Here is a 144179-nt window from a genome sequence, read left to right on the forward strand (position 1 = left end):
AGCAATATGGCGGTTCCCAAGTTAGAAATGACCCGTTTGCCCTAATACGACCGTATCCAAGCGGACAAATGCAGACAGCCGTTGTAAGTGGCTTGTGTTTGCTAAGTATTAGGTTCTTCCACATTGCAATTCATTTCATGTTTTGCGTCTAACCTGTACTCTGCCCAGACGTCAAACGGTAAAGAAGCAGTAGCAGTTCAACATCTTGCTCCTGCTTCTATGCAATAATGCAGTCTGCAATGCAATGTTGTTGAGTGTTAATTTATTTTTCAAATGAACACAGGGTGCTGAAGACGAGAGGGTGATGATGTGATGGCAAGCCATCAAGTCGGAGAAGTGACCAGAAAATTATTGAGCATGTTGTCGAGTGGCATGCATTTCCATCGAACAAGCCGCGTGCGCAAGTGAAATGCTGGTGCATATATTCAGACCCTGATACAAACTGACTTAGACATTTGACCGACCTGGGGCCAACGCAAGTGCCGACTTCACGTCTTCGGCACGACGTTAAAAAAAAAAAAAACGAAGAGCACATACGCTGAGATCCCAGTTGGCACTCGCAGCTATATACGTATAAGAAATAAGGCATGCAGGAGGCACTTGAGTGAAATTTAGGTGAGAACTTCACCAGGTGCGAACGCAATCACAGCAAACAGACAGTGCGACACCAGCTACCTAGTACCACAGTCAAAGTGTAAGATTCATAAAGGCAAACTGCGACCGATCTTACGGCTTCATCACAAAACAAAGTAGAGGCAGCATTGCTACCTTGTCTCAGAGCGTCCGAAGATCGTCGCGAAGAAAGACAAAGTAATCTGGTCGACACCGCAGGTAAAGTGCAGCAAAAGAGACCATCAGAAGTTCGGGACACAGCATACTGCAGTACGTAGAGCTCACGTGCCGTTACCACGCTTACGAGCGCTGCTCTGGTCGGCGCTGTCAACACAGTGAACATTCGTGTAGTGTTGCAGTAGAACACAGTCTTCTAAGGAACTCAGACATACACGCATTAAAAACTCGTTTCGTCTCCAGCTTGCTGTCGATGGCGAGTCGGAGGTCAGTCATTAAGCTCCAGGGCAGAGCTGCCCTGGAGGGCGTCAGAAGTAAACGGTAGCCCGATCGAGGTGAATCAAATAAGGTGAGAACTGTGGAATTCATGTCAGGCGTAGCCGCTGCAGGATGTGCGAGAAGCGGCTGCTCTCGAAGAGTGCCGAGTTGAGCATGGCCAACAGGACGGCCAGGACCACGATGGGGACGACGACGGCCACCACGTAGTAGAGGATGACGAGCAGCGAGGCGAGCAGCACGATGGAGACCAGGAGGAGAGCGTCGGCACCCCACGGGTATTGGAGCAGCTCGGCCACCAGGATCGTGGCTGCTTCGACCAGGCGGCCGGAGACGTGGCCGCCCCCGGTCTTCAGCGGGCACTCGGCAAGACTGCTGGGTGGTGGAGTAGGAGGCGGAGGCCACGGCGTCTTCTCCAGGGGCAGCAGGTCGCTGTCCCTGCGAAGACCACAGCGAAGAAGGGTTTGCGTTCCGCCTTTAGATGAGCAGAAATGGGCATGCACAGGGTCGGCCAAAAGTTACCAGGCCACAGAGTTTGCTTTTGAGCAGTGCACTGGGGCAGTTACGATGCCCCTGAAGCTCTAAATATCTATAGAGGGTAGAAGAAGCATCGTTGTACCTGTTGAGATCCTGGATAGTTTTAATCGTCGTCTTAAGTGCCAGGATATGCAGATGAAAAGGAGACCCTTTGGCCTGGGAACTTTTGACCAACCCTGTACGTTGGTGAGCAATATAAAGGAGAACAAACTTTTTGCATAGAGTTGCGAATTTCCTGGTTATTTATCTACTAAATTTGCGAACGACTTTTGGATATCATACGCCAGGAAGAAAACTAGGTAAAGAACAACTGCTCATTGTAATCATGGAGTAATCAATAAACGAATGTTCTTCGTTTCCTCTAATACTGCTCATGACTATACTACCGTGCTCAATGTGAGGTGAGCTACAACGCACAAGGAGTTGTGGGAGCTCAGTTAACAAGACATCGCGGGCGCAGCGGCGTTGCGAATTAGCATTGACGACTAAATGAATAAAGAACAAAGAATGAAGTCAAGTCATTTTTTTCAGCGCTCATCCGTGAGGCTAGGCGACATCGCGATGCATTTACATGCTGTGATCACGTATTTTTTTTCTTGGTCCTGACGTCAAAAGTTTGAACTGAGCGGCGGGGAAAACACACAGTTTTAAATGTAATTTTCTCAGCACGTGATTCGTATTTTGCTGAGAACAACAAATTGGTGAAGTTGGCCCCAGGTTCCTTTATACTGCCGAGCAAATTGCTTTTATAAACACTTTCCGCCACACGCCTGAAACTTACACGACACCTGCTCCGAAAACGACTCCGTGATCACCGTTTTTGATGTGTATGGCGGTGTAGCCTATTCTCTGTGATCCGCAACCATAAAAAATGAGTCGACGCACCGCAGCTAAAATCGGCCAATGATGGCGACACATGTATTACATTTTATCTTCTTTCTAACTCACAAAAGATCAATTCTCAGCGAAAGGAGCTTCTGTGTCGTCAGAATGCTGTAGTCTACCAGTACAGGCCAACATCGAATTTATGGCGCCGCACTCCACACTCCCCTCCTTTTTGCCGCTTGCGGTGGCAGCCATTACGGTAACGCCTCTTAACAGGAAGCCGTTACTATGCGGACAAATTACTGGGCCTGCTAACCTGGCAACAAAAACTTTGCAGACGACGAGATTCTACCTCTACTTGATAGGCGCGCACCTTGAAACGAACTAACGGACAGCGTGAATTCCTGCACAGTTACTTGTGTCATGGTGTACTCAGATGTGGAGAACTATTCTGTTTAAACAATTTACGCAATGTTTCTTTGTGAAGAATAAGGAACTACAGAAGCAGATATACCCTCCGTCACGCGAAACCAGTAGGACGAGACAAAACAAAAACCGAAGGAAAAAAGTGCAGCAGCAATCCAATGTGTTTCAGCGTGTCACCTTACAGAGCCTACATGCGAGCGAAGCTGAAAGAATTGAACTAAAAGCATGAAATTCTAAACTTCAATGAATAAATGGATGCATGATTGTATAATTCGTCATCGAATACTGGCTTCTGTGGAATTGCGCACGGCCTATACAAGTCGCGACCACTTTCCAGAGTACTGCAATTCTTTTCCTGTTTTGACGCGTGCTGTCTTTTTTCCTGTGCTGCTTTGTCGCCGTGCAGTTTTTTTTTTGTGTGTGGTGTTGTGAGACGTACTGCTTTTTTATTCTGCACCGACTGCTTCGCCATTTACATATAGGCTGAGCGTCAACTTTTCCTCTAGCCTACCGTAACTACTGCGCAAGAAGAGTCCTAGCAGTGCTTCCATATTGTCCTGTAGAACGCTCATGAATGCGCAAGTGGATGCTTGAAGGAGCCGCGAGATTTCAGCCATGAGGTTTCCAAGGGTGTCATCACTTCGAAAAGGATCGCGATAACATGCAGGGGCCGACACGTTCTGAAGCAAGGCGACGGCGTCGAGCAGATGCATGAAAATAATTTCTATTTTAGAGCGCAGCTATTAAGCGCTGGTTCGTGGGTCGAGCCGCGTCGCCGTTGCCGGTGTAACCGAGCGAACTAGAGTAGTACCACCGCTTGCTCATAGATGGCGTCAGAGTGGTGCGCGCCGTCGTCCACTACCGTCTGCATGCGGCGGACGCGCCTACGCGCTGCCTCCTCGCAGTCACGCCACGCTCCGCTTCGTTTTAATATTATTAAGGCGGAAGCCTTTAATGCCTCATCGTTGAAAGCAGGAGTTGTCGACACAAATTTGTCTTTTCTTTTTGCGAAAGTGTTTGGCCAGTCGAAAGTGCAAGGTGATGCTTACGCCCACGAAGGGCACATCACCGGTTCACATGGCGCAGACTGCAGAAGCCATGTCCACATGTCCGCCCGCTGGCTAATAATCGTGACATTACCAAAGTTAACGGTAAATGCCGTTATCCACCCGCGTGAACAGTTCAAATGACTACACTCGGATTCCAAGGAAGGTAATGCGGAGGGAGGAGGTGGATGAAAAAAAGAAAGCGAGCGCGTGACGAAAGCTCGTCAATGGGTAGCGCGTTCTAGTTTGGCGCCGAAGGCTGGCAGAGCTGAAGTGCGCAGCTAAGCACGTTTTCTCGGTCAGGACCACGCTGCCACCCTTGATCAAAGCCTTGATAATCGCCCGGCAATTCTCCCTCCTAGGCTCATTCACTTAGGTTGCGTCGCCCTTTCATTAAGCAAGAAGCATGCCCGCATTACCGTGCCAAAGCGTCATGCTCCTGTCGAGATGCGAGATTACAATTTTCGCTGCATATAAAAAGAAACTGTAAAAAAGCGTAGCGCGCACTTTCTTCGCTGCGCCCATCTCGCTGGCTCGTCTCTTTTCGTTCACCTATGGCAATCCACAGACTTCAACGGTCATCGAACGGTCATTCATTCGTGGCTTGCGTGTCACTGTTGCACACAAGGAAGCACCTCTCGCATAGGGAAGGCTTAGCTATTTCGATTCCGTCGAAGCACACCCGACCACAGTCGTGCGTCCTGCTCAAGGAATTAAAGAAGAGCTTTCAAGCGCATGCAGCCTATGGTAAGCCGCGAGGAGTACGACAAAGCCCCAATGGATGTTTTTCGCTCAGAGTTTTAATACAGAATGCACTGAAGGGATCTTTCTCAATGTTTCCATCTGGAGTAGCATGCTAGACTAACGACCAGGCAGACCCCTCCTGTATTCATTAAAGTCTCTCTTTCCTGTCGCTATGTAATTCGTACGTCACTAATTACACTGACGTTAGTTATCCGCATAATTTTGTCATCACCACAACCAACAATAGGAAATGGTTTGGTTTGGTTTATGGGGTTTAAAGGGGCCCAGAAACACGATGTTAGTTGACTGTTTTGCCTGTTGATCGCATACAGTGAGTAACAATGGTGCTATTAGCGTCGGTAATACCGCGTATATTCTGTTTTTTGATATTTTAATGTCCTCCCCAAAACAAATTCATGGCTCTGATGGTGTCCCCACACAGTTGCGGGTTTTAACAGCTGATATGACCTCACCTGGCGCGAGCTTGATGATTGGACAAACAGTAAATAACATGCAGATTGTGTGATTAAATAGAGACACATTTTGTCATCCTTTCTTTGTTTTATATTAGATCAACAAAAACAACTTGTTCGTCTCAGATAAAAGCCCTGCAAAGCAAGTAAAATAAAAATACACCACCAGGGGCTCTGACATGGAAACGACGCTGCCAGTCTCAGCAAGAACGAGTTACAGAGAGCAGGCAACCATGGAGTGCAAACTTCCGCGACGTGCTCTGGCGGGCTGTTTTGATTGGTTGCGCCAGGTGCCGTCATTGGGAGAGCGAAATAGGAGTGGGAAGCCCCGCCAAAATCGAGTTTATGGCAGCGTTTTGTTTACTTGTATTTTGAAATTTCTTCACTGAATAACCCCCGTTCCTGTGCATCGATTACTGTAATTCTTTTTAAGTCAGCATCTGTGTGACATAAAGAATCCACCTGAAGCATAGCCGGTATCCCCCCAAGCAGTGTTTCGCAGCCCCTTTAACGTACAAAAGCGACTCAGGCTATGAGAGACGCCGTAGTGAAGGGCTCCGGAAATTTCGACCATTTGGGGTTCTTTAACGTGCACTGCCATCGCACAGTACACGGGCCTCTAGAATTTCGCCTCCATCGAAATTCGACCGCAGCGGCCGTGATCTAACCCGCGTAGCAGCTATTAATATCAGTATTAGCGATAGCAAGGTTAGGTATTTTTTTCCTATAGATTTAAGGTAGAGAGAGAGAGAGAGAGAGAGTAATTTAATGAAAGTAAAGGTGGAGAGGTCAGCCGGAGGAATGGTTTCTTGCTCCCCACCAGTAACAGGAAAAAATCTATACACTATCTATAAGCATCTATATAGTTTATCTATACAGTATCTATACACAACAATCTATACGGCGAACATTTATAAAGTTTTTCTGCAGCGTATTTCCTAACGACATTTATATATCCTGGATATAATCACGGGTTTCAAAAAAAAAAAAAACGTTGCCGACTTCTGCTTTTTGCTTCCAGAAAACATTACTGTTTCTTCCGCCGAAAGTCTCGCCGAGGGAGAGCTGAAGCTTAGGCCAACTGGACGTCCAAAAGCGGGTATCAGTTCTAGTGTCACGGACATAATGGCTGCTACGCTGTAAAATATAAATAAATAAACGCTAAGACTCGCATTGCATGCTTCTGCCCTCTGTGGAGTTACTTGAATGCGGTAGATATCGGCGAGCAAAACTGAATATCTGGAAAGGGACAAAATGAAAAATGACGAGCAAAGCAGAAAAAAAAAAGGTTCTTGTCTGAAGCATCCTACAAAGGTGATCCCTGGAACATCATATTGGGCTGCTGTTTCGGCCTACTAGATCAGTAGCTAGCACGCTTACTTTGCTCCAGTATGACTACGCAGTCGAAAAAAAACAACGACAGAACCGTGTAAAAAATACGACCAAATATTTTGTAGTTTTGTCGTAAGAACAGATTTTTCTGTTTTGTAGTATTTTTCTGTTGTACTGAAATTTTTTCTGTAGTAATTTTCTGAAGTAATTAAACAAGATTCTGCAGTTACTATGAATATTTATGTTGGAAAAATTTCTGGTCAAAAACATCACAGGAAATCCATTCAGTCTACGCCTTGCCTCGTGACACTCAGCTATAACCACGACAACACAGCAGAGGTATACATATGTTGCAAAAGTTTACAATCCACCGCGCCGTTCATTTCAGTGGCGCCGTGGACTGTGAAATTTTGCAACAGACTGTACAATCTTCGCCAAAAGTAACCTTTGCAGCCGCTACGGCAGCGAGAACGCGGACTCAGCCGAGCGGCGGCGCTACGATCGCCGGCGTTGGCCGCTGCTCCGCGGCTGGGAGTGTAAACTGGGAGACGTGAGCCCGCAGACTTGCCATCCTTCCTTGGACGATAAGAAGAAAGCAGGCAGTATGCGCTAGAGTCACTGCAGAAGCTAATCTAGTGACTCTAGTATGTGCGGCGAGCAATTTCGTGCCTTCGGAGTGCTGTCATACCGAGCGAGGGCGCAGGCTTACGTCAGCAGTTTGCAGCCGGGGAGCAGCGGCCATCGCTGAAGATAGCAGCGCCGCCGCTCGGCTGCTCGGTTACTTTCGGCAAAGACGGTCCGCAGATGCATAGCAGCGGAGTTCTGGCCTCGCGCCGTGTCGTTGGCTCGGCCCGTATGTATGCGCGAGAAATGTCCGGGTGTGAGATCGTGAGCTGAGTTTGTGAAACGAACAAGGCTGTGCGCTTCTCTGGAGATGTCACTGCGTTGGACGGGGAAATTCGAACCGCGCCTAGAGAAAGGCACAGCTTGGAAATTAACGTTAAACCACGCGTTAGACCGGTGACAGATGTGGTGAGCACGTATGCTCTCCGCTTTAGTGTCTTTTGTCCAAAAGCGTCGTCCTCAGACACGATGTGCAAGTAGTGACGTGATTGTAGTGCTTGTAGTGAAGGCAGTGGTGTGTTGTGTGTTAGTGATTGGTTATGGAAGCGAACGAAGTGGAACTTGTGACCCGGTGAGGACAAGAACTGCTCTGCGCGGTGAGGACACAAGAACTTCCCCTTCCAGGCAAGTGATATACGCGCTATAAATAACTTGACAGCTATGAAAAACAGCCTCACCACGCTGACATTTGCCCGCGGGCATCGGCTAGCGCTGAGACGAGGCCGGAGGTTGACGAAATAGTTCGCTGCCATTTGCTGCGTGAAACATCTCCGCATCGGAGACAAAAGTGCCCAGGATACGCGAGCATCTGGGAAAAATAGGCCTTTGGCGGCGATATATTTTGATATCGCCGTGTCCATTTCTGCCGGAAGGGACGGCTGCATGCGCGAAGCAACACTTCAGCCACGCGAGGTAGTAGGCGGCTGGTGAAATCCAAAAAAAAAAAAATGCAGGTTGCTGACGCCTTATCGCTGTGGTAGCTTACGCCGGCAAGCGCGCCAGCTTGTCGACTCATCGTCTCGACTGCTTTTCACTCCGAGCTCGACGCAGGCAGAGCAGACGTTTCTAGCAGCTATTTCTTCGCGCGCGAAACTGCCGCACCATTCTCGGAGCACTAGGGGACGCTGGTGATGCAGCGATACGTTTGAGCCACGGGCTGGGCGCCCTGGTTCCCGGGCGCTTCTGTCCCCGGTGGAACATGGTGGAGACGTGGGCAGCAGTTAATGTGGGCGGCTCACAGCTCGTTTCAATTAGGCGGTGACGCCATGGCGAGCAAGCGACTAGGCCTATACAGGCCTTTCCGCGGCCAATGTTTAGCCGTAGAGTTCCTTAATATTACCAGATTTCTAGGAACCCTAATATATCCTAGAGGTATAACCTGGCGGCGCTATATACATACTCCGCCATGGAGAGGCGGCTAAAAGGGCGATGTGACCTCTAAATCCAGGCTGTGATTAAGTTTGGGAGGGAGATGGTAAGCAGCAGGTATTGAAAACTTGATATCATGTATGTCGCTGACAGATCCCAGTAATGTCTCGTGCAGACATAAACGTATTCTCCTGGATAACAACGCGAACTTGGACGAGGACAGAAGAAAGACACATGGACGGGCGCTGACTTCTACATCTACTGCAATTATGTAACACAGACCATAGAGTTTCTTACTATTACCTAGAGGGAAAGCTGGCAGCCCGTCTATGGGAGTTTGCATGGCGACCCCTCGAGACCACTTCAGCCACCATGGGCGCTCAAAGCATCATGGGGCGGTGAGCTACTTGTTGCGGAACTGCAACTTTTGGCCAAAAAAAATAATGGAAAAATAAAGCTGTTTGATAACTACAAACGTCCTAACATTCAATATCTTGTCTAATGATTGCAACAAACGAGCAGAAAAGCATTTAAGTGCAAAGTTTGCCCAAAATAAGAGACGACTCGCTCTCCTATTGGCCAAGCATTGAACACTATAAAAGCTAATATTTCGCAATTAACAGGCACATTTTTAAAAGTAAATATGTTTTTAAAAAAAATGTTGTTTCTTAGATACTTCAAGAAGTTTTTTAATGGCATTTCGGAAAAGGGAAACCTTTTAATGGCGTCGTGTGTCTATGCGTTTTTACTACTATGGTTTTTGCACACTGCGTTCGCGTGAAAGTCGTCTGCGCACACACGAACAGCGTTTTCGGAATGAAACATCTCAGTAGTGCCACTCCGTGTTCCCGATAAACTACGACTGTCTCGCAACAAGTAGCTCACCGCCCCATGATGCTTTGGGCGTCCATGGTGGCTGAAGTGCAGCGCCGCCAGCTTTCCCTCTAGGTAATAGTAAGAAACTCTATGACACAGACTGCAAAGGAGAGAATTTTAAAATTGATTGCCATTAAGCACAAGGAGAGCTCTCACAGCTTACAATGGAGAAGAGGATAATGAAGAAAATTGGACAAAAATCTGGCTAGCAGGCTAGCTCTCCTTTGTTGACATGGGGCACTTCGTTGATGTTATCGAAGCACATTAACAGCTTAATAATGAAAAACTTGCGATATATTTTCCTCTCGATCGAGGTTTTTGATGCTCAATCTTGTGATAGCACGTCCATCCGAGCTGGCGACGAATCACCACCATAATCGCTAGCGGCTCGCTTCAACGAGACGCATACCACCACAGAAAGGTACAGCGGGAGCGAATTAGTCAATGATTTTCTCCGTCTCGTCTCTATGCTAACCGCTCCTTCGCGAGCCTGTATCACACCCACACAAGAAGACCGAAACGTCGTTGTGTTTACTTTTTTTTTAAGCTCCTCTTATTTGTTAGGTCGCGAGTTAGGCCGTGAGCAGCATTTACAAATGGGGTCGGCAGGCGAGCTCCGCAAAGTGGCAAAGGGAAGGGCGCAGCCGTGACACGAGGCGTGTTCTGCACGCATTTCGTGTCGTTGGCATCGCCCGCGCCGTCTTCCTTCTGGCGGGCGAGACACCCAGACATGCTCCAAAGTGAAGTTTCTCTCTCTCTCTCTCCTTCTGACCTCATTACTAGGGCACGTAATGATCCTGAGCATCGTCACCACACCTGCCGTCAGGTCTGGCAACCGACACGGCATCCAGGGTGGCCCCGTCACTGGCTGCGAGCACGAGTGTACAGATGTCAGAAGCAGTGCGAAGGCGGTCAACATCTTAAGCTTAATCTGCTAGGATACAGTGCCCCAATTCATGAGTTCGTATTTGCGAGAAAGCTGAACTAGATGTGAGCGCAATGCTGACCCTGTGATTCCTTCGGTCCACTCGTTTGCTTGCTTGCTTCATTAACGCTGCTTTCGTAGAGGAAGTAGTCGCCTCCACACCAGGAAGAACCAATGAATACCAGGAAGTATTTATTGGTCCTCTCTGGACAAAGCGGAACTGATCGTCATCGTACTGATGTCCACTGTATACGTGTATGGAAGTCGCATTTGGTGCTGGGATTGAAGCATCATTCTGCCGGAACCAGACACATAGCCAAGGCGCATTCTCGGAAGGAAGTCGTGGTACTGCTGCTACATGGAATCACCTGATTGGCGGGGCGCCCGAATCCACCCGGACGTTCGTGTGGATAGATTAGTGGGTCAGCGGCGTCGGCCCACCTCCAACACCCCTTACACGCGAGAAAAACTGATTGAGGGTGGCAGTCTAGGCTAATTGGTTCACTTGTAGTAGTGGAAAGAGCAACAGACGAGGACGTTGCTCTGCTTTTTTCTGCTGCGGCGAGAACAGCTGGGGACCCTCTTCCAGCCAATGGCGTCGGCCGATTCTCATGAGCCTGCTAGGGTGACCATGCTGGGTGTGGCAGATGAAGGGGGCATAGTCCCCTCCCTCCATGGCCGAGGACAGTCGTCTCCGTGCATTGTCACCCCGCTCCATGTATTGTCAAGCTAGCGGGTTTATGAGAATCGGCCGACGCCATTGGCTGGAAGGGGATCCTGTGACGGAGAAAAACCGCTTTTTTCTTGAGTTGTATCCGACTATAAACCTCCACAAGGCAGTTTGGCGACACAGCCTGTGCCCTCTTTGCGGAAGTGTTGGAGAAGAGGCAGATTGCGCGAATCGAGTGCTTCTACTGTCAAATACATTTTGTCTACGAATAAATGTTAGCCTTATAGATTAGTGAGTTTTTTACGCCTGCAAACAACACCGAGGGCTATGAGAGGCAGCGTAGTCCATGGAAGGCGGCGGTTAATTTCGACCGCGTGGGCGTATTTTACGTGCACTAAATTAGCTCTCACCGGTTTCGCATTTAGCCTCCATATGAACTGCGGTCGCCGCGGCCTGAACCGGCGTGAACTCGTGTTCATGCTGGAGAACACCGCATGTTTGTTCACCTCGCAGTCAAACCGCAGCGAAACGCCCTTTTGAGTATTTATTAGTCTGCAACAAAGTAAATGCAGTGCGCCAAGAGCGGTCCCTTATACAGCCGCATTACTGCTCGCAATTTATAATCCGTGGATTAAAGAAGATTTTTTCCCTAACACAATACGCTGAGGATTTGTCTCCGCTGTGGTTGACTGGTTGCAGCAGTATAAGTCGCTTAGCGAAGACTGGTGCAGTGGGAAACGACATGTACAAGAATCGGACACCCACAACCGATCGCACGCAAGCGTGCTTATAGATACTGTACAGGGAGCAACTATTACAAATAGAGATATGCAACATAGTCGAACCTCGCTATAAAGAAACGGTTTATAAGGAAATAATGGATACAATGAAGGAGTGATAATTCCCCTTGGAAGGTCGGTCAACACGGGTTATAACGAAGCTAGGGCTATAGCGAAGTAATCGCTGGGCTCCTTCAACTTCGTTATGAGGTTCAACTTAGTTAGGGAATTGAAATTTAAATTAATTTGTTAGGGAATTCAGGCGTAAGGCGGCTCTGAAGAGCCCCAGTGTCTCAGTGCGTTATGTAACGCGCTGAGCCTTTATTTTCACCTTGCCGCTTTCGCGTCGTTACGGGACCTGCCAGCGAGAAGTTCCACGGCATAAATATCGTGCGGTTGCAACATCGCGTGTGCGACCGTAGCGTCGAACAATAGCTTATTCGAGAAGAGAGTGAAAAAAAAAAAAGAAGAGACTCTTTCCTGACGAGATTGCCGGAAATCCTCCGCTTCAAACACGCTCCTCTCACAATGGAGGAGCTCACTGGAGTGGAGCTCGCTGCCGAAGCACCCTGTGCGCAGGAGACAAAGTAATAGCGACGGGCCTCTGCAAAAGCGGACATCGCGGGAGCCCACAGAAACAAGCGCCACGGCCGACTGCGAAAGAGCAATTACATCTCACGACTGCGGTTCATTCGGCGCGTTCGCGACACAATGGCTCGGCGCGGTTGACTGCGCGTAGGACCGTCACGTAAGACCTCGTCCCCTCGAGGACCCGCAGCGGAGGAAGGAGAGGCGGGGAAGGCGGTTCACGCGGCAGTTTTGAACGCTTGTAAATGGTGTAAATCAGAAAACTACCCTTTCATCTAAACCCGTATGATCGAACGCTTCAAGCAATGCGGCATAACGTCTGGCATGTAGTGAGCAGGCTGGCGCGTTACACTAAACCCTAACTCAATCCAACACGGATGTTCCGATCACCCTGCGCATGCGCAATGGAGATCGCCCTGCGCATGCGCAAATGTGCATATCCCCACGAGGTCGCCAGATGGCGCCACGTTACCGTCAACAGCATGGTGACAAACCCCGTTTCAAAGGGGGTTCCCATCCATCCATCCGTCCGTCCGTCCGTCCGTCCGTCCGTCCGTCCGTCCGTCCGTCCGTCCGTCCGCCGGTCCGTCCGTCCGTCCGCCGGTCCGTCCGTCCGTCCGTCCGTCCGTCCGTCCGTCCGTCCGTCCGTCCGTCCATCCATCCGTCCGTCCGTCCATCCATCCATCCATCCATCCATCCATCCATCCATCCATCCATCCATCCATCCATCCATCCATCCATCCATCCATCCATCCATCCATCCATCCATCCATCAATGGATGGCTACAACCCTGCCTCTTCGGGACCCGTACTTGGTAAGGGGTAGCGGTAAGCACTATGCTAAATGTAGCGGTGCGCGGTAAAAGTCTCCTAACGACGCCGAACTTTTTTCTATAATTGCGTTTTTATGCAATATGGGGTGTTTCACCAGTGACTGTTAGCAATCAAAAAAATTCCTCGCGAGGCGTCGGCCTCGCACTCGGGAGGTGCCGGGTTCGATAAGCACGGTGTACCCGCCGGTTTTCTCCGAATGTGGGCCAGGCGCCGACCTCGCAGAGAGGAAGAGAGGCGTCACGTGACGCTTGATCCAATGGTTTGTCGCGTGAATTCACCTTTAGACACATGCGTCATGGTCTGCGTGTGCTCATCAGCCGCGTGGTTTCGCCGTGTCCGATCCGAAATTTTCTTGGGCTGCAGTGCAGACGAGAATCGCATTTTCGTAAACTGGTGTGCAGACTAACTGTGGCCAAAAATATTTGAATAGACGAGGGACCTAACTTTAATAGTCAAAAAGCTACCTACCACACTTTTATTCAACTTATTAGACTTCAGTTATTTGTCTTTGTTAACCAGATTGCTGTAGTCAACTCGTCTTAGCTGTGTTCTGATGTTCACCAACCGGAGTAACCGCAGCCCGCGCGACGTCAGTGCGCTCGCGCTGATTGGTCCCGACGCGGGAGGCGCGCGCAGCTGCCGTGTACCTGGCGCCATCTGGCGCCATCAAGACGATATGCGCAGGCGCACTGAAGGCGTGCGGTCTCCTGGTACTTCGGTAACACAGTATGCTAATTTTTTCTAATACTATACCGATGGAAACGCACTTTTAAATAAAAATAAAACCTCTATTTAAAAATTAGAAACAGCCTTCGGTAGAACACATTTAATAGAATCACCTGCCGGGAGTGCTGGATTTTCGCAATTTTTTTCATGTACCGCAGTGATAAACTTCATTCATTTGGAAGAACCCGTAAAAGTGCAGAAATTTTGCTATCCGAGTATCTGAAGACAACGCTTAATCCATTCATGCAACCGTTCCTGCAGCGGAGTTTTTTTTTTTTTCTCTCCGTTCCGTACTTGCCCGCCTCGGGTAGCTGTAGTGGTGCACGGTTGACTGGGGTACATTCGCGAAGTAGGCGTCGGTCCGCCCGGGCGGACTGCAGCCTTCTGTTCGTCCTGACACCCAGTCTACTGGTACCTCGATTTCCCTGGAGGTGAGGAGTTCTGCGCAGAGGCTTTTAATGAGGTGACACAGCATGCCTGCACGGGGGCGTCTTGCCTGACCGGATAAAGGCCTCTCTCGACAGTCTGTGCACAATTGTCTTGTGAAGGACGAATACGGTGTAAGCACTGCATTCTTTTTATTTGGCTTCCATTTTTTTCTCCCGCGGAGCACAGCCTTTTGTTCTAAGCGACCGCCGACAGTGAGACAGGCAGTGAAGCAGCGTTGTGACTCAGCCAGGCTTACTCGCCCTGTTCTGCAACAAAACGCGGCAACGGAAGCCGTGCCGATGGCCTTTCGTTCCCGGCCGGCGTCTCTATATCCAGCAGCGATTGCCAGAGACATGATAGCTATACTGAGTCGATAACACGCCCAGTTCAATGGACTCGCACAGACTGCACTTACTTCGTCGCTAGCAAGGAGTCGCAAGAGGACACCGCAAATTTTAATGCGAACCCGGCGGCACCGGTGGCATGCGAGAAAATGCGGATTGGTTGAAAGGGTAGTGACGTCACACGCGGAGAGGAGGATTTGAAAGGCGATTAAAGCATCACAAAAACTGCGAATATACGGTCGCAACAAGACTCAAACGTCATTATGAGATGCAAGGATGTAAAGTAACTTAACTGCGCCGAAAAAAAAAATTGCAGCGAGATGGGAATCGAACCTGTGCCACTTGGATCCCGAGTCGGACACGCTACCAGCAGCTTTCTTTCCTTATTGTCAAATCGGGACACGAAAAAATAACGACATATCGAGACACGTTCGTTCGACTTCGTTAAAGGGAAGCCTCGTGTGTCTCGTCCGGCAGTGTCGCACCGGCGAAGTAATATGTAAGGGTGACTCAGGCCTCTAGAGGGAGCCAAGGAGGGGAGGAAGGTAGCTATTGCGTCACACCCTTAAGGCGGAAAAGAACTTATTGTTGGGTTAGTTGGTAATTATTGTAATCTAAAGGCGCCAAAAACCACGCACACGCACAAGACAAGAGAACGGTACAGAGAAGATACCTTTAAGGCGTAGTTTGAGTATAGTGCGATCATCGAATTCCTTTTGGAGCGAAAGCTCTACCTCACGACCAAAGATGCAAAAGCCAATTTGTCGCTGAAGCCTTGACCTTGATTTGACCTTGTGAGCTAAATAGAGTACATAAATAAAATAAATATTTCCGTTACTTGGTTTCGAATCCGCGGTGGCGCAAACAGATCAGCTTGGCTGGCCTGGGCACGAGAGCGCTATATGCCATCGCCGTAGTCGATCACGCAGCATGGTAAACTGCAACACGCCCTCGCGCTGTGCATTGCACGTCGCCATCGTCTTCAACTAATAGTATTATCGAGCTAATATCGTCGCCAGACGTGCCGACAGCAAAGAAAAACCATGAGGAAACCAGGATAAACACATGCTTTCACACGTGTACTCGGTTGAACTACGTGAAAACCCTACCACTGTTTTTCTGGATTTCTGTATATTACATCCCCCCTATACCCCCCCCCCCCCCTCTATATCCCCCCTGTATGTAAAGCACTCAAGGGCATTTAGGGCAAAATAATGACAAAAATAAAGTGTCCTTGCAGCGTGACATAAAAACTGCGGTCAATGCAGATCGCATGCAGTGTTGCTAATCTATTTCGCATGTTCTCTTAACCCTACTTTTCGCACCCTTCATCCATTACTACGTAGGGGAGCAAAGTCTCTCTCTCTTGCGCGTTCCTTCGTTTCCGTTCTGACACTAGAGCTACATAGAGAGCTGGCGCAAATTATCAGAACCAGCTTAGTCGAACCGAAGCACGAATAGATTATGGACACACACACGCGCGCACGCGCACACACACGCACGCGCGCACGCACGCACGCGCGCACACACACACACACACGCACGCGCACACACGCACGCATGCGCACACACACACGCACGCACGCGCACACACACGCGCACACGCGCGCACACACGCACACGCGCGCGCACGTGTGTGTGTGTGTTCTGGAGCCTACAATCAGGAGACCTACGGTATCTTGGATGAAAACGGTGCAAGTGAAGCAATCCATGCACTTGACATTTCAGTGCTGCTGTTAGCAGTGAAACTCCACCAATCGCAATAGACAATAGTGTAATAATAGAGAATGCGGGAAAATTCAGTGTCACTCCCCGCGAGTGCACTTTAGCGTGTGCACTTTAGGAAAAGTGACATTCAGAATGGCTCGCCATCGTTCTCCCAAGGCGAAGTCGGCCTACCTGTTCTTCATCGAAAGGCGTCTCAGTGGGCAAAAAAACGACGAACTGCGAGACGATCTATTAAGCAGCGCTATAGCATCTTCTATAGGCACACGCATACGCGCGCGTAGTCTACGCACCCACACATGATCTTAGTGAAACTTTCACCGTATACTTTCTCCGCAGTTTTCTGATTCTTTGTGGTGAATTTCGTAGTGGGGCGCTGTTCCATTGCTGTGCCGACAAATTTCAAAATTTCCCATTTCGTGGCCTCAATGGGGATATCTACGGGCAAGCTTGCGTTTGTTACGTCCCTGGACGCATGGCCGTCGGTATGAGCTATACGTGCTGAAGGGCAAAATTTCAAGCTGGCTTTTGAGACGGAAGCAACAGGCACAGAAACCAAGGAGCTTAGGGGATGTTTACTATTTTTTCTGTTCATCAGTGGGATATGAACAGCGTAATTATTTTTTTAATATAACTGATTAGAAAGCAGAAGAAAAACAACTACGTGCATCCGGTGGGATCCAAACCCACAACCCCCGAATTTCGCGTCCGGTGCCCTACCAACTGAGCTACGGCGACGGCTGTCGAGGGTATTTACGTGTAGTGTAACCGAAATCTTGAGAGTGCTCACCATCGCCACCTTCTTCCATAGCGGCGGACGTAGTACGTCCTTTTGATCAGCTCAGACAGACGACCCAAGTTCTCACTTACGGTCGCCATTTTGGCTAATCAGAGCGCATACGATGGGTTTTGTGAGAGTATCCGTGACGTCACCGGACTGTTTCATGACGTCATCGTTTGTTCAAAACCCAGTTTCGGTTTCTGTCGTGTCCGGTCGCTGTGTTGAATGCAGCGAAAGACGCACACGGTACTTTAAGACTTCGTTTATTTAAAGCCGATGAGGGTGCGACCAGCGTCGACCGAGGCAGGAGCCGAACTGGCCGCCCGAAGAAAGGAGGGAGGGGAGAAGCGTCCACGGGAGGGAGTGGCTTCCCAGAACAGGAGGAGGGTGCGGGGGCGCACCGTGGGGGGGCATCCGGCGACAGCGTGCGACGAGGGGCAAGCGGTCGTTAGGAGGAGGATGCGAGTGGTCGTTAGGAGGAGGATGCGAACTGTCGTTAGGAGGAGGACGCGGGGGCGCACACACACAAAAGCAATAAGGGGACACAACACTTCCTTCCCCCTTAGAAAGTTGCCTGGTATCGTGCAGGGGTTCGGCGCTCACGCGTGGAGGCGCGCTGGCTTTGTGCGCTCGGGGGAGAAACACTTGTAGGCTGGCTGTTGTTCGCTGTGTCTCCTGGGTCTGTCCTGGGCGAAGTCTCTTCTTCCGGGAAGAGGTGCCAGGCTATGTGGGAAAATGGTGCACGTGTTCTCTCCGCTGGCGGACAGCTCTCAGACGGCGTCGTAAATCTACGCAGCTGGTTGAGATGTCGGCGTGCTACTGTGCCATGTATGTTGACGAGCCAAGAGCGCAGGCCTATGCGTCTGACAATTGTAGCTTCCTCCCAGCGTGGCTTTTTCAGAAACTGTCGGGCGAGGACGCGCTGCCCCTCATTAAGCGTGCCGCAGCGCGGAATTGCTTTTTCTTCCCGGAACGTCTCTGCCTTTGGCTCGGGGAGGATGGCTGTGAGCTGGGTTCGCATTTCACGCTCGAACATCATTTTCGAGGGGGTCTCGCCTGTTGTGCTCTGAACCGTCGTGTGCTGCTTGAAGAGAAAGCGCGCAAGGCGGCGCTGCAGCGAGCCTGTCTGATCTCTTTCAAGGGCGCGTTTTAGCTCGGCTACGTAGCGCTCGGCTTGTCCGTTTGTCGCTGGGTGGTAGGGGGCCGATGTAACTGATGAGATCCCGTTGTCGCGATAAAACTTGAGGATCTCCGCAGACACAAACGGTGTTCCGTTGTCCGACACTACCTTGCGCGGCAGGCCGAACGTTGCAAATAGTGATCGGAGGTTGTCAATGACTGCTGCCGAAGTCGTCTGTCCCATTTGCCTTATCTCAAGCCACTTTGTGTAGGCATCTACGACCACAAGGAAAGTGCAGCCCTCAATTGGTCCTGCAAAATCAATGTGCAGTGTGTGCCATGGTGTGTCTGGCTTTTCCCATTCTGGGACAGGAGCTTTCGGCGGGGCGCTCCGGCTGCTCTGGCAAGGCTTGCATTCTCGCACCACTGTTTCGATGTCGTTGTCAATGCCAGGCCACCACGTGTAGCTTCTGGCACACTTTTTCATTGCAACGATGCCCCGATGTCCGGCGTGGATGAGAGACATAGCTTGTGTGCGTAGTTCTCTCGGCATCACAACTCGGGACCCAAATATGATGCAGCCGCGATGGGTGCTCAACTCTGTAGCTCGCCTGCGGTAAGCGTCGAAGTTGTCCCCTTTGAGTTTATGCACGTTGCCTTGTTGAACAGCTGTGTAAACTAGCCGGAGAGCTGCGCACTTCTGCGTAGATGCTGCAACTGTGCCTGCTGTAAGCGGAGGTTCTGGCAGTGCTTCGAACATCAGAACGTCTCCTGGTGGAAATGGTTCTTCAACAGTTGCGTCTAGTGGCAGACGGCTTAGCGCATCGGCGTTTTGATGTTTACTCCCATTGCGGTAGACCAGAGCGTAGTCGTACGCTGAGAGTTTGATGGAATGCTGCGTCGGCTCGATGACACCTTGCTGCTCCAGTTTGTCCAACTCTTTTTCAACTGAATCTCGGAGAGCAAACGGCACCGGCCTGGCCTTCAGAAATTTGGGTTGCGCGTTGTCCAACAACTCCAGTGTGACCGGGGGCCCTTCGTTTCCTGGAATCTCTTCCGAGAATACTCTTTCGTATTTCTCTTGCAGTTGCTCAACCATGTTCTGGCTCGGCGTCTGGTGTATGCCGCATATCATCACGCCTAGTGGAGAAAACCAGTTTCTCCCTAGAAGGCTTGATCCTGTGCCCTTCACAACAAGCAGAGGTAGCGTATGGGTCTGGCCGTTGTAGTTAACCTGCACGTTGGCAGAGCCCAATAATGGCAGATTCTGTCCTGACCACGTTCGCAGGTGCGTGTCGTCTTGTTGCAGGGCGGGTGCGTCAGATGGCCATGAAGTTCGGAACGTGTCCTCACTGATCAGAGTACAGGCTGCGCCGGAGTCCACCTCGAACTTAATCAGCTGGTGATGTACGCTTACTTCTGTAAAAATCTTCGGTCGCGTGCCGAGATTCATGGTGTTCAGGTCGTACAACACAGATGGTGTTGCTGATGTTGTTCCATGGAGATCAGATAGCGGCGTATTCTCTGAGGCGTTGACGCTGTGATTAGGCTGGGAAGGTGACTTTATCTTGGCAAGTCTCCGTTTCGTAATGCATGCTCTTTCGATATGCCCTCGCTTGTGGCAAAAATTACACGTGGCTGACTGGAATCGACATCCCTGGGGGTTGTGTTGGTCGTCACACCGCCAGCAGCGTTGTGCCTTTTTGACCGATTTTACAACAACAGAAGGCTTGCGCACCTGGTTGCTTGTCTGGTGTACCGGCTCGGTGTTCCGGCGAATCCCTCTCTGCTGGTGACCGGCGCTCTCCGCTCGAACGGCGATGTCGTAAGCTTTGCTGAATGTGAGGTCCTTCTCAGCGAACAGGCGCTGCTGCAGTGACTCGTCACTCAGTCCGCACACAAATCTGTCGCGTAACATCACGTCCAAGGGAAGCATGGTGGTGTTAGCAGAAGAAGCTGCGTCTCCCTCCTGCCCGGTAGCTGTTGTCGACAGCGTTCCAAAATTGCAGTCGGCAGCGAGCTTCTTGAGCGCGGCTACGTAGGCGCTCACAGTTTCTCCTGCCAGTTGATCTCGTCGTTGGAAGCGAGCCCGGCTGTAGACCTCGGATGGCCTTGGGTCGTAGTGCTTTTGCAGCGCTTTTACGATGTCGTCGTAAGACACTGCCGCTGGTGTGCTTGGCTGAATAAGGGCGCAGACAGTATCGTAGGTCTGCTCCCCGCACAGCGTCAGCAGGTTGGCCCTCTTCAAGGCTGGGTCTGTGATGTTGTTAGCTTCAAAGTAGAACTGAAGGCGTCCAACCCACGATGACCACGATGAGCCGTTGAATTCTGGTATCTGATTGGGAAACCCTCGCGTAGCCATGGCTTGTCAATAGCGTTGCGTAGCGCGGGTCGAATCCACTTTCTCGTCGCCACTGTCGTGTCCGGTCGCTGTGTTGAATGCAGCGAAAGACGCACACGGTACTTTAAGACTTCGTTTATTTAAAGCCGATGAGGGTGCGACCAGCGTCGACCGAGGCAGGAGCCGAACTGGCCGCCCGAAGAAAGGAGGGAGGGGAGAAGCGTCCACGGGAGGGAGTGGCTTCCCAGAACAGGAGGAGGGTGCGGGGGCGCACCGTGGGGGGGCATCCGGCGACAGCGTGCGACGAGGGGCAAGCGGTCGTTAGGAGGAGGATGCGAGTGGTCGTTAGGAGGAGGATGCGAACTGTCGTTAGGAGGAGGACGCGGGGGCGCACACACACAAAAGCAATAAGGGGACACAACAGTTTCTTAGTTTTTGCTCTTGTTAAATGCTTCAACTTGGTTATATTAAAAACGGCTTGTTCTGGAGTAAGTAAAGTAAGTACCAAAAAAAATCCGAGTTGTCCTTTAAATCGCGGATTAAGCGAACAAAGCTTAGTGCGTGTTAGGTGCGACTACAGACAGAGGAGCGTTGGGCTACAAGACGCTGCCGCTGATCGGAACTACTTCCTCGGTGTAAGGTCAAAAGGCATTGTACAGGATCTTTGACCCCACAAGGAAACCGACTTAAGAGTTCGCCGAACCCACTTCGTGTCGAGTGCGGTGTGCAGTGAATGTCACTAAAGTTCATTGTGTGACACTGTGACACTACGCGAATGACACTAAAGGCGAGTGTCATTCGTTTAAAATGACACTAAACTCGCCCGCTTGAAAGTGGTTTCAAGAAGCGTACTCTGCACTTGCTTTCTTGAGAGCTTCTGTAGGCTTTGCCTAGGCGCTCGAAAGTGTGCAACAGAATGAAGTCCTATGGTGCGACCCCGCTTACGTTGCAGCCATGTCAGTCACCTTCCGCTTGAACAGGCAAGCGCGTGTATTCGTACGGGTCCGTCGTGAAGAAATTTCTCATCCGCGTGTTTGCGGACCACGCCGTCCGCGTCCTGTTTACGTTAGATTAGAACAACACGGGCGGTGGCTTACGCTCTGGTTTAGGCCACGTTCTCGTCCCTGGCAGACTGAATAGGCGGGCAGTGTTGCATAGTATGTCTCAGTTGCCGTTGTTGTTTAGTGGATTTTCTTTAGGCTTATTTAAAGTATGTGTGTTTGTATATTGGTTTTTGCACCTATGGGGCAGAAACGTGGAGGCTCACGAAAAGGGTTCAGCATAAGTAAAGGACAACGCAGCGAGCTATGGAAAGAAAAATGCTAGGTGTAACGTTACGAGATCGGAAGCGGGCGTAGTGGGTGAGAGAACAAACGCGGGTTAATGGCATCCTAGTCGAAAGCAAGAGTGAGAAATGAGCTTGGGCAGGGCATGTAATGCGAAGGCAAGATAACCGCTGGTCCTTAAGGGTAACGGAGTGGATACCAAGAGAAGGCAAGCGTAGCAGGGGGCGGCAGAAAGTTAGGTGGGCGGATGAGAAGTTTGCGGGGACAGGGTGGCCGCAACTGGCAAAGGACACGGTTGTTAATTGGAGAGACATGGGAGGGGCCTTTGCCTTGCAGTGGGCGTAGTCAGGAGGAGGATGATGATGATGATCATAGTAATGGCTATTTTGTTTCTTCGTCTGCTAGCTATACGTCTACGTCGTCTATAAATTTTGCCGTGATCTGTTAATAATGCATTCTTTCGGGACTTTCAGGCGCTGAGTCTTGGCGGTTTTCACTCAGCCCGCTTCGAGTCAACACCACGAGCAGCTAGGGCATTACTGCAAGCGCCGACCACACCGCGTGACATACGGGACCAATAATCACGCTGGTGATTCGAGTTATCAGTAGCAGATATGGCTCAGAAGAGCGTATTGAAATAATCCAGTTTCTGGAGCACAATCGCGATGTTGGATGTGAAATTGTAACAAATAGGAAAATAACAGGACCCGTTCGTAGAAATTCGCTGGTAAACACGATCGTCTGGGGGTAGCACATGAGGCTTACCGCCTATTACACATGTATGTAGTACTTCTAGTGGAATTTATGGCCCGAAAGAGTGTTCAAGTCTGTCTTTGTATTGAACTTAGAACACCCGGACAAGGTGGGTTTTACGACTGCATGGCTTGGCACAGTTGGGTTGTCCCTTCGTTTCGCGACTCCGCCAAGGTCGTTCACCTTCCGGTTCATCGCTTCAAAGTCGAAGGGTCATAGGCTGCTTTTGTTTACCCATTCTCACACCGTCAGCCGATGGCGTGCACTTCGTGTACGCTTGGGAGCAAAAAATTACAGATCAGTAGTGCTGTGTGTTTCGAGCTTGGAGGAAAAACTCGACAGCAGAGATGTCTTGACATCACTTTTTAAGGCGAAAGCTTTTTATTGCTCATGCTCGCGGCCTAAATCACTTCCGGGGTATCGCTCTCTTCCACGAATAAAGGCCGGAATACATGGAGCGTTTTTACCGCGGCGAGTCGTCGATTTTCGCCCAACGGCGCAGATTTGACGCCCGGCGTCGAAAAAAACGCCCGCCGCCGCCGATCAGGACAGGCTAGATTTTGACGCGCGGCGTCCGGTGAGACCGGAAGCGGCGGCTGAAGCGAGCCAATAGCAGCACAGCAAGCCCGCTCTTCCGGTCCTCTGCCTGCCGCCGCCAACATGGCCGCCACGGCCGTCGAGCTACGCAGTGTTTTTGGCACGGAAATGTTATTGTCGTGAAAATAAACGCTTCATCAGACTTGAAATGTCGCTTTTTTTGGAGTACACGGCCGAATCTTGGATCGGAATGCCTGCGCTCCCTCCCTGAAGCGAATGTGTCGAAGAAAACCGCAGCCGCTGGTGTCCGCGGCTGAGCGGGCGTCGAAAGGTACGCGACGGCATGCATTCGAGCACGCAAATCTTTATAGATACTTAAGCGCGCGTGCTATATTTTGTACAATGATGGCGAAGTGAAGCTTTCCTGATTTTAACAGAATGGTCAGCGTAGCTGTTCTCACAGACCTCCTTGCACAGTGGTGTTTGCCACTTGATCACATTTGCTTTCGCGTCGAGGGATACGCGGCGGCGCGCCGCCGCTTCAACGCTCCATGTATCTCCAGCCGGGCGTCGCGCCGCCGCGTCGTTTTCTGCCGCGCGAATGTCGTCGAAAAAAACGTCGCATGTATCCCGGCCTTAACGCGGCAACTAATCAGGATAGGAGAAAACGAATGGTAGCATCAGACAGAGGTGACAAAATGCAGCCCAGACGGCAAGTTTGATGACTGTAGAGTGATTAGTTAATTATAGACCGTTATAGGGAAAAAACAAAGAAAACAACCAAATGCGTCGATATAGCGCGGACGTCGATATAGCAATGAGAACGGTGCGACGTCACATCCACCGGAAGTCGTCACAGCACAGCGAAAATCATAGAGTTTCTATGTTGTCACAGAATGGGCGGGAAAACGTCGGATTTATTTATTTATTTATTTATTGTACCCTCAGGGCCCGAAGGCATTACAGAGGGGAGTGGGAATACATAAAACTTTCAGTCTAAACAGCAACAACAAGAGAAAACAAAAATAAACCAGGAATACATGACAAATTGAAAACACAGGAAGGCAATAAGATTAGAATGCAGTAGGGATATATTAAAACAGTGTGTAGACAGTGAAAGGCAATTTTTATACAGTAATAAACGACACATACTCAGAAAGAAACATTAAGGACTTGACGAAATGCATTGTTATCAGAAATACCTGCGATGTCGTGGGGAAGGTGATTCCAGCTGGCACAAGTTCGAGGTATGAATGAGTCATGAAAACATTTGGTGTGACAAGATGGGATTCCAACTTTATGACGGTGATCAACGCGTGCTGATATGTAACATGGTCTTGACAGTAACTTAGGGTTGAGAAAGCTGTTGTGGTAAATTTTATGAAAAAGACACAATGAGGCTATTGATCTGCGGTGGGAAAGAAGTGGTAGGGACAAACTTGATTTCATGGCGGTTACACTGCTTGTTCGGTGATAATTAGAAAGAATGAAACGGCATGCGCGGTTCTGCACAGCTTCCAAATCTGAAACAAGTGAATCGATGCCAGGGCTCCAGACAGATGCAGCATATTCTAACTTGGACCGTACCAATGTTTTATAAAGTAATAATTTTATTGAACTAGATGAACGTGAGAAATTTCTGCGAAGGTACCCAAGCATGCGATCAGCGTTATTTATTATGTATTCAACGTGAGTTTTCCAAGACAGGTTACAAGAAACGTAAACACCCAGATATTGTGTCAAATTGTGTCAAAGATTGTGTCAAATTAGATTGAAAAATGTGTAATTAAGCGTAATTAGTACTTAAGATAACCGAAAGATTTATAATTTGGGTAAAATTTGATCAAAAACGAGTAAAGTGGACGATGACGTCACATCAGACAAAAGGACGTCGAAGCAGTGGGATCCGCCGCCAAAAAACAACTGCCGACGGGCTGCGCATGCGCAGCGTGACGTCACCGCTTCCTCTCGCCACACTCTTCTTGTCGTGAAATGAATTCAAGCCCGGCAAATTCAAATCATTGCAATGAGTCGCAAACGGCTTTCGCCTTCCCGCACTTAAGAGATATCTAAGTGCCTCCAAAGAATTTTTTGTGAGGCCGGGAGAGGAAGTTCCCACCCATTGCAACTCGGTGCCATTTCTGACCGCCTACGGGAGCGCCCGTACAAGTCTGCCGCCGCTACACGTCCGGGCATGGAGGAAGGAACGCGTCCGGCCAAGTTTTGCTTATTTTAGCCGCCATTTCTCTTTCACTTTCCACCGGATCCTGCCGCCAGGAAACGGCACAGCCACGCTGCTGACGTACCAACTATAACGTAGTTTTGGAGTCGCTGCTAAGAGCATTGGCACAAGATGGCCTCCAGAACTACGTGATTTCCGCAACGTTTTTTTGTCCTCCGGCTTCTATCGGAAGAGCCTTTCCTATCCTACTTCCTCCATGGTTTCAGGCAATCCTCTTGGTATATTTCGTATATTGGTAATTGGTATATTTGTAATTCGTTGACTGCGCAGAAGGTGTGTATTCCTTGCCACTGTCATGTGGTAAAGTGTACGTAGGCCAAACCGGGAGGTGCCTAAACGAGAGGCTACGGGAGCACAATAGGAATATAGAAAATAAAAAAGGTAATCCTTCAGAACACTGTGAGGAATGTAAACCAGATGCATGCATGCCGAAGTTCGATGAATGCCAGGTGATTAACAAAAGCAGGAAACAGCTAACACGGGAGATTGTTGAAGCAAGACGAATAAAAAATTTAGAAGATAAGTGTGTAATTATGCCATCTGTATATTTATCAAAGAAGGAGATGATTTTTCTTGATGGCTTGTACAAAATGTGAAAAGTGACTTGCGGTCTGATAGGCTCGTGGGAAGATATTTTGATGCTTGCGCAGTATTTAAAAAGTGTTTGTGCATTGAATAAAGATTCAGTTGAAAGTTAGCGCATGTGTTGTCGTCTTCGTTGTGTCCTCGTCTCGAGCGCTACAGTTTTTCATCATGAGCAACCAACTCGCCCAAACATCCACCCTGATATTTTGTAAGATTTTCTGTGCATAACTAACATTTTTTGTTCTATTCTGCAATCTGTAAATGTATCTGTTGTTATACTAGAATTTTGTCCTCACCAAATGCCGTGTAAAGGGGGCTCGAACGTAATCAAGTGGACTTGCTTCACTTTTTGTTCGAGCCCCCTCCGTTGTTTCGAACGGAAATAAACTCAGTTCAATTCAATTCAATTCAAAGCGTCTTTTGACTATTTCTGTCGATGAAACGTAGTCCCCACGGCCAGAAGCGAACCCTCATGATGTGTCAGTATGGTCTGGGTTTGTCGGTCAGTGAAATCACTGAGGAACTGATAATAGCCAATGCTGGAGAGCACTGTGTTAGCACACCTCCGATTGTACGGACTCGTAAGGAGATCGTGTTTTTAGAACGGTATTAATTTGACTTTGCATATGCTTCGATGTACTAGCGCTGATTTTGCGTTGATTTTGGTTTTAGTTTTGGTTCAAACTGCCGCGTGTTGTTCGTTCCAGTGGCTGTTGTCTTGACTCCGCTTTAGCTTCGACCTGTGATCCTTTGTTGAAAATGTTTTTGTTTTCCATTGTCATTCTTGTTAACTTCTACTTCGATCCTACTTCTACTTCTCCTTTGATGTTGCTGGCACTGCTCTCGCTATTCCTTTAGCGTTGTTCATTCTTGATTGTTTTCTTTTTTTCTCATCTGGTAACTGGCGGTCCTTTCTTTTGGCTGCGTTAGGCTCTGTTATCTTGGTGCGCTCGTAGATTGACTTGTTCTAGCTCTATTCGGAGCGTGGCGTTTTTAATGGCTCATTTTTGTCCCTTTTGTTCTTTATTTTTATTTTTAATTCCTTTCATCGCGTGGGTCACGGCTGGCGTATAAATACTCCTCTCTGAACGCAATGAAATTGTTGGTAGTTTCAGTACCTGTCCTGTGCGGTCTTTTTTGTTTATCCTCGACTTTTTACGCTGCCTCCCATCGCCACGATGATGTCCTCAGGCTTAATGGCCCATGCCTTCATGACCTTTTTTTTTGTTTTCTTCTGTGTATATTTCCTTAAATTTATGCGCAATAATTTCGTTTCCAGCACTTCCGCCACTCTCTCAACTTCAGAATCCAAGCCCCTACGACTGCCCTGTGGACATACATACCTCTTATCCCACGAACAGTGATGGGACAGAAACACGTCTACCTTTTGAACCTAGAATAGTACCCATTCACCGGGGTACATACAGTCGCCCGTGCTCTGAAGTACAGTAGCTGAACCAACAACGCTACAAGCAGGACCGTAGTCTGATCGAAGAACTGCGAGATACCAATCGCCTGTGCTTCATCCGGGAAAGAATGAGAACGAATATTACATGGCGCATCGCTTTCAAGGTTCGCATATATTCGCGTTTGTTTTCGTAACTTCCACCGGCGCTTCGATTCTTCGATCCGACACAGCTCTCCATACAAGCCGCCAAGGCGAGCTATGTGCCGCTCTTTATGCGTGCGTAGACGTCGTCAATCATACGAGACGGACGGCAGTGGTCGCAGAGTATGGAGACTTCGTCCTCTGCGCCGTCTTTCATTACCGTCTGCGTTTCTTTATCGTCTGGCGTTCAAGTTCAACCGTGTACCTACTGACCTAGAATCTCTGCTCTTTGTCTAATAACCCAAGTAGGCGTGCTGGACATGTGGCTGATGAACCTGAACTGTGTCGTCTGCTAGGGATTGTGCACAAATGTACCACCACCGTCAAATGAAACGCTAACACAAAAACATTAGTTGCTGGATAGCAAATTCAGGCCGGGTCTATTCAAACCTTTAATGAGCAGTAATCTCTTCTTCGAAGTTGAAATCAACAGGTCCGATACAACTCAAGAATGAAGCGGCTTTTCCCCGACAAAGGGTCCCCTTCCAGCCAATGGCGTCGGCCGATTCTCATGAGCCTGTTAGCGTGACAATGCAGGGAGTGCCAGGTGAAAGGTAATAATGCTCTCCGTGCATTGTAACGCTAACGGGCTCATGACAATCGGCCGACGCCATTGGTTGGAAGCGGGTCCTTTGAGGCGCTTCGTTCTTGATCTGTATCCGACTATATTAGCCTCTGTAAACAAATATGCTCTAGCTTTTCTGTTCGCGTTTCAGTTTCATTTGACGCTTATAAAACAATGCCTCTTGGTGTGTCAACGGAGCTGAGATTAGCCGCTGAGCCGTGCGGCTTGGAATTAAGCCTTAAAATGACAGGTGCGTGCATTCCAAACGCTCAACCGGACTGGTTACAAAATGTACAAAATTTTGTCAATGTTTTTATATGAAGGTGAAAATTTGCAAGAATAAAATTTTTAATGAACATTCGGTAGTTCGCAGCAGATTTTTTTTTTTTTGGGGGGGGGGGGAGAGAATTAAAGACATCTATGAAAATTATTGTTCTTTAAACATTCCCTAAATCATTTTGTAAACAAATAATATAGACGGCTGTCAACGAAAGCCATTTCTCTGTTCTCGAGATGAAGTTTCTTCTCTCAAACGCTCGAATCGAGTCAAGGCAGTTCTCTGAGGCTGTGTGCTAGGAATTACCAACCGCGTTTAACAAACGCATACGATGTGCCTGCAAACGGGCGTTTCTTCGAAGCGTCAATGCAAATCATGTCTGTCGCTGTGGCACCACCGAGGAACTTGCGTCATCGCTTGCGTCGGGTTTCTTTGGTTCGATACGAGAAAAAGAAGAAAACGAGGAGTACGTGAAAGAAAGAAATCAAGCTAGCTCGCGTACAGTTATGCAGAGCACGTTGCTATGAAGCGACCAGCGGCCGTCTTGTAGCGAAGCTAGAGGGCATTCGGCCAAACTTGTGCGAGCGCTTGCAAACGACACGGCGGCAGCTCTTCTTTGTTTGCTTTGTTTTATTGCTTACTAGCTTAATGACTTACCTAGGCATGTATTTATTTAATAATTTGGTTTTGGTTTGGAGGGGTTTAACGTCCCAAAGCGATTCAGGCCATGAGGGATGCCGTAATGAAGGGCTCCGGAAGTTTCGATCGACCGGGGTTCTTTAACGTGCACTGACATTGCACAGTACACGGGCCTCTAGAATTTCGCCTCCATCGAAATTCGAACGCCGCAGACGGGATCGAACCCGCGTCTTTCGGGTCAACAGTCGAGAGCCATGACCACTGAGCCACCGCGGCGGCTTAAATTTAATCACTGAGCCACTGAATTACACAACTGATTTACTTTTAAGGTTACTCATTTATTATTTACTATACATTTGACTGCTTGCCTTTTAATTACTGTTATTTCTTGTGCTCTGAAACCACTTCGAATGTGTGTTTGAAGAACTGAGGACTCGAATCATCTCTTCACAACCGCAGATTGCGCCACACCCCTATCGGTGAGCTCTTCCAGTGGCGACTTCACGTAGACCTGCGCGAGACGAGATATTCTATTCCAGGACACTCTCTCTCTCTAATAAGGGACTTCTAATAAGCGTTCCTGTGGTGGGCTGCACTTACCCGAGTGTATAGCGATTACGCTTTCCTCCCTTCCGTGACGTCGTTTTCGCGCTGTGACCACGTTTCCTTGAACAACCAACTCGCCCGTACTTCGACCCTCGTTAAGTGAACAAAAGCGCTGTCGCGTCAGGACGAAGGGAAAACGGAAAACACTGTCGCGGTTAACCACATGTAAAACCCCAAACGTGGCCCCAACAACCGCTTAGTGTCTGCAGCTCGGAAAGTGCATTTTGTCGAGGACAGCACGTCGTTGGGCCTATGGAAAATATATGAGGAAAAGACTGCACAGCGATGCACACAAAATGAAGGAATGGGACTGCCGCAATCCTGTTACCTGCTTTGTGTGTGTGCCGTCGTTGGGGTGTTCTTGCTTACTTTTTTTCTGCAGTGTTGTCGTCTTCACCCTGTGTAAAGCTGCGTACGATATGTTCTCTGATCGGCGAAGTAAAGTCGATGCGGTGGTGGTCGTCGGAGCCTTGGTCCGTTGGTATCGCTGAAGAGGACGCTCGAGACTCCTTACCACGGAGACTGACGACTGTCATGCAAGCACACACACACAAATACGCCTATATGGGTGTAAAAAGGGAGTAAACTGTCCTCTAGGGCTAGAGTACAGCTTCATCATCATCATCATCACCATCATCATCATCAGCCTGACTACTCCCACTGCAGGGCAAAGGCCTCCTGTGCCAGTTGCGGCCACCATATTCCCGCAAACTTCTTAATCTCATCCGCCCACCTAACTTTCTGCCGCCCCCTGCTACGTAACGTTACCCCTTTTTTACTCCTTTCTGCTTAGTGTCTATTTGCAATGCGTAAATACAGGTGCTGCATAGATGAGAAATTCAACGGCCGGCCCAGCCGACCGCAAAAAGTAGACATCAAGAACTCCGCGTCCCAAATGCGCTGCATGGCGCGCCTTGCGCCAGAGAGCCTCTAGCGAGGGTAGGCTTCCCACGGAACCCTGCCTTTTTTTCAAGTTAAAAGAAAAAATGACAAAGGAGCGGAGGTCGTCACCTCCCGAGACTCACCTTGCTGTTCTAAATACCGATTCAGTCCTTGTAATACGAGGTCACTGCCCTTAAAAGTTGGGCGTAACCTTGGAGCGAGGGTCCTGCTAATAAAAACAAACAAAAATGTGTGGGTCTGTCTTTCCACTTCCCTGTCGGGTGTCCTCGCCACTGACATGTGGTCAATGTCCCCCACCGTCGTCGCGTCGATAAGTGGTTTGGCGTAAGAAGCCGGTCCCTGGATTCTCAAAACTACATTTTGTGACAATGCACGGCATAGCGCGCACTTATGCCAGGTGTCATGCGATGATTCATCGTCGAAACGTCACTGGCACGTCTGCCATTGTTGCCAGCACTCCTCGCGTGCTTTTGTTAGCACGTCCACGGTCCTGCTGTCACAGCATTAACTAACCCACGGCCGCTAGATACAAAGCGCAAAGCGCCGTGACTAACCCATTCACACCCCAGAGTTCACGCGCCGAAATTCCTTGCACATTGCATTGCTCACGGTCCCTCTCCTCTTCAGAATTCTGACCAGGTGGAAGGCAGGGTCTGTGCATCTCCGAAAGCTGGCGGTGCGCAGCGAGGCCTTGTTGTTCGCCGAATACTTTACAACCCAAGTAAAAAGCTGCAGTTTGGTGAAGTGGATGAGAAAGAAAAACCATACGACCGGTCTCTGTTTCCGAGTGGCGTTATTGGAAAGAGAATTTCCATTCCGCCTTTTCCACAACGCGTGGCACCCTCTGGGGGGCGACGAAAATTCGTCTGCTAGTGGTTGAAAAACGCACGTGCGGGACGCAGCTGCGATCCGGTTCCACGAAGCGCAACTGCGCCTGCGCATCGGCAAGTATGTGTGCTTGACAGGGGGAGGCGCGCGCATGCGCGGAATGGCAGTGTGAAAGAAGCCGCCGCTAGGATTCTTCGCGTTGTAAAACTGTGGACATGCGGTCGCGGAGGAATTTCTCTGCTTCGTGAATGCTTCGTGCACGCAGCAGTCCAGCGAGCAATATGGCGGTTCCCAAGATAGAAATGATCCGTTTGCCCTAATACGACCGTATCCGAGCGGACAAATGTAGACAGCCGTTGTAAGTGGCTTGTGTTTGCTAAGTATTAGGCTCTTCCACATTGCAATCCATTTTATGTTTTGCGTCTAACCTGTACTCTGCCTAGACGTCAAACGGTAAAGAAGCAGTAGCAGTTCAACATCTTGCTCCTGCTTCTATGCAATAATGCAGACTGCAATGCAGTGTTGTTGAGTGTTAATTTATTTTTCAAATGAACACAGGGTGCTGAAGACGAGAGGGTGATGATGTGATGGCAAGCCATCAAGTCGGAGAAGTGACCAGAAAATTATTGAGCATGTTGTCGAGTGGCATGCATTTCCATCGAACAAGCCGCGTGCGCAAGTGAAATGCTGGTGCATATATTCAGACCCTGATACAAACTGACTTAGACATTTGACCGACCTGGGGCCAACGCAAGTGCCGACTTCACGCCTTCTGTACGACGTTAAAAACAAAAACGAAGAGCACATACGATGAGATCCCAGTTGGCACTCGCAGGCATGCATGAGGCACTTGAGTGAAATTTATGTGAGAACTTCACCAGGTGCGAACGCAATGACAGCAAACAGACAGTGCGACACCAGCTACCTAGTACCACAGTCGAAGTGTAAGATTCATAAAGGCAAACTGCGACCGATCTTACGGCTTCATCACAAAACAAAGTAGAGGCAGCATTGCTACCTTGTCTCAGAGCGTCCGAAGATCGTCGCGAAGAAAGACAAAGTAATTTGGTCGACACCGCAGGTAAAGTGCAGCAAAAGAGACCATCAGAAGTTCGGGACACAGCATACTGCAGCATGTAGAGCTCACGTGCCGTTACCACGCTCACGAACGCTGGTCGGCGCTGTCAACACAATGAACCTTTGTGTCGTGTTGCAGTGGCACACAGTCTTCTAAGGAACTCAGACATACGCGCATTAAAAACTCGTTTCGACTCCAGCTTGCCGTCGATGGCGAGTCGGAGGTCAGTCATTAAGCTCCAGGGCAGAGCTGTCCTGGAGGGTGTCAGAAGTAAATGGTAGCCCGATCGAGGTGAATCAAATAAGGTGAGAACTGCGGAGTTCATGTCAGGCGTAGCCGCTGCAGGATGTGGGAGAAGCGGCTGCTCTCGAAGAGTGCCGAGTTGAGCATGGCCAACAGGACGGCCAGGACCACGATGGGGACGACGACGGCCACCACGTAGTAGAGGATGACGAGCAGCGAGGCGAGCAGCACGATGGAGACCAGGAGGAGAGCGTCGGCACCCCACGGGTATTGGAGCAGCTCGGCCACCAGGATCGTGGCTGCTTCGACCAGGCGGCCGGAGACGTGGCCGCCCCCGGTCTTCAGCGGGCACTCGGCAAGACTGCTGGGTGGTGGAGTAGCAGGGGGAGGCCACGGCGTCTTTTCCAGGGGCAGGAGGTCGCTGTCCCTGCGAAAACCACAGCGAAGAAGGGTTTGCGTTTAGCCGTTAGATGAGCAGAAATGGGCATGCACAGGGTCGGCCAAAAGTTACCAGGCCACAGAGTTTGCTTTTGAGCAGTGCACTCGGGCAGTTACGATGCCCCTGAAGCTCTAAATATCTATAGAGGGTAGAAGAAGCATCGTTGTACCTGTTGAGATCCTGGATAGTTTTAATCGTCGTCTTAAGTGCCAGGATATGCAGATGAAAAGGAAACCCTTTGGCCTGGGAACTTTTGACCAACCCTGTACGTTGGTGAGCAATATAAAGGAGAACAAACTTTTTGCATAGAGATGCGAATTTCCTGGTTATTTATCTACTAAATTTGCGAACGACTTTTGGATATCATACGCCAGGAAGAAAACTAGGTAAAGAACAACTGCTCATTGTAATCATGGAGTAATCAATAAACGAATGTTCTTCGTTTCCTCTAATACTGCTCATGACTATACTACCGTGCTCAATGTGAGGTGAGCTGCAACGCACAAGGAGTTGTGGGAGCTCAGTTAACAAGACATCGCGGGCGCAGCGGCGTTGCGAATTAGCATTGACGACTAAATGCATAAAGAACAAAGAATGAAGTCAAGTCATTTTTTTCAGCGCTCATCCGTGAGGCTAGGCGACATCGCGATGCATTTACATGCTGTGATCACGTATTTTTTTTCTCGGTCCTGACGTCAAAAGTTTGAACTGAGCGGCGGGGAAAACACACAGTTTTAAATGTAATTTTCTCAGCACGTGATTCGTATTTTGCTGAGAACAACAAATTGTTGAAGTTGGCCCCAGGTTCCTTTATACTGCCGAGCAAATTGCTTTCATAAACACTTTCCGCCACACGCCTGAAACTTACGACACCTGCTCCGAAAACGACTCCGTGATCACCGTTTTTGATGTGTATGGCGGTGCAGCCTATTCTCTGTGATCCGCAACCATAAAAAATGAGTCGACGCACCGCAGCTAAAATCGGCCAATGATGGCGACACATGTATTACATTTTATCTTCTTTCTAACTCACAAAAGATAAATTCTCAGCGAAAGGAGCTTCTGTGTCGTCAGAATGCTGTAGTCTACCGGTACAGGCCAACATCGAATTTATGGCGCCGCACTCCACACTCCCCTCCTTTTTGCCGCTTGCGGTGGCAGCCATTACGGTAACGCCTCTTAACAGGAAGCCGTTACTATGCGGACAAATTACTGGGCCTGCTAACCGGGCAACAAAAACTTTGCAGACGACGAGATTCTACCTCTACTTGATGGGCGCGCACCTTGAAACGAACTAACGGACAGCGTGAATTCCTGCACAGTTACTTGTGTCATGGTGTACTCAGATGTGGAGAACTATTGTTTAAACAATTTACGCAATGGTTCTTTGTGAAGAATAAGGAACTACAGAAGCAGATATACCCTCCGTCACGCGAAACCAGTAGGACGAGACAAAACAAAAACCGAAGGAAAAAAGTGCAGCAGCAATCCAATGTGTTTCAGCGTGTCACCTTACAGAGCCTACATGCGAGCGAAGCTGAAAGAATTGAACTAAAAGCATGAAATTCTAAACTTCAATGAATAAATGGATGCATGATTGTATAATTTGTCATCGAATACTGGCTTCTGTGGAATTGCGCACGGCCTATACAAGTCGCGACCACTTTCCAGAGTACTGCAATTCTTTTCCTGTTTTGACGCGTGCTGTCTTTTTTCCTGTGCTGCTTTGTCGCCGTGCAGTTTTTTTTTTGTGTGTGGTGTTGTGAGACGTACTGCTTTTTTATTCTGCACCGACTGCTTCGCCATTTACATATAGGCTGAGCGTCAACTTTTCCTCTAGCCTACCGTAACTACTGCGCAAGAAGAGTCCTAGCAGTGCTTCCATATTGTCCTGTAGAACGCTCATGAATGCGCAAGTGGATGCTTGAAGGAGCCGCGAGATTTCAGCCATGAGGTTTCCAAGGGTGTCATCACTTCGAAAAGGATCGCGAAAACATGCAGGGGCCGACACGTTCTGAAGCAAGGCGACGGCGTCGAGCAGATGCATGAAAATAATTTCTATTTTAGAGCGCAGCTATTAAACGCTCGTTCGTGGGTCGAGCCGCGTCGCCGTTGCCGGTGTAACCGAGCGAACGAGAGTAGTGCCACCGCTTGCTCATAGATGGCGTCAGAGTGGTGCGCGCCGTCGTCCACTACCGTCTGCATGCGGCGGACGCGCCTACACGCTGCCTCCTCGCAGTCACGCCACGCTCCGCTTCGTTTTAATATTATTAAGGCGGAAGCCTTTAATGCCTCATCGTTGAAAGCAGGAGTTGTCGACACAAATTTGTCTTTTCCTCTTGCGAAAGTGTTTGGCCAGTCGAAAGTGCAAGGTGATGCTTACGCCCACGAAGGGCACATCACCGGTTCACATGGCGCAGACTGCAGAAGCCATATCCACATGTCCGCCCGCTGGCTAATAATCGTGACATTACCACAGTTAACGGTAAATGTCGTTATCCACCCGCGTGAACAGTTCAAATGACTACACTCGGATTCCAAGGAAGGTAATGCGGAGGGAGGAGGTGGATGAAAAAAAGAAAGCGAGCGCGTGACGAAAGCTCGTCAATGGGTAGCGCGTTCTAGTTTGGCGCCGAAGGCTGGCAGAGCTGAAGTGCGCAGCTAAGCACGTTTTCTCGGTCAAGACCACGCTGCCACCCTTGATCAAAGCCTTGATAATCGCCCGGCAATTCTCCCTCCTAGGCTCATTCACTTAGGTTGCGTCGCCCGTTCATTAAGCAAGAAGCATGCCCGCATTACCGTGCCAAAGCGTCATGCTCCTGTCGAGATGCGAGATTACAATTTTCGCTGCATATAAAAAGAAACTGTAAAAAAGCGTAGCGTGCACTTTCTTCGCTGCGCCCATCTCCCTGGCTCGTCTCTTTTCGTTCACCTATGGCAATCCACAGAATTCAACGGTCATCGAACGGTCATTCATTCGTGGCTTGCGTGTCACTGTTGCACACAAGGAAGCACCTCTCGCATAGGGAAGGCTTAGCTATTTCGATGCCGTCGAAGCACACCCGACCGTAGTCGTGCGTCCTGCTCAAGGAATTAAAGAAGAGCTTTCAAGCGCATGCAGCCTATGGTAAGCCGCGAGGAGTACGACAAAGCCCCAATGGATGTTTTTCGCTCAGAGTTTTAATACAGAATGCACTGAAGGGATCTTTCTCAATGTTTCCATCTGGAGTAGCATGCTAGACTAACGACCAGGCAGACCTCTCCTTTATTCCTTAATTAAAGTCTCTCTTTCCTGTCGCTATGTAATTCGTACGTCACTAATTACACTGACGTTAGTTATCCGCATAATTTTGTCACCACCACAACCAACAATAGGAAATGGTTTGGTTTGGTTTATGGGGTTTAAAGGGGCCCAGAAACACGATGTTAGTTGACTGTTTTGCCTGTTGATCGCATACAGTGAGTAACAATGGTGCTATTAGCGTCGGTAATACCGCGTATATTCCGTTTTTTTGATATTTTAATGTCCTCCCCAAAACAAATTCATGGCTCTGATGGTGTCCCCACACAGTGGCGGGTTTTAGCAGCTGATATGACCTCACCTGGCGCGAGCTTGATGATTGGACAAACAGTAAATAACATGCAGATTGTGTGATTAAATAGAGACACATTTTGTCATCCTGTCTTTGTTTTATATTAGATCAACAAAAACAACTTGTTCGTCTCAGATAAAAGCCCTGCAAAGCAAGTAAAATAAAAATACACCACCAGGGGCTCTGACATGGAAACGACGCTGCCAGTCTCAGCAAGAACGAGTTACAGAGAGCAGGCAACCATGGAGTGCAAACTTCCGCGACGTGCTCTGGCGGGCTGTTTTGATTGGTTGCGCCAGGTGCCGTCATTGGGAGAGCGAAATAGGAGTGGGAAGCCCCGCCAAAATCGAGTTGATGGCAGCGTTTTGTTTGCTTGTATTTTGAAATTTCTTCACTGAATAACCCCCGTTCCTGTGCATCGATTACTGTAATTCTTTTTAAGTCAGCATCTGTGTGACATAAAGAATCCACCTGAAGCATAGCCAGCATCCCCCCAAGCAGTGTTTCGCAGCCCCTTTAACGTACAAAAGCGACTCAGGCTATGAGAGACGCCGTAGTGAAGGGCTCCGGAAATTTCGACCACCTGGGGTCCTTTAACGTGCACTGCCATCGCACAGTACACGGGCCTCTAGAATTTCGCCTCCATCGAAATTCGACCGCAGCGGCCGTGATCTAACCCGCGTCGCAGCTATTAATATCAGTATTAGCGATAGCAAGGTTAGGTATTTTTTTTCCTATAGATTTTAGGTAGAGAGAGAGTAATTTAATGAAAGTAAAGGTGGAGAGGTCAGCCGGAGGAATGGTTTCTAGCTCCCCACCAGTAACAGGAAAAAATCTATACACTATCTATAAGCATCTATATAGTTTATCTATACAGTATCTATACACAACAATCTATACGGCGAACATTTATAAAGTTTTTCTGCAGCGTATTTCCTAACGACATTTATATATCCTGGATATAATCACGGGTTTCAAAAAAAAAAAAAACGTTGCCGACTTCTGCTTTTTGCTTCCAGAAAACATTACTGTTTCTTCCGCCGAAAGTCTCGCCGAGGGAGAGCTGAAGCTTAGGCCAACTGGACGTCCAAAAGCGGGTATCAGTTCTAGTGTCATGGACATAATGGCTGCTACGCTGTAAAAAATAAATAAATAAACGCTAAGACTCGCATTGCATGCTTCTGCCCTCTGTGGAGTTACTTGAATGCGGTAGATATCGGCGAGCAAAACTGAATATCTGGAAAGGGACAAAATGAAAAATGACGAGCAAAGCAGAAAAAAAAAGGTTCTTGTCTGAAGCATCCTACAAAGGTGATCCCTGGAACATCATATTGGGCTGCTGTTTCGTCCTACTAGATCAGTAGCTAGCACGCTTACTTTGCTCCAGTATGACTACGCAGTCGAAAAAAAAAAACAACGACAGAACCGTGTAAAAAATACGACCAAATATTTTGTAGTTTTGTCGTAAGAACAGATTTTTCTGTTTTGTAGTATTTTTCTGTTGTACTGAAATTTTTTCTGTAGTAATTTTCTGAAGTAATTAAACAAGATTCTGCAGTTACTATGAATATTTATGTTGGAAAAATTTCTGGTCAAAAACATCACAGGAAATCCATTCAGTCTACGCCTTGCCTCGTGACACTCAGCTATAACCACGACAACACAGCAGAGGTATACATATGTTGCAAAAGTTTACAATCCACCGCGCCGTTCATTTCAGTGGCGCCGTGGACTGTGAACTTTTGCAACAGACTGTACAATCTTCGCCAAAAGTAACCTTTGCAGCCGCTACGGCAGCGAGAACGCGGACTCAGCCGAGCGGCGGCGCTACGATCGCCGGCGTTGGCCGCTGCTCCGCGGCTGGGAGTGTAAACTGGGAGACGTGAGCCCGCACACTTGCCACCCTTCCTTGGACGATAAGAAGAAAGCAGGCAGTATGCGCTAGAGTCACTGCAGAAGCTTATCTAGTGACTCTAGTATGTGCGGCGAGCAATTTCGTGCCTTCGGAGTGCTGTCATACCGAGCGAGGGCGCAGGCTTACGTCAGCAGTTTGCAGCCGGGGAGCAGCGGCCATCGCTGAAGATAGCAGCGCCGCCGCTCGGCTGCTCGGTTACTTTCGGCAAAGACGGTCCGCAGATGCATAGCAGCGGAGTTCTGGCCTCGCGCCGTGTCGTTGGCTCGGCCCGTATGTATGCGCGAGAAATGTCCGGGTGTGAGATCGTGAGCTGAGTTTGTGAAACGAACAAGGCTGTGCGCTTCTCTGGAGATGTCACTGCGTTGGACGGGGAAATTCGAACCGCGCCTAGGGAAAGGCACAGCTTGGAAATTAACGTTAAACCACGCGTTAGACCGGTGACAGATGTGGTGAGCACGTATGCTCTCCGCTTTAATGTCTTTTGTCCAAAAGCGTCGTCCTCAGACACGATGTGCAAGTAGTGACGTGATTGTAGTGCTTGTAGTGAAGGCAGTGGTGTGTTGTGTGTTGGTGATTGGTTATGGAAGCGAACGAAGTGGAACATGTGCCCCGGTGAGGACAAGAACTGCTCTGCGCGGTGAGGACACAAGAACTTCCCCTTCCAGGCAAGTGATATACGCGCTATAAATAACTTGACAGCTATGAAAAACAGCCTCACCACGCTGACATTGCCCGCGGGCATCGGCTAGCGCTGAGACGAGGCCGGAGGTTGACGAAATAGTTCGCTGCCATTTGCTGCGTGAAACATCTCCGCATCGGAGACAAAAGTGCCCACGATACGCGAGCATCTGGGAAAAATAGGCCTTTGGCGGCGATATATTTTGATATCGCCGTGTCCATTTCTGCCGGAAGGGACGGCTGCATGCGCGAAGCAACATTTCAGCCACGCGAGGTAGTAGGCGGCTGGTGAAATCCAAAAAAAAAATGCAGGTTGCTGACGCCTTATCGCTGTGGTAGCTTACGCCGGCAAGCGCGCCAGCTTGTCGACTCATCGTCTCGACTGCTTTTCACTCCGAGCTCGACGCAGGCAGAGCAGACGTTTCTAGCAGCTATTTCTTTGGGCGCGAAACTGCCGCACCATTCTCGGAGCACTAGGGGACGCTGGTGATGCAGCGATACGTTTGAGCCACGGGCTGGGCGCCCTGGTTCCCGGGCGCTTCTGTCCCCGGTGGAACATGGTGGAGACGTGGGCAGCAGTTAATGTGGGCGGCTCACAGCTCGTTTCAATTAGGCGGTGACGCCATGGCGAGCAAGCGACTAGGCCTATACAGGCCTTTCCGCGGCCAATGTTTAGCCGTTGAGTTCCTTAATATTACCAGATTTCTAGGAACCCTAATATATCCTAGAGGTATAACCTGGCGGCGCTATATACATACTCCGCCATGGAGAGGCGGCTAAAAGGGCGATGTGACCTCTAAATCCGGGCTGTGATTAAGTTTGGGAGGGAGATGGTAAGCAGCAGGTATTGAAAACTTGATATCATGTATGTCGCTGACAGATCCCAGTAATGTCTCGTGCAGACATAAACGTATTCTGCTGGATAACAACGCGAACTTGGACGAGGACAGAAGAAAGACACATGGACGGGCGCTGCCTTCTACATCTACTGCAATTATGTAACACAGACCATAGAGTTTCTTACTATTACCTAGAGGGAAAGCTGGCAGCCCGTCTATGGGAGTTTGCATGGCGACCCCTCGAGACCACTTCAGCCACCATGGGCGCTCAAAGCATCATGGGGCGGTGAGCTACTTGTTGCGGAACTGCAACTTTTGGGCAAAAAATAATAGAAAAATAAAGCTGTTTGATAACTACAAACGTCCTAACATTCAATATCTTGTCTAATGATTGCAACAAACGAGCAGAAAAGCATTTAAGTGCAAAGTTTGCCCAAAATAAGAGACGACTCGCTCTCCTATTGGCCAAGCATTGAACACTATAAAAGCTAATATTTCGCAATTAACAGGCACATTTTTAAAAGTAAATATGTTTTAAAAAAAATGTTGTTGCTTAGATACTTCAAGAAGTTTTTTAATGGCATTTCGGAAAAGGGAAACCTTTTAATGGCGTCGTGTGTCTATGCGTTTTTACTACTATGGTTTTTGCACACTGCGTTCGCGTGAAAGTCGTCTGCGCACACACGAACAGCGTTTTCGGAATGAAACATCTCAGTAGTGCCACTCCGTGTTCTCGATAAACTACGACTGTCTCGCAACAAGTAGCTCACCGCCCCATGATGCTTTGGGCGTCCATGGTGGCTGAAGTGCAGCGCCGCCAGCTTTCCCTCTAGGTAATAGTAAGAAACTCTATGACACAGACTGCAAAGGAGAGAATTTTAAAATTGATTGCCATTAAGCACAAGGAGAGCTCTCACAGCTTACAATGGAGAAGAGGACAATGAAGAAAATTGGACAAAAATCTGGCTAGCAGGCTAGCTCTCCTTTGTTGACATGGGCCACTTCGTTGATGTTATCGAAGCACATTAACAGCTTAATAATGAAAAGCTTGCGATATATTTTCCTCTCGATCGAGGTTTTTGATGCTCAATCTTGTGATAGCACGTCCATCCGAGCTGGCGACGAATCACCACCATAATCGCTAGCGGCTCGCTTCAACGAGACGCATTCCACCACAGAAAGGTACAGCGGGAGCGAATTAGTCAATGATTTTCTCCGTCTCGTCTCTATGCTAACCGCTCCTTCGCGAGCCTGTATCACACCCACACAAGAAGACCGAAACGTCGTTGTGTTTACTTTTTTTTAAGCTCCTCCTATTTGTTAGGTCGCGAGTTAGGCCGTGAGCAGCATTTACAAATGGGGTCGGCAGGCGAGCTCCGCAAAGTGGCAAAGGGAAGGGCGCAGCCGTGACACCAGGCGTGTTCTGCACGCATTTCGTGTCGTTGGCATCGGCCGCGCCGTCTTCCTTCTGTCGAGCGAGACACCCAGACATGCTCCAAAGTGAAGTTTCTCTCTCTCTTCTTCTGACCTCATTACTAGGGCACGTAATGATCCTGAGCATCGTCACCACACCTGCCGTCAGGCTTCGCAACCGACACGGCATCCAGGGTGGCCCCGTCACTGGCTGCGAGCACGAGTGTACAGATGTCAGAAGCAGTGTGAAGGCGACCAACATCTTAAGCTTAGTCTGCTAGGATACAGTGCCCCAATTCATCAGTTCGTATTTGCGAGAAAGCTGAACTAGATGTGAGCGCAATGCTGGCCCCTTGATTCCCTCGGTCCTCTCCCTTGCTTGCTTGCCTCATTAGAATTGTTTTCGTAGAGGAAGTAGTAGCCTCCAAACCAGGAAGAACCAATATATACCAGGAAGTCTCTATTGGTCCTCTCTGGGCACGGCGAAACTGATCGTCATCGTACTGATGTCGACTGTATACGTGTATGGCAGTCGCACTTGGTGCTGGGATTGAAGCAGCATTCTGCCGGAACCAGACACATGGCCAAGGCGCATTCACGGAAGGAAGTCGAGGTACTGCTGCTACATGCAGTCACCTGATCGGCGGGGCGCCTGACTCCACCCGGACGTTCGTGTGGATAGATTAGTGGGTCAGCGGCGTCGGCCCACCTCCAACACCCCTTACACGCGAGAAAAACTGATTGAGGGTGGCAGTCTAGGCTAATTGGTTCACTTGTAGTAGTGGAAAGAGCACGAGGACGTTGCTCTGCTTTTTTCTGCTGCGGCGAGAACAGCTGGGGACCCTCTTCCAGACAATGGCGTCGGCCGATTCTCATGAGCCTGCTAGGGTGACCATGCTGGGTGTGGCAGATGAAGGGGGCATAGTCCTCTCCCTCCATGGCCGAGTCGTCTCCGTGCATTGCCAGCCCGCTCCATCTATTGCAACGCTAGCAGGTTCATGAGAATCGGCCGACGCCATTGGCTGGAAGGGGGTCCTGTGACGGAGAAAAACCGCTTTTTTCTTGAGTTGTATCCGACTATAAACCTCCACAAGGCAGTTTGGCGACACAGCCTGTGCCCTCTTTGCGGAAGTGTTGGAGAAGAGGCAGACTGCGCGAATCGAGTGCTTCTACTGTCAAATACATTTTGTCTACGAATAAATGTTAGCCTTATAGATTAGTGAGTTTTTTACGCCTGCAAACAACACCGAGGGCTATGAGAGGCAGCGTAGTCCATGGAAGGCGGCGGTTAATTTCGACCGCGTGGGCGTATTTTACGTGCACTAAATTAGCTCTCACCGGTTTCGCATTTAGCCTCCATATGAACTGCGGTCGCCGCGGCCTGAACCGGCGTGAACTCGTGTTCATGCTGGAGAACACCGCATGTTTGTTCACCTCGCAGTCAAACCGCAGCGAAACGCCCTTTTGAGTATTTATTAGTCTGCAACAAAGTAAATGCAGTGCGCCAAGAGCGGTCCCTTATAGAGCCGCATTACTGCTCGCAATTTATATTCCGTGGATTAAAGAAGATTTCTTCCCTAACACAATACGCTGAGGATTTGTCTCCGCTGTGGTTGACTGGTTGCAGCAGTATAAGTCGCTTAGCGAAGACTGGTGCAGTGGGAAACGACATGTACAAGAATCGGACACCCACAACCGATCGCACGCAAGCGTGCTTATAGATACTGTACAGGGAGCAACTATTACAAATAGAGATATGCAACATAGTCGAACCTCACTATAAAGAAACGGTTTATAAGGAAATAATGGATACAATGAAGGAGTGATAATTCCCCTTGGAAGGTCGGTCAACACAGGTTATAACGAAGCTAGGGCTATAGCGAAGTAATCGCTGAGCCCCTTCAACTTCGTTATGAGGTTCAACTTAGTTAGGGAATTTAAATTTAAATTAATTTGTTAGGGAATTCAGGCGTAAGGCGGCTCTGAAGAGCCCCAGTGTCTCAGTGCGTTATGTAACGCGCTGAGCCTTTATTTTCACCTTGCCGCTTTCGCGTCGTTACGGGACCTGCCAGAGAGAAGTTCCTCGGCATAAATATCGTGCGGTTGCAACATCGCGTGTGCGACCGTAGCGTCGAACAATAGCTTATTCGAGAAGAGAGTGAAAAAAAAAAAAAGAAGAGACTCTTTCCTGACGAGATTGCCGGAAATCCTCCGCTTCAAACACGCTCCTCTCACAATGGAGGAGCTCACTGGAGTGGAGCTCGCTGCCGAAGCACCCTGTGCGCAGGAGACAAAGTAATAGCGACGGGCCTCTGCAAAAGCGGACATCGCGGGAGCCCGCAAAAACAAGCGCCACTGCCGACTGCGGCAGAGCAATTACATCTCTCGACTGCGATTCATTCGACGCGTGCGCGACACAATGGCTCGGCGCGGTTGACTGCGCGGTGCTGCCGCGCGAGAACCGTCACGTAAGACCTCGTCCCCTCGAGGACCCGCAGCGGAGGAAGGAGAGGCGGGGAAGGCGGTTCACGCGGCAGTTTTGAACGCTTGTAAATGGTGTAAATCAGAAAACTGCCCTTCCATCTAAACCCGTATGATCGAACGCTGCAAGCAATGCGGCATAACGTGTGGCATGTAGTGAGCAGGCTGGCGCGTTACACTAAACCCTAACTCAATCCAACACGGCTGTTCCGATCACCCTGCGCATGCGCAATGGAGATCGCCCTGCGCATGCGCAAATGTGCATATCCCCACGAGGTCGCCAGATGGCGCCACGTTACCGTCAACAGCATGGTGACAATTGTCACCACCCCGTTTCAAAGGGGGCGCTCCTATCCATCCATCCATCCATCCATCCAGGCTGCAAGCCTGCCTCTTCGGGACCGATCAGCGCGTGCGCAATGGTGGGGAGCCGTACTTGGTAAGGGGTAGCGGTACGCACTATGCTAAATGTAGCGGTGCGCGGTAAAGGTCTCCTAACGACGCCGAACTTTTTTCTATAATTGCGTTTTTATGCAATATGGGGTGTTTCACCAGTGACTGTTAGCAATCAAAAAAATTCCTCGCGAGGCGTCGGCCTCGCACTCGGGAGGTGCCGGGTTCGATAAGCACGGTGTACCCGCCGGTTTTCTCCGAATGTGGGCCAGGCGCCGACCTCGCAGAGAGGAAGAGAGGCGTCACGTGACGCTTGATCCAATGGTTTGTCGCGTGAATTCACCTTTAGACACATGCGTCATGGTCTGCGTGTGCTCATCAGCCGCATGGTTTCGCCGTGTCCGATCCGAAATTTTCTTGGGCTGCAGTGCAGGCGAGAATCGCATTTTCGTAAACTGGTGTGCAGACTAACTGTGGCCAAAAATATTTGAATAGACGAGGGACCTAACTTTAATAGTCAAAAAGCTACCTACCACATTTTTATTCAACTTATTAGACTTCAGTTATTTGTCTTTGTTAACGAGATTGCTGTAGTCAACTCGTCTTAGCTGTGTTCTGATGTTCACCAACCGGAGTAACCGCAGCCCGCGCGACGTCAGTGCGCTCGCGCTGATTGGTCCCGACGCGGGAGGCGCGCGCAGCTGCCGTGTACCTGGCGCCATCTGGCGCCATCAAGACGATATGCGCAGGCGCACTGAAGGCGTGCGGGCTCCTGGTACTTCGGTAACACAGTATGCTAATTTTTTCTAATACTATACCGATGGAAACGCACTTTTAAATAAAAATAAAACCTCTATTTAAAAATTAGAAACAGCCTTCGGTAGAACACATTTAATAGAATCACCTGCCGGGAGTGCTGGATTTTCGCAATTTTTTTCATGTACCGCAGTGATAAACTTCATTCATCTGGAAGAACCCGTAAAAGTGCAGAAATTTTGCTATCCGAGTATCTGAAGACAACGCTTAATCCATTCATGCAACCGTTCCTGCAGCGGAATTTTTTTTTTTTTTCTCCGTTCCGTACTTGCCCGCCTCGGGCAGCTGTAGCGGTGCACGGTTGACTGGGGTACATTCGCGAAGTAGGCGTCGGTCCGCCCGGGCGGACTGCAGCCTTCTTTTCGTCCTGACACCCAGTCTACTGGTACCTCGATTTCCTTGGAGGTGAGAAGTTCTGTGCAGAGGCTTTTAATGAGGTGACACAGCATGCCTGCAGGTGGGCGTCTTGCCTGACCGGATAAAGGCCTCTCGACAGTCTGTGCACAATAGTCTTGTGAAGGACGAATACGGTGTAAGCACTGCATTCTTTTTGTTTGGCTCCCATTTCTTTCTTCCCGCGGAGCACAACCTTTTGTTCTAAGCGACCGCCGAGAGTGAGACAGGCAGTGAAGCAGCGTTGTGACTCAGCCCGGCTTACCCGCCCTGTTCTGAAACAGGACGCGGCAACGGAAGCCGTGCCGATGGCCTTTCGTTCCCGGCCGGCGTCTCTATATCCAGCAGCGATTGCCAGAGACATGATAGCTATACTGAGCCGATAACACGCCCAGTTCAATGGACTCGCACAGACTGCACTTACTTCGTCGCTAGCGAGGAGTCGCAAGAGGACACCGCAAATTTTAATGCGAACCCGGCAGCACCGGTGGCATGCGAGAAAATGCGGATTGGTTGAAAGGGTAGTGACGTCACACGCGGAGAGGAGGATTTGAAAGGCGATTAAAGCATCACAAAAACTGCGAATATACGGTCGCAACAAGACTCAAACGTCATTATGAGATGCAAGGATGTAAAGTAACTTAACTGCGCCGAAAAAAAAATTGCAGCGAGATGGGAATCGAACCTGTGCCACTTGGATCCCGAGTCGGACACGCTACCAGCAGCTTTCTTTCCTTATTGTCAAATCGGGACACGAAAAAATAACGACATATCGAGACACGTTCGTTCGACTTCGTTAAAGGGAAGCCTCGTGTGTCTCGTCCGGCAGTGTCGCATCGGCGAAGTAATATGTAAGGGTGACTCAGGCCTCTAGAGGGAGCCAAGGAGGGGAGGAAGGTAGCTATGCGTCACACCCTTAAGGCGGAAAAGAACTTATTGTTGGGTTAGTTGGTAATTATTGTAATCTAAAGGCGCCAAAAACCAAGCACACGCACTAGACAAGATAACGGTACAGAGAAGATACCTTTAAGGCGGAGTTTGAGTATAGTGCGATCATCGAATTCCTTTTTGGAGCGAAAGCTCTACCTCACGACCAAAGATGCAAAAGCCAATTTGTCGCTGAAGCCTTGACCTTGATTTGACCTTGTGAGCTAAATAGAGTAAATAAATAAAATAAATATTTCCGTGACTTGGTTTCGAATCCGCGGTGGCGCAAACAGATCAGCTTGGCTGGCCTGGGCACGAGAGCGCTATATGCCATCGCCGTAGTCGATCACGCAGCATGGTAAACTGCAACACGCCCTCGCGCTGTGCATTGCACGTCGCCATCGTCTTCAACTAATAGTATTATCGAGCTAATATCGTCGCCAGACGTGCCGACAGCAAAGAAAAACCATGAGGAAACCAGGATAAACACATGCTTTCGCACGTGTACTCGGTTGAACTACGTGAAAACCCTACCACTGTTTTTCTGGATTTCTGTGTATTACATCCCCCCTATATCCCCCCTCCCTCTATATCCCCCCTGTATGTAAAGCACTCAAGGGCATTTAGGGCAAAATAATGACAAAAATAAAGCGTCGCATTCTGCTTATCTACACGATACAGTTGCGTGCTTCCACTTGATATTTTGAAATACGGTTTTTCTTCTGGTGTAAGTAAAGTAAGTACCCAAAAAAATCCGAGTTGTCCTTTAAATCGCGGATTAAGCGAACAAAGCTTAGTGCATGTCAGGTGCGACTACAGACAGAGGAGCGTTGGGCTACAAGACGCTGCCGCTGATCCGAACTACTTCCTCGATGTAAGGTCAAAAGGGCATTGTACAGGATCTTTGACCCCACAAGGAAACCGACTAAGAGTTCGCCGAACTCACTTCGTGTCGAGTGCGCTGTGCAGTGAATGTCACTAAAGTTCATTGTGTGACACTGTGACACTGCGCGAATGACACTAAAGGCGGTGCCATTCGTTTAAAATGACACTAAACTTGCCCGCGTGAAAGTGGTAGCAAGAAGTGCGCTCTGCGCTTGCTTTCTTGAGAGCTTCGAGGCTTGCCTAGGCGCCGGAAAGTGTGCAACAAAGTGAAGTCCCGTGGTGCGACCCCGCTTACGTTGCAACCATGTCAGCCACCTTCCACCTGAACAGGCAAGCGCGTGCATTCGTACGGGTCCGTCGTGAAGAAATTTCTCATCCGCGTGTTTGTGGACCACGCCGTCCGCGTCCTGTTTACGTTAGATTAGGACAACACGGGCGGTGGCTTACGCTCTGGTATAGGTCACGTTCTCGTCCCTGGTAGGCTGAATAGGCGGGCAGTGTTGCAGAGTGTGTGTCAGTTACCGTTTTTGTTTAGTTTGGTTTATTGGTTTACTGGGGTTTATTGGTTTATTGGGGATTATTGGGGAAATTTCGACCACCTGGGGTTCTTTAACGTGCACTGACCTCGCACAGCACACGGGCCTCTAGAATTTCGCCTTCATCGAAATTCAGCCGCCGCAGCCGGGATCGAACCCGCGTCTTTCGGGCCAGCAGCCGAGCGCCGTAACCACTGAGCCACCGCGGCGGCGGCCGTTTTTGTTTAGTGGATTTTCTTCAGACTTATTTAAAGTATGTGTGCTTGTATATTGGTTTCTGCACCTATGGAGCAGAAACGTGAAGGCTTGCAAAAAGGGTTCAGCATAAGTCAAGGACAACGCAGCGTGCTATGGAAAGAAAAGTGATAGGTGTAACGTTACGAGACCGGAAGCGGGCGTAGTGGGTGAGAGAACAAACAAGGGTTAGTGACATCCTAGTCGAAAACAAGAGGAAGAAATGGGCTTAGGAAGGGCATGCAATGCAAAGGCAGGATAAACGTTGGTCCTTAAGAGTAACGGAGTGGATTCCAAGAGAATGCAAGCGTAGTAGGGGGCGGCAGAAAGTTAGGTGGGCCGATGAGATTAAGAAGTTTGCAGGGATACGGTGGCCGCAGCTGGAAAAAGATCGGGTTAAAAGGAGAGACATGGGAGAGGCCTTTGCCTTGCAGTGGGCGTAGTCAGGAGGATGATGATGATGATCACAGGAATGGCTATTTTTCTTCGTCTGCTAGCTATACGTCTACGACGTCTATAAATTCCGCCGTGATCTGTTAATAATGCATTCTTTTGGGACTTTCAGGCGCTGAGTCTCGGCGGTTTTCACTCAGCCCGCTTCGAGTCAACACCACGAGCAGCCATGGCATTACTGCAAGCGCCTAACTCACCACGTGACTTACAGGGCCAATAATCGCGCTGGTGATTCGAGTTATCAGCAGCGGATATGTCGCAGAAGAGCGTATTGAAATAATCCAGTTTCGGGAGCACAATCGGGATGTTGGATGTGAAATTGAAACAAATAGGAAAAGAACAGCATCCGTTCGTAGACATTCGCTGGTGAACACGACCGTCTGGGGGTTGCACACTAGGCTTACCACCTATTGAACATGTATGCAGTACTTCTAGTGGATTTTTTACCCGAAAGCGTGTTCATGTCTGTCTTTGTGTTAAAGTTAGAACACCTGGACAAGGTGGGTTTCATGACTGCATGGCTTGACACAGATCGGTTGTCCCTTCGTTTCGTGACTCCGCCATGGTCATTCACCTTACGGTTCATCGTTTCAAAGTCGAAGGGTCGTAGGCTACTTTCGTTTACCCATTCTCGGGGCGTGCACTTCGTGTACGCTTGGGAGCAAAAGATTACAGATCAGTAGTGCTGTGTGTTTCGGGCTTGAAGGAAAAAGAACTCGGCAGCAGAGATGTCTTGACATCACTTTTTAAGGCCAAAGCTTTTTACGGCGCATGTTCGCGGACAAGGTTGCGTCCAGTGTAACGCTCTCTTCCACGAATAACGCGGCAACTAATCAGGATAGGAGAAAACTAATGGTAGCATCAGATAGAGGGGACAGAATGCAAGCCCGACGCCAAGTTTGATGACTGTAGAGTGATTAGTTAATAAATTATAACCAATTATAGCAAAAAAAGCAAGGAAAACAAAATCCGTCGATATAGCGCGCACGTCGATATAGCGATGGAAACGGTGTGACGTCACATCCACCGGAAGTCGTCACAGCATGGCGAAAATTACCGCAGAATGGGCGTAAAAGCGCCGGATTTGTGTGAAATTAGATTGAAAAATGTGTAATTAAACGGAATTAGTACTTGAGATAACCGAAATATCTATAATTTGGGAAAAAATTGCCCAAAAACGAGGAAAAGTGGACGATGAAGTCACATCAGACGAAAGGGCGTCTCCGCCGCCAACAACTGCCGACACACTGCGCATGCGCAGTGTGACGTCACCGCTTCCTCTCGCCCCGCTGTTCTCTATCGTGATGATGATGATGATGATACAATGAGTCGCAAACGACTTTCGCCTTCCCGCACTTGAGATATCTCTAAGTGCCTCCAACGAATTTTTTGTGAGGCCAGGACACAGGAAGTTCCCACCCATTGCAACTCGGTGCCATTTCTGACCGCTTGCGGAAGCGCCCCGACAAGACTGTCACTGCTACACGTCCGGGCATGGAGGAAGAAAAGCGTCCGGCCAAGTTTACCTTATTTTAGCCGCCATTACTTTTTCACTTGCCACCGGATCTTGTCGCCGGGAAACGGCACAGCCGCGATGGTGACGTACCAACTGTAACGTAGTTTTGAGTCGCTGCAAAGAGCACCGGCACAAGATGGCCTTCAGAACTACGTGGTTTCCGCAACGTTTTGTGTCCTCGGGCTTCTACCGGAAGAGCCTTTCCTCTCCTACTTCCTCCATGGTTTCAGGCAATCCTCTTGGCATAACGGGTTTTCAATTAAGGGAGTAATTACTCATTAGTCCCCATTAGATCGCAGCCGAGTGGCTATGAAGAAAGCAGCATAGCTTTTGCAAGTCCTTCGGAGTTGAAGAAATGAGAGTAATTAATTTCTTGATTAAAATTACGTAAATGTAGAAAAAGTAAGCACTCCGTATAAGGGCAGGCGGCCTAAATATGGAGGGCCCACGGCGGTGTTCCCGTAGCAAAACAAAGGCTGCACATCCAAATTTCGGCTTGCGTGGCAGAGCCTTAAAATATCCTTTGTTTTTCGTTTACTTTTTTGCTTTTCAGCTCGCGTGGTCCTGTCTCTATGGCGGCATCGGTGAAACGTGTGTTCAACAGCAAAGCGGGCAAGACGCCCGACCAAAGAGCCTGTGGCACGTCTGAAACTCGAGATCCAAAGTTTTGTTCGCACGTTTTTTTTTTTAATGGCGCGTGGCGCAATAGGACACAATAGTACACATGCAACACATGAATTATCCCGTGGAATTACGCCAGCGAAATAATTAATAATTGAATTTATTCATGTTTCGGTTCCAACAGCCGAAATGTGACTAGGACGTCAGAGACACGATAAGACAACGGCGCTTCCCTTGAGGCATACGAAAACTACAATATACTCGCTTCTTTGTTGTTTTAATTTCCTGCAACACTTATGCCGATGAGCGTCAAGCGCTGGCAGGGCATTGTACGAACAAGCGGCCGTATCATGGCTGTTACTGCATGCCTCCCGTGACCTCAACAGCAAAACATAAGCGGTAACATCATGTGGGAAACGGTTGAATCAGATATCATGTTGTCATATATAGATATGTTGCCATATTTTCTATGTAGTTTGCTCGCGTTCTTGCGATCTTGTTGTGCCTGTTAATGCTTTTCTTTTTTTATGCATAGCTTCGTGTGCAATGTACCTGCCAGTTTTTTGGGGAGTTAAATGTGTTATTGTTTCCTCTTCACGGTAATGCCTTGACAAAGACGCTGTGAGTAATAAATCCTTAACCAGGTTAATAATCTCCTTAACCAGGTTAAGGAGAGTTCCACGTGGCGATCCGTGGTTCCTGAAGCAATGTGCATCCCTCCAAAGAAATAGCACCCAGGCAAAATTTAGTGTCCGTACTGTGATATTTTGTGGCAGATGCCATTTAATACCTGGTATTGCTACGTATCATTGTAGTGTCCGTTCGTTCGCGCAAGGCCGCAGGAAAAGGGTGTTATCATTTTTGTTCGTGACGCGAGAAGCGACCGGACTAATCTCGATTGATCACAGCCATGAAGAGCTGCATCTGCGTGTTTCCAGAATACTCTAGATGATCTCGACCTGTTATCTCGAAGTTTCCTTGCCGGCTTTAAATTGAACGATGCCGCGAGCAGCGGGCATTCGTAGTTCGACGACCGACGAGCACGTTTGTTGCTTACGCCGCCGCCGAGTGATTCAGTTCTTTTGCGGGCGCAAGTCAGCCCAAATAAAGAGCTTCGTTTGCAAGGCTTGTTGCTGTTTTCCTGACTGCTGGATTGCCGTCACTACAACGTGACAATATTATAAGACTCAGTATTTGAGGCAGTGGCTTACCTCGGCCTCTGTCGTCGGTAGACTCGTCGGCACCGGCGGCATTGCGTGTCCTCGATGCTGTCGTCGGGTAGCGTCTGCGTCCTGCAACACAAGCCAGGAGAATCGTTGGAAGGCATTCCGAGGTTCGTCGCACGCTGGGCACCGCGTGAATGGCGGAGGGCGTTCGGTGCGAACGCTGTCCGCGCCGTTAATCGCGGCCAGGCGACGCGCGATAAGGGATTGCACGCTTATAAGCTCAGACTGCACACGTCCGATCATAATAAAGACACCGCCGAGATTGTTGACATCAGATGCTGAGTGACACTGAAGCTGCCCTGACTAGTAAAACTCGCCCCTGTAAAAACTCGCCCCTGTAGACTCGCCCCTGTAAAGACTCGCCCCTGTAAAGACTCGCCCCTGTAAAGACTCGCCCCTGTAAAGACTCGCCCCTGTAAAGACTCGCCCCTGTAAAGACTCGCCCCTGTAAAGACTCGCCCCCGAAAAACTCGCCCCCGAAAAACTCGCCCCCGAAAAACTCGCCCCCGAAAAACTCGCCCCCGAAAAACTCGCCCCCGAAAAACTAGCCCCCGAAAAACTAGCCCCCGAAAAACTAGCCCCCGAAAAACTCGCCCCCGAAAAACTCGCCCCCGAAAAACTCGCCCCCGAAAAACTCGCCCCCGAAAAACTCGCCCCCGAAAAACTCGCCCCCGAAAAACTCGTTGTTACGCTATCTGGTCGAGTTGGTATCTCAACAGCGTAAATGAAAGCAGCGCTAGTTGGCGCGCGTTTCTAATGTAAAATGCAACAGTGCGAACTAAAGGTACAGCACAGAATACACAACCAAATTACATTGCATCAGATGTTGAGTGACACTGAAGCCGCCCAGAGTAGTGCCCCTGTAAACCTCGATGTTGCGCTAGTCTGGTCGAGTTGGTATCTCAACACCGTAAATGAAAAAGCGCTAGTTGGTGCACGTTTATTACGTAAAATCCGATTACGGAAATTAAGGACATACCATAAAACACACACTCACATCACATTCAGGGCCTGTGCCATCTACTGTGGTGAGACTTTGGTGGTGAGTCTATGGTTCGCGATACTGGATGTTAAGTCAGTGCCTTAGTTCCCTGCTTTCGTCACACTCGAGACTGTAGTTCTCACGCACTGGTTATGTTGCTATAGAAGGAGTAGAGGTTTAGATACAGACTTCTGGCTTAACGTTCTGCACCGACAGGAAAATATCTTTCACGTATACTTTGAATATTTTAGAATGTGATGAGGTCGGGAGCTTATCTTCGGCGAACGGGAGAAAAGTGCTGATTTTTCACGCCCACACGGTGCTTTTTATACCAGCTAGTGAACGGAGGGGAAAAATAATGTGCATTTTTTCTCAGAATTCTTCGCGTAATGTGAATCTTCGAAACACAAAATGTTGAGAGGTCTGATTTCATAAATCATCTTCTTTTGACATTCCAGTTTGTAACTTTTTTTATAGTTTGCAAGCCATTTTGTAAGTGCGTATAAAAACATCACTTCGTGCTTTCCGTTAAAATAGTAACGAATTGGCTTTATTTAAGGTCTGGACATGCTGTGTAGGCCACAAGGTATCCGTTTTCAATCGAAACGAAGAATGACACGTGATAGGATCAAAGGACTCCTTACAGTGACTGTCAGAGACAAATTTCATTGTTTACAAAACGACCAAAAGCCTATTCTCTTTTACACAAAAATTTTTAAAAACAATTTTACATTCTTGATATTTTGTTTTTTGAATAATAGCTCCTTAGCAAAATATAGAAATTCTGGTAGCATAAAAAAATTTTACACAGCTCTGAAGCTGCACAATAAGTGCAAATATTTCAGTACTAAAACTTTCGTGGAACTCAATTTCACATGCTGTGCAATTTAACAGGCTGTTCCGATTTTTTTTAAGGATTCAGCTAGTTAACATTCCGAAGTGTGTTTTTCTTATGGAGCTAAGTAGTTTGAAAATAGCTATTTTGTTTTCTTTTTGAAATATGAAAAAGCATCGACACGCATGTATCTGGATTCAGTTTCCAGTAATCGGCAGGTCCAGATTTTCATTTGTCCAATAAATGGAATTAAAATGTGAGCGACGACTACAACCCAATGAATACTGAAAATCTCTTGGGCGTCCTTGGGATGTTTAAGACGTCCTGAAGACATCCAGTGGAGTTTCAGTGCCCATTGGCAGCATATAAGATAAGGTGACTTGTGCGTTCTTCGTGCATTTTATGACCAGCACCGTTGTTGTGCTTAAGCTAAACTTTGGAATTACGACGTCCAGCCGGTGAAATAGCCGGAAAGTGTTCACAGCCTCATCGACGGATCGATTAGTTAGAATCGACGACGGATAGACGGTTGGGTTATTTGGAATTAGTTGGAACTAGTCGGTTAGTTTGTCGAACTATGCAGTTTAGTTCTCCACCAGCCGCTAAATTCCTGTCACGTATCAAAATCATTTTCATCAAAGCGCTGCAAAAGTGCTGGGTGCACACTTGACCTCAACTATATTCATATAAGCCGCTCACGATACTCAACACAAGAACAGCTATGGCATTCTCGACCCAGCCAGCCCATGTGTACCCGGTCGCATTTTGAGGGGAGTAACCTACGACGTGAAGCAATATGAATATTAATAATTCAGTGCTCCTTTCTGGCTTGTGTACGCGCGAAAGCGGAAACCAAATTCATCAGTAGATCGACAAACTGTTGAAGAAAACTACCTAACAGTGCTAACAGATTGGACGGAAGAGAGTGAAGAAGAGGAATAGAAGCGTGGCCCAAGCTACATGAGACACCCTCTAAACGCATAAGTGTCCTCGCCAACCACGAGACGGACAACATATACTACATGGCGATAACATGACAGAACAGGAGACAGACAACACAACAGAAATTTTCTGTTGTAATCCTGTTGTGCTTTTTGACTGGGTTGACAGCAATGGATCTCTCGGTAGACAGTGCAGCATATTTTGCTTGGACACAGGGGCATCGTAATCTGTCTTCTCTGCGCTCCATTCATTCCGCAAATCTTTTCACGCCAATATAAATCATCCCAAGACCTTGAGGCAATAATGAATGCTGAAAAAGAAAGTACTCCCGCCTCTTCGTACACGATTAATTCGCTCTCCAGAAAGTTGTGCTCAAAGCACTCGACGATATAACCACCTTCATTAATTAAGCTTATTTTCTTTACGAAAGGGTTTCACTTCCCTTAACTATATTTGCGTTGTAGAAATAGTAAACAGCGCCGCGCCATCCGGGGTCGCATTCCTATTCTGGTCGATCCGTTGTCTACGTCGCAGCGTCTCAGGAAAGGAAGGTTGCCTCAGGGGAAGGCTTTATAGACGCATAAACGGCGTACACCCCCTGTTCGTTCTTCACGGAGCCGTCAAATCAGGTTGCATTGAAGCATAACTTTCTCCTCCGTTTTTTTTTTCTTCAAACTGGCATTCGGTTAGCGGAAAACACACATAACGAGCTATCTTGAGAGCGTGGAACCGTTGCGAGCGCCGAACCCGTTGCGAGCACCGAATAGCTCAGTTGGTAGAGCGATTGCTCCGGTGAAGCGGTGGTCCCGGGCTCGAACCCTGGACCAGGGCGAATTTTTCTTTAACTACGAAGTTCCTGAGTAACATGTATAGCTTTCCTTTTTGTAGCCGTATGGCTGCGCTTGGGTGGACGTCAATGAGTAATTACTCCCTTATTACAACGCTAGTGTAAGACACCATTGCCACTGCGAACGTTCATGTCTGCAAACATTATTGTATAGGTGGTGGTGGTTTCATTTCGCATATTCCCCCGCGCTGTCAAGTACATAAGGGAGTAATCACTCATTGCTCTCCACCCAATTGCAGCCATACGGCTATAAAAGTAAGCTATTCAGCTTCCACAGAAACTTTTTCGGTAAAGAAAAATCCGTCCTGGTCCGGGGTTCGAACCCGGAGCCACCGCTTCACCGGAGCGGTCACTCTACCAACTAAGCTAACCGGAACGGCAAGCTTATGGAAGGGCGAGAGCGAATTGATCAGTAACTAGCAATGTAGGAGAACTGCCTACGTCTTCGTCTAGAACAGCTGTACAAGGTCGCTCAGTATTGAAGGGAACACAGCAACTCGTGATCTGTCGGCTGCTCTCTCCGCGCATGCCGCCCGTTCCCGCCAGCTCTCGGCGCAGAGTTACGCGAAGCGCGGAGACCACGCGCTCTCGTGTTTCCTTTTATAGTGAGCGACCGTGTACATTTCCCCTGCGCCTGGCATGACATATCTGATACGCGTTTTTCCACGGAACACAAGCGTGCTTGGCCTCTCAAATGAAATCAGTTGCTGGTCAGCGCCTGTGTCCTCGCCGTTTTCTTCCGTGTCTCTTGTTCCTTACGCCGCTTAAAACTCTCTATGAATATGAATTTTTTTTTCTTTTGCACCTGCGGCTGCACCGTCTTTCCTGTACTGCTATGAGGAAAGCGTCGGGTAACGAATTCTCGTCAAGCTTTTGTCATGGGTTCCCTCCGCACCCTGATGCCAGCGTTACGAGCCCATTGTTTTAGGCGGTATACGTATAGAGCTGGAGCTGCTCAGAAGCGGTTGCGTACAATAGGGCTGCGCCTCGACTCTACAGGTGCACGCGTTTGGCTATTCCGGGAGATCGCCGTGCGCCGCTATCATGAGCCAGTGTTGTAATGCGGAAACTCCGACTGATAAGTTTCGGCGTGACACAATTTTGCTGTAACGTCGTAACTCTTCCGCAGCCTGACTGCGCTCAGATGTAGCTCGAGGTACCAACGCCAGTGATAGCACCTTGGAGAACTGAGTCTATCAAATGTAAAAAAAAGCTTGCTAATTATGGGCTCTATGACTGAGGAACGCCGTATTCTGGAATGCTCCTGATTATTTTATACCATAAATGAGGTTCTTTAACGTGCGCTAACATCGCACAGCACACGGGCGCCTTTTGAGTTTCGCTTCTATCGAAATACTGCCGCCTCGGCCGGGATCGAACCCGCGACTTTGGAATCATCAGCCGAACGCCTTTGCTCTTTCTCTTGACCTGATCTGTTCGCCAGCTGTATAATCTTACCTAAGCCAGCCGATATACCTGAACAGAATGTAGTGGGTCTATAGTGTTGTTAAACAACCTTTTACCATGTAACTGAAGTATTTGCCAAAAGTCAGTCGTTGCGCATGTATTAGACTTCCGAACATGCCTGCTGTTTGGAGCCCTGTTATTGGAGCCCTTCCAAAATAGTCAACTTCGGTTATTAGAACATTGCGCCGGCCAGAAAATGGCGACGAGATTTTTTTTATTAAATAACAAATTCTTGTGCACTAATTACATTACTTCTACCAACTTAACTCTGGCATGCGATTTGACATGTCCGCTGCGAAGTGGCACATGAAATCTCGTGAAAGTTCTCTCCGCCGCTTCTGAGCCCGTTTCTTGATTCGATACGTTTCCGTCACCGTTACTAGGCATTCGTGAGAGCGATCAGCCAGTGCTAAGCCTAGCGGCCTATCATGTTCTTTCTGCTATAGTTCTGCAGCCAGTCAGTCATTTTCTTTCTTACGTCACAGATGACCGTCACGTTATTTTTGAACGTTAAAAGTCATGCGGCATCTGGTGGCAGCTAAAGGAACTAGAACAGCTTGTCTCGAATTTCTCGTAATGCCGATGCAGGCGGTGAAGCAACTCACGCGCATTCATAGATGGCGCCACATTCGTTGATGCTTGCCTATGATCACGTATCTAACCAAACGTGTTATCGCAGCCGTTCCACTCGGTTGTGTTCAATGTTACTAGACCAGGTTAGCTTTCAAACTTCCCATTCGAGCCATGCATTGCAGATGGCACATTTTTCTTCTCCGTCGCCAGGTGGCAGTGGCGTCGTATCAGGCTCCAAGTCCCTCGCGTCGTCTGCTCGCGGAGGCGTAGTTTCGCTGCGCATGAGCCTTATTTTCCGCTCCGTTTCATAGAGTAGAAGCTATGAAACTAGACATTTTCGGCGGAAAAATTAACTACGCAGGTGGAGAAAATCGAGCGACACCCAATGCTTATCTCCCTGAGTAATACAGCGAATATGTTGTGCTGGGCTCGCCTATCACACGCGCGTGCTTTGCATGCCGCTTTCTCGAAATGCGGCCAGCAACGAAGCCCACCCGCGATCTCGGTTCTAGCAGCGCGACAGCAGTGGGTTGTGCATTATGTAGAGCTTTGAGTACCTTTAATGTGATTCAAGTTGTTTGCAGCCAGCAATAATATTATTTATTTATTTATTTGTGACGCTGAGTGTGCCGCGCGGCATAAGACGTGGTGTTAGTCACGAAAGGTAAAATAAGTTACAGAAATGCATGAAGCCCGGTTGCGTGTAAATAGTCACATAAGCTTCGGGCGTAAATGTTTTTGTTACCCACACGTTCAAACTAGAGTCATTGTTTGCAGACAGTCCTGCCTCTTGAAGAACTCGAGCGCGCACCAGTGAAGTTCCGGAATAATAAAACAAGCGCAACAATTTTGAAGCATTCAGCGAAATTTCTAGAAATCTTTATAGAAAACTTTTTAGTGATAAATCTGCAAGGTATTTTCTGGTAGATGGGCCGATGCAGATAGTATATCAGACGTATATAAATGATAAAAGCCAGGAGAAAATAACGATGAGAGAGGTTCAGCGGCTCGCAGCTTCCCCCCCCCCCCCCCCACCGTTTTTTTTTTTGTGCGCTCAAGCGTTCACGGGCGATATAGGACTACAGCCGATGGTTGCACATAGTACGCATTTGCCATAAAAGAAATCATGCATAACATGTGGTCCAGACCCCGACAGCATAAGGTTTTTAAAATTCATCCTTTTATTATGCAAAGCCTTGTGCAGTGTGCATGCCTTCACGGCAGTTTTCCTGGCTGCAGCTCTCATAAGCTTTTTCTGCAGATTCTTTACTTCGTTATTCCTTCGGGCAGCTACATTTTTTTTTTTTCGGATTCCTTCTCTGAGCAGTTTCTTTTTGTGAACCCTACAGGAGGTACAAACCTCTTGTGGTGAAAGCACTTCGCGCTTTTTTGAATTCCAGTGGAGAGAATGGCCTTGACTTTCTTGGCAAGCATGAAGCTTGTCAACTTTTTTCAAGAAATCGGACAGGCCATCCGGCGTGGGGACAGGCACATTCAGGAAAGCAGTCGCTCTACGACCGTAAGCGCTTGCTGTCGCCAGCCTGTCACAGCCTACGACTACACATTTTTCAATTGTCAAAGTTTTGTCAGAAAGCCTCAAAGAGAAAAATGCAACCTGCTCGTTGTCACCGCTGTGGAGCACTATCACGCGCCAGCGGAGAGGCAACTGCACGTGTTTCAGTTCATCAATAGCAGGTGGTTTAACGCCCGAAGATTCTGGAAAAAAAAAATGCTCATATCCACCTGGAAATTCTTGTCCTTCAGTGCATTCGACGTAGTGCTCTTCATGCACTTTAGGCGCAAGTTTTTCCCGCCTTTCTCTGCGCCTTTTTTCTGGTGGTGGTGGTGAAAAACTTTAATATGCAAAGAGAGTTTGAGGGTCAAAAAACCCTGCTACATGGTCGGTATCCTTAGTCCGGGACACCGCACGACGAGGCCCCGTCTCGCGCCCGCTTTACTAGAGCCCTTTGAACTCCTGTGTGGAGCAGTTGAGGAGGGCAGTCTGCCATGCCTCTCGGGTAGGGGTGGGGGAAGGTGAGGATTCTGAGTACATGCCCACACCATGTCAAAGATATCGCAGATCTCTACACAGTGCGGGCAGCGCCCATCTGTGTTCGGATCGAAGTGTTTTGCTATGGCAGGACAAAGAAGAGTTCCTGTCTGCAGGCGCCGCAGAGTTCGCTCCTCCGCCTTACTCAGCCCCTTGGCAGGCACTGGGTAGAGACGGTGGCTGTCGCAATAATGAATTAGGATTTCGCGGAACCGCAGAAGCGGTTTATGAGCTTCTGAGCCAGGAGAGCTAGGATGAGGAGCCCGGTGTGTGAGCGCTCGGGCGGCCGCATCAGCGGCCTCATTGCCTCGTAGACCCTGGTGGCCAGGAGCCCAGATCACTTTTGTCCGAGTTGAATCGGCCGGAGCGCGTCTTAGAATTTGGGAGGCAAGAGGGGATATTTCGCCTGCAAGATAATGTTCACAGGCCCGGCGAGAGTCTGTGATAACTGTTCTCGATTTTATTTGGGGCCCGAAAAGATAGCCCATCGACATTCATTCCACGGTGGACTACGGCAGCCGTGAGGAATCCCGTGGGCGACGGCCCTGTGATGTCCACGTAGTAGACGCCCTCTTTATATCCATACTGCCTCTCAAGCGTGCGAACCCGCGCTTGTCGTCTGCCTTCATGTGAAGCCATGTCCATGTTACGAGGGAGCGGAGCGACCAAGAGCATGTGGCGCCACAGCACCGGGATGTTCTCCGTCCCCTCTGGTATGCATGTGTGTTGGATGTGTAAGCGGTTTAGCAGGCGGCGCCCAGGAACCGTCTGCGATAGCCGCGTAATTGGTTCACGAGGTGGGCCTCCCGCAACTCCTGATAGGATTCTGGGTTTTTTGCGCAAAAGACACGACACAAAAGAAACGAGGTAGACAGGACAAGCGATTACTAACAACTCAGGTGTTTATTGACGGAACATTTGCTTAAATACAGCAGCTGCTCTTATCAAACAAGAAGAGAGAAAGAAGAGACTTCGCATACATATATATCAGATCAGCACAGTTGTTAGTAAGCGCTTGTCCTGTCTACCTCGTTTCTTTTGTGTCGTGTCTTTTGCGCAAAAAACCCAGAATGCTTAGGCACCAACTAGCCTGCAAAAACATACTCCTGATAGGAGTTTACCACTCCCAACGCCTTCAGTTCGGCGTTGGAAGTAGCCACCGGGAGGTCCAGTGCTCGCTTTGTTGCCTTCCTGATGATGGCGTCAATGCGCTCGTCTTGTTGTTTGATGGTGCGTAGGTACGGGACGGCGTAGAGGATCCGGCTGGCGGCTTTGATAAATATGACGGGAGATTAGGAAAAGTTCTTGGTACCGCATTTTTCGTGAGGCTCCACTTCCCTCGCGGAATTTCCACGGTTTTGTCCTCAATTACGTGTGTGAACGTTTTCAGCACACCTTGCTCGTGGAAGTGCAGGTCGCACACTCTCAACTTTGCTGAGAGGTCCTTGTCCGCACGTGGAATGGCTCTATTCCACGCAGCCAGAAGTCCTTCGTCGCTCGGAGGTGAAAAGTAATGGCGGCCTGAACTGCTCTTGTCTTTTCGATAGCCACTCGTGCAGCCGGGCACACAGCACGTCGGCATGGTTCCTCTCAACAGCACAGCCCACAAATCATCACACTTGCACCGAACACACACTACACTTTCACAATGTGACGCCGCGGCCACGATGTCGGGAGCTCGGTCTGCTTGGACGGCGGCAACGGCGACTTGTTTTGCCTGGATTCCTGGAGCCTGATACGACTGCAGCGCCACTGACTCGCACGTGCGGTGGCAGTTCCGCGCATCACAACGGAGTTTGAAAACTAACCAGGTTGTGCTGGTGGGAAAACCATAGACATGCGCGCAGTTCTGAATTTCATGCGTGCCGACGACGTTGAAGTCTAAGATCTGTTGGTCAACTGGTTCTCTGAAAATGTTTAAGTGAATCAACCGATTATTCATGAGCACGTTTCGTGGTGCCCTTTTAAATAGCGTTGCTTTCAAGCGTGTGGTAGAATTTGTGCTGACAGTGACGAAGCGATTGCTAAATGTTATTTCCTATATGAAAAACAGAACTTACCCTAAACGGAGCGCACTGCGAATTAATTGAAAAAGAAAATTACTCCCAGCAACTTACTTCAGTGCAAATAAAGCTAAACTTTGGCAGTTCGAGAGCAAGTTCGTAGCTAGAAGGATATTAAAAGCCCATGGACAAATATTGAAATAAAGCCAGCAATTTTTCTCTGTCACTACGTATAAACCAGTCTGCAGTCTTACCTATGGCCAAAGGGTAACAGCGAAATTCAGAAATGACGATGGTTAGAAACTACGTCTCAATCCAGGAAACATAACATTTGTCTATTTGCTGAAAATTCATTGCAGACGCTCAAAACACTATGCTTTCCTCGTTGAGTACACGAAGAGGCGCTGTTAATACTTCTATTAATATTCCACCCTTCATTACCAACAGCAGAACTTCCCGTCTTAAATGAAAATGAAGCAAGCTCTTGCCCACGCCTAAAACGGGTAATTTATCATTTCTTGCGCTTTAAAGAACTATATCGCCATGTGCACTTGCCTTAAATCACATAATTTTCATCCTTATATCGATCCTTGACCTTCTACAGACCACATGGTTTTAGAAAATGACTGCTCTGCAAAAGCGCTCTTAAACGCAGTTCATAACTTTACAGATCATGACCAGCATTGTGTCAAATATACACTATTTTTTAAAGGCGTTTGGCCGTGGGCTCAAACACTTTAATCTGTTATCAAAATACTAAAATCTTCGTTAAAAGCGATTTGGTCATTGAACAGATCGAAGATTATCTTTGCTGTCGGTTCCAGTGCGTCACAACTCGATCAATCAAACTCGAACTTCTCGAACTTTTGCTCTTTCCAGCATTTACTGATGACATCCCTCACAAGTTACTGGCGAACAACTATTTGCAGACATATGTATATTCTACCATAACCTTTTCAGGCATCGCTATCCAATTCTCTTCAGAATTTTTTTCTCCCCCGCTTGTATAGTTTATGCACCCCTCAAGAAACCATATCCAAAAACGCAACGCAAAATTTTCCGTCGTCACAACAAATTTTTTGAAGCAGCTTTGGTCAGTAATTCAAACAGTTTTTTAGTAACAAGCGGACTTGTAGCATTGAGCGATCTCTTGTAGCGACAAAACTCCAAAAACATACTACAAAAAATACTGCAATACTAGAGAAAAATCTGTCGTTACGACAAAGCGATAAACCTTTCTGTCGTATTTCTGGCGCAATTCTCTCGTTTTTTTGCGACTGGGAAAAGAATTTTATTTGCAATGAATAACAGCAAAGGTAAAAGTATTACGGGAATGTACAAATTTTTCAACTAAATTCCATAACGGGTGGAAGTTGTAATATTGGTGCACTCGTATTTGTTTATAATGAATACTCGAGGGACCAGGGCACTTTTATGGTTTACTTGTAAGAGGCACAGCAGGAGATTAGCAGAAAAAAACAAAAAAAACAAAATTACGCGTAACAAAACCTGCGCGCGTGAAAACGGCAGGTTTGAAGGTTTCTTAAACCAACATACAATCAGTCAGAAGTGCATAAAAAGCTAGTACAGTGGGAGGTCCCGAAGTTTAACTGTACAGTATAATTATTGTTTAATTCGTGCACTAGTTGACATAAAAATGCACCTTGTGTGTGTGACATATGAAGCGTAAATTTGGATGAAACAAAAAAAAAATATCTGCTAAGTGTCATTGCACACTGCCAGAAAAAGCTTTGAATTCTGAAGGTATACAATTTTTTTTACAAAGCGCGTGAAAAGGGTAAAATTAATCATACACATGGTCATGGTTCTTTAAAAATCACTAACCGAGTGAAACAGCTAGGCAGCAAATAACAATACAGAGAGCTCAAACGTGACGACAGTAAATGGGAAGCGGAAGCCATTGCAATTCTTTATGTCCCGTCAGTGAATGCGCCCTTGCAGCAGAAAACAAATAGCTAGACATATTAGTAACAACATGGTCGTCGGTGGAATGATCACATCTCGGATGAAGGACGAGCAAAAGCGAGTTATTATTACTGTGCATTTCTTTTTTTTTTTACTCGAAAATCGCACACCAAAAGCACGTGGAATTTTTTATGCATGTTTTCTTCTCTCTCTGGGGTAATGAGATGGACAATGGTATACGTGTGTCACGGCGTGGAATTCAGTTACGCCAGCTGGATGATTTGTAGTTGAATTTTTTTTTCTCGGGTCGCATTCGCTTCGGTTTCAAAAAGCAGAACGACGGCTGTGACGTCACAGACCATATGAGGTCACGTGAGGAATGCAAAAATTGCAATAAAATCGCTGCTGGTTCATTTTTTTTTTTATAAACTGAAGGCACAGCGCACTGTCACAAAGTTCGTGCATGCCTTGCGTTTCTTTTTCCATTGCGGCCGGGGTGGCCACGGCGCCGGTTGTTCGCAAGCATTTCGCGGCGCGGACATTCACCACATGGTGTGGGCCTGCCCCTCCAACCCTGCTATCCCCCCTCACCCCAACCCAACCCGGGAGGACTGGGAGGCGACCCTGCTCGGCTGCTCTGACCTGCAGGCCCAACGGGCCTTGGTCGCGCGAGCCCGGGCGGCGGCCGACGCCACTGGGGTCCCGAACTAGGGACCTCCACCTAGTACTTGTAAGGGCTGGCCCCCTCTGGGTCAGCTCATGCAATACCTCCAGTAGTGCATGTGTAAATAAATGTTTTCCAACACCACCGGCGCGGCGATACCTTACTGCAATACATTTTTTTTACCATTACAACTCTTGGGCGGGCTTACGTAAGAGTTGCTGTGAATTAAAATGAAGGCAGTGACCATACTGCAGTTTCTGTATGGCTCACGTAACCCGAGAGCGTCTTATGTCACATCTGTCGTTTGGCTGTTGAAGCCGCAACCAAAAAAATTGGCAGTGGTTTAGCTCTGGTTAAACCTGGAGGATTGCGAAAGCAACGAGGGGAGAGAGAGAGAGAGAGGCGATGGAGAGTGCGCGGCAGCGGCGGCGGCCCCCTGCTACTGCGCATGCGCAACTGGCGATACCGCGCAGCGATGGCGGCGGCTGACCGCTGTTCGCCGTGTGACGTCACTGCTCCTCGCGCATGCGCAGTATGGCTAGTATGGCCTTTCCTCGGCTCCGCGAAATGGCACGGTGACTCGCGTAGTGTTGCTTCCGCAACAAAACATCGCCTACGGAAAAAACTCAATTATTCATTATCTACCATTTGTTGGCGCCATCCACATGGTCGTTTGTTTCCTAATGTCCTGCGCATCATTCTCAGTAAAAAGAACGAGAAAAGTTAGGCGCCTCCACTCATTTGCCCCTTTGCATCACGGCGTCCACGATTGCTAACGCGACGTTAATTTTTTTTTTCGAAGCATTTAGCGCAGTTTTTCCCCTCTTGAGTCATACAGGCTACGTCTGGAATTCCCGCTGGGGCAAATGGCAGCACCATCGCATGCCTAGAGCACAAACTACTTCTACAAAACAAGAAATAAATCCGAACGTTACAGCGTTCTACGGCAGACAACTGAATGTTGCAACTTTTCTTTTCTGGCGCGGAGGATTTTTTTTTTTTTACTTAAGAATGCTGTGGCTTCATTTTTCGTGCCGAAGCACTACTTCACGAAGTCAAACCGGCTCACCCATTTTGTGTGAAGCTTGACCTTGAAGGTGACCTTACCAAACCTTAACTGAAATCGCTGGCCATAGCTCTACGCTATCGCCACAGCCGATCACGTCTCGTGTTAAACTGCAATACACACTAGCGCTGTGCATTGCACGGGTTCGTCTTCATGAACTAATACTACTAACTAATATCGTCGCGAAACGTGCCGATGACCCTGCAAAGCAAAACCATGAGCCAACAATGCTAAACGCATACATGCTTTCGCAAGTCTACTCGGTTTAAATACATTAAAACCCTACCACTTGTTCTGCAAAAGGGCCAGCGACGATAAAAGATGTATCGAAACGGGCAAAAGTGCGTTTAGTAGATTAATCAGGCCCCGGTTCTGTTTTTGCATAACGTTCCGAAAATAGAGTCGTGAGCAGAAGGAAAGAGAACATTGAACATTGTATTGTTTTCCCCTTGGTCTATAATATTCAAAAGTTATTGTCAAATGCAGTGCAAGAATAACCAAAATATTCGGTGTTTTGTGCGAAAAGTGTTCCCTCTCCTATTACTCACGACTGCACACCAAAACACTGTGGTCCGCATCCCTTTGTACTCTCATTCAAACTCTTCGCGTGTCTAAATTATTTTAAAGCATTCAGAATCATGGGTTAAAGTCGGGGAAATGTGGCAAATTAATCTATGAACCGGCTTTATTATTTAGCGGCCAAGTCGTTTCGCGTATGCTGACAACTGCGTTTGTAAATTCGTGGCTGCAATATTTAAGAGAAGCTGCAGCGCAAGGCATTGTGCGCAAAACTACAAACGACGTGTTAGAATTTGAAACCGGCGTCGTTCTAATCTTGTCTATTGCACACAGCCAGTGGAAGAAAAAAAACGCGTCTGACTGAACCCCGAAAGCATGCAGATACTACTGAATAAAAGGGAAGTTTATTCAACAGTGCAAACAAACAAAACATTGGAAACACACTCATGACTGAAGGCAAAACAAATGTATACAAAGTGGGTGGCCACCCAGAAACACCATGACCTTATTTTAACACACTGTACATATCACAAATTACAGCCTATAGTGCATAGAACGAACACTGGACAAAGAAGAATCAGCCTCCCGTAGCAACGACGCACGGGGGGGGGGGGGGGGGGGGGGGGGGGGGGGGCAAGGATCTTTCTCAGGGTGATTGGCCCTTTCAAAATTATACACCACCATCCTCGAACAAACCAGCATAGTCGGTAAAGAGAGGGGGGGGTGGGGGGGGGGTCGGCCCGGCTAATACCGCAGCGCCGGCTAACCAGCCGACCTTCGTGCACGACAAAGAAGCGTGTGTGCCACCGTCGCAGATACCGCGCCTCCCCATCCGCTGCAAGCCTTTCAGACAGGTATTGCCAGATGAGGAGACGCAGGCTCTGAAATGCCCCACACAGCGCTGAGCCATTCCCGACAAATTCTGCACGTTTTACTGTTACTCTTCTAGAAAAGTAATACGGGGCTACACGTTTTTCAGGCGAGCACACAGACATGACAGAGCGGGCGCCAGTCCTGTCATGTCTGTGTGGGTCGTCGGAAAAAAAAAAAGGAATGCGTCACCAACTGGCCCCGCGTCGTGTTTTGCTAATCTGTCTTGATGGCAGGGAACATTGGCCTCGGGATGTTGCAGCTCGTTTTCACAACGCTCAACAAGAGCAGGAATTGCAAGACCCATGCGCACTACATACAGGGTACACTGTCTTTCTGTGCCTGTGGGCGGCCAGTGGCTGTATTGTTTTATGCGAAGCATATTAACGTAGGTTTCGGGCCTTCGCGCGACGCCCGCCGGTGGCCACCATTGACCCTGAAGTGGGGTCACGTGGCATGACGTCACGTGATGACGTCACCCCTGCTGCAGATGGGGCCTCATATCGCGCCGTCGGTCGCCTCCCGGCGGTGGCCACCATTGACCTTGCCTTGACCTTCAAGTAGGTCACATGACATGACGTCACGTGATGACGTCACACCGGCTGCAGATGGGGCCTCATATCGCGCCGTCGGACGTCGCCCGGCGGAGGCCTCCACGCTTCGGTTCGCGCCGTCGCGCGCGACGCGGCGCCACCATCGCTGCTTCACGTGATATGTGACGTCACATGCTTCGCATCCACTGGGCTTAACCTTGATAAGCCTCCAATTTTTTTAGTTGCACGCAGAGTAATTGTCTCTCTGATAACTAACCTGAATAACGTTTTCCACAAAATTGACATTTGTTTACATGCGTAATCAACTGTTCATTGCTGTCTGAAGTTGCAGGTGCTGTCGAGGTACAATGTGCGCAGATCTGGACGCGACTATAATTTATGAATTCTTTTGAAGTTTTTGAGCCATTTATGCTTTTGTTGTGAGATCGCCGGATCAGAACACGTACGCAAATATTTTCAGATTTTTGTCTACAGTCCAGTACAATTCGTGTGTGAAAGGGTTAACGGTGATCTGGGATGTATACAGAAACGAACAGAACGCATGCGACAGCTGGCGGACAGCGATGGGACGAGCAAGGGCTCCAGGATCGGAGTGGAGACTATAAAGCCTTACACGTTACTGGACTTGACATTAATTCGTAAGCTAGTTGGTGCTTCATAACCAGCCGTCAACACTTGCCGAGCACGCTCCGCTGACGCTTCTACTCCCCTAACTGAAAGAATGCTTTTCGCGGCTTTGCGTCGCCCCAGCGTTCAGCTCAGTGCTGCCTGTTGATATTTAAATCCACGACTTTCACGATTTTCAATCCACGATGATTTCCTCCGTACCAGTTAATATCATTAAATAGATTCATCATGCTTTCCAGAGAGCAGAGCAAAAAGAATTATTGAAATCGGAGCATGCAGACGAAAGTTGTTCCGCTCTGAAAATTCGAAATGAAAAGCTCAGACGAAAACGCATTCCACTCGCCCGTTTCACTCACCCAGTACCGAGAATGGGCGCTACCAATTAGAACCGCGTCTAGCGCACACGCAGCGGAAGCGTGCATCGCCGGATCAGAACACGTACGCAAATATTTTCAGATTTTTTTCTACAGTCCAGTACAATTCGTGTGTGAAAGGGTGACAGCCGCGCATTTTGACGGCGTCTGCCCCCCGTGTACGCGACGCCGTAGTCAAGGCAGGGGTGACTAACAACAAAGGAAGCTCCCCGAAATTCCTTTTTTAGTCGGACTGGAAGGCTGTCGGCAGTAGCTCCCCCCCCCCCAAACTCGACTCCCGTCTCCTGTCCGGCCTTTCTCTTCACAATTTCGGGCAAGGTGTGTCGACTGGCTTTTTTTTTCGCTGCCGTCTTGGTACGGTCACGGCCGGTTTCGACGCGCGTGCTTTCTGATTTGAGCCAACGTTTTTCGAACAGCGTTGGCCGCCACGAAGGTTTGAAGCGGAATGGAAAGTGTCGCCCCTAGTTTTATTCTTGTTAGCTTTCGTTCGCTTTCCTTGCTTCTTTCCAATTTTTGCGGCATGCGAAAAGCTTTCAGTACTCAGAGACATAATATTTTGGATCCAGTTCGCAAGTATAAAGGAAAAATATGCAAACTGGACGCCCAACCAATGAGAAAGGCAGCGCCCTATCTGGATGCCACCTCATTTCCGCTGCCGCAAATGGCCGCCGCGTTGCGACACCATCGGCTCGAAACAAGCATTTCTAGCGAAGATTAAAATATCAATTATTATGATTTCGGTGATCTCATTGCGCGTTCAGGACTCACAATGTCCCTTACTCTGCATACAAAGAATAAAGACCCCATGCTTTATCTACGTCGCAGGGCACCTTTAACAGTGTAGCACCTTCAAGCCTACGCGTACACGAAGGTACAGCCGTAAGCTTTATGAAAGGAAACGCGCGTGCGCGTGGAAAATAACCTCGAACCCTACTTGTGGCGATACACTGCGGTCGCCTTCAGAAACAAAGTGGAAAGGGATTGGATTGGATTTGGGGCTTATCCCTTTGTAACGGGCGGACATTACACGAACGTCCTAGCCAACTTTGTGACGCTACGGCGAAGTCTATCCCGCCGTGTCGTCACCACCACCTAACGCTTCAGTCCACTCTAATTCTCAGTTGCCAGAAGCAGGCAAGGCAGCAGAATCCTTTCCACCTCGTCGCGAAGAGTAGCCGCCTCGCATCGACGCAAGTAGGGTTGAAGACTCTCTGCCACGGGCTCGCGCGTTCCCTTTCATAAAGCTCGCGACTGTACCACGTGAAGGAGCGAAGGTGCGCTCTGCGCAGCATTTTCTTGGTTACTGCAGACGCCAGAAAAAAGGTGGGCTTTTGCGACGACCACAGTACTGTGTTTCAGGACAGAGGTGCGCAGTACTTGCAAATCGAGCATTCGAACTCTGCATTCCCGTGGCAGAATTGAAGAGCTGCCGCGATTATCCGTGACGCAGTAAGATCTAGGAATAAGGGACTCACAAGAATGATACCACAGGAGGATGTGTTCAACACAATTTAAGCAAAGCCAAGTGTCCGTCATACTACTTGCTGCGCTGCTAGTCAAAAAAAGGTGAATGCATCAGAGCTTCCAGAGCTTGATCACTACTCCTTCATTGGTATGCCGCATGTTGCAGTCTTTTCGCAAAGAAAATAGTGAAAATTTATAGCAGCGGGAAGAAAACTACTACGACGACGAAGAAAGAGGACATTGTTTGTCCTGTCAATTCTGCGTTTCTTTGTCATACTCTCTTGTCCTGCCGTTTCTGCGTTTCTCGGGCCAACTATACCAAGCACAAGATTTTAATCACTTGCAGTGAGCACTGCAGTGGAATCGCATTCAGCCGTATGACGCGGGTCAACCGGGCATAGCTCGCACAGAGCGCTCGTAGCAGGCGTGTGTCTGGTACTCACTGGGCATCAGCGACTGCCGGACCCGTCGTACCCTTGGCACCAAAGCGGGCGCCCAGTCCTGCCGGGGTCAGAATCTTCCTGACGCGCCTCGCGGCCCACGAAGACATCGGGACCTGCGGCATCGTCGCCCGTCACAAGCGTCAGCACGACGGGCACTTTGAACCCGGACACACTCGGGCAGCACTGCGCGAACTGGACACCTGCAGCTGCGCAGTGTAGGCGCACTTTCGAAAATCTTCGAGCAGACTCCTCCCCCAACTCGTTCTGCAGTAGCAGCAGTTATGCATGTCGAAGAACTGTCGCGAGGGTGACGGCGATGCGGTATGCGCAGCACAGCCGGGGTGACAACAACAGTTTATCGGAATCAGTTTGTTTGGTAGTCAGGGGAGGGAGCGGCAGGGGGGGGGGGGGGGGGGATACGTGGAATATAAGAAGAATGGGAAGGAGGAGGGATGCAGGGGGGGGGGGGGGGAACGCTCTCTCTCCCTCTCGCCACAGCCATTCGGGCGTGCGGGCGGCTCGGCTGCGTCCTGCTTCCGTTCAGGGGACAGGCTGTTGTCTGGAGGCAGCAGGCGCGGGCGCGCTCGCCGCCGAAGCCCCTACCGTGGCGGAGGCGGTCTCGTTCGGCGTAACGCCGACGCTATGGGGCCGGCGCGGCCCCGTTACGCCGGGGTCATTCTCCGCACACGATCTCGCTTCCTTTCCGTGCTCGGTGCAGCTGCCGGTGTAGTTGGGCGCCATGCAAAAAGCTGCGCTCGCTCTAAACGTGTATGCATCTAACACACGCAAAGTTTCGAATCTAGGCTGCACGGTGTTCCTTTACTCTTTCCGTCAGCGCAGAACAGAAAAAAAAAGAAATATATAAAAACGCAAGCACACACAAAACAAGAAGGAACCAGCTGCACAGGTCACAACTCGAGGTTCGGTTCAACGGTGTAGTTTAAACCGCGCGCCGTTTCGAGCGGTAGATTGCTTCGTTCGTCTTTTTTATTATTACGTAGAGCCGCTGTTCATCTCATGGACAGTTCTGTTTGATTGCCTTTCTGTTTGCGTTTGCAGGACCGTTGTTTGCCGCACTGGAGGGGAATGACCGCGTTGTGTGGTTCGTTGTATATAATGAGTCTCTGCTTGTTGCTGCGCAATAAGTGAACTATGCGCGGACCGTCTACATACATTCCGTGCACAGCTAAGCGGCACTGATTAATGAAGTGAAAATAGTAACAGCCTTGAAATAATTGATGACACGTTCTCTGTTTCCTTTTCACAATAGCGCGCACTGAACTTTGGCGACGAGGTTGCTGGGATGAAAAGCAAACATAACAGCGGGGCGATCCACTCATCCGAGTCTGTCACGCCTCTTCCCATTGTTCTGCCGATAGGCGTCATATCATGCGTGCCCGGACGCAGACAAACAATGACGAAATGTGAACACCGTGTCACAGCGTTATTTGCATAGGCGCCCGACGGACGCGTATCGTGCGGATGCGTGTTTCTGGGTCTCGTAGAGGAGGTATAGCGTTGGCCGCGAAGACGAGCTGGTACGTGAATGAGGCAAGTCGTACCCGATAAAGATCTACGTTCCGTGCCTCGCCTGTCGATTCGATAAGGCGCAGGTCTGAAGACATTTCATTTTCTGTTATTTTTCGCTTCCTGGGCCCGAGCTCGTTCATGTTTTCTTCGCGTGCTACTCACTCTGCAGTGACAGTTAAGGTAGTAGTAGTAGTGGTTTTTATTTGCATTGAATATGGAAGGCAAAAGAATTTTTGCTTCCCTGGCATCTGCTATCGCTGCTGGAAGCACCTGAGCTGGGGCAGCGGAAATAAAGGATAGCAGGCAGTGTGTAGAAGTGAAAAGAAAGAGGGGAGGCGATAGTAGAAATGACAGGGGGAGTCAGTTGAGGTTCTCGGATTCATATTTGCCGAGCGCAAGTTTAGAAACAAGAGGCAGTTTGCAGCTGATGACGTCACAGGTGAAAGGATGCTGGCCTTCTTTCGGCGCTGCAAGAAGTGTTATGGTTATCAGTGCGAACAGTACTTCGAAACGAGCGAGTAATGGTAAGAGGGTACGGCTAAAGGTGTTGGTAATAATAGCGGTTTTCGCAGAATCGTTAACTATGCAGGTGACCTGGGCTCGGAAGAATAACGACTGTCATCGCTGCGCCAAAGGCGTTCGCCTGTTTCAACGTGCGTAACATTCTTCAAGCTTCCGCTCTCTCTGGGAAACTGCTGTGGCAACAAGCAACCGCTATCACGCGGCTTGACTCATAAGTTGCTTTGAGTTAAGTCGCAGCATTCCTTACAAATATGTGATTGAGCAACTTGAAGGGTGACGAAAGTCGCGCGCGCGCAGACGAGTCGTCGACAAAATAGTGCAGGTCACCTGCAGGTCATTGTCCCGCCTGATTCCAGTGAACACTGATCGCGCTCAGTTTCGCGGAGAAGGCGCACCTGCAGAGCGTGCGTCCGCTCGGAAGTTGAAACGGGGCCAGAATTGGCTTTTCTACGAGGCTTCCAAAGGAGGGGAGTTTGGTACGCATTGTAGAGTGGCCAGCTGTGCATAATGCATTATCCCAGCTGTCTTCGTCGCCTTCCGGGAATATCAGGGTTATGGCTCTTACCCCAGCTTTTTTTTTTTTTTTGCTAACTGGGGGGGGGGGGGGGGATATTTTTCGAGCTCAAACACTAGTGCAAATCGAGGTATTCAGAAAAAAAAAATGCCATGGTTCTGCTGTCGTTTTTTTTTTTCTGGTCATTTTTTGCAGCGTGAGGCAGTTTACTGTCAGTTCGCTTTTAGTTATTCCAGAAACAAGGCAGAAATTGTGGGTTCGACTAAAATATTGTTTACCTATTAAGATTTTGTTTCCCCTAATCTATTACAAATCTTTCGTCGCGTGCGTTACCAATCTACAGAACACTACCGCGTCTGACCAAGAGCGACCTGCGTTTATTTGTACAGCGCGAAGACATTGAGCATCGGAGCAGACCAAACATTTCAAACGGTCAAGATCCTAGTATCAGTGTGTCTTTATCGTGGGTAGCGCTTAGTACCGTGATTCCGATAAGACCTCTGATATGTAGCCATGTTTTGGCCTCTCGCTTCTAAATCTCCCTTTTCGAACTTATCCTCAAACTCATCCTCCTCATGAAAACTGAGCGTTAAAAGGGGTTTAAGATCCCCAGATGACCAAAGGCATCCCTCTGCGATAAGCACAATATGTCTGGAAATTTTTCTTCGGCGTCTTCAGCTTTATAAACTGAAAAACCAACTTAGTCTAGAAAGCTCATCTTCAGGGAGGAGTCAGGTTAAACCCGATTCTTTTGTTTAATATATGTTTTGGGGCTAAGAATAGGGTGAAATGGGGTCTAACTAGAAAACGATGGTGACATGTTTCCTTCTGCGCTGTTTGCAGGGTCCAACCCATTTTTAAAATTAACAAAAACACTTACCCTTGCATTTGGCGCATAACTGCTTAATTAAGTCGCTTGTGTATCAAAGAACATAACGAGAACTAAACCACTTAGGAAGGTGCTGTTAATTTATTTTTGGGTTCCCAAATATGGAAACTCCCAGAACACTTTCGTCCCACTGCAGCCGTGCCGTTCCTACTTGGTCTCGCAGTCGTTAACATTAACGCTGCAAGCTGTCCCGACCGAAAAAAACAACTCTAAAGTGTCGCGAGCACTACTCGAAATAGCAACGCGATCCTTTATGCGACTCACCGGCTTCGAAGACCGGGCCTCCGTTTCGACGACTGTAGAAGTGACATCGGTTGCCGAACTGCCGTCTTCGTAATCGTCTACCTGCTGACGAAAAATACATATAAAGAGAAACAAAAAAAGCTTCCTCCTTTGAACTGAGCGCAAGACGAGACAAAGAAGTCGCGAGTACAACGACCCCTTTCCAAGGCACGGACATCCGCATTTGGGTCAACGCCGGATGCTGTGTTTTTATGAGCGCGTAGTAGCTGTACAGCATATGCACGGAGCCCCTCTTACCCTTACTTTCGGTGACGGCTTTGAAGCTAAGAAGATTAAGTTAATTCACACAGTGGGATACCTTCCACCCATGCCCTGTTCACGTTTCCGCGGGTTTGGGTTATTTCGCCACTGATTAAAGCTAACAGTATGTGCCGTCGAGTTGGCTAAGAAACTTGCTCACACAGTCAGAATGCACCTGCGAAATGGAAGCGGAACTGCAGTAGCCACGGATGTCGTTAAAAAAATTTCGAGGACACTTTGGCAACGAAAGTGTTGAGAGGCGAAAGCCGAGGACACTGTTCCGTGACAACTTCCGGTGGATGTGACGTCACACCGTTCCCGTGGCTATATCGATACCAAAATTATACATATTTCGGAGATGAGTGTTAATTACGCTTCAATACACATTTTTTCATCTAATTTGACACAAATCCGTCGTTTTTCCACCATTATGTGATAATTTTCACTATGCAGTGACCACTTCCGGTGGATGTGACGTCACACTGTTCCCGTGGCTATATCGACGTCCGCGCTATTTCGACGCAATTTCGACATTTCTGCCTATAATTAATTAACTAATTAATCTAGTCATCAAACTTGGCTTCTAGGCTTTATTCCTCCTCTATCTGAAACAACCATGGTTTTCTATCTTTTTTAGTTCCCGAGTTAAACGTGTGTAGTTACTGAGTTAAACGCGTGTGATACGTTTTTTGAACGGACGACGGTATGAGCCATTAAAGGCTTTCGCCTTAACAGGTATAGCTGAAGTGGTTGGTATACTGGCTTCCAAAACTCATGATTACTAGTGCGTTAAAAGTAAGCGGTGCATGAAATAGGCTAAAAAGACAGAAACAATACTAGAACCTGATACAGTCCTGTGAAACGCTTTAGAGCAAACAGACAGACCACGCCAAATACGACACGCACAAAAAAGCGCTTATGTGCGTGCGTTCTTTATAATGGTGTGTCTGTTTACGTGAAAGCGCTTCACAAGATCGATATTCACCAACTCGCCCAAAAAGAAGCTTTAACGAACGTGATACAAAGACAGGACAATCACTAGCATTTGTCGTGCGTCTGTACGTCGATTCGTCGTCCTTTTCATACGCTGGTCATCATAACTTTTGGAACCACGTAAAGTCGATGCTTGGATTCGCGCCAGGCAGCCAGGCAGGTGAAAGACCGTTCTCTGAACTTTTCTGCACTGTCTTCTAATCCTTTCGTGGGTGCATCCCATCGCGTGCTAAGTTCGATGCGCTCCCACGTGTCTTCAAATATCTCATGCTGCCTGCAACGACAACATGATTACTGCATTAGAGGCGCTTCATGTTGACCGATGTACTTATGTCGCATCGACGTTGGCCCGTGTACTTCTAAGAAATTCGCGTTGCTCACTGAGATACCCTAAAGCGCTCAAATTAATTTCTTCCGAAAACGTTACCTACGCCGTTAGCTAGCCGTTTGGCATTTTAAGGCGAAAGCCTTTAATGTCTCATCGTTGTCCGACAGAAGGTTGTCAGCATAGGTGTCACGCTTTTCGGTTGGTCGAAATGGTTATGACGTCAGAGTGCGCGGATTCGCACTAATGAGGTCACGAATGCCTGACGCCCCCTTTTGGAGCAGACGACAACTAATAAAAAATATTTGTCGTCCGCTCCGACAGGAGGCGTAAGGCGTCCGTGGGTGACCACATTACATACCTGATTACTGCGAACAGAGCCATGGATACAACCGAACTCATCGAAGCAGAGAGGGAGTCGTGCTAAAGAAGCAGTCAAAGTCAGCAGTCAAAGTGTGCAGTTGTAATGTGTAGTCAAATAAAGCACTAGTAGAGCACAAACAGTCTCGCAGTCAATGCCAAACAGTGCGCCAGGGAAGGCTTTCGCCTTGCAGCACTTTAGAGAGCCAAAGTGCCCCCTGAATTTTGTGTTGCCATTCCTCTTCGTATTGCTTCAAGTGAGTTATACTAATCTCGTCAGTCTTGAGAGTGAGTTTCTAGGCTGGCCTTAGGTTGCTCTTTAACCAGCAGAGCTTTGAAGAGTTCTCCATGTATTTTTGTTCTATCTTTTTTTATGTTTTTGTGCTATGGTTATGCTAACTTTCGCGTAGTGTTACGGATTCCTGCATAATGTTCTTCATTGCAGTTAATTATTTTTACTCTGCTTCTTTGTTATTTAACGGAACTTGCTTTGTGAGATTTATTTTTACTGATGCGATTAATTGCGACATTTATTTTTGCTGATGCGATTAATTCCATTATCATTGCGAAACTCGAATCGAATGCCGGCAAAAGCGTTTTTTTTAGAAATGTAACATTTGTCTTCCCGCCAGTCGATTCAAAATCGTGATGTGAGGGCCGGAGAGGACTCCGTGATCACCGTTTCAAAATGAATGGGTGAGTAGCTCAGCCTCAGGGATCCGAGTTTACAAGTTTGACGCCATTTCGTTTTGCTTGCGAACACGACCGGTGGCGAGCATGGTGAAACCTGCATTTCATTGTTGGGACCTTTTCCAGCTTAAAAAGCTCCGTTTTCATTGAGCGTTATCGCCTCTTTGCCGTTAAGAACGCGGTATGGCATCGATGCAGACCAACCTTATTTTCTCCTCAATGTCCCTTTAAAACCTTCCTGCATGTTCGCCTGCTTCAGGTTCCGCGACCTCGCACGACTCCTGTCAGAGAGGGAATGGCGAAATGGCGGGCGGCAACCTGCCAACCGAGCTACGAACGAACTAGTATAATACCTCAGATATAATTAATATAATTAATATTAATATGCCTCCTCGCATATAACGATAATTCTTGTGTTAACCTCGGATATTACGAATCTAATAAGTATGACACCTCGGATGTAACGATATTTCGTGTGTTAACCTCGGATATGAGGAATCTAAGTATGCCACCTCGGAAATGACAAACTTTAGTGTGTTAAACCTCGCACGCATGAGCTTTCGCGTGTTAAGCTCGGATATGACGAATCTAAGAGTATGCCACCTCGGATATAACGAACTTTAATGTCTGGACCTCGGGTGTAAGGAACTTAGTGTGTTGACCTCGGATCTAACGAACGTTTGGCTGCTAACGAATTCAAACGACCCGCCGAGGATCGCCCAAGAGTTTCTGCTTTCGGCAGGGCCGATCAATCTTCCTCGCGCGCGCTTCCTCCGTTTTCTTGGTGGCAGCAGGGAGGAAAATGGTAGCAGCTGCTTTGCGGACACCCGCGACGCACTCTCGACAGAGAGACAGCCGTGCTCCACTTTTTTTCTTCGCGTAGTGTGGTGGCGCTGGCAGGCAGCTGTTATTTACGTTTTTTTTATTTTTTTGGCCAGCAACAGGTTTCAAGGGAACAATGTTTGCCTTCTTCAGCCAACTGTTGCAACCAGAAGTGTGGTCACGGGAAAGATCGAAAAAGCCGAAGTGTGGGGATCGGAGGTCCGTCCTACCCTACGCTATCGGGGACAAAACTAAACGGACGCTGCGCGAGCCGACGAAACTTGGTGTTCGAGGCGCGCGGCCTGCAACTGAAAGGGCTGTTGGGAATAAACAGCTGTATTCCACGGGATCCTTGAGAAAGCTCGTTCCTCGCCGTATGGCTGCGTACTTGGAGTTTATTACGTGCACTACAATGTATGCGCCCGAGGAAGCAGGAACAGGCGCTAAAGAAGGGGGTAAAATGAACTGAACTAGGAACTTGCTGCCACGCATGCTGATCTTTTCCATGCGTCATGAGCGCACTTGGCAGACTGCAGGCCGCACCACCCACACGTGCTGGAGTGAATGACCTAAGTTCTTCCGGTTTTCGTCTTCAAAACGTCGGCCAGCTTGCATGAACCCTGGCTGACGCAGCGACTCTTCTAGCCGACGAAGGAGTGGGTGAGGGAGAGGGAACAAACTCAACTGAAAGAAGTACGTCCGAGTTGAGTGAGAGGCGGTTCGAGGAGGAGGAGAAAAGAAATTGGCAGTGGCTTAGCTCAGCTATGCCAGGATATTTCAGTGCACGTTAAAGATCCCCAGGTGGTCGAAATTTCCGGAGCCCTTCACTACGGCGTTCCTAATAGCGTGAGTCGCTTTGGGACGTTAAACCCCAATAAACAAACATAGCGAGAGGTGCGCAGTATCTCTCTCGGTCGGAGGTGAGCGGCGTCGGCGCGCGGCGCCGGCAGCTGTGTCGTCACTCGGTGGTGGTGGTGAAAACTTTTAATTGATGAAATAGAGTTTGGGAGCCACAGAGTGGCCCCGCTACATGGTCGGCGTCCCTAGTCCGGGACACCGCATGACGAGGCCCCGTCTCTCGCCCGTTTCACCAGAGCCCTTTGGGACTCAAGCGAGGAGCAGTTGAGGAGGGCAGTCTCCCATGCCTCTCTGGAAGGGGTAGGGGAAGGGGGGAGGTGGCGGTTTTGAGTACATGCCCACACCATGTGGAAGATATCACAGGTCTCCCCACAGTGCGGGAATCGCCCATCCGTGTTAGGATCGTAATGCTTTAAGATTGCAGGACATAGTAGAGTACCTTTCTGCAGGCAGTCATGGGCAATCGAAGATACATGTATCTTCGATACTATCTTTCGATACATTTTGTGTATCGGTATTAGGTATCGCGTGCTGAAATTTAGAGTATCGGAGTATCGGTATCGAAAATACATTTTTAGTGTATCGTGTATTTTACGATACTCGACACAAAAAAAAGCTGTAAAAGCCCTCGCTCAGGCGGCAGTACAAGGCGGGCAGCAGCACCTTCGCTTGCTTTTTAGCCAACTCCCAAGCTTCCACTTCTGGATCGGCGTTTCTGCGCCGTCCGACTGCCCGCCGTCCCATTTCAGTGCGACTGCTCGCATTTGTTTCTAGTTTGCGCTATATGCCAGTAGCCCTCGCCGCGTTACGCGCGGATAAGCAGCAGCTATGGCTGACGAACTTCGGTGTGCAATCTTGGATGGAAAATATTTCACTGTCGCGTCATCTGATGAGGACAAAGTGAAGGCCATGTGCTCCTTTTGTAAAACAACAATCAGCGGTGCCTACTCCTCGACTTAGAATTTCGAGCTTCACCTTAAGGTACGTAAACTTTCATAGCTTGACTGTTTTTAACGTCTTAATATTTGAGATTTTAACTGTCACTTACGGGATGAAACTAGGCGCTGAAAATTTCGGCTAAAATATAAATAGTAAACGTCAGAAAATGAGCCCAATGTTATCAAATGTGGTTTCTAGCAAAGCAGAACACTTTCTATTTTCATTTATATGTACTATGCGAGATGAACCATTTTTTTTCTAAAGCGTGATACTTAAGAAAGTTCTCAGGATGTTTTCAATGAAAGCACCTTCTTTCTGGCAGATGGAGCCGCAGACGACTTGTCTGTCGAGTCGGTGACCGAACCTGATTTTGGCCTCGAAGATGCCGCAATTACATTGCCTCGTCATGTCAGGTGTGCTTGTCACACACTAAGTCTTGTGGCAATTTCCGACGTTAAAGTGGCTTTGTCGACAGTGTCTTTTGAGCTCATTCACTCATCTGCCATGATAAAATGTTGGGCACTTTGGAACTGCGTCGAAGGCCCAAGTCGTCCGAGATAATCGTGAGCGCCTTAGGGCATTCTTTACAAACACCGTGTGTGATGCAATGGAATTCTTTATACGACAGCATCAAAGACCTTCTTCGATCGAGGGACAAGCTTCGAGATCTATGCAACACTCTCAAGCTGGAAGTATTCCAAGAAAGGGACTTCGCCTTTCTGCTTGAGTACTGCGACGTCTTGCAGCCCATCGCCTCTGCTCTGACACGCCTCCAAGCTGAAGCTGACTGCTTCTTCGGAGAACTGCTCCCAACTCTTCTGCAAGTGGAATCAAAGCTTCACGAGAAAGATGCTGCAGACTATGCTTATTGCAAGCCACTTTTGGATGCAGTTAGGAATGGATTCACCCCTATCTTTTGAAGATGAAACCGAGTGCAAAAGAGGCAACAGTGGCTGCTGTTCTACACACCCCTATTTCAAGTTGCGGTGGTTGCCAGAAGAAATGGAAGACTTCCGTCGTCATGCTCCGAAGCTTACAGAAAAAGCTGTTGTCGATCATGTCAGCACAGCACAAGCCGCGCATTCTTCCGCACGCGAGGCAGTGGGATCATCGGCCCCAGCAGCATCAAATGCGTCAGCTGACGCATTCTTTTCATTTGAAGAAACAAGCGGTATAACCAGCCGTAGCTCTCAAGAGGCGTTAGTGAAACTTCAGTTTCTCAATTATTTGCAACATCCTCGAGTTGATGTGGCTATGCTTCATTCTTATCCACTGATAAGAGGCGCCTTCGTCAAGTATAATACCACGACGTGCTCGTCTGCTCCTGTAGAGAGGTTTTTTTCAGAAGTGCAAGATGCCGGGCTAGCTGGTATTGCATAATGAAATAAAACAGCGCAAGGAACGGGACGAAACACGAAGGAGCAAAACACAGACACAGAAACACAGGCATTTGCCTCCCTTATAGCGCGCCCACATCGCGGTGCTCTTTCGGACCGGTTGTTCGAGAAAATATTGTTAATTAAGACCTTCAAGTAAACGTAACGAATACCTTTTGCCTAATAAAAACGCTCAGCCATTTTACTTGTTGTTGTTTTCATTCTAGCTTTTCAAGAATAGTTTACAGCTTCAGAAGTTTGTTATCGCAGTACTGGCAAACTAACTGTTCGGTTCCCAAGCGCACGGAGCTTGCATCATTTAGTTTGATCAAAGGCACAGGCCATCGGGTAAGTACTCTAGAGTATCGAACCGAAAACAGAAAACATTTCAGGTTTATTCATATAGCCAAGTGCTCACAGATTGGTTCCTATGAGGAACTTTGGGTTAAATGATTTTTCGCTAGGCTGCTTACGGAAGCGATCGCGTCAACATATTTTTAGTCCAAATTTTAGGCTTTAGTCCAAACTAAAGTACTAACAAGGCGAACTGCGCAGACAGCGGAGCTTCAACAGATACATGCGCTCGGATTCGTTTATAAGTCTTTTCAGGAAAAGTGCTCTATCGAAATACACTAAAGGTTACAGAAACCACACGTACATTTCCGAAGTTCGCTAATTATATTGTCGCGAGTGGAAGATAAAGACGAGGAGTGTTTTGCCGCGCGCCGACGACGACGTTGCTGCTGGTGGACCGCCCTGTTTTTCTGTGCTCCCTGTCTTCACCCGTTCTCGCCGCCGGCCTGTACGTCAAGCCGTGACATTTGGTGGAGGTGCTGGGTAACGCATCTCATGCAGCGCACCCCGCCTCGTAGTTCGAGCCCCGTCCTAAGTCCTGGCCGTCGAGTTTTCTTGGAGGAGCCCTCGGCGGAAACTGAGACTCGCGCTAGCCGACGCCAGCAAGGCCAAGCGCCGGAATTCGGACTCTTGCCCGAGGGATTGCGGACATCTAGGACAGCCAACGTCACTATGGCGTCCCAGTCACAACAAACCGACCCCGCGATTGCATCGAGGATCGTCTACGTGCCTCTCACTCCAAGATCTGTCGTGCCGTTCCGTGGCGATGGCCTTGACGATGTTGAAGACTGGGTCCAAAACTATGAAAGAGTAGCGCGACATAACGGGTGGACTCCAGACCAATGCCTGCAAAACCTGTACTTCTCCCTGGAAGCCACGGCAAAGTATTGGTTTGAGAACCATGAGGCTTCATTAACATCATGGGAGACGTGCAAGAGCGAACTGGTACGCACGTTCGCGAACCAGCATCGGCGACAACAAGCTGAAGATCTGCTCCACGCTGCGGAGAGCAGATCAGGCGGCCTGCGGGATCCAAGGATCCCGCAGGCCGCCTTGCTCGGTGGAGCCTTCGGCTACAGGAGTACGACGTCACCATCACCTACAAGTCCGGCCGCAAACATCATGATGCTGACTGCTTGTCTCGAGCCCCTGTGGAGCCGGCACCGGGAGGCGAAAATGACGAAGAGGACGGCTTTCTTGGGGCATTGGACACGGCAGATATGGCTGCTCGGCAACGCAGTGATCCTCAGATTGGTCAGCTGATGGCGCACTTGGAAGGCCACGAAGCTGCGGTGCCTCGCGTTTTCCAGCGCATGCTGCCGACGTTCAAGATAATGCACGGCGTATTGTACAAGCAGAACTTCGACAGCAGCCCGAGGTCGTGGCTCCTTGTTGTGCCGGAGGACCTGCGCTCCGAGGTCGCCCAAGCTTGCCACGACGATCCTACAGCTGGTCACCTTGGCTACAGCCGGACGCTTTCACGGATTCGAGAACGGTACTACTGGCCGACACTTCCTAAGTACGTGCGTCACTACGTCAGAACTTGTCGAGAGTGTCAAAGGCGCAAAACACCACCCATACGACCAGCTGGTCTTCTCCAACCACTCGAACCACCGCTTGTTCCGTTCCACACCGTCGGAATGGATTTTCTTGGTCCATTTCCGACGTCGCAGTCGGGCAACAGGTACATTATTATAGCGACGGACTACCTAACGCGATACGCGGAGTCCCGAGCACTTCCGTCTGCGACAGCTGTTGAGGCAGCCAAATTTTTTATCGAGTGCATTGTGCTCCGTCACGGTGCCCCTGCCGTTTTGATCACTGACCGGGGTGCCGCGTTTCTGGCCAAGCTCACACAGGAGATCCTCCGTCTCAGCTGCACCAGCCACCGCCGAACTACTGCGTACCATCCGCAAACGAATGGGCTGACGGAGCGGCTGAACAAGACCATGGCCGACATGATCGCCATGTACGTGGATGTCGCCCATCGCAGTTGGGACTCGGTACTGCCCTACGTTACATTCGCTTATAATACCGCTGTCCAGGAGACGACCGGTATGACGCCTTTCCAGCTGGTCCACGGCAGACAGGTCACCACGATGCTTGACGCTATGCTACCGCACGAGCCGCCTGTCGACGTAGACGATGGTGCCCGAATAGTATGCGAGCGCGCGGAAGAAGCTCGGCAACTCGCGAGACTCCGCATCCAACACCAACAGCATGCCGACGCTCGTCGGTACGATCTCCGTCGACGCGACGTACATTTTTACCCTGGAGACAAGGTCTGGGTGTGGACGCCAGTACGCCGTCGAGGTCTCTCCGACAAACTCATAAAGCGGTACTTTGGCCCGTATACAGTTCTTCGCCGCATCGGTGAACTGAACTACGAGGTGCTGCCGGAAGGAACACGACCGTCATCACGTCGTTCACCCCGCCCTGACATTGTGCACGTAGTGCGGCTTAAGCCGTATTACGCGCGATGATCGTCTGCCCCGAACTGATTTTCCCACCTCCTTCTACACTGGCCAGCAGGAGTTTTTGTGCGCGTGTGCGGCTTTCCGCCCTGTGCCTTTGTTTTCTTGCTAGCATCGGGACGATGCTTCTTTATAGGGGGAGGTAGTGTCGCGAGTGGAAGATAAAGACGAGGAGTGTTTTGCCGCGCGCCGACGACGACGTTGCTGCTGGTGGACCGCCCTGTTTTTCTGTGCTCCCTGTCTTCACCCGTTCTCGCCGCCGGCCTGTACGTCAAGCCGTGACAATATTACCGGCATTATTAGACAGTGATTTCAGTTATGTAAACTTCGTTAGTCGTAATATAACCTGTATTATATTTGATATTTTAGTGATGTATCGAAGTATCGACGATACAGCGTCGAGTATCTGTATCGAAAATCGATTTCGGTTCGGTATCTTCTATCGGTATCGAAGATACAATTTTCAAAGGTATCGAGTATCGTATCGAAGATACTATTTTGAAGTATCTTGCCCAGCCCTGTCTGCAGGCACCTTAAAGTTCGCTCCTCCGTCTTACTCAGCCCCTTTGCAGGGGCCGGGAAAAGACGGTGGTTGTCGCTATAATGCGTTATTATTTCCCTGAATCGCAGCAGCGGCTGGTTAGTCTCCGAGCCAGAAGAGCTAGGATGAGGAGCCCGGTGAAAAAGCGCTCGGGCAGCCGCGTCAGCGGCCTCATTACCTCGTAAGCCCTGGTGGCCAGGAGCCCAAATGATTCTTTTGGGCTCCTAAACACCGAAACTGATCCAACACAGTTTCGGTGTTGGATCAGTCTTAGAATGCAAACAGCTAAGGCGGAGATCTCCCCTGCCAAGTAATGATCACATGCTTTTCGGGAGTCCGTAAGGATGATTCTCGAATTGGCGTGGGCGGCAGCAAGCGCGCGATCGCTACTTCCTCAGCTCGCATTGAATTCGGGGCTCGAAAGGAGAGTCCATCAACGTGCATTTCCTGGTGAACGACAGCGGCCGTGCAAAATCCAGTAGGCGATGGCCCTGCTACGTCAACATAATATACACCGGGTCGGGAGCCGTGTTGTCTCTCAAGAGTACGAGCCCGCGCTTGTCATCTGTTTTCGTGCATGTCGGTGTCCATGTTACGGGGGAGCGGGGAGATCCAGAGCATATGGCGCCACAGTACTGGGATACGCTCCGCCTCCTCTGGAGTGCAGTCGTGTTGGATGTGTAAGTGGTTTAGCAGGCGGCGCCCAGTGGCCGTCTGCATGAGCCGCGTGTATTGGTTCACGAGGTGGGCCTCCCGCAGCTCCTGGTAGGAGTTTAGCACCCCCAATGCCTTGAGTTTTGCATTAGAGGCGGCTCCTCTCGGTCAGAGGCGCGCGGCGCACCTGCCGACCAGCCGCGCGGCTGTGACGTCACTCGGCTTCTCACGAAGTGGGCCGAAGGCCCACAGCGAGACGGCTAGACTGCGGGTAATGTAGCTCTCGCTACAAAAACTATTTTAGCCCAGCACTAAGACACAGGGAAGAGCGCTTGATCCGCCAAGGCCCACTGATGATTTGCCAAGCCCGAGCCAAGCTAAAGACTCCAGGAAGGAGGGGGACGGTAAGAGAAATAAGGAGAGGTAATGGCAGTGTTACACAAGTAGAGAATGTGTTCTGTATCTGCCTTGATCTCTGGACAGTTGGGAGAGTGAGGTGCGTCACGCCATCCGAAGTTGTAGATCATTAGGGGTGCGAGGAGAGTGTTGGTTTGAACTTTGAGAAGGACGTGAGTTTGTTTCGTGTTCAGTGACGGGGGAGGTTGGGGTCAAATTATGCGATTTTCCCTGGTGCTCGGGTAGCGTTCAGCTATTTGCTCTTTGTATGCTGCGGCGTATTAAGCATGAAATGCTTTTAGCCCCCGTTGTCGGCAGTGTGGTGACGTCACGCCGAGAGCCATCATCCGGGCACTGAAATCCACTCATCCGGGCACTGAATTCCAGTCATCCGGGCTCTGAAACGAGAACATCCGGGCACCGTACGAGACTTAACGAGATTTAACGAGACTCTCTAAGCCCTCTTACGCGACCGGCATGCAAGCGCCGGTTGGTCTCCAAACGAGACAAAAAAATAACTGCTGCCAGTGCCTTCTCAATGTTTATCAAGATATCAGTGGAGCTGTGGGTTTGATAATGCACGGAATTATAATTTCCGATTTCTAATAACGCGTGCACAAAGCACATAAATGCCACGTTACACTTCGTTGTCATACGTGATCCGGGGGAGAAGCGCTGCGTTCAAAGGACAAGGCATCGCGCCGAACGGGTGGTGGCGTTCCTCCCTTCCTTTACGGTGCGGTTCGGGTGTCCACCGAGATGGCAGAGAATTACTGCGCCATTTCCTTTCCTCAAAAAACCTTGCGTTCAAATGGCAAGGCATCGCGCTGAACGGGTGGTGGCGTTCCTCCCTTCCTGTACGGTGCGGTTCGGGTGTCCACCGAGATGACATTAGGCCCGTAAACATTTCATGCTTACTCTACTCTCGTTTACGGGAGAGGCAGAGATTTTTCACTAACGTTATATTTGGCCACAGGATCGAAGGCACCTGGACGTTGATTTCGATGGCCCGTGGATGAACCAACTCACTTCCCTCAATCCCAGTATGAGCAGGTATCCAACGCAGAGTGATTGTAATGTTCTGGTAACTGCTATAGGATTCTACTAGATGAGTGGCGGCGAAACGGCTGCACGAAAACTTGTGGCAATGGTTTAGAACACATGGTGTGCGCTTGCACTCAGCACGGAGAGATGGCTTCAGCGATTGCCTGTTTTCTTATAGAGCCATCTCGGCGTATGAGCTATCACGTGATGAAGCTTCATACACCGCCCCAGTACTCAAACGTGGGCAAATAATTAAGGTCAAGTCCGAAAGCTTTCCTGAGTGGTTGAGCAGCCATCTTCCGTGGACAAATATTCATCCTTACTTTTTGATGCTTTCTACAGTTGGCTTCCTCCGCCAAAGAGACTCCACCCGCCTTCGGAGCTATAGTCGGATACAAATCAAGAACGAAGCGGCTTTTCCCTGTCAAATGACCCCCTTCCAGCTAATGGCGTCGTCCGATTCTCATGACCCTGCTAGTGTTGCAATGCAGGGAGCGGCGCCACAATGGAGAGAGGGGTCTATTCTGGACCATACAGAGAAGGGATTATCCTCTTTCATCTACCACCCGCTGCTTTGTCACACTGTAGTGTGACAAAACAGGGAGTGGTAGGTGATGTGACACACTGTAATGTGACAAAGAAGGGGTGGTAGATGAAAGAGGATAATCCCTTCTCTGTATGACCTGGAATAGACCCATCTCTCCATTGTGGCGCCGCTTCCTGCATTGCCACACTAGCAGGGTCATGAGAATCAGCCGACGCTATTGGGGACCCTTTGACGGAGGAAATCCGCTGCGTTCTGGAGTTGTATCCGACTACAGTCGTACGCCGCGGATGTTGTGCCCTTTCTCACCCCCCCCCCCCCCCCCCCCTTCTTTTGCGCTGTTGCCTTTTATGACTGCACGCCTGCTTCTTTGGCGTCATGTATAGGCATCGGTTGCACTGCAGTTGGGCCGTTACCAAAATCGAAGTCGGATAATTTAAGAAGCCGAAATGTTAAAATTATTTAGCGAACAGCACATGAAATACGATGGGCGTAAGAGGCAAACAAGAGAGCGGAGCAAGTTAGGGGAAAAGAAAGCGAGCCAAAGATATTCTCGGCTGAAACCAAGAGGTGAAAAATGGGAATGCAATATGCAGGGGCTTGCAATCATTGCGAATGCAAAATAACCGACGGCACCTTAGGGTAACACAATGCTTTCCAAGGGAAAGTGAATGTAGCGAGGGGTGACGGAGATACAGGGTGGTATAGATGAGATTAGGAAGTTTGCAGAATAAGATGGCCACGTATCGTCTTTGCCAAAAGTAACCGAGCAGCGGTGGTTTCTTTCTTAGCCGCGTACCGAAGCACTCATGGCAGCCTTTAAGCACTGTAGCCCTTAAGCACTGTAGCCCTTAAGCACTGTAGCCCTTAAGCACTGCAGCCCTTAAGCATCTGTGTAGCGCAAGCCTGAGCCCTTGTCCTCACGTTCTGACACCTTTATGTCTTTAGGGGTTCCATAACGGCTCCGTTATACGGTTCATAAACAAAAACCTGTTGCTCGGTTACTTTTGGTGGCGAAAGGGGCAGGTACGGCTGGTGCAGGAAAAGACTAGTAAAAAATCAGTAGGAGAGACCGCTGTCCTGCATTGTACATAGAGGGAATGATGGTGCTGCTGATGATGATAATAATGATAACGATGACAGGAACGCGAAGAATCAGAAATATGATTGAATTTTTCATGTCTCTCTTACACCAAGGAAAGACTCGATTCTACTGGTGAGCGTGGGGCTGGCAGAGAAGGGTGGATGTATTCAGCAGAGCTTTACGGCGCATGCGCATAGTCAGTCGCGTTTTTTCCTGGCGCATATTATATACACACATTCGGAAGTGCGCAAACGGCAGCTAGTTTGTGAGGCGGAAAGTCGGCGTTTGCTCGCTCTGACGTTAGTAGCAGCGCTTCTCTCCGCGTATGCAAACAGAGGTGCCTGCGACGAGCAAGGTCGCTGGATGGGCGTGGCGCTGCGATCTCATGGGCCAGTGGATCTGGGTGGTATGCGCGTCTCTCCGTACGCGTGCGTGCGTGCGTGCGTGCGTGCGTGCGTGCGTGCGTGTGTGTGCTGGGCAAAAGTTGATAAGTGTTCGAGACCGCTGCCTGCTTCGTTTGGTGTATGGGAGTGAAAAAATGAGAAATAATAATATCGTCGGCGCTTTGCAGGTGCGCTGTCGTCCCTGGCGCATTTCATTTGTGTGTCAGCTCGGAGTGCAGTTGCTGAACCATCACCGCGGAGGTATCTGCAGAGCTGTCATTTCGCGCCGCGCGTGTTTGAATATGTCAGGCATACAGATGGGCTTCCTTGATGCCCTAGGGTTAGTTAGCGCAGCAAAATGCATCTACAGTACTGCGAGCGAGATATACTACACGACAGCGTGTACAGCTCGTTCGGTCGAAAAGCCGTCGGCGTAGTAGTCGGCACCGCGTATTGGAAATAATCGGACGTTGCGTAAAAATTGCCGCAGAATGTTCCGGACGGTGTCATACGATTTAGCGTTTCGTGCAGCATAAACTTACTAGTAGAGTTAGAGACTACAGCTCGCAGCAGGGATTCGAACCGGCGGCCTATAATCGGGGGCTGCGGAAAAAAAAAATCGTATCATGCGTGGTTCAGGTGTCCACCAAGAGAAGTCAGACTTACTGCGTCATATCTTTTCCTCAAAACAATTTTCGATTTGTCCAACGGGCAAGGAGTCGCACCCGACGGGCGATGGCGTTCCGTGGACTGCCTGACAGCGTTGCAACATGCTGTCGCGTTTAAGCGTCCTCCAATTTTTTTATGCTGTCCTTGTAACACTAATGCGTCACTATAGCTGAATACAGAATGAGAAAAGTGTGTGCGATCTCTCTAATAATTTATATCTTGAAGGTCAGACAGAGTACTGCTGGATATTTAAGTGAGAAAAGAACGTCAACCAAGTTAAGGTAAGGCGTTTCGGAACCTGCTCAGTTGCATCGTCAGGCGTAACTGCGGGCGAGTTGCAGCTTGGCTTTTTAAGCTGGGGGGATACCGGCTATACTTCAGGTGGGTTCTTTATGTCACACAGATGCTGACTTAAAAAGAATTACAGGAATCGATGCACAGGAATGGGAGTTATTCAGTGAAGAAATGTCAAAATACAAGCAAACAAAACGCTGCCCTCAACTCGATTTTGACGGGGCTTCCCACTCCTATTTCGCTCTCCCAATGACGGCACCTGGCGCAACCAATCAAAACAACCAGCCAGAGCACGTCGCGGAAGTTTGCACTCCATGGTTGCCTGCTCTCTATAACTCGTTCTTGCTGAGACGGGCAGCGTCGTTTCCATGCCAGAGCGCCCCTGGTGGTGTATTTTTATTTTACTTGCTTTGCAGGGCTTTTATCTAAGACAAACAAGTTGTTTTTGTTGATCTAATATAAAACGCAGACAGGTGACAAAATGTGTCTCTATTTATTCACACAATTTGCAGTATATTTACTTTTGTCCGATCATCAAGCTCGCGCCAGGTGATGTCATATCCGCTGCTAAAAATCCGCCACTGTGTGGCGACACCATCAGAGCCATGAAGTTGTTTTTGGGAGGACATTAAAATATTAAAAAACGGAATATACGCGGCATTACCGACGCTAATAGCACCATTATAACTCACCGTATGCAATCAACAGGCAAACCAGTTAACTAAAATTTTGTTTCTGGGCCCCTTTAAACTGACTTAGTTTGGTTTATGGCTTGAATTTTGGGGTTTAACGTCCCAAAGCAACTCATGCTATGAGGGACGCTATAGTTGAGGGCTCCGGATTTCGACTACCTGGGGTTCTTTAACGTGCACAGACGTCGCAGAGTATACACGGGCCTCTATCAGGCATTTCGCCTCTATCGAAATGCGACCGCCGTGGCCGGGATCAAACCCACGTCTTACGGGTCAACAGCCGAGCACCACCGAGCCACCTCACTGGCCTGTCACTTAAATTAAATTTGCATTCCCAACCAAACAAACCTCTGTCAGATGTTTTCTTTTGAGTTTGCTATGTATACCGTTGACTCACAAGGAGTACTGCCGTGTTCCTTGAGGCTTCTTACTTGAAGCATCGAACGCGAACTAAGTGACGATTGTCGCTTCCGCAAAGAGGGCTCAATCAGTGACTCACACAGACTGATTATTAGAGAGGTTTAGAATGCCGGAGCCATACTGGCGTAGACGTGTACCGGATCACCGGACGCCTCGTGCGCTCGCGCAGTGGCAGAGTTTTTTCTGTCCCCGCGAAGGGGCAACGGTGAGCATCGATACTGGTTAGTACAAAATGAACTTCTGTTTGCCATACGGGACGAAGTCATGCTTAGCATCAAAGCGTCCGTCCGGGCCACTAAATTGCTCTTGTTTTCGCTGCATTAACGCTTCAAGATGTGCAAATAGCGTCAAAACTTGGCCGGGAAAAAATAGCCTGCTGAGACATACGCGCCAGACACTTCCTCTATGCCTCCACCATTCTCTAGTGTTCTGCCTCTCTGTTCGCATACGGGCAGGGCTTTTTGATACTTCGCCATGCTGGTCATGAAACTACAAGGTAAAGTGCTCGCACCGTGGCGATTGGAGGAGGGCGCTGCGTTTTATTTGTGTAGAGATCAGCGCCGTTCAGTATTATATATGGACTCAGAGGTCATTGTTATCTTGTGCACATAAAAAAAAATCGAAAAAGAACTATAGAATTGTGAAATTATATTTTGTTTTCTTCACACATAAATTGATTTGTTTTACCACCTGGTTGCATTGAACTCTGCCCTTACCTTCAATATTGATCTAGGGTTCTCGTTTTGGTTCTACTAACGTCAATCCCGGTCCACGGTCAAATGTTTCTTTCATGGTACAACAGAAGCTTTGGTGACCTCATGTCGACGGTGGCGCCTTTCGTAGCGGCTGGCTGGTTTGGTTTATGGAGTTTTAATGTCCCAAAGCGACTCAGGCTATGAGGGACGCCGTAGTGAAGGGCTCCGAAAATTTCCGCCCCCCCCCCCCCCCCCCAGGCGTCTTTAACGTGCGCTGACATTGCAGACTACACGGGCGTCTAGATTTTCGCCTCCATCGAAATTCACCTGCCGCGGCCAGGATCGAACCCGCGTCTTTCAGGTCAGCAGCCGAGTGCCATAACCACCGAGCCACCGCGGCGGATTAGCGGCTGGTTCCATCCCCGCAACAAACTTCGGGAGAAGTTCCATTCCCAGATTCTCGCTTTCCGCGGAGCACCTGCTGTCACAACACGCCGCTCCGAGCGCGAAATATGTAATTGCCCCGGGCGCTGAGGGACATATGCGTCTCCGACCGCTGCTCCATGCTGCGCCTCGGCTGTCAAGCCTCCGCGCCGCGCGGCCTTGGAGCGAGATGCATGACTCACGCTACTCACCACTTTCTCGTCTCCGCACGGCTCCGTCGTGCCGCCCGGCTCCTCTGTGTCTCCCGACTCAGCGTGGGCGTCGCCGCGCTGCAGTAGCGTCGAGAAGCTGCTCCGAAGATAGGGCAACATCGGCGACGACGAAAACCTCCGCATAGCGCGTCCCTCACTGGGTGAACGAATTCCGATCGAAGCAGCGAAGCAGCGGACACGTTGCTGGATACACGGCCGTGTCGCGGCGAATGTCTGTCTCTCTTTTGGTGTCCTTTTTTGTTTCTTTCATTTCCAGGCGCGCTCCTGACTGCGTTTCTAGCCAAACACGCAGCTGTTTCTGTTTCTCTCCTCCTTAACCTCCTCCTCCTCTATCTGTCTATATAGTGCACCGCTGAGCTCGAGTCCTCGTGTTTGGATTGCTTCTTTCCGTACTTGTCTTTTTTTTTATTACTATTTTTTATTTTTTTTTCCACGGGCGTTTGTTGCTCCGAAGCAAGGCTGCAAAAAGGAACAGAAGCGCATGTTTGAAAACGACTGACCCGTCGTGTCCCTTTTCTTTCTCTTCTCTCTCTCTCCCGGTGCAGGTCAGACATAAAGCAACAATGTTGGTTGTACCGATTGTTCCTACAGGTGTATAGAAGTCCAGCTTGTGTCGCTATCGGGAGAGGAAACAACGGGACAGTGGTGGTGCTATTTTCATCGTCTTGCGAGTTGCGAGCTGTAAAGAAAATACAGCTACATTTCCCCCCCCCCCTTTTTTTTTCTTCTCTCGGGCTGCAAAGGAGCCAAGGCAATTTTTTTTTTTTGCGTGCAAATATCGCGCACACACACTGATTCCATAGATTGTTTGAAAAGTCATACCCCTGGAATGCATATCCCTTTCAGACGCTTTGTGCAAAATCGTGTATACAGCAAACTCACAGCTTTTTCTGAGAGTGTTGCACCTACAGCGGAGATTTCATTGTTTCAGTCGAATTGAGCATCCCGTCTTGTAGCAAATAAGTTGGGCTTTTGTACCCTGTAATGAACGCAGTAAACAATATTTCACACAACAATGAGCTAGGTAGCGAAAGCCTGTTGCTCGGTTACTTTTGGCGAAGGGGGTACGTATACATATGCATGCCCTAAATCGGAAAATGCGGCTAGTAATGCTACCGCACTTATATGCCTAACTTCATTCAAAATTTTTCAAGTTAATAGTTTACAGTGTTAGCGGTGTAACCATTTTTCCCCTAAGAACCCTTGGTGCTGGCACGCACGCTTGTATGTGTGTGTTCAGCCTTCACTTAGAGGTGGAAGCACCCTCCGGTGACGCATCTACGTTCTGGTCTCCACCCACTTTTACTCTCCATGAGCTCCACCCACTTCGCACCTCCACCCCTACCCACTATCACACACCCACCTTCTCCCTTCAGAAGGCCCTCCACCCGCCAGCTCGATCACCCCCACCTTTCAGAAGCCTTCGCCCACCAGAAGCCCACATCAAAATCAAATTCAATGACACAATGAGAAGGTAGTGAATATTAAAGCGAAATGGACAAGCATTTACCTTTCACGCAAAATTTATCGCCTCGCGCCGTATGACCACATGTGCATTTTTTTCTACGCACCCTCTCTCCAATTCCACATACTCTAGCAGTCTTCAAGCTCCCCTTTTCTCCCGAGGAAAGAAAAAAAGTTCTGTCACCTTGACAATTGCTCCACAGACTTGAAAAGCGTTACTACCGCTGTCAAAGCGTCATTCAGCTAGGCGTTTTCTCTACAGCTGGGACGTCGAACTTTCAGAGGGCAGAGCGTAGCGAGCAGAGTGAGTGAACAACAAGCTGACACACTGTGTCATCAACTGTTGTCATGAAAACGGCTGAAATGTGCACGGTAAAGAAATCCACGCCCGTAAGGACGTGTTTCCGTGTCCACAACTCGCGCCCTTGCAAACCCCGAAATGGGTGCAAAGTAGGGCGGTCACAACCATGCGATTTAGTGCGATAGTTAGATGTGCACCCTTTTCCCGACTTAGTTGCAATTTCATAGGCCTTCGCTGCCTTACAGTTGCACAAGCACCGGCTGTTTTAAAAGGCAATGGCTATTTTTGTGGTGCGTGTACGCTTAGAGGAAAGCTGAACTGTCCCTACGAAAAGCTGCGATGGCCTGCCTTTCTCAATGTGCTTTATAATTACGGCATCCTCGTCTATAACTAAGATACTCAGATATCGGTCTGCACTTGTTAGCAGCGGAGTCACATTTCCTATATCCGCATGATGTTCACAGCGTGATTTTTTAGAAATCTATTCGCTACAGGTAAAAGCCCCTCTAGAGGGACCCGTCTTTCGCAAACCTGCTCGCATAGAACCACTGTGCTAGCATGTTCTACGTAAATATGTGAAAGGGACACAACCAGGTTGAGGCATCATTACAATAAGCCGTAGCAGAATTACTTAGCTGGCAAAGATGAACACAGCAGACACATTGCCGCGCCTCTTATAGTTACCCATACGCGCGTAGGGTACATTTCTCGCGTTTATATAAGCCCTTTGAGCAAGCAGCCATTTGGATTCAGTGGCGCTCAGCAGCTGAGATAAAGCAATTTACTTCTCAAATTATCGCGGCTCAAATCCACTCAAAGCTGCACGCAACAAACACGCAGCTGTCCTTTAATAGAAAGCTCGAATAGCCGACATCGTGTCAAAAGCATGTGCACGCTTGTTGAACAACTGAAATGAACTCCCGCACACCTTTGCCCACCTGCACACGCCACTGAGGAGTCATTGAAGATGGCTTGCATATCGATAGATTACCAGCTCCTAACCACAAAAAGACCACTCTTACTGAAAACAAAGCTTTTGAAAGGTATAAAGGAGCAAGAACCAAAATGCAGATATCGTCGCCGCCACAAGCTAATCTCGCAAGTACAAGCGCGATGACGAAATTGCCGAAAGACACAACTGATTAATTAAATTGTTTTTTTTTGGACAATTACTTTTCCTTTCCTCAAATACCAATTTAATTAATCTCTGAGGCTAACAACCGTGCATGAAGGTTACGCGTTTGATCGGTATTGAAGTATGTAAGTTATGTGTTGAAACCGCTAGCCCACTTTTATCACATGAGGACGACAGAAAAAATACAAGCTGAATGCTGGAAGCAAAAGAAAACCTATACTTAGCTGTGCAATAGGCGGCCAGCTGAGTTTCGATGTTTCGCAGATATATGCGCTTTGCGTGCCCGTGTTGCTTCGTTTTTGACGCACCGCGATTTACATGTGCGGAGTAGCAGTCGAGCCTCAAATGACAAAGTTCATGCCACGGCACGCACCTGCGACGAGGAAAACACCTGTGGCTAGCTAATGTTGCACGAGCCTGCACGTTAGCAAACACACCACTACGTGTCGTAAACGTACGAAGACTCTGGGATGTATAACGAGCGCTACAGGGACTATTATTACGCAATTGAAATATATCCCTGCGCCGCAGTCTCAACTCATCAGTCGTGACGGCACGTGGCTAGGCGATGACAGCTGTCGCACCGGTAGCTTGGCTTTCTGCCGACGCTGCCGACTCCTCGGCGCCCGGACTATCCTGCCCGACCCGCCGCCTCAGCCCTCAAAAGCATAGCAGGTTGTGTAAGGTTGAGGTCGCTGAAGTGCAGCCCGCTGTTATTTGCAAGAATTTTGTTTTTGTTGTATTTGATTGAAAAATAAACCTTGAGCCTTGATCCTTGATCCATCGTAACGCTGGTGAAAACGTAAACTACGCGACGACGGCTGATAGAGGCCTTCGGTGACCGGCCGACGGTAGTTTCTAATTCGGCTGCTGCTATAGGCTGCACCGCTGGCAAACAGTAATCACGGAGTCCACGTTTACGTCACTTTTTGGCTTTACGTCAGAGAGCCCCCAGTTATAAACAGAGCGGCGGGAAAAAGTTTTTCGACTTGGAATCCAAATCTCTTAATAAAAAATGCATGTTTCGCCGCTGAACAAGCGACAACAAAGCCAGGAAATGGTCAACTCTTAATCTAAATAAATGCCAATCCATATCATTCTCCCGCAAAAACACACTTATTGATAGCACTTACAACATAAAATCGGTCGCCGTCACCAGAACATCATCTTATAAATACCTAGGAGTACACATCACATCATCGCTGTCATGGACAACACACATTCAGACCATCTGTTCCAAAGCATCACGCACACTTGGTTTTCTCCGGCGCAATCTAAAATCTGCATCACCTGAAGTAAAAAAGTTGGCATATATAACATTCGTACGTCCTAAATTGGAGTTCGCGTCATCTGTCTGGCATCCATCACAATCGTATCTCATCTCAGACCTTGAAGCCATTCAAAATCGCGCCGCCCGTTTCATTACATCGCAGTACTCAAGAAATACCAGCGTAACATTACTAAAACGATCCCTCGGCCTTCAAACACTAGCAACTCGCCGTGTTATTTCCCGTCTATGCCTCTTTCACTCTTTCTTTTATCGCTCACCAAGACATTTGTTGCTGCAGCCACCCCCACGTACGTCATCCCGCCTAAACCACAGTAACCCAATCGCACGCATTAAAACCCGCACCTCCGCAATGAGCAGTTCATTTTTTCCCGACGCCATAGTGCTCTGGAATGGCCTTCCCGACAACATCATAACATGCTCCGATCGCCGCCTTTTCCGCGAGAAACTGGCTAATCACTTCTCATAAACATATTCATACTGCGACACCGAAGTGCCAACTGTTCCTTGTTTTCTTTTTGTATGTTTATTTCTTGCTTTTAGTTTGTATATTATTGTACTCTTTTTGTACCCCGTGTATTTTTCCCCCTTTCTCTTTTTTTTTTTTTTGTGTGTTCTCTGCCACTACCCTCCAACCTGTATGTACGCCCCCCCTTATGTAATGCCTTCGGGCCTTTAAGGGACAAATAAATGAAATAAATGAAATGAAATTTTGCTACCAAAAAAAAAATAAAAAATAAAAAATAATGGTGACCGCGTGTTCAGCGCCCACTTTTTCACACACACTCACACGCGCAAAATAGAAAAATCAATTATATGTAAAGCGTTCCTTCATTTTTGTTACGCCCCTAAGGGCGTTAATAGTTTTACTGTGGGGCTACCGTTGACCTGATTGGTGGCGACCCTACACTCTAAACATGAATACGCCTATTCGGGTGTAAAAAAAGGAGTATGGTTTCCTTAAGCACATTCTATTTCATAAAAGGGAGTGCGCTAGATTTTAGTTGACTCCCTTTTTACTCGTCTCTGTTTAGAGTGTACTAGTGCGGGTTCCTGACCTCTCTTCCGAGGCTTTCTTTTAGAGGCGTTTGAAAAGCTCACAGTAACAGTCGCTGGGGATGGCATGACCAAGTCATACTCAGAAACCCCCTAAAACTGGTGTCATCACTCTCCGAGGTATTCATATGACGTAACTGGCGCAATTTTGTGGTACAGCGTGCAGCTCCAGCAATGCAAATCGGAGTAGGTGGCGGTAAGCCGATTAGATATGCCTGCAACCTTTCGCCGTGCTACATGCAGCATAAAATGGCGGACACTTTGTCATGGGTTCATACTCCCTTAGGCATTTTTTAACCATGAAATGCTTTTAGCTCCCGTTGTCAGCAGTGTGGTGACGTCACGCCGAGACCGAGAGCCAACATCCGGGCACTGAATCCCACTCATCCGGGCACTGAATTCTACTCATCCGGGCTCTGAAACGAGAACATCCGGGCACCGTACGAGATTTAACGAGTTTCAACGAGACTCTCTAAGCCCTCCTACGGGACCGGCATACAAGCGCCGGTTACTCTCCAAACGAGTCACAAAAAATAACTGCTGCAAGTGTCTTCTCAATGTTCATCAAGATATCACTCGAGCTGTGCATTTGATAATGCACGGAATTATAATTTCCGATTTCTAATAACGCGTGCGAAAAGCACATAAATGCCACGATATACTTCGTTGTCATACGTGATCTCTTAGGGGCTTCGCTCATCGAAGCAAAGCCACGCAGGCGCACAGGGGCCCGGGGGAGGAGCTTCGTGTCGTCTGCTACCGCGCTGGCGCGCACCTCGCTTCGCTTGAGGTGCGCGCAGCGCTGTAGCAGACGACACGAAGCTCCTGCCCCGGGCCCCAGTGCGCCTGCGCGGCTTTGCTTCGATGCGCGAACGCGCCGGATCCGCTGGCGCTCCGCGGAGCGCGGCCACGTGGAGCTGTGTTCGCACTTAGAGTGGACCACCCTGTACATTCTTGTCAGGCCTGCGTCTCGTCGTGCCCGCGTACGCTTCTGCATGGTCCTGGATTTCAATGCCGCCACCGTCACAGCTGCTTAAGCCGAGCAATGGAGCCTGTGTTAGTCCCGTAAACATTTCATGCTTACTCTACTCTCTGTTACGGGAGAGGCGCATTTTTTTTTTTACACAGGAAGATAAAGTGAACACAGCTGAAAACGCCGATTCGTTAAAACGCGGCTCACAATGAATGAGGTGACCTGGAAAAATTTTAATAGTAAGGGTAAAAAATAAACCCAGAAATGTGCAAGTGTTTATAAAGGAAGGTATCTTTCACTGAAAAAGAGTCGTATGTGAGGTCTGTGGCAGGTAAAGGTGGGTGGCGAAGTACGAGGCGGATGCAGACTTCTCCACAAAATCCCCCCCCCCCTCCTACACCCACACACCACGGTGTTTTCGGGGACAGTGGACAGTACTTCTGACGCAGTAAAAAAAAAAACATTTTTTTGATCCTTCTTGTCGCCATTGCAATTCATACACAAAACTTTCAAGTCACCCTTTGAATATGTACGGGCCAGACATCAAGGCGCGCTGTGTTTTACAGCTTCCTCCACTTAACTGATTCCAGTCAAAGCACTGATGAAATGGAGGTCGCAACTTGTTGAATTTACTCTGCAATGCTGCCTCCAGGGAACATTTCGTACCACCTCGAAGAATAGTCCTCCAAGGTACCCTAAACAAATCACGACCTGCTCCTCGTAAAAGTTATCGAAATTGCCGCGGAACCATCAAGTGATGGTTCCGCGGTGCTTTGGATCGCTTTTACGAGGAGCCGGTCGTGTTTAGTTGGGAGATACTGAACCAGAATCGTTACATCACTGTGCTAGAGGTAAGCCGACTCACGACCGCGGCTTTTCATTTTGGGAGGCTTCAGTGTCTTAAATGATCCCATTGTTGCTTTGCACGCCATTCTCCAAAGGCATTTTCATGCATTATACTTGTGAACAGGAGTAGCATGCTGGGCTCATAACCAAGCAGACCTCTTTTTTATTCATTAAAGTATTTCCCTCTCTCTTGTGTACAAAACTGGCTTCACTAACAAAAGCCATTTTCAAAGCTATTCAAGCATGCGTTGGAATGCGAATGCAGTGGTGACTTTATTACAGGGGCCAATAGCACAGGGCAGCCATTGCCAATGTCACTGACGTTGTCTGGTTGACCATATTTGTGGGGAACGTTCGCAGGTACTCGTAATGATCAGCAGATACCTAGGAGCGGCTTTATATACGTCTTCGGTGGTGAAGAAGGGCATTCTCAAAACACTGTGTCGCACTGATGGCGAGCAGTAAAACAGCCCCAATTTGCATGCCAACGGCAACATTCCAGTCTTGCTTTCACTGTTGGGCCAGAAAAAAAAAGAGAAAATAAGCATTAGTGCTTTTATTTTTGTTCCTTTTTTTCCCCATGATGTCATCTATGATTTCGTTTTGTTAGTCGCCGCCCACTCGCGAAGCGCACGGTCAAGCGTTCACTAAACGCGTGCAAGGTGTAACAGGTGAACAAAATATAACAGAACCACCGCCCTACGAAACTCTCGGTGTCAGATTCGTGCTACTTGGATGGCACAGCTGCCTTAGCGCAAATTCTAACAGTTCTAATTTCCTGTATGCTCACCAGCAACTAAAAGGCAGTTAGTCTAATAAAGAATGAGCAGGCCGTCGGCGTGACAGAGGTCTCCATTTGAAACACATGTACACTAACGCCCTTTCGGAACAGAGCGACATCGTGAGGGCACGCAGATCATAAAGCCTATTATCGCATATAAATAGCATGCCTTCAGTGGGCTCTCCCCACTCACCTATTAACCTTATGGCTCTTCACTTCTCGGCCTTTTGGCTAAGATCATGTGTTCTTGCTTTTATCTCACTGTGCTTCAGAGGGCTATACTGAACAGTGCCATATGTACTGGCTGCACCTATGGGGCAGAAACGTGGAAGATTACGAAAACGGTTCAACTTGAATTGAGGACCACGCCGCGAGCTATGGAAAGGAAAATAATGGTGCAACGTTAAAGGACAGAAAGATGGCGAGTTGGTCGGGGATCAAACACGGGTTAATGACATCCTAGTCGAAATCGAGAGGAAGAAGTGGGCTGGGGTAGGGCATGCAATGCGAAAGCAAAATAACCGATTGTCCTTAAGAGATGCTGTAGTAGAACTTTTTGACGGGTTAGTTGGTACATCGTCTTGAAAGACGATGCACCACACTCGTCATTCACACTCGCATGTGTTATCGACCCTGCTTTTAGTAAGAGCGACCTTCCTATGACTTGTTGTGCTGTTATCACTCGTCCACCACCGCATTTATTTTTTAGTTCACGCACCCTCATGCAGCTCAGCGGTTATAAAAGAGCGCCTGGTTTCCTTTTCTGTTATTAAAGTTGGAAGTTGCGCCTCTTTCCTGTTCTGTGTTTCCTTCCTGTTTCGACCTTTTGTTGGCGTACGACATTCTTTCAAGTCCTTAAGAGCAACGGAGTGGATTTCAAGACAAGTCAAGCGTAGCAGGGTGCAGCAGAAAGTTAGGTGGGCGGATGAAATTAAGAAGTTTGCGAGGATATAATGGCAGCAGCTGTCCCAGCAAGGGCTTAATTGGGGAGATATGGGAGGGGCCTTCCACCTGCAGTGGGCGTAGTCAGGCTGATGATGATGTACTGGTGGTGAGGTGTTGATCAGCGAAGCTATCTAAATAATATTAGATATTCTTCATTTGTCATGTGTAACTGAGCAAGTGTTCCAAGAACGTTGTGTTAACTGAAGACAGCAATAACTAGGGAGCGCCAAAGATGTTATAGTGGGGTTCTTGTTTCTAACTGTACATGCAACTCTCTCCTTCATATATTTAAACCCAAATCAGACAAATGGGGATCTACACATTAAATACTGCAACCAATATAACCAATACGTATTTGTATTAGAGTTTTTGCTCAGGTGATGCTCGAACAGAGCAGGCTACGTCAGATACGACGCGTGGGCACGTACAGAAAAACCGCTAGGCCAGTCCGTTCCTGCCTTGGCGTTATCGTGCGCTACATCGTTTCATTAGAATACTGCGCGTCGCAAGCCACTGCAGACAATATATATGTCATATATGTCCACCAGGCGGCTTTCACAGACAGGCAAAACAGAAACAGCCCTCATACGACCACCGTGCATCCAACGGCGGCTGGGACAATGTGGCGAATAATGGTGGCGAGTGTGGCGAGGGACTGCTGCGACGGGCATCCAGCTTCCGGGAGAAGGGGTCCCACGGAGGAGGAGGGCACTAGTAAAAAAGAAGGAAAATGGAGACAACGGAATGATTTCCGATGAGAAAAATAACGAAGAAAAAGTGCACAGAAACTTTGTAGACTTGGGGCGACACCTAGGAAGGTCTCGCTCACCTAGGTACTGCTGTCGTTCGTTCCCGTTCCGAGAGAGGGCAGCACAAAGTCAAATTTAAACTTGATGAAGTTTCATTAAGGTTGGCGCTGCAAAAATATACCTACGTGCACGGGCACCACATACGAAGGAAACAAACACTGCATGAATGTTTTAAAATTCCTGAAGTCTTTTCATATTTTGTGTATGGGCGCGTAGAGGAACGAAAGCCTGCTGTTCGGAAAACAAGCCATAAAAACCTGTTCCATAACAGAATGAGCAGAATGAGCGAATGAACGAGCGAATGAAAAAACGCTCGCGTTCAAACACAAGCTGTATAAGCATTTATTATTTTTTTTTTAACTGCAAGGACAACGACGTTCGAAATAGTCATGTGCAATGATTGACTGCACTCCGCAGTGACTCGAGAGCTGTGCACACGTGCCTGCGCATTACTTTGCCTCGAGAATACGGGCACCTTCAAAGCAGGAACCGCCATGGCCGGTCTCGAGGGGTATCGAGGGGGCCGCGCTCGCTCCCCCTCGAGACCGGCCGTGGAAGCGCAGAGCTACATTGCGAAATCATCAACAGATGGCAGGACATGTTCAAATGACTAGAAGCATGACTAGAAGTATTTAGCAAGAGGTACAACATTTATATACTAGGTGGCGCAGCATGTCCAGCGTTTTGTAATTTGGGGCTCTTGCCGTAGCGATTGTCGCACCACATCTTTTTCTGGTGCGACTCTCGCAACGGCGGGAGCCCCCAAATTACAAAACGCTGGACATGCTGCGCTACCTAGTATAGAAATATTGTACCTCTCGCTAAATAATTCCAGTCATCTCGCACAACATCTTTGTCTGCCCCGACCCGAAAGACGCGGGTTCGATTCCGTCCGCGGCGGCCGAATTTCGATGAAGGCGAAATTCTAGAGGCCCGTGTGCTGTGTGATGTCAGTGCACGCTTAAGAACCCCAGGTGGTCGAAATTTCTGGAGCCCTTCTCTACGGCGTCCCTCATAGCCTGAGTTGCTTTGGGACGTTAAATACCCAATAAACCAATAAACCAAACATTTTTGTCTAGGCAGCCACAAATGCACTTTCCTCACCTGCTTACTCCAGGATGTTGAAAAATTCCGGACAGAAAAAAATACATATCCATCGCAACAACTCAGTGTGAATGTCGGCAAACGACGACGTACATTCGCGTCTTTCCCAGTTGCATGTGCCAGGATTGACCGACAATGAGATCTTGAGGAGGCATGCAGAATTCGCTGCACGTGGAAATCTTGAAATTATGCCAGGGCAAAAAGTTATTTATTGCTGCTTATAAATGTTCATTTTCTTCTCCACCGAACAGAGACGTATCCCAGGCTTTTCTGGGCGGAACTTCAGCGATTTCTGTTCGGGTGATATTTAAATCACTATCCTGACATTGCAGCTAGCTGCTAGCAAGCTTCGTGTTGGGTCCGTGTGCATGCTTCCGTGGAAGGATATACTGCTGGGACTGCAGCGCCCGCCATTGCGTCTGAGGCACGACAAGCACAGATTCTTCTGAGCGGCAGATATGGAGCTTAAATGCCATCTGCAGGCTTATACGAAGGGAAGGGGTGGGGGCTTCGTATCGCATACCATCTGTATATGCTATCTTGATGCCGCGCACATGATCCATGCAATATTAGAGACCTTTAGCTTAGCAGAGACCTATTAGAGTAGACGTTTGTTGTTAGTGGCTATTTATTAATAAAAATAAAAACGGAAGGAAAAGATGTTGCTAGCCGCATCACCTGCTATCAAAACCTGAGGCACCTGTGCTGCGGCTAGCGGGAATAAAAGGACAGGGAGAGGACAAAGAGAGGGAAAGAATGGGGGAGCGATAGTAAGAAAGGAGAGGGGTAGGGCGGCAAAAGGAATTACGTGCAAATACGGTATATAGAAATAAGACGTTTGCCACCACGTTCGCAGCAGGCATCTGGTGATCCGGTATACGTCTACATGAGTACGGTCGTGAGCAATATCAGAGGGAACGAACTTTTTGCACGGAATTGCGAATTTTTCCGATTTTTTCTTCGTTAACCTTTATAAACACCTGTGGATATTACACGCCAAGATGAAAACCAGTTAGAAAGGAGGAAGAACTGTGCTTGTCAGACTTAATTGTGGAGTAATTAATAACTCAATGCTCAAGCCTTGTTCTCTCTCTCATTTCTCACGACTCTACATATTTCCCCCTCATACTACAACTCCTTCTTCTTGATACATTTACCCTCGCTCTTGAATACTGCTTCGTGACTCTTCTTAGTCATCGAAGTTCAGCGGGCTGACGATCTTCGATCAGTGACGAGTGTTATGCACCCGCGTTTCTTTTACAGCGCTCGCTGTTAACGCGAATGTTCCTGGGAAAAGCGTGGTTGTCGTCGCCGTCCTTGTATTAGTAGTAGTCCGAAGCGTGCGTGCAGCCGAACGTGACTCGAAGGAGGAGGAGAGGGACAGGTTGTGGGAAAGGGGCACTCCGCACCCCAAGCAGTAGAATTGGGGTTGGGCTTTGTTTGACTTCAGCAAAAAACTGACCGACTCACTGAGCTCGGCTGAGCTCGGCTGCCAACCTTGGCCCGAGCTTGGGCATTGCCAGTGGCCATCCGTCAGCAAGTTACCAATGACCAGTGTGTGCAGCCAACGCATCGGAGACAGAGCCAACCTTCGGCCGGCGTATGCCTGTGGACACATACAATTCAAGGTAGTACCTTGCAGTGAAATAGGTTTTAGTGACGCTACTTTCGCTTCAAACGAGGGCCCCATTAAAATTTGTTTACGAAACTGATCTTCACAAGCATATACGCCAGCTTCTGGTCATTCCACCAATACCTGTTAATATGCACCCAGATTTCCACGCTGAACGCCGTGCAGAGAGAGCCAAATCGTTGGGAAAATGCTTTCTTAATGATACTTCTGTGGTATATGGAGATGCAGCAGATTCTTCGGCTGACAAGATGGTAGCTGTGGTTTGGTTTGGTTTATTGAAGTTTAACGTCCCAAAGCAACTCAGGCTATGAGGGACGCCGTAGCCTGAGTTGCTTTGGGACGTTACACCCCAATAAACCAAACCAAACCACAGCTACCATCTTGTCAGCCGAGGAATCTACTGCATCTACATATACCACAGAAGTTCACCACGGAACGTGGTACACTCATAACTGGAGGCACTATGCGCACTCAGCACACACGTGTTGGAGAAGAAACATTCATTGCTCTAGCCATTGCGGGATCCTCAACAGAAACCATTGTCAGCGACTCACGGGTTCGATCCCGGCCGCGGCGGCAGAATTTCTTTGGAGGAGAAATTCTAGAGGCCCGTGTACTGTGCGATGTCAGTGCACGTTAAAAAACCCCAGGTGGTCGAAATTTCCGGAGCCCTTCACTACGGCGTCTCTCATAGCCTGAGTCGCTTTGGGACGTTAAACCCCAATAAACCAAACCAAAACAAACCAAAATTGGTCATACGTAACTACACGTTGGGAATAATTTCCCCACAAGCAGCACGGATTCTGCTAAATTATCAGCCCACACGACGCATTAGCCTAATCTGGACGCCTGCTCACGCCTCCCTTGCTGGCAATGAGGCGGCTCATAACCTAGCTCGAGAACTGTCCCGCCGAGCTGAGTCATGCAGTCCGCCCTATACTCCGGCAAGGACAGGTTGTTTTCTTACAGGGAAATCCTGCAGCACTACAGGCTTGCAAGACTCAGATTTCCCCCAGCAGATAAAACGCCCTCCAAACAACAGGCCAAAGCCTGTCGTAAGTTGCAAACTAACACCTGTCCAAATCCCCAATTGTGTAGCTCGGAAGGACTCTACTTGGACAAATGCAAAAATTGTGATAGCAAAGTCGATCTAAATCATATGATCTGGAACTGCCCGCAGTCCCTAACCACCAGTCGATTCATTACCGACTGTGATCATTGGGAGGCTCTAATGCTCAGCCCCGACCCGGGGACACAGATGAAGTTCCTGCAGCTGGCTGAAGACGCCGCTGTAATACGACCCACAACTATGCAACACAATGACAAAGCCATCCTCGCCCTTGATCTGAAAGGGGCTTTCGACAATGTGAAACACGGAAGCATCCTGGCCAACTTGAGTTCTACCGATTGTGGGGCTAGGACCTACGCGTATGTAAGAGATTTCTTGTCTAATCGCCAGGCCTTTCTTCGGATTGAGGGCGAGGAATACGGCCCTTACATGATGGGAACACGGGGTACCCCTCAGGGAGCAGTGTTATCACCGCTCCTGTTCAACATTGCTATGATGCGCCTCCCAAGCCAATTGGCCCGGGTGGAAGGCATTCAACACGCGTTATATGCAGATGATATTACAATTTGGACCACTCAGGGGAGCCTTGGAGACATGGAGGACCGCCTTCAGCAGGCTGCTTCCATAGTCGATGCGTATGCTAATGACTGTGGGCTCCAATGTGCTCCAGCGAAATCAGAGCTTCTGCATGTCAGAGCGAACCCAAAGGATAGGACAGCAATACACATCTCTCTGTCAGGAGGTCCTATTAGAGAGGTGGAGGAGCTCCGTATTCTGGGCCTTTTCATTCACCAGAGACTCAGACCGGACTCCACTATTGCGAAACTCAAGAGAGTAGGCGAACAGGTAGGGCGCATGATCCGCCGCGTTTCCAACAAGCGGGGTGGTCTGCGGGGCAGGGACGCGCTTCGGCTCGTCTATGCCTTCGTGACTAGCCGGATCCTCTACGCCGTGCCATATCTCCGCACTACTAAGCAAGACGAGGCGCGAATAGACGCCATCATCCGCAAGGCAACTAAGCGAGCCCTGGATCTCCCGGTGGCTACCTCTAATGCCAAACTCAAGGCATTGGGGGTGCTAAACTCCTACCAGGAGCTGCGGGAGGCCCACCTCGTGAACCAATACACGCGGCTCACGCAGACGGCTCCTGGGCGCCGCCTGCTAAACCGCTTACACATCCAACACGACTGCACTCCAGAGGAGGCGGAGCGTATCCCAGTACTATGGCGCCATATGCTCTGGGTCTCCCCGCTCCCCCGTAACATGGACACCGACATGCATGAAAACAGACGACAAGCGCGGGCTCGGGCTCTTGAGAGACAACACGGCTCCCGACCCGGTGTATATTATGTAGACGTAGCAGGGCCATCGCCCACGGGATTTTACTCGGCCGCTGTCGTTCACCAGGAAATGCACGTTGATGGACTCTCCTTTCGAGCCCCGAATTCAATGCGGGCCGAGGAAGTAGCGATAGCGCTTGCTGCCGCCCACGCCAATTCGAGAATAATCATCACGGACTCCCGAAAAGCATGTGAACATTACTTGGCAGGGGAGATCTCCCCCTTAGCTGCTTGTATTCTACGACGGACTGCCACTGATCCAACACCCAAACGAATCATTTGGGCTCCTGGCCACCAGGGCTTACGAGGTAATGAGGCCGCTGACGCGGCTGCCCGAGCGCTTACTCACCGGGCTCCTCATCCCAGCTCTTCTGGCTCGGAGACTAACCAGCCGCTGCTGCGATTCCGGGAAATATTAACACATTATAGCGACAACCACCGCCTTTTCCCGGCCCCTGCAAAAGGGCTGAGTAAGACGGAGGAGCGAACTTTAAGGCGCCTGCAGACAGGTACTCTACTCTGTCCTGCAATAATAAAACATTACGATCCTAACACGGATGGGCGATGCCCACACTGTGGGGAGACCTGTGATATCTTCCACATGGTGTGGGCATGTACTCAAAATCCCCACCTCCCCCCTTCCCCTACCCCTTCCAGAGAGGCATGGGAGACTGCCCTCCTCAACTGCTCCTCGCTTGAGTCCCAAAGGGCTCTGGTGAAACGGGCGAGAGACGGGGCCTCGTCGTGCGGTGTCCCGGACTAGGGACGCCGACCATGTAGCGGGGCCACTCTGTGGCTCCCAAACTCTTTTTTTACAATATAAAAGTTTTCACCACCACCACCACCACGCCGCCACTGCCGGCCGTCTATCCACTGGAAATAAAGTTTGATGACCACCACCACCTCCACGAAACTGTTTTCAAATAAACAGCTCAGTGATTCACTGCGAAAAGTAAACATTATCCATTGCCGCGGCTTGTAGACGAAAGGAAACCGAAAACCAGCATCATTGCATTTACTGTTTGCCTCATGTGCTCATTGCATTTGCCATTTGCCTCGTGTGCTTTCGTATTCAGCGCACAAAAGAGTGATAGTTTAGATATTTTATATAAACAATGTATTGGCAGCATTTAAAAGCGAGGTTATTCCGCGAAAATCTCCGAGGTTGCCTTCAAGATGTTGCATCAGAGTGTTAATGAGAAAATCAAAATAATTAAATAGCCCATGCTAGGAATAGAATTTAAAACAACTTTCACATTCTTCGGCTTGCTCTGCTTGCAGTTGCTCTTTTTTTTTCTCACGTCATGCGCCCTCTGGCGCGACACTTTCCCTCTCATTCCACGCATGGAGCCATGCTCTAGATGCACCCTTGTGCTGTGCGACCTCAATGCACGTTGAAGGTCCCCAGTTTGTCGAAATCATTCCGGGGCACCTCTTCCTTTCTTCTTTCACTCCCTCCTTCATCCCTTCCCTTACGGCGCGGTTCAGGTGTCCACCGAGATGTGAGACAGATACTGGGCACCTCTTCCTTTTCGCTCCCTTCTTCCTACCTTCCATCACGGCGCGGTTGAGGTTTCAACCCAGAAGTGAAGCAGTTACAGCGCCTTTCATTTCCACAAAGCCATTTTAATTTTTTGAAACGAAAAACTTCACTAGGTTAGTCAACATTGGGTCTGGCGTATGCTCCGTGATCAGAATTAGCCACAGCTGCGCGCGCGCAGAACCAAGTGACGTCACAGAAGAGGCGCAGGTGGTCGGAGCGGCCGCCGCCGCAACCGCCGCCGCCTGACCTTTCGTCGCAGCCGCTCGCTACTGCGCATGTGCGCTGCCTTCTCACCGCCGCAACTAATGCGCGCTAGTTTCCTCGCCACCATTTGACCTTTCGTTGCAGCTGCGTGTTTTCCACAGTTACTATATATGCATGCGGAAGGAGGGCTACATAACGCGCTTGCCTACACCGTTATCGTGGTGCTCCCAGTGCATTGTGCGCGAACTGCGACAGCCATGACGTCAAACAAAGCATAACTGCAGCTTTTCGCTTGTATATCCAGGCCTAACCAGAGCTAAACCACTGCCAATTTTTTAACCCCCCGCGGGGGTGGTGGTGGTGAAAAAAAATTGTCGACGAATAGGTTACTGCCTAATGCGAAATTTGAGCGCAGCTCATCTGCTGTTTGAATTTTTCGATAGATTGAAGCGAAGAATTCGAGCGAGACATATATGTACAATTACAGACAACTTGTTATTATTGTTGTTTGTTTGTTTATTGGGGTTTAACGTCCCAAAGCAATTCAGGCTATGAGGGACGCCGCAGTGAAGGGCTCCGGAAATTTCGACCACCTGGGATTCTTTAACGTGCACTGACATCGCACAGTACACGGGCCTCAAGAATTTCGCCTTCTTCGAAATTCGACCGCCACGGCCGGGATCGAACCCGCGTCTTTGGGTCAGCTGCCGAGTGGCATAACCACTGAGCCACTGCGGCGTCGATGTTGACAAGAATGGATGGATGCATGGATGGATGGATGGATGGATGGATGGATGGATGGATGGATGGACGGACGGACGGACGGACGGACGGACGGACGGACGGACGGACGGACGGACGGACGGACGGACGGACGGACGGACGGACGGACGGACGGATGGATGGATGGATGGATGGATGGATGGATGGATGGATGGATGGATGGATGGATGGATGGATGGATGGATGGATGGATGGATGGATGGATGGATGGATGGATGGGTGGGTGGGTGGATGGGTGGATGGGTGGATGGATGGGTGGATGGATGGATGGATGGATGGGTGGATGGATGGATGGATGGATGGATGGATGGATGGATGGATGGATGGATGGATGGATGGATGGATGGATGGATGGATGGATGGATGGATGGATGGATGGATGGATGGATGGATGGATGGATGGATGGATGGACGGACGGACGGATGGATAGGAGCGCCCCCTTTGAAACGGGGTGGTGGCAATTGCCATCATGCTCAGCTTTTCTTTCTTTATTTTTGTTCAACTGTGTTGTCAATTCTCATTAAGATTCGCCATCTTCTTTACGTACGGTTTCCTACACTTCTAACCTTATGCCACATCTCTGCTTTTCAGCCACCAATCCTCCAATCGCTTTTTGCTAACTTCCACTGTAGATTTATTTACGTGACCATTGTTATCTTTAAACCCGAGGGCCTCAGGAAGAGTGACTGCGCCTGCATCGACATCCGGATGGATACCGTCACATTTGAGTATGAGGTGTTCAATTGTTTCCACAGATCTACCACACACTGCACATGTGTCATCTTCTTCGTTAAATTTCTTTTTGTAGCTGCGCGTTCTAAGACACCCTGATCTAGCTTCAAAAAGTAGGGCACTGCCTCTTGAGTTATAGGAGCGGCGATAACAGCGCCCCCTGTGGTGCTGTGGTGTGCCCGCTGTACCCATAGCGTACGGGCCGTGTTCCTCTTCCTCGATCCGGAGGAATGCCTGACGCGCAGAGTCTCTGACATAGGCGAAGACTTTTGCCCCGCAGTTAGTGGTGTTGAAGTTATACAGTATGTTACCATGTTTAACATTGTCAAACGCCCCCTTAAGATCGAGAACGAGAATGGCCCTGCCGTTTTGTTGCATGGCTTTAGGTCGTATTATGTCCCTGCTTAGTTGGAGTAGGACATCCTGCGCACACATGTGCGGGCAGAACCCGAACATAGTGTCTGCAAAGAGGCCCGTGCCCTCTATGTACGGAGAGAGGCGATCCCGTACCATCCTCTCCATGAGCTGTCCCACACACGAGGTTAGGGAGATGGACTTCAAGTTGTCCGTAGTCACGGCTTTTCCTGCTTTGGGGATGAAAGTTACAAGCGATGTTTTCCATTCGGGAGGGAGTAGACACCCATCCCATATCTGATTTATGTATTATAGCAAATGGAGGTAGGCCCGAGCCCGAGAGGATCGCCAACAGTTTCACTGTTATGCGATCCCGACCCGGTGCCCCTCCTCGGCGCATTTTAGCCAGGGCCGCCTTGAGGTCATGCAACGCAAGAGGGGCGTCTAAATCCTCATGAGTTTGAATGGAGTAAACCTTAGCCACCTCCGGTTTGCTGTTGACAGTGAATTGCTAGGCAACTGGTGGGCCGAACTGCGTAGAACCGCACCACGGCAGTGAAGTAACTGTAGAGAATAAGAATGAGATGGAGTGCATTGGGCAGGTAGTCTGAGTTGAAGACTAGCAATTCACCAGTATTCCACAAGAGGTAAGTATAAAACAGTGGTATCGTGCCGGTGTTAAACTATGGGACAGAAATGGCGAGGGTAATATAAAGTGTTAAACGTAAATTGTGAACTGCAAGGGAGTTCATTTATTTATTTAGAAATACTATCAATGTCAATACTGTCAATGACAAAACGCATACAGAAAGTGAGATAGTATTTGAAAGAATGTTCAAATACAAGAACAGTAATTTGTAAGCGAAGGAGATATGCAGTTAGTCATAGACAAAGAAATATAACGTTCAGTGTATGTTAATAACCCAAATGCAGTGTTGTTAGATAAACAAAAATACAACATAAATAATGACTCAGTGAAACTGTTGAAACATATCAAAAGGTGAAAATGAAAAGACATCTCAGTAAAAAACAAATTGTCCATAACAATGGAATAAAGGTACAGTACAATTTCCAAGTCATTAATTGGCTGAGAAATTTGAGGACATGAAATCTAAGCATTTATGTGCGAGAAATCCTCCACTAACTTAACAAATTTATCCAGTGTAGAAATGCATGCTTTTGAGTTGCGCTACTCCCTAACTGCAATAAAAAAATGAGTGTTTGAAGCGATAAGATTGACCTGCAAATTAATAAAGCTAGTAATAGAACGTTTATAGCGTATTAGTGCTATATTCGCAATATTTTCTATGTGCAATATCTTGCAAGTCTTGTGTCTGCAATGGTAAGGAAAATGATATGGGCAGTGGGTCAGCTCTGTTTATAAGGCAAGAAAAGTATACTCTTTGAAGGTAGACCTGAGTGCAAGCGCATGTATTTAACTTCACATTGAATGATAACTCTTACTGGGTACTTCTTTCGGTTAAGCACGTTCCAGTTCCAGTTCGTTTCAGTTCCTTTCCTCCTGTAAGCTCTGCGGGAAACCGGGATACTTTATTCATATCCTTCTCACATGCCCCACCTTCCCACACCCTCCATCCCCAACCACGGCGGAGTCATACTGGGAGACTCTCCTGGCCAGCTCCGCTGCTGCTGACCAGCGCCGGATAATTACCGACGCCTTGTAGCGGATAGCCCTCCAAGGACTGTCCTTTGCACTTTAAGGGCAACCCCCTAAGGGTTGCCTCGTGCCACGTAAGGGGAGGCAGGGTTTGCCCCCTCTGCATTGCTTGGCAATAAATGTTTCAACCACCACCACCACATCGTACCTACACCTTTCCGGCGCTTCCTTACTGGTGTAGTTGTCATTTCATAGGGAGCACTTCCTAAGGCCGACGGCTCTGGCAGGCTTCCGGCCAACTTGGCACATGGCCGACCCTGGGCGCGCCATGGTCCGAACACCCTGTGCCGCCCAAGTTGGCTGCCCACTGAAAAAGAGCGTTTGTCCATTGCTCGGCAGTTGACCAATTCCGCTTTGGACGAGGGTTGCCCCAAGAGAAGCGATCACATGACCTACGCGTGCGCATAGCCCGTGTCTGCACCTTGGGTAAACTTTTCATCAAGACCAACTGAACTACAGACCTGCACACATGGCAGGGTCCTATGGAGCAGCGTGCGCCAACTTTCGTTAACTTTTTGGCCGTTGAGGGCGCTCGGTTGACCTGTTCGTCTGCTATGATCATCATCATCGTTTGCCATTTTGTGCACGCTATTTAATATTTTTGTTTTGTCTTTCTCTAGTATCTTGAGATCAGCAATGAAAATAACCACAATAACAACTTATTTCGCTCTGAAAGAGTGTAAAAAACATCTTCCTTTTTGTCCGCTTTCTTTTTGTCGGCACCACCTTGCCTAGCATAGATAAATGCATCCTTCTTTCCTCCATGGATAAATGGATGATAATGACTACGTGGACAAACGACAAAACTGCCTTGTTTGAAGTAAAACGATGGAGGAGGCCATTTTCTCAACAGGTGTATATTAGCGCCACGCCGCCCGTAATGTTTCTACCCTAGCGGCAAAAGGCATCAATGTAATGTAATGTCTCAACCGAGACCTTTGAGGAAATAAATAAATAAACTAGAACATGCGCGCTGGAGCAGGGCCACTTGTGCAGGTCTGTAGTTCAGTAGGTCTTGCTTTTCATAAGGAGTGAAGGTTCACTGGACAGTCATGTTTGCATTCGTTGTCATTTCGCCCCTGCGCAGCCGGTTGCGACCCGGCGCGAAAGGTGCAAAGGTGGGGGGAGGGACGGGAACCGGGACCCCCGCACGAGAATCTCGCGAGATAACTGTATCGGTCTGTGCGTAATTCTTATCGCATCCCAGCTCTGCGCTGATTTACCGCATTACCAGTTATGTAATCACCGTTAATTTGTTTTTTGCGTTCGTAATGGGGGGCGTTGAGTCAGGAAAGTGCAATATCAGTCTCCTCAAGAACCGTGGCATGCCCGCGCACTACAAACACACGCACACTAACGCTCAAGAGAGCGGTAAGGAAAGATAAAGAAGGAAGTCGTATTTTCAGCCAAAGTTGTTTTTGCTGTCAAAGGCTACAACAACAACAACTTTACGTCCGACGCCATGTTCGTGGGAAAGGCAGAAGAAAAGGTAAAGGAGCAGGTGGGAAACGATTGCATCATGTTTTCTTTTTCTTTCACAGCTTTCCAGAGAAGGTGGATGTGGAGACGATGGGGGGGGGGGGGGGGGGGGGGGGGTAAGGGAGTCCTTTTCTACCTACTACCTTTTAACCCAAAGCCCTGTCTGTTCATCCGTTTTCGATGCCATGCACAGCTTAGGTGAGCCTGCAAATGAAGAGGTTCTCAGAGAGGTTTTGTTGTATTTCGAAGTAAGAAACGATAGAAACGAGGGAACCCTTCCAGTGAGCTAGACGTTCAGCTATATAGTGCCTTCATTGAGCATGTGGCCGTTTTGTGCGAATGTCTGTCGACTTTTTCTCTGCCGGAGTGGAATGGAGAGTGCAGTAATTTCTTCCCCGCTCTATTCGACGTTAATTTTAACGGAGTAAGATTTCGGCGAAACGATGGCTGGAGCGGGGGACGCATCAAGCTTACTGCCAAGAACAGGCGAACCAAAATTATGAAAGAGAGAACATAAAATGGCTACAGTATAGCAAATTACAGTTCGAGAAGTCAGTCTACTTTTTTTCGCCTGTTGGCACGCTGTAAGGAAGATCTCATCTCGCACCCGCAGGGCCGAGCTGCTGGAGAGGACGTTGCTCACAAAGGAAGGGTTCTCCGGTTCGGGGTTTCGTGTCTGCTGTAGTTTGCGAAGCCAGGAGGTTTGGTTGGTTGGCTGGGCGCAAAATGATCGAGGGAGAGGCCTTCGAGCTGTCTTCCCCTGTACCGCAGGGTTTGTCGAGTGGCTTTCGATCGTCACACTGTTGGCGAAGGGTGCATTGTGGGATCCTGAAAGGGAGGAAGTGAGATCAGTGGGCTCGTTTTTTTGTTCTTTTTTTTTCTTTAGAGTGCACATCATTTCAAACAAATGGGCACGTTAGTGCACAGAACACGGTAACACGCCGACAGGGATACACACTCACGAACACGTACAAACTTTCTAGCCTGTTCCTGAGAGTTGCGACGTGTGCGTACGTGGTGTTCGCTTCTTCTACAAGACTTCTCGGTTTTTGTTTTGCTTTTTTGCGTAAAACTGTGCAGATCCGCGCTACTCCCCCTTCCTCACCCCCCCCCCCCCCGCCCCTCCACACACACACACTTTTTCTTCCCCTGTGTGCGTGTGTTGGTACAAAACAGCGGATGGACTGGGCGATCTTTGGTCTACGATGGCGAGGTTCGTAGATCTCCCCTCTTTTTTTTTTTTTTCTCCCTGAGCGGTTTTCTGTGGAGTGGGCGTCACCGGCCAACTACCACGAAAAGGGGGGGGGGGGGGGGGGATCTGTATATACTGCGGCAGAGTACCGATGCTTCTGCACAGCGGCGTCTGAGTTTGACTCCTCGCGTGCCATCCAGCGTCCCCCCCTCGCCCCTTACCCTTCCCACCCCTCTGCCACCTACCGCTATTCGTTTCTGGCCTCCAAAGACCGGTGGGCGTCACGCGTCTTTTGCAGCGAACCTTCGGGGCAAAAGCACGCTTGATTGATTGCAGATGGAACGACGGCGGTGGAGGCGTCGCTCTTCTGAGGAGCTGTTCGTCGGTTTCACGCATTTTGATATATTTTTTTTATCGTGCGTTCAATGCCCATTGGCAGCGGGGTTCAAAGCCTGTCCGTGATTAATGCCGTGTGTCGGAAGGACGCTATGGCAGATGTCATCTTCCCTTTGTGGTACGGTCTGTCTCTCGCAAATGAATATCTTAGCGGAGCGGACGCGTCCTGGGAGACTGACGGGAGGGGGAGGGAGACTGACGGGAGGGTGAAATTGGAGACGTGTGGGGTGTATAGTGTGCGGTATGCAGCTCTGACCGGACTTCACTGAACTCCAACTTCCCGTCGCTAGACAGTTTGATTTTTTTTTTTTAAATACGAAGTACAGAAGGAACGCGGTGGAATGAATCCTGAGACAAAGAGCAAGAAGTTTAGTCCATCAGTTCGGACATTTGAACTCCGGTTTCAAGCATAACTTGACTTTGTTTCTTGGGTACATTTTAAGACTATTAAGGGTGACATTGCGACCGGTCTGGTATTAAGAAAAACCTGCTTCTGTTAAATGTCAGATGGATTTCACTACCATTGCATTAGATTACTGGCTGCGCGTTTTCCTGGGCACGTGAGTGGCCATATTTCTGAACAGTTAGCTGAACAAATTGATACTCAAAGACAATAATTGCTAAATGAGGAGACCAGGCAGGAAGTGGCGATCTTACTGAATGCTCATACGTCCTTCCAAGGAGACCAGGCAGGAAGTGGCAATGTTACTCAGTGCTCATAGATTCTCCCATAGATTCAAACACATAGCCGTCAGGTATGGCGCGAGCATGGTTTTCATTGCACCTGCCAAACTTAGCAGCTTATCTGCAGACATTGAAAGGGAGGCTATAAAATTAGCGCGGAGGTGGTGTCGGGATAGGGTGCATGCTGTCCGTCATGGCATAGTTTATTCCTATTGCACCGTGGTGGTTTGCCGAACTCTACTGTAATATGGGGTTCTGTGTGTGTGCAACAAAGGTTGAACAGAATGAGAAATGTGTCAAGCACACACCTACCTGAACACTGAAACAATTTAAGTAATGGCGATCACCGTTCGCCTCTTTCCGCGAACTGATTCCGCACACCCAGATATATACTGGGCAAACGCATTTTTCAACGGGGAAGTAGTTTATGAACGCAGTTTTTTCATATATCTTAAGATTTCGCTATAAGAATCAATGCATCCGCAGATCTCGCCTCGGCAGGTTCCCTTTTCCTACCGACAAAAACTTTTCCTGTTTCTGTTCTACGACAGTCTTTAACTACTTGATGCGAGCGATGGACGAGCTTTAAAAGAACGATTTTGCTACGCATCGGAAGAAACGACCATTGCCTTCAACGGTTCCATAACAATGTCTTACAATACTTAGCAGTCACGTTACAATTAAAATTGAAGTTCAAGAATCCTGGACTTGATATGCTATTTTGCCGCCGACATGGGGCAAAGCGGGAGATGTAGTGGCCTTCCATGTGACTTGTAACCACTTTGTGCAGCTATCTGTCGCGTTAAGGGAAGAAGAAACGTAATTTTCCCCATAACTTTCGGGGAAATTCCTATATGAAGTAAGTTTGTAATAAAGGAGTAGTTACTCATTACCGTCCGCCCGACCAGAACGAAGTTTTCTTCAACTCCGCAGTTTCTGATATAGCTGCGCAGCTTTCCTTTGTAACTGTATGGCTGTGCTTGATGAATGCTGAGGAGTAACTGCTCCCTCACAGGCTTAATTTTTCCGTTGACAGTGAGTGCTCCACGGGTCGGCCTTCTATTATCGTTTGCATGCGTTTTTTATTGCTGATGTATTGTGTTTTATCTTTGTTTTTCACCTGTCACCGGGAGCGGATATATGTTTTTTTAACCCAGATATATACTTCCGTGCTTTGTGAATAAATCTCGGTTGCGAGTTCAGTGCTTGTAACGTCGTTTGCGTTACGTTGTCCGCGTTTTCACCGCGAACCTAAACCAACTTGCCCAGAGAAAGAGAGAGAGAGGGGAAAACTTTATTATGGCAAGTGTGTTTAGACCCCGCTTGGGTGCCTGGACCACCGCACGGTTCCACACTACGTCGGAACGTTCATGTGTTGTTTGCTCATGACGTCGGCACCTCGAATCACCGCAGCAAGCTGCGATGTCGGGTCCACTGCAGAGACCAGACACTCCATCGTCTTCAGTGGTAGCTTCGTTTTCTACCGTAGTTCGGAATACCACAACGCATGGACGATGAAGGGACTGATAAACAGACCTAATGTTTCATCTAATAAATGCTCAGAGTTTACTATAGGACAACCTTCAACACATTCGGGATGATGTCCAGCGTCCGATATATCCTGGATATGTAGTCGCACATCAGTCACGAGATATACCGCTACTTTCCTCCACGTCGTCCTTTGCGATGAGTTCCATTCTTTCGGCGCGACTCGCCGGGAATGATGTGCGCCATGTGTGTATATGTAAGCACAACTGTTGATATATGTACAGCTCCGGTGTAAGTGGATGCTGTGCAATCCGCTACACTAGACAAGCTGTGCGTAATTAAACAGTGCCTCCGGAGCAACGATTGATTCCAGGGGCAACGACGCCGCGCTGACCTAACCTCGGAGGAACGCGAGACTATCCGCGCCTGCAAAGCGTTTGCAGTGCTCGCGCGAGGATTTATGCTTAATGAATCAAGTATGGCTTACTCTTTGATAAATGCTCAGAATGTAGCACTTTACATTTTCAGTGCTGACATGTGATGAGAGACTAGTTTCCTCTATACACGCTTCCCGAAAAACTAAGGGCAAACTTTGCCTATATGCATGCACGTGAAGTTGATTTTTATTGTTTTGTTTACTCGCGCTTAGGCTGTCATCCGGTAATGAGCTAAGGCAAAAAGGAGGGGGACAAAAAAGAACTACAGGATCAGGTGTCAAAAAGAACCGCTAAAAGAAAGACAAGCGAAATGAGGCATCTTCTTCGGTGACTATTTAGGTTTTGTCAAGCGATACAAGGGCATCTATCCACAGGCTCGCAACAGAACAAAGCACCCCGCGGGCTCGCTCAGGTGAACGGGTTGATAAACAAAACGAACCGAGAGGAGCCCAGGGAGGAAAAGAAATAAACAAAAATAAACCATCAGCCAGATAAGAGACGTCGCCTCGCGTGCTTGCTGAGCTAAGCGATCCTAATTACAGTTTAATGGAAGGCGTCAGCTTGTGTCTCCCTCTTTTGTCGCCCCTGCTCCCGAAAGCGCCTCCCTATATCCCCACCTCTCCCGCTGCCCGGAGTGGGCGTCGTTTCGTCAGCATTCTCGGCTTCAGTGTGCGCGCCCGCGTGTGTGTGTTTCGTTTGATGATTCGCTGGAGTCTCGTGCGCGTATCCGCGTAGTTAACGTGACAGCGGGCCCGTCAGTTTCTAGGGAAAGAGTGTCGCGTCCGCAACGGAAAAAGCAGAGAAAGCTGCTCATACGATGCTGCTGCTGTAGCTCCCCGGAGGCTTGCTGTTTCTTTCGCATACGCTGTTTCGCAGCCTCTTTTTGTGGCGACACCCTTCCGTGCTTGCGACGTCACCTGGTGACCCGCGTTCGTACTTTTTTTTTCAGGTGCCTCGCCTTATCGCAGGGTACTCACGCAGGCAGAAGCCTCCTCGCTCATCTGCCCAGATGCTCTTGTTTCAGCGTAGCCAAGACAGCCGGGAGAATTGGTACACTTGCATGGGCTAGAACTCTTTTATCAAAGTTAAATCACTTTTAGGGTTTCCCCTAGCGTGATGTCTTACTCTGTGTATTTTTTTTTAGGCGCCTCGCCTTATCGCGCGGTTCTCTCGCAAGCATAAGCCTCCTCGCTCATCTGACGAGATGCTCTTGTTTCAGCATAGCCAAGATAGCCGGGAGAATTGGTAGACTTGCATGGTGCTATAACTCCTTTATCGAAGTTGAATCACTTTTAGTGTTTCCCCTAGCGTGATGTCTTAAGTGCTCTGTGTATTTTAATTTTTTTATATTCTTTTTATCAATGTTCCGTCCTTGTTAAGGTTTGCAGCATGGATGTCTTTGTTTCTGTGTTTTTTTTTTAGTTTTGTTTCGCCTTCTTGCGTGACGTGGGGCCCTATTTCCTTTTTTATTTTGTGATGACATTTAGTTTCGAGTCCCGTTCATTCTTCGTTTTCTCTGTGCGCGCCGGTTTCTGTAATATCAGGCTGCTCTTGTTTCTTGGGCAACACGCGACCCTCAAGTTTAGCGGAGCTCATGCTAGGCCTTTCTTTGCTATACTTCACGTGTGTGCGTGTGCGTGTGCTTACGAAACCACAGACCTCTATAGAACAAGGCAGGTGACAACGCCTAGTTTCAGGCGTCATTACTGTGCTTTTTTTTTTCACGTGCCCGTTGGTCAGGAGTTATCAAGAACGAGCAACACAAATTACTGCACCATGCAGTCACACGAAAAAAAAAATTAAAAAACTTTCTTTGTTTTTTTGTTTTGTTTTTTTTTACTGCGGGAGCTTGTTTTGTGCGAAGGCACGGCAACAGCTGGCGCTCGCATCGGCTTTTTGTTGTCTCTTTTATTGCTGAAAAGAGAGGTGTGGGTTCGCGATAGAACTTTCTGCGTATCTCTCTTTTTTTCTTTGCTAACTGAACCGTCGTGAGTGCGATGGTTCGGTTCTGGGTCAAGCGCTCGTTTCGACAGCTATAGGCGTCGGGATTCGTGCGATTAGCTTGATGAGAAAGAAAATGTTCCATCGTATTTGAAGCAGTTCGTATTGGACGGTGGGGCTGCTCGTCAGGGCTCCTGATTCCACTAAACATACCGGTGGCGCACCGAAGGCAAAGTTAACGCTGGAGAGAATCGCTTGCTTAAAAGTGTGACCTTTAGATCACTACGCTGGTCAGCGAACGAAAGGCAACGTGTAGAGCGCGCGGTCCTAAGCGTGCAGCGTTGTTTTGCGCTTCTGAAGAGGGATTATACTGAAAGGATCCCTCTGTGATGAAAGCTGTGCCGATGTTAATGCTATTCGAATGTTTTTCAGTGTTTACCGAAGCACGTACTCTTCACCACAGCGAAGAGTTCGCCGATGGCAACATTGTCAGTATATTGTGTTTCATTCGCTGACGACTGTGTACATGTTGTATTTGTGCTTAAGAGAAAGAAAGCAGATTCAAGTTTCAGTAGATGCAATGTCTGTGACCTCTTTAGCTGCAGCAACGGCATCCTGGGCAGATATATAGGTTGACGAGACATTCCGCCAATTTAGTAAGCAGCCCGTCCGCAATTCACGTTCAGCAGGTGTAAAGGAGACAAGGTCAATTCTCACTTTCGCAATCCTGTAACACCGCTTCACCGATCGGCACCTGCTGTGGTTCGCTTTTCGACCGACCTACGGCGATCTTGTATTCCAGAACGACGGGAGACTGTCCACATAGATTATTAATGCGTTAGCATTATAACCCTCACTTCCTCAAAATCTGTCCGTCTGGTGTTGTGCGACGCCGCCACCTTCCAGAAGACCTCTGTCCAATACCCGCTCACCTTAGTTTTCCCCTCATAAGCACCCTCCAGAATCCTTCAGCCACCACCAAACAACCCGTCTTCACCCTCCAGAACCGGTACCCACCACCAAACATCCACCTCTGCGTTCCAGACGCCCTCCACCCACTACCCATTCACCTTTGGCTTCCAGCTACTTTTACCGCCCAAAAGCAGTCACTCACCACCAACTTACCCACCTATACGCTCTGCCGAAGCTTCACACATCTTCACTCTGCAGAATGACCTACCCATCGCCACTCATTCCCACCCTTTAGACGTCTCCACCTACGAGAACCCCACGCAGCACTTGAACGAAAAAGAGACTGAAATACGTCACTCAGGGCGCGTTGTTTCAAACCCTAATGGTGCATTGCTTAATCAAGTACACTCAGAATTATTCTGCATGTATCTATGCCAGGTTGAGTTTAGAAGAACGCGGTGAAATAGCGTTCTTTTCCTCAGCGTTGCATTCCGTAAAGTTTTGGTGTTCGTATTCTCTTTCTAGATTTCGCGTAATTCCGACCCTCTTTCCCGGAACTAGGCTGGAATAAGAGCTTCTAGACAAAGCTCGACGAGGTTGCTCGGAATAAACTCGGATATAGGCGAGAGCGGGGCCGAACAGTAGGTATACGACTTGATGCGGCCTCTAATATTAAGACGCCTCGGACCATCGGCGGCGTGTTTCTAGCTCAGATTGTTCCCGGAAAGCCGGGCAGCTTGTGCGCTCGTTGTGTTACGTATAACGGCGAGCACGAGAAGGCCATGGCAGAGAAACGGCCACCACCGAACTGTATACACCTAGCTTCCTCCGGCCGGAAGCCTGTCTTTCTTTATATTCTTTTTCGCTCGCCAATGCTCGTCGAGGAACCGCTCTAGGCGCTTAGGTACACAATCCCGCGCCCGCGGAAACCAGCCGAGCCTTGAGCCGACGTCGTCCGAGCGACACGCGTGTGTACGGGGTCTCCTCCGGTTCCGCGAACCGCGCACACGCTGGCTCTGTGTGCGTGTGTCTGTGTGTTTCGTGTTTTTTTGTGTTTGCTTAGAAGTGAACAAGGTTCCTCGCGTGCCTACGGGACATTTCCTTGGAGCTGAAAAGCGCGCGCTACGAGTTGAGCCGGCGGATTCCTTTTTCCAAGACGCGCGCGCGGGCAGCCGCGGAGGAGAACGCCTCTCCTTTGAGTTTCGGCGACGTGGAACCGACTCCGGTGTTTATCCTATTACGCCACCGTATTATTCATTTGGTTGTGAACGCCGGGTCGTGCCTGGGACGTCTAGGTTATTCGCTTCCTTCGTTGCGAGTCTTCGTAGACGTTCCCTTTTGCAGATGCGGGGCGCCGTCCTGTCTGTCCGATGCGCTGGCCTCCGAATGGCGTCCTCGCAGAGACCGGAGTAAGCCATCCAAGTCTTCGGACGTATATGTAAGAGCAGAGCCGACGACGGAAATGCTGTCGCATTCATAGAGAGCGCTTTGCAAAGGAACAAGTGATGGTTGCCTTAGCTCCGGTTAACGAAAGAAACGCGTAAAAGCGCGGTGGAGTCGCCCCCCCCCTCCCCCCCCCCCCCCAAAAAAAAAAAAAAATAATAAGCATACGCATTCTCTGCCAAGTCGACCGCTTTTATCCCCTCTTTGCTTTTATCCCCCACCGGCTTGCGGCCTCATCGGAAACGCTACAGCATAATACAGCTGAGAGGCGCATGCATACTTGGAGACACTACGAACCTCAGCATTTTGCTCTCGGCCAAAGCAGTGGTTACTCCACATGATATGCTATTAGGCACCTTTAGCAAAGCGTGTACCGTGATACGCTACCGTTACCGGGGCACCTGGCGCACGCGCGCATGTGAAGGTCGCCTTGACGGCGCCAGATGGCGCCACGTGCCCGGCAGATGTGGCAGATGCGCGCTGGCTTGCCACGTTGGGAGCAACCAGCCAGTGCGGAGTGGCGGTAGGTGGGCTGCATGGTATGCTAATTGTGTCCGTTACCTCCGCATCAAACACTTTGATGTACCGTCTGTTCAGCCGGTCGTTATCGACATGGGTCAAAACGTTACATTTTGTTACTTAGAGTCCCATAACTTTTAGATGAGTGATTATATTATTTTGATACTGATTTGCTATGACCCGCCACATGCACCTAACTTCAAAGTTGACATGATTACAATACTAATACACGTCGCTGAGAGGTATTCAGCTTTCGTCTTTGTCCAATGATTTTTGAAAGATTTAAAGGGAGATACGTATCTCATTCAGCTAGTAACAGCCCCTTAGCCGCGTTGTAGATCTCTTGTACAACATCCCACCCTTGTAAGCAGAGAAAAAATCGCGAGGTGAGGCTTGGCGAACGAGACAGCGGTCTTAAAGGCGCGAAATTCTGCACGCCGGATTTTTCAAAGCCGTGCAGCTCAATCAGTCTGGAGTCATAAATTAACGCAAGCGTTTAGTTACTTTATGCAACCGGTTGCTGGCGTTATTTCATGCAAGGATTCATTTTTTTTCCTCGGATAATCAAGATAGAATTATTTTCTCAGTAGCCTATACATATGGGTCAAAACGTGGCGTTGTGATGTTCTATGGAGGGACTAAGGTGCATGTAATGATTTTGTTGCTAGCTATAAAGCTATTACCGTGTTTTGCCGCTCTCTTGGATAGCCTCGACGTAAAAAAAAAGGAAAGCAATTATTGCCGAGTAGCGCGCAGAAGATATTTTTAAAAATTCTGCAAAGACTCACGGAGTACCAGTGAAATCAAGCATTTTGGTGTACCCAAAGGCGCCCACCATATAACAGCAAAGAAAATGAGAGGATATGAATAAGAGAAACTACATAAAAAAGCTTTCGTACTACAGCTTCGCACCCTGTACGGCAGGAATGATCATCTTTTCGTACAGTCACAATCACTTCCACAGTCACTTTAAAAAACCCCTGTTCACGTCCTATACGGATCGAACCAAACTGCATGTTCATTCAGCACGGCTGAGTGAAAGAGCAGCAGATGTGACGCTAAAAAAAAAAAAAGTTGTGATGAAGGCATGAGAACTCAGAAACATTGTACAACCAGGCTATACAGGCAGGGGGCGGCAGTAGAAATGCGTAGACTGTTGTGGGCCATGAAACAAAACAGCTGAGTTCGGTCCTTGTACGCATGTCTTTCATTCGAATATGTAAAATAAATTGGTAAATTGGTTTTTTGAGGAAAGGAAATGGCGCAGTACCTGTCTCACATATATCGGCGGACACCTGAACCGCTCCATAAGGGAAGGGAGGAAGGTAGGAGTGAAAGAAGAAAGAAAGAGGTGCCGTAGTGGAGGTCTCCGGAATAATTTCGACCACCTGGGGATCTTTAACGTGCACTGACATCGCACAGCACGTTTCGCCTCCATCGAAACACGGCCGCCGCGGTCGGGTTCGAACCCGGGTACACCGGCTCGGTAGACGAGCGCCTCACCACTGAGCCACCGCGGCGGGTCAACATTCGAATATGCTCAGAAAGATTATCTACATGTTTTCGGAGCCAACTTCGTGCGCATTCATAGCATAATGTAGGGATTTTGGAGGGGTGTCTAATTTTGCACGCATCGCTGTCGCATTTCGTTACACAGGATGGGGCAAATTGCGACACCTTGAATTTCATTATATTTACTCTGTTCCTATTCAGCTGGCCTTTTCATAACTGGTGAGTGTGATGCCAGGATGGTAGGAAGGTAGGAAGGAGTTGTGAGATTTCAGGGCGGAGATGCTAAAAAGCGCGAATAGTTTGAGAGAATGAACCGAGTTCCATACATGATTCTGAATGTAGTCAACAGCTGTAGTCAGGTTAGATTGATGCGAATCAGTTATGCCGCTCGTGAAAAAAAATTAATAACTTTTACCTTTAATTTGTGCATTCATTTTTATTTTTTTTTTAATTAATTCTTTTCGCAAGTTTCCGATCCCAACGACAGTGTTCATCAGACATTCTCGAGACATTTTCAACTCTGTGCAGCAGTGACAACAGAATTCGTTGTTGAATTTCATCTGGCTGTTCTCTTTTATATTCCAGCTACCCATATAAGGAGTATTCACCGACGTCACAGAGGCCGCCATAATGTTCTCTGTGGAGCACTGCGAAAGGCCGCCGGCCTGTCTATAAAGAAGTTATCGCCTCCTGTCCCGGCCTGCACTGCTGTGGCCATGTTTTGCACACACACACAAAAAATGGCCCTCATGAATTGCCAGATGCATGCATTCTAGGTTATGCAGAATAATCGATACCCGTGCGCTATTTGCGAATTTATTAGTCCTAATTCGACTGGGGCGCGGAAATTAGTCACGGCGGTTGAGATCTCGACCGCTGTCAAGTGCGCGCCTGTATCACCGGTCTCATCTTTCGTTTGGAAAGTCTACCGTCCAAAACCTGTCTGCTTTTCGTCATAGTCACGTGATAGTATCGTCTGACATCTTCCTGAGAGGCAGACATGGGCGAACCAACAGGGCAGGCGTGCTTCGCGGAAACTTGCGGCTGAATACAGTATGGAAGGACTGACTTTACTGCGTGGTTTTGAACGGCATTCCCCTACCGAGCGAGAGGTTTCTTAGCAAATAGAGCGTTCCATGTTCGGTCAAGTCATGAGGAGCGCACGTCCTGTGTTCCTCTCATGTCATGTCCCTGTTTCTCCCGCGGCAAGTTCGGTGTTCGTTCTGTCTTTCGCTTCAGGCTTAAATGCTCACCAGCCCGTAAACATTTTTCAGAATCTCGCTGTCTCTGTAACCGTTTCGCTCTGAACGCGTACTTTCTGAACACACAGAAAGTACGTGTGCTCCTCCGAATCATCACAATGAACGAACACGCCTGTGAGAGCGATAGGAAAGGCGGGATACGCTCGGGAGAGGCTGAGTTATAGGCGGCCGTAATGAAATGGCTGGGAGCTCGCTCCTTCAGACAATCGACATGCAATTTCTACCCACATATGAAGCGTTGGATGTCCGCGTATGAATAGCTCTCCGCTGTTGTTTCGTGACTATACCGTACACTGCTCTCAAGGGTGGGGGCTTCTAAGTGGCTCGCCCAGGCTTTCTGTACCCGACTGGTTTGTCTCGGTTCCGGAGGCTCTCCGGTTACACTGCGAAGGTTTATTTCGCGTAGCTACCTAACGTTTTCCCGGTTAACGGTACTCGTCCACGTCGCCGTCCTTCCGCACTGCGCTGTTCCGTAAGCGCTGCCTCGTCATTGCCCGATCTCCTCGCGCGCCTGAGAATCTCCTTATGATTACCGCTCCAGTCTCGGAGCTGTTGCATCCACCGCCCGGGGGCAGTGTGATGGCGGGCCGCCTGGTTGGCTGCCGGCGCGCAGTCGCCGCTCCTGGGCGATTAAGACGTAATAACGGCTCCAACCAACATCTGCAGCAGCCGAGGGTATGCCCCTAGCTGCGTCCTCTCTCGCTCTTCGGATAGGCATGCGAAGAAGCGGCTTCCGGCGAAAGCGCCTCTTTTATGGTCCGTCGTCTCGGCGGCGCCGTGATTGAGACGTGTGCGAGGCGGGGCCGCTCCCTGCCAAAGTGGCGGTCGCCGAGCGGCGGGAGGCTACCGCAGAGCGCGGCCGCGTAGTTGTACGTGCGCACAGCGTGGTGTGAGTGTGCGTGCGCGGCGCGCGTGAACAGGTTTGCGCGTGGGTGTCTGTTAAGTATAATTCGCGGTTGTATAGCGGCGCAGTCCTATAGGCGTGCGTTAGTGCGAGCGTGTGTGTGCGCGAGTGCGCAAGTATGTGACTCAATTTCTGGGTAGTATTTTGCAAACGGATACCGGGGAGAGGTGACGTGGAAAGAATGGAGGGCGGAAGCCTCGTTTGTTGTGTTGTGTTGAGTGAACCGAGGTAGATTGGAGGGAAGCAAGAGGCAGCTATGTGAGCGAGCTGGTCGGAGGCTGTATAGGATACCGCTCCCGCGGAACTTACGCGCTTGAAAATGAGTGTAATCCGGCTGCTTTTTTTTTTATCTCTCCACCGCGGCTTTCTAGAAAACTTTCAGCTTCGAAGAAACACTACATAAGCCTCATTTTCCTAATACAAGGCAGTGTGCCGTCTCGACTTCGCACCACATATATGTAATGGAAGCCTTTTGTACAAGGTTTCGATTTTTGGCGTTATATATGACGGTGAAGTATGCATTATCCTAACCGTTCTTCGTGTTGAAAAGTTGGGCCCACCACTGATGTTCTCTTGTTATCTGTAGAAGCACAGATATGATGCTCGGGTGCATTCTCAGCGGATGAAACTCCTTTGCGTTCAATGTGGGCCGTCCGCCATCTTACATTATTATTAGCGCGCCCTAGAATTCGTTCCGCATCTGCTCGACCTCCGTGACGCCGGTTTTGAATTCCCAAAGGACGCTATTATTGCATATATACCTGTACACGTGCCGTGAAATTTATGAATATCCACCGATCCCGATGTATATATATATATATATATATATATATATATATATATATATATATATATATATATATATATATATATTATAGGGACCGGTGGATATTCATAAATATATCTTTTTTTTTCATGGTGGCTCGGGTATGTATAGACAGCTGGCTTTCGTGCTTTCCACGGCGCCGTCTCCGTTATACGATACCTGCATTGCCTTTCATCGGGATAAAAGCTGAAAACGGAAGCCATCTCTTTATGCCGCACGCGCGACCGACGAAGCGCTCCGCATTCAAAAACCTGCACCCACGGACATTTTGTTGGCTGTCTAGGCGGGCGGTTGGGCTGGAGGTTTGTAACGTGAACCTAAACCTCTGCCGTTTCTGTGTTCTGCCGTTATACTAAGCGAAAAGTTGCTTCCGTTTCCGCTACGTTGCCCCGCTTAGCCCGTCAGCGTCTCGCGCTCTTAAAGCGGCGGCACGCGTCCAACTGGCGTATCCTAATTCATGTTTACAACGGCACCGGCTGTACACCGGATCTCCAGTCGAACATGATGCTCCCTGGTTCGGGGCGGGGTAGGGTATACGCGAAGGCCTTGCGCTCGCCGTATTGTGCTCTTGTTCAGGCTATATACTATAGCACGTGCACTGGAGTATTGCAGTTCTGGAGAGAGGGGGAGGGGGGGGGGGGGGGGGGGGGGGAGGGGCTTGCGTTTGTGGGGCTTTATTAACGGCAGCCGATGAAAAATGAAAGATGCTTTTGTTTTTTGTTTTTTTGTTTTTTTGCCTGCTTTCATCGTCTTGGTGATTCAACGCGAGTCAGGCTTGCGATTCATATCGTGGGTTTTGCTCGGCATCGTGTATATGCGATCCTCCGGCACAGCGTATAGATGCCTGAAAACGTGCGCTCATTTCGCGTAATCGCTTTTTTTGTGTGTGTGTGTGTGTGTGTGTATGGGTAATTCAGCTTTTTAAAAATTTTCAATATCCTGTCTTCAATGGGCGCGTTGCTCGTTGATGGAAGAAAAATAAAACATTCGCTTTCAATTTCGGTCGTCGCGACGGCGGCGCGCTCTTCGTTTTTGAAAAGAGAACAAAGAACAAAAACTGTACTGGGAATCTCATTCCTCGTCTGCTGCCCAATTAGCCAAAAAGCGTTCTGCCTCCTAAATAAAAACTCACCGGGAATTTGATTCCTCGCCCCCCCCCCTCCCCCCCCTCCCCCCCCCCCTTCCCCGTTCCTGTTTTATCATTTTCCCGATCCCATTTTATTCTTTCCCCCGAGGTATACCTGGGACTAATTCGCCTGCTCCCAGTATGGCCCGCCCACGGGCATTGACGAACGCCTGGCATTCGTTAATCTGAATGCGATCCGCCCGCATATGTATCGTGTTTGGCGAGCGCGCCCTCTATAGCGTTCTTTTGACAGAGGAACAAAAGACAGGACAGGCATCCGCTTTGGAGTGGAGCGATAGAATAATTTGCAATATGAGATCGCCTTTCGCTGGGCCTCTGCTGACAGGGGGCTTTGGGGGTAAAAAGCGTACAGGAGGTTCAGATTCTTCGTGTCGTCGCTTGCGCAGCGGTGGAGACCCGGCAGGAGAATGTTTTGAGATTTCGTAAGAGTAGGTAGTTAGCCGACCGCGCCATCACGACGAGGAATAACTGAGTTCGGGGTCGTGTTTCAGTCGCGGAAGCGGAACGAGCTTGCCGAATTGCTCGCTAATTTTTTTTTTTTTTGTTTGCTGCGTCTCTGCGCCTGTATCTGCGTGATAGTGCTCTGTCGTAAGGGGCCTTGTGTAACGAAACTGCTGTAAACATTGCGTAAATATAGGCGTACGTCTCTCTCAGATTAAATATTGGAACCGAAATACCAAACTCTGTCCCGTGAAAATGGCGTTCGATTCGTACACAGAGCATTGCGCGCTTCGGCGTGCTAACGACATTAAGTTACGTCATGGCGAAGATCAGTAAACATTACAGCTCTTTAATTTCTCGGTTGCGAAATTCGCCTATAAAGAGAGGAAGAGAATAACTTTATTGACAAAAGGATTTGGGGCACGTAGGTTCCTAGGCCCCGCACGACGTGAGTTCATGGAGTTCCATGACGTGAGCGGCCCGGTCAGTGGCGATCTTCTGCCTGGCCGGGTTCGTCGAGCGCAGTAGTATCTCCCCATTCCTCCCAAGTGGCCAGGGGCTCCAAGACCTCGCGGGGAGGGGGGGGGGGGGGGGTCCGCAGGGCATTCAAGGAGAATGTGCGTAAGAGTAGCGTGGGGGCCCATGTACAAAAAGAATGGCGACCTGTGTTGTCCAAAATTCCAGGCACCGTTGATGTTTACGGATTGCAGCGGCACCTTTGGTCAGTGGCGTAAACTGCGTTCAAGTTGCGAACTTTGAGATTGGTGATAAACGCACAACCACTTGGCAATAACGTCAGCGAAACCGATCCGTTAACAAAGCTCCGTAGATGTAAGAGTCCTAGAGAAAATTAAACGCTAAAAGAACAAAAAAAAAAGCTGATCAGAAGATAATGGCGATACATGGCGACGGATTTATTGGTCCGCTTCCAGAGGGCACTGCCATCCGTCAGCGCCTAGAAAGTGCCAGTAGGACTAGTCACTTTTTGAAGGGGTGTTTCCAATTTGTATATATGATCTGAGAGCTTTGGTAAATACTAGCAAAACTAGATCGCTGTATTAGGCCCTACACTGTCGCCGTACGTCACTACGTCTTGTAATATACGTGTATACCTTCATTGCAGTTCTCTTCCGTCCCATTCAAAGCGCTGTAACAAGAGTGAACTTTGAATATAATTCTGGATTCAGTTTATTTAAGATAGTGGCTTCTGTCATGTACAGGGTCGACCACACTTGGAGGGAACAGGGTTTTGCGTGGCTGCGCACACGAGGAGAACTATTGTGACCAAGCCGGTGGCAAACCCGTGCAAAGGGGCAGATGACACGAAGCACCACGTCGAGGTCCCTCTTCTCGTGCGCCCCTCTCTGAAGTGATTCATGAACGGGGTAGACGAAATGGCACTCCGCAGGTACGTGGCCACGAGAAGCCGTGTTCCCTTTAAGTGTGATTGACCCTGTACGTGGGCATTTACATATAACAAATGTACAGGCTATCATGCGATGTGATGCGACAAATCTTCGTTAGCAGTATTGACCGTGCATTCCGCTTTTTGCATTGATCACCTTCTCATGACATCTTTGAACTGAATCAAATTCGATTAAAATTTAAAAATCATTGAATTTGATTTTTTCGTTCCGCTTCTGGGTAGGTTTCTGATGGGTGGCGGCTTCTGGAGGGCTGGGTAGGGTGGAAGATGGAGGGTGGACACTTTAGTCACAATCCGGTGGGCAGGTTGTGATGATGCCGCCAGGTCACGTGACATAAGTGGTCCGTGCACCTGCCTCCTAGATTGCTCTCTGGGAGACCACCTGCCAGAGCCATGCCCGTGATTTTTCGCTCACAATGCCCACAGCGTCGGCAAAGAGAGTGCGCTAAAGGACAAATTACTCTCTTTTTACTTTTACTCCTATATAGGCTATTTCGATTTCAGAGTACAACTCCACCCTTGCCCCCAGGGCGCACACCAAGAGAGCCTTCATTGTCGCTGCTGATGCTTTCGCTAGACGTAGATGAAATGCCGACGACAACTTAGAAAAACGACTGCTAGTGTTAACAGCGTATGAATTTCAACAAACCAAGAAAAACGAACCAGGTCAAGGAAGCCGAACCGGCTAATTCTAGTCCGGGAGATGGTTCAAAACCCACCACCGAAACCAACTGCAGTGTATCACAGCTGTCAATTCCGGACTCAGCTCCGACTGTGATTTTGCGAGAGGAAAAAAAAAAAAAACTGAACACGTCTGTGAAAAATTCTTGGCTGTCACACCCCCACAGTTAGCGCTCAAACATTCATGTTAGACACTCATTACCCTCCTGTTAGTTTTGTTTGTATGTTTGAGAGAGAGAGAGAGAGATAAAGATGAAGAGGGAAGGCAGGGATGTTAACCATAAGATTGTTTTGGTTGGCTACCCTGCGCTTGGGAAGAAGGGGGCAATGCAAATCGCATCTGGTGATTAATACAGTTTGCCATAATTTCTGTGAAAGCTATACGTGCTGGAACTATACGCTCGTGATGTCTCGCTTAGTCACTTTAAAGTTAAAGCTCTAGGCACGTACTGTGCGGACCAAACGTTTCAGGTCTTCAGCGTTGCGGAGAGCTTCCCGTTCTCACTGGGCCCCCCTGTTCACGCCCTGTATAACGTGGACGTTGCGTCGGTGCCAGCGGTGTCTTCCGGCCTGCAGGCGCTCGTAGTGCGCCAGGAGTACACAGCGTCGCGTCCCGTGATGAACGGTCGTAATTGATCCTCTCTCGCGCACTATCCTCCGCTGTCTGTGTTCCTCTGCGCACGAGGGGGGGGGCATCGATCTTCGTTGGAGGGCCAATATGTTCCCTCGGACAGGAGGAGTCTTCCTCCCTGCTGTGTGTACTCTGCCACCGACCGAGCCGTGGAAGGACCGAGTGGATTCGGGTGCCTGCATTTATTGCGCCGGTGTCGCCCTCTTTGGGCGGACTCTTCCGTCTACGGACGGCCTGTCCCTGCTGAGACGGAGCAAGACGGAAGCCTACAGTCGGGTATTATGGCTTGTACGCAGCACGCTGCAGAGTGATCGCAGGGCTAACGACATTGTCGGCCGGCTCTAATCCGTACAGCCTCGTGTTATTTCTTAGTGGCTTGGAGTTGGTGTAGCGTAGCTTATAGGATTAATTCCCAGCCGCCGCGGTGGCTCAGTAGCTATGGTGCTCGGCTGCTGGCCCGAAAGACGCGGGTTCGATCCCGGCCGCGGCGGCTAGAATTTCTTTGGAGGAGAAATTCTAGAGGCCCGTGTACTGTGCGATGTCAGTGCACGTTAAAGAACCCCAGGTGGTCGAAATTTCCGGAGCCCTCCACTACGGCGTCTCTCATAGCCTTAGTCGCTTTGGGACGTTAAACCCCACAAACCAACCAACCATTAATTCCCGGAGTGAGGTGAGGGCTTCGTGCTTGTAGTGAAGATAAAAAGGGATTAAGAATAACAGCGGACTGAATGCTTATGTGTAGAAGTTGTGAGCTCGGCTTTGAACGTGAAATGCTTAAGTCCGTTGCGTACTCATCCTGTTGTCGTCGGACACGGCCGCCAATGCGCATGCGCAGATTCCGCCATGCTCCTGCACCTTCCCATTCATGCCTGTCGGTTCTTTGAGCGCATGCTCACTGGCGGCTCGAGGCAAGCGGTGGCGCTGGCGACCACTATTCACGGTTTTTGCTATAGATGGCTATTGACACTTTCTTCCTGAAGTCAATAATTAACAGTTAGCTAATTAAACTTAGCTAATTAATTAACTTGGAAGAGCGGAAAAAATACTCAAGACTAGGCCACGCGACTACGAACATCCCTCAGTTTGTTTCACTGGACTAGGACACTTCGCCATTTTTAAAAGTTTAGTTACATTTAGCTGGGACACCCAGTGTGTGTGCGTGTGTGTGTGTGTGTATATATATATATATATATATATATATATATATATATATATATATATATATAATAAGTTGGGGAAGTCACATTGAAAAACTTAACAGATTTATTCAAAGTTTCGACCAGGGACTGGTCTTTTTCAAGAATGATCATACAGTGCATGGAAGGTCTTCTTATAGCAGTGAACATAGCACACACAGGGCTTGAAAAAGAAAAATGAGAAAAAATCAAAGGGGAAAGAGGAAGACAGCCGAGACACGAAACCCAAACGTCAAGGTGCGCCAGCAAAGGCGCCGCCGTGAAAGAGGTGAAAGAGGGTGGTGGGCCTGGGCGGGCACGCGACTAGTTAAGGGGAAAAAAAAAAAAAAAAAAAAGTATCGCGTGCCCGCTCCAGGCCCACCACCCTCTTTCACCTCTTTCACGGCGGCGCCTTTGCTGAGCTCACCTTGACGTTTGGGTTTCGTGTCTCGGCTGTCTTCCTCTTTCCCCTTTGATTTTTCTCATTTTTCTTTTTCAAAGCCCTGTGTGTGCTATGTTCACTGCTATAAGAAGACCCTTCATGCACTGTATGATCATTCTTGAAAAAAGACCAGTCCCTGGTCGAAACGTTGAATAAATCTGTTAAGTTTTTCAATGTGACTTCCCCAACTTATTATATTTTTAATCAGTTGCCTTGAAGATTTTGTTATCCCTTATATATATATATATATATACAGAGAGGGAGAGAGAGAGTGAGTCGGCTGGCTGCTGGTGCACGCCGTGGGTTCGAGGCCCCCCCGCTTATCAATACTTGCCTCGCGGGCCATCCATCTCGGATGTGCCAACCGACCGCCTGCGGGGCCGATTGATATGCGGGCTGGGTTCTTCGATGCTACTGCCCCATCTTCTGCGCTGCGCTCTGTGCGTGCGTTTTTTCGCTGGGCCTCCATGCTGCCGGGCTCGCTTCATTCGGAAGCGTCTTCCCGACTCCGCTGCGTCGTCGCTAGCCGAACGCCGACGGTTCAGAAGCGCGCCGGCGAGTCAGCGGCTGCTCGCGGCCTCCGTGATGCAATCTGCGGAGTTTGGGCTTCACATCGCTTCCCCTCCCCCTTTTCCCTCAACGCTGTCTGCTGCTCATGGATTCTACTAAAACTGTTGCAGCCTTGTGAAAGCTCCATCTGCAGAGAGGCGAGAATGTAATGTTGTTCTCCGGAGTATGACTCATCCCAGTACACCTGCACTTTAGATACGCGGAGGCAGACGACGCTTTTATACTGGCAGACGACTATTTATGGCTATGCTGCAGCAGAGGCAGGGAAAGGAAGAAGATGGTCCTTTGTCTCCATGCCGCGAGGAGTGAATTGTTCGTTTTTCGGGACAAGGTTGCGTATGGGGGGAAGTTAGAGAGAGGGTTTTGGGCAATGCAGCAAAGGCTAGGCAGGGAAGGGTAGGAGGCGGGCCTTTGTCCCCAGGCTGTTGGTAGTCGGCTCCACGGCCCTGGCGACTTCACACCATATCTCCAATTTCCTCAATTCACTCCTCCGCACCCCAAACCCCGGACAACGATAAAGAAAATAACTCAGGGCAAGGGGACAAACGCCCATACTTCTCCCTTTCCCGGCTAGTCTCTGCTGCATTGCCAAAAAAATGTCCACGAGTATGAAGAGACCCCTCCACAGGGCATGACACAGGGGCAAAGGACTGTCGCCTTCCCCTTTCTGCGTGGCCTGTGCCTAAAGTCTAAAGTACATGCTTGAGCGTTACAGCCAAGTCCAATGAGCCCACGCGTATTCACACGGTGGTCATAAATGCTCGTGTTTCGGAAGTAAACGGCGAAAGTTGAACCAAAGTGTTTGCTTTATGCAGTTTCCGAAAATGCTTCAGTAAGAAACGCATTGCATTTGCATGAAAATGCATTATGATTGTCATCACCAGGTCGCATACGCAACAATCCTGGACAAAAACAATTTTCAACGGGAAAGAGTTTATGAACGTATTTTTTTTTTCATACATTGTAAGAAGTCGCTATAACAATCAATGTATCCGCAGATCTCCCGTCGACAGGCTTGCACTTTTTTTGTTATTAACGTTTTTGCTATCGTCCGAAGCGTTCACCGTTGTTACGTTTCGAATTATTCTGAGCTTCGAGACAGTGGGTTTGAGATGGACATCCGCTTCTCTGTGCAAATTCCTTCCGGCTGACCCCACTGGCTCGCGGTGCTCTTAAAGGGGCTGCGAAACACTGCTTGGGGAGATACCGGCTATACTTTATGTATAGCCGGTATGTCACACATATGCTGACTCAAAAAGAATTACAGGAATCGATGCACAGGAACAGGAGTTATTCAGTGAAGAAATTTCAAAATACAAGCAAACAAAACGCTGCCCTCAACTCGATTTTGGCGGGGCTTCCCACTCCTATTTCGCTCTCCCGATGACGGCACCTGGCGCAACCAATCAAAACAGCCTGCCAGAGCACGTCGCGGAAGTTTGCACTCCATGGTTGCCTGCTCTCTGTAACTGTCAGACTGGCAGCGTCGCTTCCATGCCAGAGCCCCTGGTAGTGTATTTTTTATTTTACTTGCTTTGCAGGGCTTTTATCTAAGACAAACAAGTTGTTTTTGTTGATCTAATATAAAACGCAGACAGGTGACAAAATGTGTGTCTATTTATTCGCACAATTTACAGTATATTTACTGTTTGTCCAATCATCATGCTCGCGCCAGGTGATGTCATATCCGCTGCTGAAACCCGCCACTGTGTGGGGACACCATCAGAGCCATGAATTTGTTTTTGAGAGGACATCAGAATATTAAAAAAACGGAATATACGCGGTATTACCGACGCTAATAGCACCATTGTAACTTACTGTATGCGATCAACAGGCAAAATAGTCAACTAATATAGTGTTTCTGGGCCCCTTTAAGTTTCAAATTCCTCTTTGCATCGAGACCGCGGCGTTGAGATGGCCGTCCACTGCCTGGGAAGTTTCATCACGGCCGTCTACTTGGGCCACAGCAGCATGGTGTCGTGTGCGTCGGCGGCGACGGCAGTTCAGGTGTCTGGCCTTGGCCCCCACTTGGATCTCCTTCCGCGCTTGTGCACTGCTGCAAGAACGGCTGGGACAACATTTTGCCGGATGTGGCGAGAGTGTGTCGGGGACGTCCTGGTGGGCGGTTCCCGAAGACTTTACACGTCACCTAAACTACAATGATTGGACGCTTTTAATCGAGCTAAATTCCCCAACCAGGGACCTAGGGACAAGGGACCCCTTTAAAAGGAGCCGCAGTGCTCATTTTCAGTACCGAAATCTCCTTGATCAATGTAAATAAATCTCTGCTAAGTTTCTCTCTTCCTCGACCCGTCTCTGCATCGGCGTCAACCTCGATGCCCGAGTGCCTGCAGCCCGACTTCTGACTTGGTTTTTCGCTACCCGTTGAGTCCGCTACCGGAGCAGACACAACGCAACACCGTAGGATTTCTATGGCAGTCTTAACTGCTTGATGCGAGCGATGGGAGCACTACAAAAAAAAAAAAAAAAAGATTTTGCTACATATCAGAAAGACGGATGATCATCTTCAGTATTTTCATGTCAGCACCTTACAGTTTTCTAGTATTCAATTTTTCTTCTAAGAATGTTGGACATGAAACTGAGCTCCGCTCGCTGGCCGGTACCTCAGTGCACATATCAATACTGCACGGGTCTATCGGGATAGAGAGTTCACGTGAAGTGCGCTGCTTCAATTGCTTCTATCCTTGTTGATATGCGGCGGCCGTCTGCCCGACGTATTGCCGTTGTTAGGGTGAGTACTGTTTTGTTTCGTCCGCTTAGTTTCATCGCACGCGTCGGACGTCGAACAGAATTAGTTTTTCTTTTTCCTTTCGTTCTTACTGTATCCGAACGAGAGAGGGTGCATTTTCTTTCCTCCTATACAGCTTTCGCACTCATTCGAGTCGAGCAGCTGTCGGTGAGGGATCGCGCTGGAGTTTGAAAAATGTGGACGCTCGCTGGCAGAGGGCCTGAACTTTAATTTTCCACCCAATCGCGCGCCGTGTGGTTCAGCGATGTTGCGGTAGCTCAGAAACAACTGCAACGACAAAAAAAAAAGAGAAAAAAATGCACTCGATAGTTGGTAGCGGTCAAACAGTTGCCCTTTCGAGCGTTCACTGACAAATCGACTTCGGGCGCTCCAGCGTCATACTCGGCAACCGGTTGCTAACTAAATCTTTTCGATCTCGATAACGCAGAAAAAAAAGGGGGGGGGGGGGGGGGGGACATCTGACTCCTAGTTTGATCACGTAAAAGGCAGGTTGATCTGCCCGCAGAAGCTAAGCTGAGTCGTGATAAAGGTACAGTGTTAAAGAAGGACGACCTCGGAGAGTAAATAAACAGGACGGGCGCTGTAAAACAATGCCTTTATCAGCAATGTAGCCAACTAGCCCAGAAGCTGGTTTTATTGATCAAAGCTAAAGACGCTGCGGAACATGATTTTGTAGTTGATACACTGAGCGTTAAATACAGCGCTTCGCGTTCAACGGAGCTGAAGCGTTTAGTATCAAACTCAATAGGCGTGTCGCTGCTGTGCCGCTAGTCTCTGAGTATACCTTGCGGTGTGGCACTATAATGTCGCGGACGATGGATTGAGAACAGGTGAAATTCATGTGACGTCACGGGCGCCATTTTGTTGCCCACCGCGTAACTTTAGCAGCGCAGGGCTGAGTAGGAGGGGACAACACCTTTAGACACGTCGGCGGCCTTTTGCAGTGCACCGCATGCAGACAACAAAATGGCGAACGCTCTGACGTCAGTGGGAACTCCATGATAGCTTTGTTCTTCCTCTTGTGGGCGGTATTAACAGCACTGTGCTGAGTGTTTCGCATCTTAATTTCAGACGATAGCAGCAGCCACCTTGGCCCATGAGTTAAAAGTTTTGTGCGGAGCAGTGCGGGGAATTCAAAGACATTGTATACGAGCAGTAGAAATAAACTCGAAGGCGTGTTCGATTTTCTTTGTCTGACAGCGTGTGCATTGTAATGCACAGTCGTCCTTTCCACAGTCTTAAAAAAAAGGAAACATCACGCCACTCCTGCAGCTTAACTGCGATTAGAAATCGCCGAGTATACACTAAATAATCCTGCCGCTGCCTCTTCAAGGGTACGCTGCAAAGTGGGCGCTTCGAGAGGAGTTTTCCAAGATTAACGCTTAGACTAAACCAGATTTCCGCTCAGCACGACCAAGTAGTTGCTAAGTTTGACTGCTTTGCTGTACGATATTATTTGTTATTTTGGTTGAAGTACACATTTTACCGTGTATGCATATTCGAGAAAAGACGCGCAGAAATCCTCGAGGCCGCTTTCTGAATCCAAAGAAACCCATAGCATGTATATAGAGCACGGACACATCATACCAGATGACTTTAATAGTTGGGAACGCAAAACCGTTTTACCTGCATTCACAGGAACGCCCGCACTCGAGAAATTTCTTCTGATTTACGCTGACCAAGATGACTTTCGCTGAAGTACGAACAGGATACACACGAAAGCGTCCAGCTAGCGCATAGTTCCCTTACAAATTTTTTTTAGCCAGTCTATTGACTGTCCATAGACTTCTGTCTATAAAGTATACAGCCTGTCTACAGAAAAATTCTGGAAAACAGTCTGTAGGCAATACAAATGCTATAGACAGTCTATAGACAATCTGTAGATTAATGGCCATACACATTTAGTAGACTCTTGTCTATAGACAGTCTAAAGGCTATTAACAGACAAAAAGAAATATCTATAGGAAGGTTATACAGTCTATACGAAGTCTATAGACTGTCTGTAGACCCTTTTTATAAGGGTTGTGGGGACATGAGAAGACCCTTACGGTTTGATAGCGCGTCGTTTTCAAGAAGGTCGCTCCTGTCGACCAAGACTATATATACATGGTTCACAGGAAGTGAAACTCTGAGCCATAAGTGTGATCCGCGGTTAAGAGTCGTAGAGCTAAGAAAAAGAGCTCTCCACTGCCAATGCATACGCTCTGGCGCGGTGGGATCACCTATTATTACCCGCAATGCAGCGGGGTTTGTGTACAGGCGAACAAGCAGCTCTGCGCTGGCGGGGAGGCTCAGAATAAGGTGCCAGTTGAAAGTATAGTAAATAAGCTTGAGCTATATATTTGCCCCCAGGCAATGCGCAGAATTGCACACTGTATATATATACAAAGCCTGCTGAGGCTCAGCATGAACCTCGTGTACTTAGTTCATTCTTTGAGTCCGCGGGCGGTCGCCGTCCTGCAGGGCGATGCGAAATCTGGCCGCCTAATCATAAATACGCTGGCCTGATCCGTTTCGCGTGATGTGGCTGGTTGGTGGAAGGGGGCGGGGGGGAGTTGTTTTTCACTGTGAAGCTGAGAAGCCTGCGGGAAAGCGGCGCATTTGAATTTTGCAAAAGGAAGCCCGGCGGCCGGGGGTCACCGCGGCGGAAGCGAGATGCCCTGGCTTTTAAAATATTTATTAAGACGGATGACGTTTCCGCTGCCGCACATCCCTGGCGGGCGAACCCTAAACCGCGTTCACCTCTGTCGTGAACCTCACGAGCCTCTAGGCTGTAATAGCACTGGGCCGTGCATGACATGGACTGCGCGTCCTTGGTCCCAGAACTGTTTTGTTTTACCGGCCCGCTCTTTGTTGGTACGCGCTGCAGCGATGGAGAGTCGGATCTCATTTTACGGTGCGCCGAGCTGCCGCCTGCTTAGCGGTACCGGGATTCCATTTGGAGGAGGCGGTGGACGTCCAGGTTGAAAAAAAAAGGAAAAACAATTATTTTCTTGGTTCGCATCTGCGCAAATATATACCCTGCATTCAGAGGATGTCGGCCGTTTATAACTATACTGAATCCTAAAGCCGTTCATCCAGTCCCCTTGAACCACTCCGCGTCAGGTAAGAAAAAAAAAAAAAAGCCTAGTAGTGGCCCGGTGTACACAGGGAATGTAGTTCAGATGGAGCATTTATGCAGGCTGGTGTGACAAGGCTTTGCCAACTGGCATTTAACGAAAACCTCGTTAGCCGGAGGCCACATACGAGTTGCTTTCCTGCAGGAGAATCGGCCTCGTCTCGCGTTTACAGAGCTAAAGGCACACTGCAGACAAATAGAGGTTGGCCAGTATCAACAGGGTGTACTGCGCTCTATTTACAAAGAGGCCACTCTTACTGAAAACCGAGCTGTTATAAACTAGAAAGGAAAAAAGAAACCATGTTCAGGTGTCGCCACCACCGGCCGATTTCGCAAGTATAATGCGTGCATCGACACCGCGATGTTTGTTCGCGAATCTCAGAGGCTACGCTACACCGTCATTCAGTTAAAAACGTTGGCAACCCGTTCTTTTCGGTATAGACGTCACAAGTTTGAATCGACTGGCGGGTGGATTTTCAGATCCAATTTTCTCGCCAATAAACGCGTCATTTTCTGCCGGACAGACATGAACACATTCAAACGAACCAGAGAATCAGTATTTTACTGAGTAGAATAATTGGATGGAGCTGTCCTTTTAATACAGAGTTATAACACTGCGTGATCCGTGATCCGTTACCGTGATCCGCTTCCGCGCGGCTCCACTGCGTGCGCGCTGATTGGCCCCGACGTGCAGGAGAGCACGCAGCTGACGGACACGTGGCGCCATCTGGCGCCTTCAGGGCGTTCTGCGCACGCGCAGTGCCACTTAGCGGGTCGCGCTACGCTACAACTGTGCACGCTAACACAACCTGGGCACTTGCATTGTGTGCGCCAAGCGCTCACATGCAGAATAGCCCAGGGTCGACTCATTGCTTGGGCATTCTTGGCACCGTTTTAACTTGCACAACCCCCGAACATGCAAGTTATGACCAGCAGGAACAGGAGCTCGACAGGCGAACTGAGGCCGTGGGTTGTACCATGTTTTACTATCGCGACAGAAAGAAACACGAAAAACGCGGCGCCTATGAACTCCGCGGTTGGAATTTCTTTTCATCGCGCTTTTACCTAGGTGGTAAGAAAAAGACATTAGAGTCGTCCTAGAATGCATCATGGACGACTCTAGCGTCTTTTTGCTGCCCCCGATGTAAAAGTGTGGTAAAAAGAAATGCGAACAGTTAAGCGCCTAGGCTCCTCACTGTTCGCGTTTCTTTCCATCACCCCCTGTACATGGGCTTGAGGTATATATAGTGCCGGAGATTCAAGCTGGTTGGGACAAAGGAAGTGCTTCACTTAAGCGTGATCAAGGTGTTCGAAGCACATCCGGGGCTGCGCGTGCAACTTTTGGCAAATAAATAAATAAACAGCAGTAAGCTGGCGCTGAAAATAGCTCAACGAGTTCTGTCCCTCATAGTCGCGATGCTGGTGAACTTGGGAACCCGATCTAAAGGAGTGGCGGTCATCGACGCTAAAGAAGAGTACGAAAGAAGCTACCGCAGAAGTAAACGAATTGCAACTCGTTTCTTTATACCGAGAGAAGTCGCACTCGCGTTCTTGAGTCTTTATCTTTCTGGTTGGTTAGAGCGCACACAACGGCCTTTATGTAAATGAGCTCATCCGGAAGGACGTTGAGCGTAAAGCACTGGCCTCATCACTAAAACTCCCCGAGCTTGTGTTGTCTCCGGAAAATCGCGTACTACGCAGTTCGACTTGGGTATCGCATTGCGACAGTCATGCATGCCCAGAGAGTGGTCTCTGTATGATCTGCTTAAGTTTCGCCTTCGGGGATTTTACTCCATGCGATCTTTATATACGGGGCCTTATTGGCGGACACTGTGTCCTCTTTCCGGTGGCATTCGTAGTAAAACAGAACTATACACCCGCGTCGGTTGTGCGAGTAGAGTGGGCTGTAAGCTGCAGCCGCAGTAAAAGCGACTCAACTCCATGTGAAGAGGGGCGATAATATAACGTCCGTGGTCCGTCGAACTCACGCGACCGCTGGCTCAACGATGTGTCGCACTTTTAACTGCGCAGTAAAGATAGCGATGCCCGCCGCTCGGCTCTGCGACGTCGGAAAATGAATGACGCGGAAGACGGGACCGACTCGTTCTTCCTATTTATCCTATTTATGGGGGCGAACGAGTCGCGCCCTACCCTCGCGTGTGGTTCGCTTTGTGTTGGGGTATATAACGACCTATAGTTTACGGGCGCCCCCACATCGCGTGTGGCCGTCCGAAGTTGGTGGCTCGCTTGGCGCACTCGCTGCTTGCGATATATAGATGGACTGCGCAATGGATATTTCTTTATTCAATTAGTTTTGTCCCATTGTGATGCGGAGAGGACGTCGCTCAACCGATTTACCCTTAAAACATTTGCTTATTCAGGCATTGGTATGACTTAATTAACGTTACATGGCTTTACTCAAAGCGAAGTGCTGCCTAATGGAATGATCATGCTGCTAACTTGAAGCACACGTGTTTGAAAAGTGTATACACTTTGACTACGCTATAGCGTATCAAGGCGCATTCACAGGTCTGCTATAGTCGGGTACAACTCAAGAATGGAGCGGCAGGTGCCTCTCAAAGGAGGACTTCCAGCCATTGGCGTGGACCGATTTTCATGACGCTGTGATTAATCCGATTAAGCCCTGGTTATGGCCCATTCATCTGCCACACCCCGGGATTACACGTTATAGAGAGATATAACTCAGGAACTAAGCGGCTTTTCCCCGTCAAAGGACCCCCTCCCAGCCAATGGCGTCGGCTGATTCTCATGAGCCTGCTAGAGTGACAATGCAGGGAGGAACTATCCTCGACTATGGAGGGAGCTATCCCCTTTCATCTGCCACTCCCTGCATTGTCAGGCTCATGAGAATCTGCCGACGCCATTGGGCAAAAGGGGGTCCTTTGACGTGCAAAAGCCTCTTCCTTCTTGAGTTGTATCCGACTATAGTTTGTGGGCGGTTCGTTGCGATCCCACCTTCTTTCCTGGCCCTTCAGAACAGCAACTAATCGACTGAAATTGGTTGCGCGACGCCCGCGACTCGCAGGTGTGAATGTGACCTATCTAAAGGGACAGGGATAACATGGGCTGTATCGATTGATTACCTCATTCTAACGACAAAGACACTACTTTTACTGGGAACGGGCCTTTTTTTCCACACTGCACAAAAGGCCAAAAACTGAAGAACAAGTGTCGGACATCACCGACAGATTTCTCGAGTAAACCTCAACGCCGACACGGTTTTTTAGTAGCGAATCTCAAAGGGTTTATAGGCTACATTGATATTCACTTATAAACGGTTACCACGGGCCATTTGCTTTCGCATTGAGTGAAATGAACAGTGCCGACAGAGGACGATGAAGATAAACGACGCAGGCGTTGTATCCTTTCAGTCATTCCCCTCCCTCCCTCCCTGTATTGAATGTCACGACATGGAATGAGGCTATATAGAGATGTACAGTGGGTGAAGAGAAAACTAGCTAATGGAGCATTAGATGCAGAACTGGAAAGCCTACCGTTAACAGCTCTCGCTGTAAAAAAAAAAAAAAAAACATAGTAAATAAACGCGATCAGGGACTTTCACCTTATGAGAAACGATACGAACGGCTTGACATGCTCCTGTCGGCTCAGCGGATAGTCAGTCCACTGGTTAAGCTAATGCAGTCAGTGCAGCCAGACCGAACTGATATGGAATTCATTAGTATACTAATTGTTCACGCTAGGCATAGGAAAGTATATCTCGGGGTATTTCTTTGTTTCTACTCGTTCTCTGGAGATACAACTGAATGCAGCGCCAAGCGAGCTTGCTCTGCAACACGCAGTTATAACCACAGTCAGATTCAGCCTCCCTTTAAGATGTGGCTCCATTTATGCGTGTTATTCCGTCTACATAAACCATCAAAGAAGAAGCTTCCAAAAGCGGCCTCGTCTGTTACACGTTCATCTGTTCGCTCTCCCGTCGCTGACACGCTCAGGCGCATACTTGATGGATGACGTCAGCGGAGGCGCGATTTTTGGGAGAATCGCGGTAGGTCACATCCGGGGCACAATATATGCGGCCGCGCGCGCGCATCCCCTCAGAGAGAGCGACGCGCGACGCTCAAGAAATCACCCACTCACCCCGCAGTCTGTCTTCTCGTTGCGCCAAAGTGGCTCCTCTTTCGAAATATTTGCGGCTATTCGGGGAAAAAAAAATCTGGTCAATGGTGCGGAATAAAACGTTTTTCCTCTCTCTCGCTGCGCGCGGCCCGAGTGTCGAACGATGTCACCGCGGAGAAGCGCCATAAATCGGCGCGCCGAATCCTTCGCGCGGAAACTTTCAGAGCCACCGCGCGTTGTCGTGTCGCGCCAAAGCGCGAATATGTGTTTCGGCGCGGCTTTTGGGCGCCGACGCGGAAGCCGCGCCCCCTACCGCCGGCGTCTGAAGGAATGCATCCGGCGAGGCTTTCAGACGAGCTTGGATGTTGCATGAAGCTTCTACTTTGCGCTATAGGCTTCGTCGCCACCTTGCGCTATGTGTTTGTGCGCTTCGTACTGCTCTTGAATGTTGATGTATTTTCCATTAAGTGAGAAGAGAGAAACCAAGGGTCTGTGAAACAAACGGGGAAAGAATCCGTCTTGTTTTTGGAGAGGGATTGGCACTGAGGTTGTTTTCTAAAAACGCTGCCACTCGAAACAAATCTGAGTGGAGGAATAGGGATGCGAGATTCTGCCTGCTATGTGTCTCGCCTCTAAGTGATGGGCGCGTCATGCCAGAAAGATGGATTTTGGATCGCGGAACAAATCTTTTCGCTGTGCAAGAAAGCTGGCTGGTATTCAGTCATTCTTTCGTTGCGGCGTATACCCAACCAGCCGCCAGTAGCGCCGACGCCTGGATGAGGGGTTTGGCTTTGCTCTTGAGAGACGGGTAAAACATTGTGGTTAGATTTGATAAAAGATACGCACATAGCTCCGGAGGCACGTGTCGTTGTATACACATTTCGCGAAAACCGTAAACGTCGAGGCAAACTGGGTTGTTGTATAGGGACAACTATTACTATCGAAGTTTCTAGTGAGGCAAGTCGGAATGCATGGTATATGCAGGTTCGCTGCTAAGTGCTTTTATAGTTAAGCCGCGACGACACTCAGAGAACGCTTTCCTGAGCATGTGTCTGCGGTTGAAGCGGTCTCCACGTGTATTTAGCTATTTACT

The 144179-nt window shown here is 48.9% G+C and overlaps 1 protein-coding gene and 1 pseudogene across 4 annotated transcripts; one reads left to right on the forward strand and one right to left on the reverse strand.

Moving 5' to 3' along the window:
- Positions 1–1109: 1109 nt before the first annotated feature.
- LOC149365830 (uncharacterized) lies at positions 1110–94714 on the reverse strand. 4 transcript variants are annotated; one of them, XM_089546612.1, is made up of 5 exons: positions 91533–92316; positions 74012–74095; positions 70293–70405; positions 52072–52152; positions 1110–1503 (listed from the first exon to the last, which is right to left on the reverse strand). In XM_089546612.1, exons 1-5 carry the CDS (start codon positions 91674–91676, stop codon positions 1155–1157), a joined length of 771 nt encoding a protein of 256 aa, XP_089402738.1. In that variant the 5' UTR covers positions 91677–92316; the 3' UTR covers positions 1110–1154. The 4 variants fall into 4 exon arrangements, with proteins under 4 accessions (XP_089402738.1, XP_089402724.1, XP_089402731.1 ...); XM_089546598.1 differs by lacking the exons at positions 1110–1503; positions 70293–70405; positions 74012–74095 and adding exons at positions 31939–33155; positions 92436–92532; positions 94674–94714 and having other exon boundaries at positions 91533–92012; XM_089546605.1 differs by lacking the exon at positions 1110–1503 and adding an exon at positions 32672–33155 and having other exon boundaries at positions 91533–92302.
- LOC149365831 (uncharacterized) lies at positions 79167–80813 on the forward strand (annotated as a pseudogene).
- Positions 94715–144179: the final 49465 nt, after the last annotated feature.

This window comes from Amblyomma mixtum, chromosome 1 (genome assembly GCF_055824585.1).
Source record: "Amblyomma mixtum isolate Tamu chromosome 1, ASM5582458v1, whole genome shotgun sequence".
Lineage (NCBI taxonomy): Eukaryota > Metazoa > Arthropoda > Arachnida > Ixodida > Ixodidae > Amblyomma > Amblyomma mixtum.

What these genes read in the sequence shown, in the direction of transcription:
- LOC149365830 (XM_089546598.1), bottom strand. Translation starts at nt 91,676, where the DNA reads ATGCGGAGGTTTTCGTCGTCGCCGATGTTGCCCTATCTTCGGAGCAGC. An exon ending in CGTGCGGAGACGAGAAAGTG is followed by an intron (nt 52,153 to 91,532) that starts GTGAGTAGCGTG and finishes CTTGTGTTGCAG; the next exon opens with GACGCAGACGCTACCCGACG. An exon ending in TACCGACGACAGAGGCCGAG is followed by an intron (nt 33,156 to 52,071) that starts GTAAGCCACTGC and finishes TGGTTTTCGCAG; the next exon opens with GGACAGCGACCTCCTGCCCC.